We start from the raw sequence: 130,117 nt of genomic DNA on the forward strand, positions 1-130,117 counted from the left end.
GGTCCTTCAGCTCAAACTCCAACCAGGGTAGCCATTTCGAAATAAGGTGTATTTAGCACAAAAAATACTGAAATTATTTTGTTCTTACCTATTCTAATTCGTTATCAAAATTGATATTTGGAACTTAAATTTCAATCTGGATTTCCAAATTCATATTATTTGGACACAATCCTGTATACTCATGCAGGGGCCATTGGCATTTTCGAAGGTCTTTTTTCATCTAGTTGGTTGTTCCCTTTAACAATGCATCAGATATTAATAGATGGTCTAACCTATTATTGTTTACTTTGAAAAGGTTCAAGTTCGAATTCTGAAAGCAGCCTTTTCCTGTTTTTCCCATTAAGCTACTAAAGGTCATTACCTCGTGCGTCATCAATTTGTGAAATACAACAAAATGTCATAGGTTCATATTCATATAAACATATTTTATCCATACATAAATCTGAACAGGTCTTGTTCTGACAATCTTATTTTATGTCAGACTATTTTTCCCGAACCAAACTAGAAACTTCCATACATGTATACACATTCCTTAGGCATCAGTTTGATTCTAGTCATCAATTCATCCATGTAATTACAGGTATGGCAATCAGTGTTTTACTTCATTCTGGTTGCATTTTCCCCTCGACGCTATTCTCACCAACACGAGATCAGGCCCTTGTAATGTCTAAAATTATACAATATGGGACACTAGAATCAGAAATGCATTAAAACCATAGAAAATATATGCCCTTACCAAGACTACCATAATTGTATACATTTTCATTTTACCCTAGATAAATATGTGTTGGCCCGTATTTTTGTAACCTCGGTCCCAGGTGTTCGTGGCTCTATCGCTTACTAACCCAAGGGACCATATACACAGGCTGCATTTGCTGTGGTTCTAAAAAATATTCATAAAACTGCCCCAAAATGAACATGTTCATGTCCGGTTTTCCTCGAACATGCCTATTACCCTCGGCTCCGCCTCGGGAAATAGACAAGTCTCGGGAAACCAGAAACTTGTTATATCCCTCAACCCCATACTTTAACTGTATACTAAACTTTTGTTTTAATACCTTAATGGCATCGGTACTCCAATATGTCGGAGATGACTGACCCACAATTTCCTATTTCGACCACCAAATCCTGGTCAACCTAAACTGGAACATACACACAACTCCGTGAACTCAATTCTGACAACTGACTAGACCAAGCCATGTTTCCGTATCCACCTGATGTTAAACGTACATGTCCCACGTTTACAACCGTGCTAATTACCTGAATATACGTTATATGTACCATTTATTTACTGTTCAATTCTAAATGAAATACATGCATAGTCATTGTGACATGGTTTTTTTCTCTCTTAAACTTGACGACTTACCTATGTATCCATTGATTGGAATCACTCGGCCCCAGTGACTGACTTTTCTACTACTGATCCGTTCGCTATAGAGAACAACCAACTTAATTATTTAACTTACACCACAGTGTTAATTTTTCTTTTTAAGTTTTGTAATGTATACAATTGGATATTAGTTAACTACTGTTTTCTATAATTAAAGTCTAGGTTCTCATATAACACTAGATAGAAAAAAAGTTTCGGTCCTTCAGCTCAAACTCCAACCAGGGTAGCCATTTCGAAATAAGGTGTATTTAGCACAAAAAATACTAAAATTATTTTGTTCTTACCTATTCTAATTCATTATCAAAATTGATATTCGAGCCTAAATTTCAATTTGGATTTCCAAATTCATATCATTTGGACACAATCCTGTATACTCATACAGGGGCCAGTGGCATTTCGAAGGTCTCTTTTCATCTATTTGGTTGTTCCCTTTAACAATGCATCAGATATTAATAGATGGTCTAACCTATTATTGTTTGCTTTGAAAAGGTTCAAGTTCGAATTCTGAAAGCTGCCTTTTCCTGTTTTTCCCATTAAGCTACTAAAGTCATTACCTCGTGCGTCATCAATTTGTGAAATACAACAAAATGTCATAGGTTCATATTCATATAAACATATTTTATCCATACATAAATCTGCGGTCACAATTGGAATAAAAATGAAGACTTTATACCTGTTTTAATGTTACGAGATCGGCGACTGGTCAGGTTTATATCGTGAGTGTGTATGTTCAGTATTACCGACAACACATCATAGCATTAAAAATATTACAAAAACCTAACGACAACATAAGATATGTTGTTTGTCATACCATAATGCATCTCTGTACAAAATTTCATTAAGATTGGAGTAAAAATACCGGAGTAATGACGATTTCAAATATGAAGAGACGCAGAGTGTATACATGTGTGTAAGCCAAGCTTACATGTACAGATCTAGATCCGACCGACAACACAAACTATTTTACGAAATTACGCAGTAATGTTACCGCAAATACTAATAATAGTAACCTATATCTAAAGAAAGTAATTCATGCCAATTGTAATGACTATTGATGAAGATTTGAATGAGTAATGATCATTGAAATTCTCAGTAGACCGACGGCTTGCATACAGTATGTAACATAGAAGAAGCACACACGTGTGTATATTATCAGTGTGACTACAGTTCGCGATTGTGTTTATTGTTATGTAAGCATATGGTGTTTATATATACTTCCCATATGTTATCTTAAGAAATACACTATTATATGTTTATTTTAATCTTTTTATTGTACATTTTTGTATAAAATATTTGCGTATATTTTCGAGAGCATGGATGAACGACAAAGAAAAAGCGCCTATAATGTCGTCTATCTTTGGCGAGGATGGGCTGATCAATTCGGATACTATCAAAGAATTTGATTCAGTATCAAGCAAAATCGACGATATGTATGGTGAACGTATGGGTACATATTGGTCTGTAAAAAAACTTTACCAACTCTATCCGGCGCAGGATGGTTGAGGCCCGAGTACGATGCCCCCATATACCCAAAGGTTTGAAAAACAACAACTGCGAATCAATGAATGACATCAAAAAGCTTGTTGGTGATAGGAAAATTTCGAAAGTTCCCAGCAGCGTAGCTAGGTTTGGATAGGCATGCTTGCCCGGGGGTGCAGGGGGCGACAGCCCCCTGCTCAGGGTCCAGGGGCGAAGCTCCGGTAGGGGGTATGGGGGGCGAAGCCCCCCAGAAGCTGACGGGAAATTGTTACAATGTAGTAACCATTTTACTTCAATGGTTAAATGGAGGTCACGATATTTAGTGATAACCATGCAGAACTATACACAAAATTAGAACAGTGGTGATATTTTTATATACATATAATCGTACGTCATCGGAATATACTAGACTCCCCTGAAAAGTGCTCGAACAAAAAAAACGGATTTTTGTCTATAAAAATCAAAATAGTAAGCAATGGGAGAATTTTGCGTTCTTTCAGTTGAAGAAAAATTTATGGCGAATATTTTAAATAAAATTGAAATTAAGTTTACGTGTTTGTTTGTTTATGTAAAAAAAATTAAACATAGTATTTATAACCTATTATTCTACCTATTCTGTTCTAGTTCTAACAATTACAACAACAAAAATATTTTCTAAATCAACAATCTGTTCATATCAACAAAAATAAAAGTCAACTATTTCGTGAGTAGACACCGAAAATTTAAGAATTAAATGAGACTTACCTGTAAGTTGAAATTTGATGATAATTCTGTCTTCACTCCAGATGGTACGAAGGGATCACATGAGATGCGTGCGCATATCACCAGTCATTCTTTAAAGCATATGAGTGAACACTTAACAGGCCCCATAAGAATAGCAATAATATAAAATAAGCTAAATCCCATAAAGAAAAAGGGTGGGTGCCAAACAGGGCGGGCATGTGATCCCTTCGTACCATCTGGAGTGAAGACAGAATTATCATCAAATTTCAACTTACAGGTAAGTCTCATTTAATTCTTAAATTCTGTCTTCACTACAGATTAGGTACTACGGGATCCCATGAGAGGTTTAAAGAGAGTGTTCACGAAATGAAAACAATAACGAAAAAATCCAGAAAGAAATTGAAAGTGTATTATTCCTAGCATTGTATTACATGAAAAATTTTTCAAATAGCAAAACAACATAAGTCTATGATAGCAAACATGTTATAATAACAAACCTCCAAAGAAAAGTAAGAAACATAAACATGTCAAATGTTATTAATAATAATGTCCATGTTGTTAAAAAACCAAGCTAAGCAATTAATATAAGAATTAACATGAAAAAGTTCATTTGAAGATAACAACAATGAATCCACATCCATATTTGCGAATCCAAACATCTCAGATCACCACACACTTGCACAACTGTCCATTAAGTCACATGAGTTCTTTGCAAAATACACTAGTCTATACACATTTCCAACCATAAGTCAAAGATAGTTAACTTGGAGCAAAAATGTAGTCCAAGGGAGACAATTCAATCTCAAAACACACTCTTTACTAGTTTTTAGCCACAGGTTTAAGATAAAATTTGGCAAAAGTGGATTCTTTGCTCCAACCTGCTGTGTTGAGAATTGTTTGCACTGGAACATTAGCTCGAAAGGCCGCTGAAGCAGAAGCTGCTCTAGTGCTATGGGGTGTGAAAATAGTCATATCTACTCCAGCCTTGACCAACACAACTTTAATCCATCTGGATATTGTAGCCTTTGACACTGCAGTGTGAGGTTTCTGATAGCTGAGAAAAAGTTTATTTTGTGTTACATTGTCCCTCAAAAGTTCTGTTTTAATTAGATATGTCTTTAATGTTTCTGCAACACAGAGATTGAGTTCACTAAACTTTCCAAGCACTATTTCACACTGGTGATGTCCAGGTCGTGTGGTTTTTAACACCTCTCCAAATCTGAGTTTCACTTCGTGTTCAGTTAAAGTTATGTTACGAATGTCCAAGGAATGTAAACTTTGAGCACGTTGTCCTGTAGAAAGTGCTAACAAAATCACAGTTTTGTAGGTCAACATTTTCAGCTTAGATACATCCATGTTACGAACAAATGAAATAACTATTTCTGTATCCCAAATAACATTGTTCTTTGGTAAAGCTGGACGTAACTGAAAAACTCCTTTTAAAAATCTCTTCACAAATGTATTATTTCCACAGGGCACACCGTCGAGTTTGATAAATGCAGAAAGAGCTGACCTTGCAGTATTCAATGCACTATATCCAACACCTTTTTTGAATAGTTCTGTCAAAAAATTTACTACATCTCCCACAGCGGGTGACAACACAGATTTTTTGTTTTCACGGCAATATTGAAACCACTGAGATGTGTAAGTTTGGTATTGTTGCATAGTTCCTTGTCTCCATGATGACAACAGGATTTGTTCAGCCTCTGTTGAAAAGCCGAGGTCTTGGATCGATTCCCTGAAAGCCGACATGCCATCAATCTTGTTTTGGGTAAGCTTGTTGTTGTTAGGTGTGGGTGGCTGAGTGTGTTCTTCTCCCTGGGTAAAATAAAAACACAATCAATTAGACAACAAGCAATTTGTGGAAACCAAGACTGTGTAGTCCAGTAAGGTGCTATCAATATAGCCTCTGAATTGTCTTGGATAATTTTGTGCACAATCTTTCCAATGAGTGAGAAAGGGGGGAAAATATACATTAATTTATCTCCACTCCAAGTAATAGAAAAGGCATCCACAGCTATTGCAAATGGATCAGGTTTCCATGACACATAACTTGGTAGTTGTGAATTCAATCTTGAAGCAAATAAATCAATATCAGGAGTCCCCCAAATATTCATTATTTGAGAGAAGACATATGTATCTAGCTTCCACTCAGTATTTTCATGATTTTGTCTACTTTCAGCATCAGCTGCTGTATTGACACAACCAGGAATATGTGCTGCTGTCAACCAAATATTCCTGGATAGTGACCACTCCCACATTTCTTTTGCCAATCTGTTACATTGCATAGTTTTACCCCCCATGTGGGACACATAAGCTATTGCAGTGGTATTATCCATGTTTAGTCTGATATGTACATCGCTGTGATTTTTACAAAATGCTCGCAGGGTGAACCATGCAGCCTGTAGTTCTAAGTAATTGATATGTTCATTAGCTTCCACATCAGACCAATTTCCACCTGCTGTTGGGCAGGAACATAACCTACCAGAGGCAGGTTGACACAAAGCATCATGCATAACACCTCCCCACCCCAATTTTGAAGCATCGGAGGTTAACAATATATCTGGAGATCTACGTAAAATGTTTCTATGTGTGTTTTCAATATTTGAAATCCACCATAATAAATCTGTTTTGCTTTCAGCTGACAGATGCATGGAACTATCGAAGTTACCCTTGGACAATTTCAATGCTTGAATTTTATCTTTTTCCAGATATCTATAATACAACTGTCCACATGCGACCCCAGGAAAACTGGAGACCATCAAACCTATACATTGAGCAACTTCTTGTATAGTAGGATTGACTTTATTCATCAGTGATGAACAAACATGTTTTAGTTTCTGAGCTTTGGACTCTGTCATTTTAACTGTCATATTTGTAGAATTTAAAATAAATCCTAGATACTCAATAATCTGAGTGGGCTCAAATACAGATTTTTCTGGGTGAACCACAAAACCTGTCTGTTCTGATAGCGAAACAGTTTCTACGACATTTGCACGACAGTCTTCGACAGTGTCACCAAAAAGTAATGAATCATCAATGTAAGAAGTGTTTAAATATCCTAGTTTCCTTAGATGCGAGAAAAATGGTTTTGTAATTTTTGTAAACAGTCTAGGTGCAGAAGAAAGGCCATTTGGCAAGGCAGTAAACTGATACAATGTTCCCTCAAAGGTGAATCTCAGATATTTCTGATACAATTCAGATACATGTACAGAATAATAAGCATCTTTCCAATCTATGGAAGCCATGTAGCAATTTTGTGTCATCAAATCTATTGCTGTTTGGAGTGTGTCCATTTTGAAGTGTCGATAAACAATGGACTCATTAAGATGTTTTAGATTCAAGATTAACCTGACACTGCCATCTTTTTTAGGCCGAATGAAAATATTTGATATGAACTCGTCCGCGGTATGATGGACGACTTTAATTACACCTTTCTCAAGCAGTTTCGATATCTCAATATTAATAGACACTTTTTCTTTGTCTTCAAATTTGTACTGGATTGTACTAAAGTTTTCATTAGCAGATGGATGGTTTAAAAACTCGAGCTTAACGCCTTTTAACACATCTAAAAGTACGAAGTCTGAAGTTAAACCTCTCCAAAAAGGAATGTGTTTACTTAATGAGCCTGCATTGAATTGCTGTACCTGCTCATGTAGTTTTGTTTTAGTTTCAGAGAGAAATAATAGCCAGTTCTCATCACTCACCTGAGTTTGAGTTAAAACCGGTTGGGTCTGTACAGGAAGTCGGTTTACTTTCTCTCCTGCCCCTTTTTGAAGTTTTTTGTCCATGTTTTCTTGGGCTGATCGTGACTATGTGTTTGTTTATAGCCTCCATGATGGTGACCCCGACCTCTGTTGTTATATGGGTGCATTCGATACGGTGCTTTTCCTTTGTATGCGTATCGGAATTTCCCTTGACAAATGCGTAGTCTGCGCCGGAGCTAACTCTGCTGGCCACTCTATTTGTGTCACTAATGTCTTTCATGGCCTTCGGCAAATCGTCACCAAATAAATGTGTTGTGACCGGGTTATATTTTGAACACAGAGAGCCATAAGTGTTATTTAGATCAGGCCTAATCAATTCCCTACGTCGCTGGGAAAGTTCCTGAGATGCACTGCCCAACAGTGTAAAACTGTCAATAGCCAGTTTAAGCATATCGTCGAGTTTCGACTTTAGGTTGTCGGTTTTGTCTTTTTTCCCCTCCGTTAAGATTTGAATCAAACGGGCCAGCGGAGTGAGACCTTTCGTCATTCGCGTCTGCGCTTTCTGAACACGAATATCCCGACTTTTTGTCTCGGATTTTAATTTCCGCCAAATCTCAGGATTTACCTTGGGCGCTTGTAGATGTTCCATATTCTCAGGTCTTGGATAGGAATCAAGCTTTGTTTTAAGTTTTTCCTCCGGCATATGTTTAGTCAACATGTCAGTTAGGAGACTGGCCAATTTTTCATTTTCCAATTTCGGGCCTGTGTTCTCCTCGTGACTAAAATCCTGCACGAGTTCTTTCATACAGTCGGGCAGGTCGTCATTTACCGCACTTGTCGAACTGTTCGTGGCCCCACTTAAGTTAACATTTTCCTCCTCTTTCTCATCATCGGAGGATTTTAGGAATTCGTCTATTTGGTCACAGACATCCATTGACTCTTCGTCGTCACTGTAATGACGAGTCATGTCTGGTAGTTCCACATTAGGCCTACCGTACCTCTCCGAGGAACGCATGTCCTGCATGAGCTGCAATTGAGCATCCATAATCATTTTGAAATTGTTTATCACATCTTTCATTTCCTGATTATTAGTCGGCTTATCCGTGGAAGTTGAACCACTTGCATTTAGCGATGTTGCCTGTGTAGCCGTGACAGGGGCGGGGGCCAAACCGAGTCCTTTCTCTGCCGTCGCCATTTTAGGCTGATCGTCCTGCTGCTGGACCTGATCACTCGGTTTAGGTGCCGTGTTTGTCCTAGTCAGTTTGTCATTAGACATTTTTACCGATGACTTTGAGTCTTTCGCCTTACTTTTATGCGAGTTTCTAGACTCCATGTTGTTCAAGATGTCTCCAACAAAGTCAAACTCTGCAACAATTTTGGACGATTTCTGTACATCCAATATGGCGGCCATTCATTCGCGCCAAATAGCCAGTGGTCAAGTCTGACCCCACGGGGCTCAGAACGAAATACTCGAGTTTTAACTTATTAAAGTCTCTAAAAAAACTCGCCAAACTTGAATAGACAATATCGTCAATCAAACACCATCATTAACACGTGTTTTAACGAGGCGGGAAGTGAACTAAAATTGAAAAATTCACTTTGACCAAGAACATGTTGCAATTGCTATTTTAGTTGATTTGATATCATTTTAATATAGTTATATGATTTTAGAATATTTCCAAAATCTGAACAGGTCTTGTTCTGACAATCTTATTTTATGTCAGACTATTTGTCCCAAACCAAACTAGAAAACTGCGTACATGTATACACATTCCTTATGCATGAGTTTGATTCTAGTCATCACTTCATCCATGTAATTACAGGTGTTTTAATCAATGATTTACTTCATAATTCTGGTTGCATTTTCCCTCGACGCTATTCTCACCAACACGAGATCAGGCCCTCACGATGTCTAAAAATTATACAATATGGGACACTAGAATCAGAAATGCATTGAAAACATAGAAAATATATGCCTCTACCAAGACTACCATAATTGTATACATTTTCATTTTACCCTAGATAAAAATGTTTTTACTAGTGTTTTTGCAACCTCGGTCCCTAGTGTTCGTCGCACTATCGCTTACTAACCCCTGGGACCATATACATAGGCCGCATTTGGTGTGGTTCTAAAAAATATTTATAAAACTGCCCAACAATGAACATGTTCAAGTTATCGGTACATTTAATTTGCTCAGGTCGCGTCGATCACTAAATAAGGAAATGAGCAAAATATACGTCACTATCTACTTAAATCCGTAATGCTTGCGTAACTCGTCCAATCGACGGAATGAAATGTGGTCACATGATCGCGCCTTTACTATGTATTTACTATGCGAATAGCACATGTTATGTGTTTAATTATATCTTAATTATGGATATGTAATTAAACTTATTCCTTTACAGAAATCTGTCCCCATATCCTTCGTGACGACTTTTCCGTCAAAGACACCTGTCCCTGTATCCATCGTAACGACTTATTCCGTCACAGACACCTGAACCTGTATCCATCGTGACGACTTATTCCGTCACAGACACGTGGCCCTGTTTCTTTCGTGACAACTTATTCCGTCATAGACACCTGTTCTCTTATCCTTAGTGATTACTTATTCCGTCTGATTTCCTTTTGTGAAAGGAAAACATTGTTATTTACATGCATATATTAAATTTAAAAAAAAATAATATTAATAAATTTGAACTCAATTTTTAATTAAAGATGCTCCACCGCCGACATAGCATAAATGATATTCATTATTTGAACAATAATTGGTGTATTATCGTGTATATATATGTCTAACTAACACAAAAATTAATATAAAATAATTTATTTTGCCGCTGGTACATGCGGGATGCAATTAATTATTTTTCATATTTTTAACTTGAATGAAAATTAGAAGTTCAAACTTTTCAATGTTGGTAATGGTGTAAAGTAAGTAACTTTTGTAACTGAAGAAAAATACTAAATCGTCTTCTCCTGTTTTTGATAGTAAAAAAATACCATTTGTCAGCGGTGGAGCATCTTTAATGATTATCGCATGTTTTATATATATATTTTTTTATCAAAATTCCATAACTTGTTCAATTTAAGCGAAACTTTAAAACCACACGATTTTCCAGCAGTTGATACTTTGTATTTTCATTACGAAATATGATTTATTTAGACTTAATATCTAACATCAATATCCAGTCACCCAATAATGAAGGCTACTGCATATTATATCCCTTGTCATGCATTATGATAATTATAAATTTATAAATTGTTGTCGTTACCTTTGAGCATGACAACAAGAATGTTTACAGAGCAAAACGTCGGTGTTGTAACTAATGTTTATCATAGATATATGTTTGTCTGCCCATTTAAATGATTGTCACAATTTAATTCATCAAACCTTGTGCTTCTCAAAATATTACTGAAGAAAACATAGCATGCCAAGAATTTCATCCAGTTACCACACATATAGCTTTAACTGTTATTTTATAATTATGAACCAATATTTCTACTTTGTGTTACAGGTTAACATCCCCCGTGATATACGACAAACCATTCATGACAGCATGGCCTCTCCGTCAAATCAGATGTTTTCTTCTGCTCAAAAGTACATTGAAACTCTCATAAAGAATGACAGCTTCGTAAGATTTGTAAAACGACAGTTGTGCGTGTAAGATAAATTCATGACAAAACGAAGACAAAATATTTGTCGCTTGTTTTTGTTGTGCAAACGTGTTCGGCGAGTCGTTTTGACGTCAGATGGATTATTTTCTGAAATTAGGGAACATATTTGAACACATGTAGATTCTAAATCGAGCCAGCCGGAAAATTTATATAATTTCCTTTTTAAGCGGTAAAATTGTTGAAATATCTTCGTCGGTCAAGAAGCAAGATCTAGTCTTCATGATGCTTAAACATTTCTCTTCATGTACAGGGAAACCTTGTCTTAGTGACCGCCTCTGTATAAAGACCACCTGTTTATAAAGACCATTTTCCAAACGGTCCATTGCAACGCTTTATGACTACTTGGCTATAGAGATCCCTTTTTGCCCTTTACGTGGTCTTTTTAGACAGACCTTATTGCATATGTCCAGCGTAGACATTGATTGTTTTGTGTTTGTTTTTGTTACTACATTATCTTAGTGTTTAAGACTCTTTTTTGTTTGACTTACTACATAAAATGTCTTTGGGCGTTTTAAGATGCTTCACTGCTGACGAATGATATTTGTTCTCTATCAAAAACAAGTGCAGACGACCGCATTAGTACTTTTCTTCTATTACAAAAGTTATTTACTTAACACAATTACCACAATTGAAAAGTTTAAACTTCTTATTTTACTTCAAGATAAAAATATATATAAAAAAAATTAATGCCCGAAAATCTCGATGCCACTATGCCCTATATGGAATGAAGTACTGATTGCGTATTTTACAAAAAGCAAAATAAATTAGTTCATATGTATTTTTGTGTTAATTAGACACATATATACGATTTAACATCAATTATTGTTTCACTAATTAGTATCGTTTATGCTCAGTCGGCGGTGGAGCATCTATGAATGGCTGCGGATGGGGGAAGAGATTTCTACCCTATGTATTTTGTTTTTTTATTCTACAAGACTACATAGATAGAGTTCGTAATCTCTGTGGCGTTTTTTTGTACTCCCATCTTTGATTTGCTGAATAGTTTTGCACAAAACTTTGAAGAGTTAAGTTTTGTAATACGTAATTTTACACGTAAAATGAAACAAATTATTTTATACATAGTGATATGTATCCGTCGTTTTCTTAAAACGGCCAATTTCAATCTTATTTATGTGTTTGTCACACGAGCTTGCCATGGAAGAGACATATTAAGTTTCAGCAGAAATTATTCATAAATGCAAACTAAACTTGTAAAATGTATTTTATTGTTTGCAAGTTTTATTTCAATAACATTACTGTAGCTGATGCTGACTGCTTTTATGTGGTTACTGGGTTAAGAAAGACATTGATTTACGGCATAAAGAAAGCGTACGCTGACCGCAGGGTCCTTCTCAAAAAGACAACAATGGAGGAACATGGTTTGTACATCAATGTCTTTCATTTATAACCAGTGCCTGTTGTAAATAATTTATTGTGTATAAAATTTCTTTGCGTTTTTTGTACTCCCATTTTTAACTTGTTTTATAGTTTTACACAAACCTTTGAAAAATTAATTTTTGTATAAAGTAATTTCACTCGTAAAATGAAACATATTTTTTATACATAGTCATATGTATCCGTCATTTTAATAAAACGGCCATTTTCAATCTCATTTTGTACACACATCTTTGCCATGTTTAATAGTTTTGCACAAAACTTTGAGAAGTTAAATTTTGTATTAAGTCATTTCACACGTAAAATGAAACATATTTTTTTATACATAGTGAAATTTATCCATCGTTTTAAAAACAGGGACATTTTTACTCTAATTTACGTGTTTGTCATTTATATCAATCAAGTCACACGAACTTGCCATGGAAGAGACATATTAAGTTTTAATTCAAATCCTTTATGGTAAACGTTATACATCTAGCGAGCTACTCGTGTACGTTGACCAAAAAGTGTCTAAACACATGACATGGGTAAGGCATGACAAGTCGTATCCTCGGTATTCCAAGGATTACTTACACTGTCATAACATCCGTCGTGGAATATGTTATAGGAAAATTCAAGGCAGTTAAGTAGAGAATTTTTTTTACCAATTACAGGCCTACGAATTCTTCCTTTAAAGATTACTGAGAGAGCGACGTCCTATTTCAAAGCCATACAGTCAACCACAATGTACCTTTATTCGATGCATTTGATGGACATCAATTGACAAAATTAGGTTTTTCATTTACAGAGCCTTCAATTGTGCTATGACATAGTCAAATCTTGTTTATAACGAGAATGATAGTAACCTCTGGAATATGAAGAATTTCAGAAAGTGTAATTTTGTGTATTTACGATTTATTTGTGATTTATGTGAATCTTTATTTTGCGATGTGAATGTGGTTAATAGTTTTTATACTCGTACCAAAGATTAAGTTGTTTATTGAAGTTGTCTCCCGTGGGCTTCAGTTCTTGTTTTCATTAATTTTCCTAATAAACCTTGCGTGTTACCCTAACAGAGTGTTTTGTTTTTATTTTGAATCTCACAAAATACAAACTCGGTGTAAAACGGATAATAATAATAAAAAAAATATGTTACTCATAAATGTTTATGCGTGACGTTTCGATAGTCTTTTTGTTTAGTGTCTGTTAATGTGAATGAAAATAATTAAAGTATAACAGCCAATATCTAAAACTTCATAAGAATGCGTTCAAATTAAAGTATTATTTCAAGTTTATCAAATAAACGACCAGGTAAAAAATATACTCGATGAACATGAATGGTGCATGGAATTGATGAGATATATGTGTTAGAGATTTAAGTATACATAATGAAATGAAATAAAATTATCAATCATAATCAAGCTTATGTAATAATATGTACCGGTATAGTTATACATTCATACAAAATATACAGGATATCAATGATATTATAATTTCATGTGCTTTTCCCATTTCCTCCATTCATTTTTACATTTCTGCTGTGCAGCTTCACCATTGCTACAAGCAATGTGCATTTGAGAAGTACATGTATAATGCTCATAGATTAAATTAATTGGTGCATGTGGATTAAAATTTTTATGAAGACATCTTGTTTTACATATATGAAATTTTATTGTGATTACAATTTCATTGTTTAGTCTATTTATCGAAGAACGACTATAATTAAGACACATACCAAAGAGAAAACGTTGCTTTTTAAATTGAAATGGGATATACAATGCATCTAAAAGTGTCTCTATAGTTTGCAAAAATCTCTTAGTTTCTCTGCATTCCCATAAAATATATCAATATTCTAACTTTCAAGATTACAGAGATTACATATTGGCTTATTAACTAATCCTACTTTATATAAACTACTTTATATAAAAAAGGAGTTTGTTGTTAAAATACTTTGAACTACTCTGTACTAAACCATTGTAGCGTTGTGTTGTTAGTAACCTTAAAAGGATTGTTATATACATGTATATTGTCCCAGTTGGTCAATTTCATCAAATAAACACTCAAATTTTCTTCTACCAGGTTAAATAAGATCATCATTCATAACTTTAATATTATAGAAAGATTTTGTCTCTTTGGGCTATTCATAAAACACAGTACATTATTAGGAACATTCAACATTTAGCCTATTTAAAAATGTTTAAACAAATGAAATAAGACCTTGAAATTGAAGAAAATATCATATCGTACACTTATCTGGTATTTTAACGAATACAGCAACCCGAAACAAATCGTGTTTGATCCTCACAAATTAACTTATCTAAAAAGGTTTAAATTTTATTTACAATACACCCTGAGGCTATTTTATAGACTTGGTTTAAGAGGGTGACAGATCTCCATTTTTTTAAGAATTGTCTAGGCTTATTTCCCTTGGGAATACAGGTGATTGCACCCTGTCTTTGAGTTATTGACAAGTTATCATTTATATAATCATAATTGATAGATCTGACAATTCTTGTAATTTTTACATAACGTGCACGGTTGATGGAGTAGAATACATTTGGTCGTTTGAAACACCTGAACAGAGTACTTACTCACCATTACCACCATTGAAAAGTTTGAGCTTCTGATTTTACTTCAGCATAGAAATATTAAAAATAATTAATTGCACCTCGAAAAAAACTACGGAACGATGCCTAACATGGAATGAAGTAATGATTGCGCATATAGCAAAGGCAAAATGAATAATTGTATATGGTTTGCATTTTGTGTTTATTAGACATAGTTGCTAAAATTATTCAAATCAATGGTGTAAATCAAGTTTATGCGACGGTGAAGCATCTTAAATTGCGTCCCGATATAAACTCCGTGACGTTATTTCCTATATGGTATGAAGTACTGATTTTATATGCACCAAAAACAAAACAAAAATTCATATGTATTATTTGTGTTAACTATACACATATGTACAAGACTAAACATCCGTTAGTGTTCAAATGATGTTTATTGATCGGTGGTGGAGCATCTTTTAATATCATGATCTACATAATGATATCATTTTTCTTCTTTAACTTTATCATTTCTGGCCAGTATTATCTTTTCAGTTCTTATCTAACGTGCAAGGTCGATGAATTATAATATGTTCTAGTTATTGACGTTTGTGTTTTCTAGTCCATGTAATTATCTTGAAACGTTTGAAGTATTTTTGTGGTTTTATCTTGTACATGGAAAATGTATTTTCGTTTTTTCAACAATGTATATTTTGATATCAATCCAAACAAGCTGTATAGTGTGTAATGCTAACAAGCTTTAATAGGTTACATAGTGCAAGTACAGTAAAAATGTTATCATTAGGCTATAATGCTTAAAATGCTAATTGATATTGCAAAATACAAATTCTTAAAAGGCACAATGTTATAGCAAAATGCTTAACATGTGAAATGACAATTCAAAATAATATAGCCAAATGCTTAAAATGTTAAATGATATTGAAAAATAATTACAATGCTAAATGACATAGCCAAGTGCTAAAAAATGCTAAATGATATAACAAAATTCTTAAAATGTTCAATGATATAACAAAATGCTTAAAATGCTCAATTTTATATAAAAACATGCTTAAAATGCTTAATTTCAAAACAAAATGCTTTAATTGCTAAATGACATAGCAAAATTCTAATAATGCTCAATGACATACATATGTAGCAAAATGTTTGAAATGCTAAATGTTAAGCAAAATGCCTTATGGTATAGCAAAACAGCACTGCTAATTTTGAATGAGGTGGTACCGATTGACCATATTGTTTATTGTGTTCTTTACCTGAACTAGTACCTTTACACCTGTATCCTTATGCTTATTGAAGGATATGATGATCTACCTGTAGTGGTGGGTGACAGTACAGTCAATACGGGCTGCTGAGGAGACAGCGTGCTCATCGCTCACAGAAAGTGTATTTTACTAAATCAGAGCTGATTCTTATGCTACTCAGTCAAAATGTTATTTAAACACTTAGTGCTTTGTTTAAGTTTTGTTGGTATTCGGACATCAGCTAACAAAACCTGTAAAAATATCGTTCCCAGCAGTAACAATGTGACACTGTATAACGAGTTTCACACGGACACCATCAATTTCAAACAATCTGTTGGACGTCAGCAGTGTGTACGGGATTGTGGACTTCACGCTGCCTGTAAGTCGATAGTCTATGATTCGACCATCTTAACCTGTGTCCTATTGAGTACTCCTCCCACCACCAACACAACTACAGACAGTATGATGGTAAGTACTGGTACTACGTTGTTAACTTTGGAATCAGCCAGAAATGACGGACAAACTTAATGACTGCATTGATCTTCGTTAAAGGTACTACAACGCTGATAAGTTTTATCTATAAAATCAGACGAATGAACATTTTATTCACTAATAAAATTCACTTATTTTACACTATTATCATCATCGACAAAGCTGAGCTTCTTATTTTACTGTTTAATAAAAGTATTTAAAAATAATAAAATGCATCTATTAAAATCCGTGGCACTATGCTTAATAGGATTGAGGTACTAATTACGATTATTTAAAAAAAAATTGTCCAAATTATACAATTTGTTTATGATCTGTCATTGGCGGATCATCTTTAAATCATGATTCCTTTATTTGATTCATAGTATCTCGAAATTATCAAATAGAAATCGCGAGGATAAGTATGTAACAAAACAATTATTGTTTATCATTCTATTATCATTAATTGTCTACTGTTTTCACTCATATCAATATATATTGAAGATAAAATATTTAAGATTATGTTCATTACGTGACAGGAAAATCAGATAGGGAAAAAAAGTTTAAATTTACTTAAGATTATGTTCATTACGTGACAGAAAAAATCAGATAGGAAAAAAATTCTCATGAATGCTAAAAGTCGGTTTTATGATAGATTACTGTAAACGTACTTATTTAAGCGGTAGTTTTTAGAGCTTTCCACGCTGTCGTTGAAGCACTAATAAATGGATAACGCTAAAGGTGGTGTTCTAGCTAATGTTAATAATTCCATAGAAACTGCTATCAGTCAAATTTTCTTGAAAGTTTGAGTATTGAAGGTATTACTAGCATTCCCTTTAAATTGACAAGTGAAAATTGGTAATATATTAAGTGTGCTGAATAACAAAGTATCACTTTCAAAAAAAAATGGTAGCTTTGGAAACAAAATGGAGTTCTCCTATTGTTTGAAATTCATATATAATTAAATATAAGTAAAAATGGCACACGTGGGCTATCAGGTATCCTGAATGAAATGGTAACAGTTCAAAATACATTGTTTTCATTGTAACGAAATAAAGGCCCTCTGGTAGTTCGAAATTAAGATTGTAGCCATTGTGGTGCTGGTTTTATCTTTCGATTAAACATATTTTCTTTGAGAGTCAAATGTAACTCTGTTTCCCTTTTTGATAGTTTTTATGTACAGGAGAGAGATGGATAATCTTAATTTGCATGTTTTGAGTTTGAGTTGCTGACGAAAATATATTTCCTTTGACATTCAAAAAGAAACTATTTGTTTCACCGAAGAGCATATCTTGTTGCTAAGCTTTTTTGTACTGTAAGGTAAAACGCGAGAATGAAAATGTACTAATTTTAAGAGAATGTATGTAAGTTTTGCAAATTTCTATAACTTACTCTTGTTTTATTATGGTCATTGTTATAACATGTTTTTTTAAATTGTTTGAATGTATGAACAAAATCGATTACATGCCAAATATTTCAAACGTATCCAATATCCTCAATTTTTATACTTCCAAAAATTAATTTGTTTTTTGCTTGAAAGTCAATATGTAGAAAGAAAAAAGTTAGAAAATATCATTATAAATGGGTATTAAATAAAGAATGAAGTATCTTTTATTAACAGAAATAATTAAAAATAAAAGATAGTTCCAAATAGCGAACACAAGTAATCCCCTTGCTAAATACCAAAAATAGTTAGAAAACATAATTTTAGGCCCTATATGACTTTAAAAAAATGCAAAATAGATAAAACGCACATTGAAAGTAGTTATGTACCTTGACATTTAACACTGACAATCTTTTAAAAAAGGTACGGATTTTGCAACTCTGCCTTTGTAAAAGGATATTTCCAATATTGAACCACCGTATTCCGATAATTTATACCGTACTAATTAATCATAATTTACAGTTTTTCGTATTTGCGCTTAAATTAGCAAAAAACTTTACACTTTTTAAAATTATATATTATTGTTGAATAACGTCCGTACGTAGGCCTCATCTTAATCCAACGTTTTCGCCAGCAACGCCTTGCTTTGGCGATAGCGCACCAGGGATGGACGCGGCAACGCTGGCGAGACGTCATCTTTATAGATGAAAGTAAGTGCAATATGAACAATGTTGACTTTGGATTTCGTGTTTATCGACGTCATGGTGAGCGTTATGCTCGGAACTGTTCTGGAGACCAACAAATGGGATGGTGGAAGAAATGGCGTTGAATGTTCCAGGCCGTCATCAGACGCGCCGTACAGTCCCCAAAGAGACGTAGCACAGCCGTACGTAACAACAATGTAGGACACACGAAATTTTGAACGTTTATGTGGTCTGTGTGACATCTCAACTATGATTTGTATAGCTGTGCAAACTAAATAAAGACCTTTAGTCACTTTGAAACTCATCCTACAGAGGTTGAATTTGATGTGTCAAATAATCCCAAAGAGATCAAGTATGGTTTTTGTAAGGATTTCTTCAAGAAAATCCAATAGAAAATAAAATATTTCAGATTAACCCTCTTGTATATACATGTGGCGTTCTGTAGAGTACCATTTTAAGCATTTTTTGCGCATATTTTGTCCTTCAGTTTATATGATTTATAGCTTCGATAAAACATGCCGATAACAATATGTCTCAATAACAATATATGTGCAATAGCATGCATACCCAATCTTTGTTTTTAATTTACGATATTTTTCTTCGTTAAAACACTACATTTAAAACTTTAAACAAATGGTATTTTCTACGGTGTTTCAAAAAGATTAATATTATTTCCTTCAGTATCCCAAAATCTCAATTCTTTTATTATTGACTTAAATTTGTTTTCATATTTTTATTACTCCATAAAAGAAAACATGGCGTAGCTTTATGTAACGCTTATACTTCTAAATGGCTGTTACAATAACATAATGATCTTGTTTTATAAGAAGGTCCTCAATAACTTTGGATAATTTGATAATTCTGGAGAGATAATTCATAGTAGATTGAATTAAGGATTACTGTGAATAGATGTTTCTCCTTGATGGAGATATGAAAAAAAATATGAAAATATTATCAGTTGATTTGCGGTTTATTCAAACGTAATGATAATAGGAATCTGTGTTTTATTTTATTGGATTTGATGTAATAGGCACTATGTCTACAGAATAGTGTGAGGTACGAGTTGTCTCAAAACAATAACATACCCTTAGTCGATTGTCAAACTTTTCTTTCGATTGCCACCTCGAAAAGCTGGTATGTCTGACGTTTTGACCGTGCATGTGATTGCATATAATATCCCCTTTTGATACGTCAGTGTTATGTTTATGTCTACACGAGTCTATCTGATAAAGTATCTTGTGGTTATAACCATTGTTTAAACACTGGGGTTGATTTAGTGCACATAGCATGTTGGGTCGAAATAACCCGCCGTATACATCAAACGGGCCGAGACATTTCGTACCTGCACACAATAGATGTAAACAAACATGTAGACGAACACGTTGTGTTAGTGTTATTTCGGACTGAAGAAGGCCCTATAGTGGCTGAATATATATTCCATAGAAATGATTTTGATTTTACTTTGAATTTATTTATTTTGGCCTTTATTTCGGATTATTAATATACTAGCTTTATACCGTTTTTCCTCATTATGGTTTATTCACGGTATACTCCGTTTTTTGTTTTTGCATTACATCTCAAATAAATTCAACTTAATCCTAAAAGAGTTAGTTTTGAAACCGTCTCACTGCAGCAGTCAGGTTGGCATGATGTAACAAATACTAGTCTTCAGCTTGCATGTATTATAGGAATGAGTACTACACCAATTCGACTTTTACACAGGCAAAATGGTTTGTGTAAATTTGATAATAAAACCTCAAGATATACAAAGCCTCAATCGATCCACAAAGTGTTGTAAGATTGTATTTTCAGCGTTAAATCGTTTGATTGTTGTTATAAAATGTGGAAAATTATCAAATAAAAATATAAAAAATAATATGATATTACATCAGTTAAACAAGTATTCCGATCAATCTATATGCAGAAGCAGCTGTTTTGGTTTTGGTTTTGTAAATTCTTGAAATAGCCTTAAGTCAAAATAGCCTACGTTTAGACTTAGCCAATCAAAGATGAAGTTAAAAAATGGTACGTCAAAATAGCCTACGTTTAGACTTAGCCAATCAAAGATGAAGTTAAAAAATGGTACGTCAATTTATGATTGGTTAAGTCAAACTTCAGATTATTTATGATCCTGACTCAAGGACATGAAACAATCTAGGCTTAGTTGTTTAGAGTTAGCCGGCTTTAAGACTTAGCCAATCATTAATGTGTAACTTTTTGTAGCGTCATCTTTAATTGGCTAAGTCGACACTTAAGACAGTTTTGGACTTAAGAATGTTGCATGATCCTGAGGTCTGGATCCAGAATTCGAAAGAATTGATATATTTCTGTTCGTTGTGTTATCATTCAAGTAAGACAAGGTTTGCCATAGCAATTATGTGTTGGAAATGAACAATGGTTTACGTGGAGGAGTGGCTTCCTCTGTGACCTCCCCGGGTAGTGTATTTCGTTTGTTTTAATACACAGTTGATATCTCAGAATTACAAATAATAAGAATGACTCATGCTTTAACTGGGCCTGCGACTCAAGATATAAGGCCTCCAATCGCCTTGACAGATATATACAGATATATACGGTTTATACAATTGCGCCACATCCATGTCGTCAAAAAAAACCCGTTTCAATGACGAAGTGATGGTCGGCCCGATATGATCACATTGATAAACTGTCAATTATATGATTTGAATGTCGGGATGATAATGCAAATGTAATAGATGTTAGATATACATATACGCATGAAATTTCCTAACATGTACTTGTAAAAAGTGTATATCCTGTATGTAATCAACTATTATCAAATATCATATATATCAGATTGCCATGGTGCAAAGATGCAATTGCAACAGTATGAGCAAAATACTGTCAAATCTTCGAGGCGATCTGCCCCTGTATCACTTAGACAAAAAGTAAACAAAAGATCTAAAAGACGGTAACAAAGCATTTACATCATGTAAACAAATATGTACGTAATGGCACTGTAGATAACCATGAACATTTTTTATAAAGATTCAATGTTATCTAGAACATAACTGTTTATTTCTATGTCTCATATCATCATGATATATGTATATTATCATTTCTTTCTCTCTCAACTTAAGTTTGTCTGGGTTGTGCAGGTTTTGGTAATATCATATTCATCACATTAATCGATGTGTAAGATAACAAGGTATATATATTATAGATGCATAAACAAACGACGAAGTCTTTATTAAGTATGATCTCATTCACTTCATCATCAGATGTCAAAATGTTGTTACATAGCAATAATGACAACAAAACATGATTGCGTCATAGATATAGATAAATATAAAGACAGTTTCCAGTATATGCACTTAACGTTCCTCTTCACCGGACTCAATGAATTAAACATTATATGATAAAGTTGATTTTCTGGTTATCTTTGACTTGTGGGAAATACTATCTCATGATTTTTTCCCAGTTTATCAAGTCTATTCAAAACAATTAATGTTCGGTACTGAAACTACATCTTCAGTAGACTATTCCACAGTTCCCAGATCTAATTATAATATTGTCGCTGCGTTAGTGGTCTCGAATAGGTTTGTTGTCGTGTTAGCTCTCGCGCTAGGTCAAGTTACCACATCTTTCCCTAATTTTCATACCACTATAAAAATCCTAGAATGGCGTGAAAACCCAACGTTATCGTGACGTCACAATTAAGACATTGACGTTGCGTATTGTTTAGGAAATAAGAACCACTTGTAAAATCAACGTATTGTACAATAAACATATTTTATATTATCAAATAGTACAATTCTTACAATTTTTAAGCATTGATGTCACTTTTTTTCGGGTTATGCAGAAAAAAACCCATTTTATACCCCGATGAAATTTGAAAAGAAAATAGTGACATCAATGATAAATTACAAAAGGAAAATTGAAGCATTCTTTGGTGCTTTTGCCGTGTTATGACGGCTGTTTTGTGATATATAATGTTTCTATATAATTTCCATCCAATTATTTTTTGTTCACGAACACGCATCTAAAATATCACTTCCAACCAACATAATGTGAAAGTTCATAATCAATCTAGGTATTTAGCGATATCGATATAGCGTGGGCCACGTGTGATAAATCAACCCCAACCTTCGATGACTGTGACGTCATCCATAACCTCAATACAAGACGTAACAATCACGGGATGGTGGGACTAATAAGCAGTTATTGCAATTTACCACTGTCGTTTCGGTATCTCGAAACTGAAGTATTTAACTTTTTTTCAGATGATGTTATATTTTTTAAGGACCATCTTGAATACATTGTGTATGGTATTGAGATATGACACGAAAATCTTAATATTTCTGAAGCTGCTGAAGATGTGAATACACTGAGATTGTTTTGTGTCACATTTCCATAACATGTAGATATATACTTATTAATAATATCATTTATTTTTTACTAATAATTATTGTTGTTAATTATAGTTATTGATGGAGGCTTTTCTTTTCAAATTTATTAATATGGCGTATCAACGAATCAACTGCGACGTTATAAATGATGACGTCATTGTTTACTTTTTGGACTAATAACAAGCATGATAAACTCATTAATGTATACATTGTAGCAAGATTAAGTCGGACTGTTATTATTAATAACTGAATAACAAATAACTGTATAACGTGACCATACTTGTACATTGTAGATTCCCATGGCAATTCATTGTCTTCAGGAATACTATCGGATAATATAGACATGTGTTACTTTCCTCTCAGAAAAGTAGAGTTACGTCATTATTACCATCAATCTTATCATCTAATAAAATCTGACTAATTATTCTTCTTTTAATATGCAAGTTTCATTTTGCATATGTACAAAGCAAGTTACTGTTGAGATATATTTTACAGTTGCATGTAATGAAATACATATTGATGTAATCATGTTACGGTAATGGTTGCTCCGTTCGGTATAAGCTTTGCATTTTCAAGTTTGTATTGTTTTGTCTTTTAAAGTGTGTACTGGTTTGAATATTATTTGAAGATCAAAAGATATATACGTGTGGTAGTTATCGAAATGTATTTCTCTGCATATTGTGTATCGATTTATGTATAAGTTGTAACAGGTGACTGTAGGCATGACAAGATCTATTCTGCATCATTGGATGTCTGATGCTTTACAATGTCATTGTTCCTGTTGTAATTTGAAGCCTTAAACGTGCACATTAAGGATTTAAATGTATTTGCGCGGCTCTAATTCAACAAAAAAGAAATCGTACTGAAAAATGTATTGATTTGGAAGATAAATATGCCTGTAATAAAACGATAAGTGTTAATATATTTTCTTTTTACGGGGAAGATTATACACAAATAAGCTTTCTGTACCGTACCATGTATATACGAGGTCAACATAGGTACTAACATTTCAAGATAACATGCATTGTAGACTGTTTTTCCATTCTTACAATAGATGGCAAGGTACTTCAAACAATATCACTAGATCCCATCATTACACAAGATACACAACACCAGCGTGTCATAGTCTCCAAATAATACGCGCATTTTAATTACAAGCAACACATCTCACCAATGCCGGAGACCCAGGCTTGAGTGCACTACGCTACACTACACTTAGTACTAAATGCAGCGTAACGAAATATAACCAACCGTGCGTTGGTCTCCGACAATATCACAGGCAAATGTTTAAGAATATATGATGAGAGTCTTAAAATATCAGATGTATTTTAGCGAGGGTTAAAGACAAAAGTGGCGAGCCTATAGCAACCACTTTCGTCTTTCTGTTCCGAGCCAAAATACAGCTTTTATTTTATGACACTGACCTTGTAATCTTTTTATCCTTCAACATTACAAAAATGCACAATAAGGATTTTCATATTTATTACGTCAATACCAATGCTGGTTGCAGGATAAAAAGCGATCTTCAGTATTTGAGTGGACTTTTATGGATATATATAAATATAACAGTGTTATTGCACTTGATATTAGGGGCAATCGAATCGGACATAAGTCTTATGATTAGCCATATCACCCTTATAACATGTGTGTTGGAGACACAAGACTAGGCCTACTAGCTTTAAGTTTATAGCTAAATTGAAGCAGCAACCATATAATTGTTATTGCTTTCTATGTGCAGAACTCTTTCCAAGAAAATTTTTTAACTTAAAACTACTTATAGATCACAATAAATGCTAATATAGATAATTATACAAAAAAAAATGTTCAGGAAGAAGAGATGGCGGTAAAATTCCAAAAGATGTTGCAAAAGGAACTAATACTACTGAATAATGTATGTACATGTTTTGCCGTGCAAAAAAAGTCATATGTTTGAATCTATCGAAACAAAAGAGTCATATACTAGTTCAAAATGTAATGAATATGAGATATTTTACGTAATTACTAAACTTAGTTATTTTATTCCAGACCTCCTTAGGCCCATGTTCAAATCATACCTGTAGCGTGACCCAGCAGTGCATTGTCCTATCAGCAGGAGGGACATTCTGTGCAGATTCCGAAATCAAAGGTACATTTATTTTTCCAAATCTATATATAGGATTTTACATAAGTGTTCATTTTATATGAGATTTAATGAAACGAGTCTAAGATTTTAAAAAAAATATTTTTGCGAGCCTTGGCGAGCAAAAATAAAAACTTCGAGACGAATTTCATAAATCTCATGTAAAATGAATGCAAATTTAAGATACTTTTTATCACATAACTATAAATACCTACATAACAAAGAATTTGTGTAAAAATGTATTCCTAAAATCCAGGAGAGGCCGCCATTTTGTCCCGCCGTCCTCGTAATCCCGACGTGACGTCATTTTTCCTGACGTCATTTTATTGTTTTTATCTGACGTCACACTGAATTGCTAGCCAATTTAAATCGCTCTAGGTCATGTTATACTAGTAACATACGCAAAACTATTACACGGGCGAAATCACTGGATATCAGGCGGATTTTGTGATAAATGTTTTTACAAAATAGCATATATAACTAAAATGTATAATAATTATTAAAAGGACTTTAGACCTTATATATCAAGGTTGGTGACAATATCATATCGCAGTCAATGCTTCAAAGTTCCATTTGTAGAAAACATTGTCATATCATTGGAAATTGACGTCCGGCAAACTTCGGCCGAATCCGGTATACTATACTTTATCTAGGGTACCGGAATCGGCCGATGATTGCCAAATGCGGAAATTAGATGATAACCGGTATCCTCGGTCCCAGGTGTATATAGCAGATTTTTCTCGTATTGCACAACATATGAAATATCTAATGTATGTTTGGCAGTCTTTTCAATGCATTTCTCGTTACTACAAAACAATTGTACTCGGGGGAAAAAGAAGCCATGATATAGCAAAAGCTGTGCATGTATAAAAAGGGTGCAATCATCACGGTACCTTAACTATATTGAAGTTATTGATTACAAATAAAGCCTAGTCAACATGATCAATATTTATGTAACATATCGCCAATAATTCTTTGAGTGTAATTGGATATGAATATTTAATGATGTAGATCTGTATTTATGATAATTTGATAGCAATAATATGTTCAGTTGCTTTTATCTACATAATATAAATTATGTGTTAATGAAAGAAAATTTCATATAAATGATCTTCTGTTTCATTCACTTGTATGGTTAATAATTTTCATTGTGCTTATTTTGAATTTCTTTTTGTTGTAAGTCAGAATGAATGACAAGTTCCTTACGATGCTCCCAACTCAATTGCACTTGGTATTATCACCGGAAATGAAAACTGATGTTTACGGATTTCAGAGAACTTAAGTGACCGTTTTTTTAAAAGAGAGTAATTCTTAAAGATGTTCCACCGCTGAGAATAAAGATATTTAAGATACTTAAAAGCGCCCTGAAAAAAATCCGTGGCACTATGTCCTATATGAAATGAAGTACTTATTGCCGAATAAGGGTAAATATTGTGACAAGATGAGATCTTGTGTTTCTGTGATGTGTCACGTTTATTACGATATTATTTCAATCTGTAGGAATATCAGAACATCTGTGAATAATTATTAACTAGAAGATACTAGGAAACGTAATTCAACCATTGGTAAATATATACCTGATCTTTAATGCATCGTAACCGGCCGATATTCAGATAAAGTATGAGCGATCCGTTGAGAGAAAGCGTGGTTAGTTATAGACTGGTTCCCGCCTTAGTTACATCCTTTGCGTACGCTTCACTGAGGACCGGTAGCGAGTAGCCATCTTGAGTGAGAATTCCAACTCCAGAGTAGTGCGCATCATTTCTGCGCATGATATGTCATCATGGAGACGGCTATTTCCGTTAAGAGAAAATAACGTCATTAACGTCGTTCCTATGAACACACTAAACTTTGTTAGCTCGAAATGACTTCAAAACTTAAGATCTTATTTAATTTTGTTTATATATCGTTCAAATAAATTATTTATTGTTTACGTTAAGATCCGTCGCTTCGTGCGTAAAGGGGTTTCCCACGTCTAAAAAAAAGTAATACCAGCGAACCGGATATGTAGATTGACCAATCAAAAAAATCATCATGGTTACCCGCTACCGGTCCCTAGATAGCGGAGCGCAGCCTGGCGGAGAGTAGAGAACTAAGGGAAGGGAACCAGTCTAGGTTAGTTACAGGAAGTGTGAACCGGAAATGACGTAGTACGCAAGTTGTCGTGTGTGAAATATTCCTATTTTTAGTACGAGCGAGTATAACAGAGTTTCGGATGTAAGTACAGTTCGTATGCAAGTAATAACTAATTTTGTAGGTTAGGATGTGTTTATTTATTACGTATAATGCAAATGTTGCAAATTGTGTATGCAACCTTTTCCAACAAGAATCCAACAATAGAATTATCTCGCGTGGTTACTATGGTTTTCCAGCAACGCTCCAGCAAGGTTCCGTTACTTCGGGGTTGGGATTTCACTTCTACTTTGAGTCAAGGTGTGAGTACGTCTAGTGATGTTTCTATCACAACGGAATTTCCGGTAGTTGTAATATTTTCCTTGTCCTGGTATAAAATCCAAAGACGTTGATTAGTTGTTCAAATACGAATTTATTAAATCACTTTTCTATGAGTCGGAAGGCGATTTCCGGAGTGTCCGAAAATCGACCCGTAGAGACCGAGCTCTAGATCCTAACTGATGGCAAAATATGAGACATGGAATTAAATGTACAATTGATACAATGGGTGACACCTGGCATGTATATGACTCTATTATGGCTGGTCGGTACTCGGACAGGTGAGATAATCAGCTTATCTATTGTCTGAGTCGTAAGTGCCATAGTACTAGTAAGACCAGACGAGATAATTAACTTCAAAGGGTAGATGAGCTATAAAAACACAATGAATAAATTACGATAAACCATATGTTATATATAGAGTAATTAACTGAAACAGACGTGAATAGATACATGTACAAAATGTAGCTTTAAAATATCATGTCACAAGAAGAAAATAAAGTTAGAAAAGTTTGTGGAAATCAAATTAAATAATACTGAATTAAAATTTTAACCAATGTTCAAAAGATACATAATGTAGCACTTATATCATAAAATTCTTCATGATAAATCCCTCCGGCTTAGGAAAATGAGACGTCCCCGTCTCAAAGTGTTTATTGGGAAGGTACATGTACGCTATTCCGCGGATAGCCACCGCGATGTCCTCGATGTCCATTTTGACGAGCTCTAGTACAATGCCTTGTTTCTTGGCCGTTATTGTTCATGTGGGAATTCCGATTCGTAGATCTCCTGTTGGCTGAATTTGTTGGGACGCTATATATGTATCGAGGTTGGAACTGAACACGTACATGAACATGCACCGTCTCTCAGTCGTGTCATTTCGTTTTTCAACTTATGAATTTTAGTCGATTGATTGTCATTTTGCACTTTCAGGATTTCAATGGTGTCTCTTGCCTGATTTAGCTCATATTCCAGGGTTTTGAGTTTTAAAGTTTTGGTTTCAGATATTTGTTTGATGTTTGTTAATTCATGTTGCGATACAAGTTTTTCGTATATCTGCTGGTCATATTCACTAGTAATAAAGTTCACATCCAATTTCAGTTTTCGAATTTTAGCCCTAGAGGAATTCTGAATTATTTTGTTGTTGTCGGAGTTAATCACATTTTTAAGTTCTTCGTTTAGCACATTTGTAAATGGCAATGTAGATAGTACCTTCTTATTGTCTCGGAAAGTCCTGAGTCGTGCAGAATCTCGCCTCCGTTTTGAAGTGGATTTGGTCTTTTTCCTCGGCGCTGTCATACATTTAGACTCTCTGTCCGAAGATTTGTTCGGAGCAGGAACAGGAAGTAAAGTAGGTTTGGGACGCTGTCTGGTCCAGGGAGACGATCCTGTATTACTGAAGTTTTCAGTACGATGTCTAGTCCGACTTAAGCACATTCGAGATAAATGGTCAATATTTCCACACCGGAAACGGTAACAGCCATTCGCAGGACACCACAACACATGATTGGGAACGAATGGATCACCGCATCTGTAACATGCGACATTCGCCATCCTGATTGTTACTGTCATGAAAAACGTAATTCTGGCGGGTTCCAAAATTTGGCGAACACAGCCTTGGTTTGCTTTCCAGTCTGTGTGATTCTGATGATCCTTTGGGAAATGTCACTTGGCAGTAGAGGTTATAGGAATCTTGTGCGTAACTCGTCTTACACAAATAAATGTGGCAAGTTACTCCGGATATCTCACACCAATTTATCACAACGGAATTTCCGGTAGTTGTAATATTTTCCTTGTCCTGGTATAAAATCCAAAGACGTTGATTAGTTGTTCAAATACGAATTTATTAAATCACTTTTCTATGAGTCGGAAGGCGATTTCCGGAGTGTCCGAAAATCGACCCGTAGAGACCGAGCTCTAGATCCTAACTGATGGCAAAATATGAGACATGGAATTAAATGTACAATTGATACAATGGGTGACACCTGGCATGTATATGACTCTATTATGGCTGGTCGGTACTCGGACAGGTGAGATAATCAGCTTATCTATTGTCTGAGTCGTAAGTGCCATAGTACTAGTAAGACCAGACGAGATAATTAACTTCAAAGGGTAGATGAGCTATAAAAACACAATGAATAAATTACGATAAACCATATGTTATATATAGAGTAATTAACTGAAACAGACGTGAATAGATACATGTACAAAATGTAGCTTTAAAATATCATGTCACAAGAAGAAAATAAAGTTAGGAAAGTTTGTGGAAATCAAATTAAATAATACTGAATTAAAATTTTAACCAATGTTCAAAAGATACATAATGTAGCACTTATATCATAAAATTCTTCATGATATTTCTCTGTGTAACTTTCCGCTAGGGATGTTAGAGGTGTTTCCTCGATCCCGATGCGGTTGTCTTGTCATTGTATTGTGTATGTGTACATGTGTACGTGTTAAATGTGGGGAATTTTCCAGTATTTTTATAGGATTTTCGTAACTAGGAAACTTAGATTATTCTGTCATTATTTGGGAATGGATTGTAGTCAACTTAACTGTTCTGACTCTAGAGAAACGTTTTGGGGAAATGATTAGTATTCAGTGGTAAATTTTTATATAGAGGTACATTTTTATTCAGAAGTATTAGGGAATTATTTTTACATTTTTTAGATGCTGGAGATTGCTGGATTTATTGGTAGGAAATATTGTAATGTAACCATAGGATAGCTACTGTGAGAGTGTGTTGAGCAAGGAATAGATCTTCAGGATTGTATCATTGTTTATTGTAATATATTTCAAACATGATTCAATTATTTAACTTTATTTAACTCTTGGTTGTATTTGATTAGGAATCACAGTCTCGGTGACAGTGATTATTAGTATGAGAAGCTTGAAACCTCATACCTATGTAAAGAAAGTTCGTTATAATTATACATTGTACCTAATGGTCCAAGGGTAGACAACTCCAGGAAACCTAGACATATGTTTGAAGACTGAGATGACTAATTGGTGCTGCAGATGCTGAAACGAAGAAGATCCCTGTGGAAGAAGATGCCTTACAAGAGACTTTTATGACTTATAATAGATTTTAGTGAGATAGTACTTGACCATTAGTCGAGTCCTTTATGGACATGGTATCAATCAGTTTGATACCCAACCTATGTTACGGTCAGACACGCTACCTGAATTATAGTGGTTTTGGTCATACCACTTGGCCGTTACAATATTTTGTGTGTGTGTTAATTAGACATATATACCATATATATATATACACGATTAAACACCAATTATTGTTCAAATGATAAGTATCTTTTTGTTCTGCCGGTGGTGGAGCATCTTATAGTTAATGTAGTTACACCCGAATGACGATGGTTTTTTTCAGCGTTCCCGAAATTGATAAAAATGAAGAAAACACGGATTCCAGTCTATACTTATTGCAGTAGAGAGCTTTCATTTTAACATATAAAAAATAAAGTATGCATATATTGTTTTCAAAAATATACTGACAGCTCTCCATATGTTACCGTATATCATGCATTAAAGTATAAAGTTCTATGAGGTATTTTAATTCTACATTTTATTGTAGTACTATATATATAACTTCTAGCAAGTAATGCTATAACTTCTAGAAAGAAATTCTGAAAAATAACAAATACTGTGCTTGTGCAGAGAATCAAGAACATCGATTCCCATTTGATGCCGGTTTTAGAATCGGCAACCTTTTTCTTTTCAACTGCAAGATATCAGAAAGAGTTAATCAACTTTTTTCTGATAAGCGTTGAATCTGTCATTTTTATCTTTAGGGGGTAGAGGTAACATATGCTGCTATTCTTAAACACAAAGATGGGTTGACTGTGTGTGTCACAATGAATTTCTTGTCAAACATTCATTCTTCTGACTAAAATATCTATAACATTGCTTTAGCTTGTGGTATGAACATGTATGATCGAAAAAATGAAATGCCGGTAAAATAACACATTGCAGCAAATATCGATCCTTGAATCACGATCTTATTTTAATTTTATTTTGATATTTCAAAATAACATAACATTTGAAAAAAAATATATTGGACAATTTATGACTTTTCAGCAGCCAAGATCCAATTTGGCGTTCGTTTTATTTTTCCGTTTTGTAGACAATTAGAAATCTAGAAAATCAATAGCTGTGAAATGTATCACTAGTATAGTACAGAGAAACAACATGTGCCTGAATCTCGAAATTAATTTGGCGTAAAAAAGTTGAAAGCATGAAAACATGAAATTATGTCGCCGCATAAAATAATTAAGTTTACAGTATTTTCCATATGTATGTTCCAGTAATCCATTATAAATCTGAATTTGATTCATTAATTTTTAGCGGGGACATTAGCATTGGTGAATGGCTCTGTGGAGTCTGAGGGACGCTTGGAGATATACTATGAAGGACAATGGGGGAATGTATATGGTCCTAGATGGGAGAGGAAGGACGCGATTGTCGTGTGTCGACAACTTGGCTATGGGTAAGTTATGGATGTATCCGTATGACCGCTTTTTTCACGAGATTTATATTTGTACGAAATTTCAGTACTTAATTATTTGCTAATGAAAATATTATTGAAAAAAAATCGTTTATGGGAAACTATGTACAGTGAAAGTCTGATCGCCGCGAAAAGATGAAATTCATGTTTAAGACCATTATTTAATTCTACCATGTCGGTATAACATCATACGGACTTCAACAAAGGTCCATTATTGACAAAACGAGTTTCGTATTTACTGATAATCTTTCAAAACATTTAGTACTTTATTGAAAATGATAATCAACGCATAAAGACATAAATCATTAGTCGATATCAAACTTGGATATGCGAAATTTAAGAAAGAAAAAAAGAGAATTATATGCAAAATTTACCACATCCCCTAACTTACAAGTCGAGAGCCATATATATTATATGGATGTCTCAAAATTTAATATAAGTAGTATAATAATTTAACTAATTAAATTAATTAATAATTAAAACTTTCATTCATATGTGGAATGGAGGGATATGGACGCTCTAGCCGAGCGTCACAAAATGATGTCAAAATAATGCTTGCCGCTTTCAAACACAGCCGTCGTTGTTTGCATATTTAATACTAATACCAGTATATTCTCTGAAATAACGTGGGACGACTGGGTATATTACCATAAGCCCTCCACCTCTGGGTCGCGAGTTCAAATCCCAAGTGGGTCAGTTTTCAGGTACTGCCCATGTAGGGCAGTTGCCAGGTACTGACCGCTGATCGGTGGTTTTTCTCCCGGAACACCGGCTTTCTCCACCAACAAACCTGACACGTCCTTACAAGACCCTGGCTGTTAATAGAACTTTAAACTAATAAAACCCTGAAATAACGTTAAAGTTCATCGAGAAAATAGTGATTTTGTTGCATGAAGCAATAATGTCACGAAGTTGATTTTTATGGGTGAAGCTATGCAATGCATTAGACGACATGAGATCTAACTAATTCGTGTTTGGTTGTTGGTAGGTATGGTGTAGGTGTAATGGATCTACCGTTCGGTCTTGGAGATAACTTGTTCGTGATGGACAGTATACACTGTTCAGGAGCAGAGAGTAGTTTCCTAGAGTGTGAAAACCGGTTTAGGTCGCCTTTCACCTCATCCAAGCGTGCCGTTGGTGTAATATGCAGTTACACGCCTTTCGAACGGGAGTATAGAGGTAAGATTATTATTATTTTCCTCACATTCTTCATCTGTTAGTTATTAATTATTTGCTTCTTTAGCACGCGTGATCCCCTTTTATTACAAGCAATATGAAATGTCCATCTTTATACACAATAGGAAAAAAAAACAATAGAAAAACCAAGCTTGACTGCACATCACTCGATATATAGATAATACGTGTAAAACCATGCTTGAGTGCACATCACTTGATATATAGATAATATGTGTAAAATCATGCTTGAGTGCACATCACTCGATATATAGATGATACTTGTAAAACCATGCTTGAATACACATCATTCGATATACGTAAGCAGACTTTTGAACAAATACACAGACATTCATGTTTGCCATTTTTTTTTTAAAATCTAAAACGTTATTGGAATGTTAACCTTATCAAGGAATGGTAAGAATGCAAAATATCTTAAAAAAATGAAAAAAAATAAAACATTGTGGGCGGACTTTTACCCTATATGCAACACTTCCATTCACTTATTCAGTCTTTGCATATTACAGAGTTAGCTCCCTTGCGGGTAGGTATCCATGGTGACGGCATTTTTTTTTGGGCGCAATTTACGTCGTTTTCTCCGAAAATTATGACCCTACGCTCGCAAACACATAATGTCACAATCAATACCTGCCCGCAGGGAGAGATAACTCTGTTATATGCAAATACAGAATATCACAGCGTCCTTATAGAATAGAAATATAAATAAAATTTTCTTTTACCATGTAATCAGTTACTATGGCTACTGATCGATGTTCTATTAATATATACACCGACATGATTAGTAATTGTATCTTTTAAAAACAGGAGCAAGCGGATTTGATTTGATTAATTTTCTTCAATAACAAAAGTTATATAATTAAATACATTTTACTATTACCGTCATTGACAAGTTTGAGCTTCTTATTTTACTTCAGAATTAAAGTATTTGATTAATTGAATTCCAAATATGTCACTTTATCCTATATGGAATGAGGTATTGATTGTACGGACGACGAAAACAAAATAAATTATCAAATATATTGTTTGTGTTGATATGATATTTTCATACACGACTAATCCATCACTTATTGTCCAAAGTATGATATTGTGTATGTTCTGCCGGTAGTGGAGCTTCATTAAAATATAGATACATATCTTCAGGAACGATTATTTTCGAATTTATTTAACATACCTGGTATGAGCATTTCGCCTCTCATATTGAAGTTATGCATTAAGGCTTAATTCATTTTATGCCAGATCATGCGTTTATTAAAATAGAAATATAAAAAAGCTGTCTGTTGGTGCCACCAAGACTGACGAACACTTTTTTGTGAATTTTTTATTTAAACTTTATGAACACTGACAGTTACCGATGAGCCGTTTATTTTCACGGGACGATAATTTCGCGATTCCATTTACATAACCTACACCTTTAAGGGAACAACCAACAAAATAAAAAAGACCTTCGGAATGGCCATTGTGTATACAAGATTGGGCCCAGGATAGAATTTTAAACCGGCCGCTGATTGGCTGGCTAATTATGAATTTTAAAGGTAAATATGTTTTCTGATAGGTAATTATTCCTAGATAACCATGATATGAATTTTAAAATTCATATTGAGATTAAGGTTCAAAATATCAATTTTGATTATGAATCGGTAAAGATATTAGAATTTCAGGATTTTTTAGCGCAAAATGCGTCTGATTTCAATATAGCTACCCTGGTTGGAGTTTGAGCTGAAGGGCTAAACTTTTTTTCTATGTAGTGTTATATGAGAACTAGACTTAAATTATAGAACACAATAGCTAACTAATATTCCTTCGTTTTAATAATACAGTACAAAACTCTAACAAAGTTTAACACTGTGGTCTATGTAAAATTATTTAGTTGGTTCTCTTTAAGGCTGTGTTTATTATACAGATACAGAGAAAGATGTTTAAATTTAGGATTCAATTCTGATTCTAATTTGTAAACCAATTAGAGGCGCCTAAGGTGTTACATAAACGATACCATACTAACTAGATATGGTAAAGGCTCTTTTTGGCCCCTAAATCTACCAAATTACAAATTAAGTAAATAGAAACTAAGTTGCTTTGTTTGAAATATTGAATACGCCCCTGATAAAAACTCAATGATATTTTTGTTGAAAGAACGTATGGTTTGGCTATATAAACATGGTAACTTTGCACGAATTTTAAAAGCAATAGAACACAACCTAGAACAAACCTTATATTTTAAGGGAATTAGCAGAAACGAAAAATACATCATTCTGAGAAACATAAAGTTTGTTCTAGAATGCGCTCTATGTTACCTAAATGAAAAACTGCATAAAAAATGCCAATTTTGATATAATTTTCACATTTTGCATAATTTGTGTAGAATAAAAATGGTTGCCATGGTAACTAGAGCTGCTATATTACCTAATAGCACTATCAAATATGTCAGGTATGTAGTTAATATTTGAAATGCAAGATTAACATCTTAAAATAACAGACTTTGAAAAATAGCGGATTTGGGGGCCACAAAAGACCCTTTTACCATACCTAGTAATATGGTTTTCGAGTGGTCGGGTGGTTAAGCCACTCGCCTTTCACCTAGCCGGCCGGGGTTCGATCCTCGCCACGGACGTGAAAAGGTTAGGGTCACCTACCCGATCACATGGTTTTTCTCCGGGCACTCCGGATTCCTCCCACACTAAGACCCTTCGCGCGCTAAAATCCGGGCCATCGAGAGTGATATACATAAGTTGTATAACTCATCAATCGATGTAAAATAAATATAGTTAATATTAATATGGTTTTCCATTGTTAACCATGGAAAGTTATGGGATGAATATGAATAAATTCTTACTACCATCCAAGGATGGTAGCTATTATAACCGGTCGCTTTGCCTGCCATGTTTTGGGGATTTCAACTGGTTATAAATAGTCTGTTAACTTTGATTGGCTGGCCAACACAATTTACGTGTGTTGATTGGTTACTTGTTGTTGAAGATTTCATGTGTGTAAGGGGTACCAGTGGTGAAATTATTGCAAACAAATTTTCATTTGATAAAACCAGAGAAGTCCGAATGTTTTTTCTGGTTGTCGGACATTATTCTCATAAATCACACAAGGCGGCGCTACACGTACTGAATAGTGTATAAGTTCTCAATCGGATTCTCTCGGAGAAATTGTTCGGTGATTTGCCGAGTTTTGTGTACATTGTCAGGCACGTGAAGCATCTATATGTAGTCTAACTAGTACTGTTGGCTAGATAATCATGACCTTCTTGTAAAAACTGTCCGTACATGGGAGAGGCTGAAACAAAGTTAGGCTTTACTTAGGGGATATTTGTGTAACTGTATGCGCCTAAGTAAAGTACAGTTTTAACCGAAATGTTAAATTAAATGCTTGTTTCTATGCGTATAGTATTACACCAACTTGTTCAAGTACATGTAACAGTTCAGTGTATATTAGACGGAAAACTTGTTAGCATTAGGAAAAGGCCCACTGCCACCTTCTGAACAACTTTATCAAAACAAACAAAACGTTCATTTTCATAACGCAGGTCGTATTATGTTTCCCGACGTCGTCATAATTACAACCCGTTAGTTGACTATTTCTGCGCCAGACGGCAAAACTTAAACTTGTATTTAGCCATAGTATAAAATAATTGTTTTAAAGAAACTTTAATTTATTTTTTGTTTCGGAAAGGTAGCCTAGTGGCCCTTTCATGAATATCATGAAGTTGATTATCTTTTAATTACATTGAATGCGAAAGCATTTGAATTATCATTCTTCAAAAATGAATTGTCATAAGAACTATGGCAGCTAACTGTGAACAGAACAATGCGTCAAGCTTTCCTATAATTGCTTCCTAATAAATCATGCTGTATGGTAGCCTTCTTAGCTTTTTGGGAAGCTAATACTTGTATAAACCCATGTAGTTAGATCGCGAAATTTCAAAATCGCAAAATATTGATTTTCTAGTTATTTTATATAGCCTAATAACCTGCTAAACGGTATGTGGCATCTATGATATATAAATAACTAGAAAGTTAGAGTGAAATTGATTTTACCTACTGATAAAAAAACAATGATTATAAATTGCTGTATGCGTCTTTCTTCTTCATTTGAAATTCCAGTACGTTTAGTAAATGGACGAAGCCCTTCCGATGGTGTTGTGGAGATTTTCTATGCGGGTCATTGGGGCACCATAGCTTCCACCTCATCTTTTGACCAGAACACTGCACGAGTGGTATGCAGACAACTGAATTTCACGTAAGTTTATAGATTCTGTTTATGATATAATGTCTTTATTAGAATGAACATGAATGCTCGAACAAGAATCATTATTTTCTTCTATGATTATTTTAGAAAAATAACATCCAACGGTCAGCTTTAATCCTATAAATGACTTAATTCATTATATTTGTTTGAATGATTTTCATAAATTGTACCTCAGAGTTCGTACGTTATTAAATCATTAAAAGATACCACACCGCTGACCAATGGTATTTTTTATCAAAGATAGCAGACGATTAGTATTTGTTCAGTTTCAAAAGATACCTACTTTACACCATTTCAGCCATTGAAAAGTTTGAGCTTCTTATTTCACTTCAAGATAAAAATATCAAAGATAATTAATTGCGTTCCGAAAAAAGTCCATTGCACTACGTCCTACATTATTTGTATATGGAATAAAGTACTGATTGCAAAAGCAAAATTTACCATTTTACATAATTCAAGTTTTGTGTTTATTAGACATACAATTACATGAGTAAATACCAGAGTATCGTTTATTCTCTGTCGACGGTGTAGTGTCTAAAACATATTTGTACCGAAATATCCATGACTATTTGTGTGGTTACAGTCCAAACACCAGATAAGATACATACAGTGTACATCTCGCTGTGTATATACATATTAGTTTTTTGTTTATTTTTATGTGAAAACGATAATCTTATTTGTTTACACGCTTCATTCTTCAATTCGTTAATTCTTCACATTCATAATAAACTTTATTACTCAAATTAGAGATACAGAAAATAATATTTAGATGCAATGTAATCCAGGGAACATCGCAATTATTACAAACTCTTCTGATTTTACTTATCAGCCAATATAAGTATACATGTACTTATACTGCTATCAATATACCGCTAATTTCATTAGTTTGAAATCAAAATGCAACCTATTGAATTATATCCTCAATTGCCCTTTTTTAAATAGGTGAGAATACAAACATTACATATCATATTTTAACGTTCACTTTTAACAAAATTGATAATTTGTCCATTATCGTTGTCTAAAATAGTCTTTTATGTCAATTATATATTTTCCTCTCAATTTTCTTATAATAATGCCATGATTTAGGACGTCAAATATGTGTTATTTTGTAATCACTTCCATATTTCTTTTTTGAAATTCTTTGTCTTAAAGTTTTATATAAACTCTTCATTAATGGAGGAATAAAGTCAAAGAAGAAGAAGAAAAACCCTGCCTTCAATAAAAAAAGGTTGTCTTGTATGTAAAGATGCACAACGTTATTTGCATTTTAGGATTTATGCCATAACTCGTCTTCTTTCCTATTGATAACAATATTTGTTGTAAAAATGAAGATTTTTAGAACTTTTAGAACACCGCGTTACTACAAGAAATTTTAAGACAAAACAACTATGGGACATGAGTTTTTATAGTTGGGTTACGTAGTGAAAAAAACCTCTAGGCCTCATTAGACTAACATCTATACCATTACTCCAAGGATAAGTTTTTCAAAAGAGATGTGAGATTCACTTGAACCCCTCCAATCAGCAAAATTGTGATAAACACATTTATGCTAAATTATTACTACCTATAGGAAAAATCAATACCACACATTAGTAGAAATCTAGAATTTTATGAAAGTCATTTGAAAAAGAAAAATGAAATACAAGATCATCGTTATTTGATCTGTATGTTTTCTACTAATGTATTGACATACACTAGGCCTATCATACAATATTACTTTGACATAAACGGCTGAAAAATGAATAAACAGCAAAGCCGTAATACCTTCATTGAATTTTAATATAAACAGTACCATTGTGTGTAAAACGGTACTTTTCTACTGGGACTTTTTAAACTAATGCCTGCTCTTTGACTGTACACCGCCCAAAAGAGAGTGACTGTATCATTATCAAAGACAAGTCACCTCATCAAAATTCCAGTTGTAATTTATATAAAAAATGAAATATAAATACTATGTACAGTAGATATAGATGCAGCCGAAGACGAAACACCTCCTATCGCCAACTGATTACGATGAAGCGTATTACCATGGGCGCCGCCATTTTTACCGAAAGTAGTCCAAAGTGGTTACTACTTACCTCCGAGTCTAGTTTCGGAGAAAATTACGAGGAGTTCCGATTGCTAATAACCCACGTGTACAAGCCAATTGGCCACGTGTGGAGTGAAACGTTAATTACTTCCGGTTAGAAGTAGTATCTACTTACCCCCTTATATTTCAGGTTACACAATACCACGTATGAACGTAAGGTGTAAGTGAGGATATGTGTGTGATTGAAAGTGCGAACCACGAATAAGTCTCCTCCTGTGAGAGTACAGATGTCTATTTTGTTGTTATGCTTATTATAAATAAACATTTATTTTGAAAAAAATGCACGAAGATACATAAGGATACATTAGGGTCAGCTGCATAGTGTATGCTAGTCAGAATATCCGATTTTTCTGTTCTCATGGTCATTCCAGGGGTTAAAGGTCAAAGGGTGAAAATTCATTTCAATAAATGGAATTGTTGGAATAAATTCAAGCTAATGTTGTTTTCTTCTTTTCTTTATCAAAGCGGTCAAACTGTACAAACCTCAGAAGCATACAATTACACTCGCCCACTTATATGGCAAAGTGATTTCTACTGCACTGGCGATGAAACCAGTCTTTCTGCGTGCAATATTAGATATGACTTTGGAGAATACCCCTATGACAATAGAGTAGACGCTGCAGTCATATGTGATGATCCGAATCAGAGTACAGTTAACGGTGAGATGTTGACATATTTATGTTTATATCGCAGACAATATAGATCTACGTTTCTTATACTAATACATCCATTCTATACTTATATTGGCTTATCATAGAGTTATATAATGCCGTCCAAACGTTATGTTACATATGTTAAAATTTACAGACAATTTAACTCGAAGAAAACTCTTAGAAAAGCAATTAATAAGTTAAAAAATAAATATGTTTATAAAAAAATATACACTGATACATGTACCTAAGTTAACAAGGTTTACATATTTATGTACTTAATGTATATTTGTAAAAATGCAGGTGTTTTGAAGGGCAATGTATGTGTTTGAAAGAAAATGACAATCATTCTATAGCGGTCTCCACGTTTACCTCTGTCAGCGGTTCAAAGACTGGCGTCTGTTTTTTTTTTTTTTTTTGATCGGTCAAATTATATTTTTTTTAGATTCATTAGTACTTTACAGGCAAACGACACAATAAGAAACTTCGAATAGGTATCAAAAAAGTTCGTGCACGTCTGAAATGCGTTTTTTACGGATCTTGATATTTCCATATGGGCCGTTTACAGAGGTGTTCTATAGGAGAAATTGCGGAAATGATGTCGTTTCAACACACAAACTAATGACCTCGCAATCGATTCCAAAACTGAAGAAAGATATCTGTGTTCGAAACGGGCCAGTTGACAATAAAATAATAAATACATTCTAAAATGCTTACGCGTATTCCATTTTTTTTTGTAATTGCATGTAAGTATTGATTGTTAGGTCAAGCTGTTATTCATAAGTACTTGTTTTTGTGGTATTCCAGACACCGTGCGTCTGACGAATGGCGACTCGATTTACCAAGGGCGTGTGGAGATCCTACACTCATCATATTGGGGAACTGTCTGCCATGTCGACTGGGACGATCGAGACGCCATGGTTGTCTGTAGAGAGCTCGGATATGGGTAAAATAAGTTTCAGTAAAACAAATAATTATTTAATTATGAATTTATATTCAAATTTGCTAAATATAGTCTTATTATATGTTGACGACATGTAATCTTACGTTGATATGAATAACCAACAAATTTTGAACGGAAGTTACATATACATTGTATGTACCAGTAAAATGCGAACCGAATTATAATTTCCGGATTTTCATGACTAATGACTTTTCGATTGATTATGTTTCTGCTGTATCTTTATTACAAAAGAATTTTTACACAATGAATTTCAAAATTCTAAAACATCGAAAAAACACTTGAAAAATCGCGCACGAAATGGCAGTGTCTACTTGGATATTTCTTTTATGAACGTCATATCGAAAGTCTATATAAAATAATGTAACTTATTTGTTACATATCAGTGAAGGGATTGCTGTGTTTAAAAACACCTTTGGAAATGCCAACGAGTCCCTTGTTACGTGGCTAAACCACGTAGAATGTGACGGCAGTGAACAACGACTGGCGGATTGTCCTTCAGGTGGCTGGGGTAACCAGAATTGTTACCACAACTATGATGCTGGTGTTATATGCTCCGGGAACACCACCTACCGTACGCATTTTATCATTTCGGGATTAACATAACTAAACAGATTGAAAAGATTAGACAAAACCTAAACAATATACTTTTAATAAACCCTATTCCGTCTTTGCATATTGCAGAGTTAGCTCCCTTGCGGGTAGGTATCGATTGTTACGTCATTATTTTATGAGCGCAATTCACGTCGTTTTCTCCGAAACGTATGATGTTGCGCTCCCAAACACATGACGTCACAATCAATACCTACCCGCAAGTGCAGATAACTCTGCAATATGCAAATTCGGAATATATTGTTTGTGTTGAGAGTCTCTTTATTCTATAATTCGATATGAAATCAGATAGTTCTTTTAGGTTGGCCGAATGTACTTTTTTCGATTTCATGAATCACTTTTTCCAAGAAGTTGAATATATCAGTCCATCAGAAGCGGTGTTACAAACGAAAACAAAAGTAAGATTATACGCTATAAACAAAGGCGGTATTTCTAGCAAGTTTCCGGTTCCTCCCCCCTGTAGAATCAACAATTATAAAAACTAGTCCTATGGATATTTCGATTATTGCTTATAAATTAAGAAATGTGGCAAAGTGTATAAATATTCTTTTTAGCAAAATGATGGTGTGTATTGTGCTTGATTCATACTAACTTATCTTCAAAAGACAATGTTAAAAATGTACACCAATCGTTTCAAGATTAAATACACATTGACAATAATGAACATATATATATTACATACACATATTTATGTATTTTTCTTTTACAATTGGAGTGGATTTTGATAATGATTAGTAATTTGACAATGACTTGTTCATACAGCTGAACATGGTACATTACGACTTATGAACGGAACCAATGAAAATAGTGGTAGAGTGGAGATAAATGTGTTTGGTGAATGGAGCAGCATATATCAGAAAAGCTGGAGATATAAAGACGCTCAAGTTGCTTGTAGACAGCTAAATTACACGTAAGGAGTGATACCAATAATTAACGTATATCTCATAACAAAAGTAATAAAATGTTCTTACTGATTAAACAAAATACACTTCACCAACTTGATTTGAATACTTCAAATTTTATTTTCCCTTGTAATAAGATTTCCCGGGCGTCTGAAAAATATTCCGTATATTGTAAGATTAAATAGTTAATTGCCCTTGTGGGAAGGGATCTCACAGAGTTCATATGAAATGTGGGGACCGCAATGCACCCTGGGGGAGATTGCTAAAAGGAAGTAAGTCGTGTTCACAAAATAATAATGTCACGATTGATAACTACCTAAAAGGGAGGTAACTCCGTCATATGCAAAGACGGAATACTAACATAAATACAGTAGAAAGATATACAAGTATACCTAAATAACGTTATTTTTTAGTCATGTAAAAGCTGAAAGTTTGAAAAAATATACTACTTAAATAAAACCTTTAAAACCTTCCTGAAATGCGAATTAAAATTTCTAGGCGTGATATTTAAGATCAGTGTGCCTTTGGTTAATTGGGTTCCATTAACGTCGTTTTATAAGGCGGTAGCAGATACTATCATGAGTGGACGGGTGGTGTAGTGGTTAAGCCACTCGCTTTTCACCTAGCCGACTGGAGCTCGATTCCTAGCACGGAAGTAAAAAGGTCAGGGGTCACCTACCTGATTAATTTGGTTTTCTCCGGGTACTCCGGTTTCCTCCCACTTTAAAACCCCTTCGCGCACTTTCATCGGGGCCATCGAAAGTGATTAGTATAAGTTGTTGAACTTGTTTCGTCGCAATCGATGTTAAATAGATAAAGCTTATATTATATCATGAACACAAAGATCCAGTGAAAGGTTTAGGGTATAGTCATGCATATTATTTTATAAACATTCATCTTTTGAATATGACTTATTTTATAAATGAATCTTGTTCATTGTTGAAATACGATGTCATAAATTCTTTATACACATTACTTAAATTACCTAAATAACATTTCCAGAGAAGGCACTCCAATATATTATACCGATCCGGGGAAAGGGCCTATGTATCTGGAATTAATGTACTGTGTCGGAAGTGAATCACGCTTGATTGACTGTCCACGTCAGGGTTACTACGGAACCATCAGTTCCGCAAGCGAAAATGCTGGAGTGGTCTGTACGGGAGATATTAATGATCCACTGGAAGGTACGGAAGTAATTTTAGATATTTTAGTTTTGTAAGTTACGACATTCATTATTTAATTTTATGTTATTTTTTGTACGAATTTTAAAATATTTGTTTTGTGATTTCAATACAGGCAACACATGTTTGTATATACAAAAAAACCTCGTTAACCAATAAAGAGCTGATAAATTTAAATACTATTAATATTTATCTTATCACGACGGATACAAAAATCCAACACGCTTAGTTGAGGGACCAATCAAACGCACTATCTGAATGGACGGGATCTTTATAAATCAATAGCGAAATAATCTTTTATCGTATAGGAAATCATAAATATGCTTTTGGTTCCGATAGTGACCACAGTAAGAGAGTTACGAACAGCAAAAATAATGTTTAAGATTGCGTTCTATTATAGTAATTATAATAACGATATAGTCCATGAATAATGTACGATATAATTTTTCGAATAGAAATATATCAATACGTCAAAATAACTAATATAAAGAAACAAAAAATACTTCATAAAAGTTTGAATTATCACCTAAAGTTATTACGTTATATCGACAGACATAGATCATTTTCCTATTCAATTCAATTAAAACTTCTGAATGTTAATGATAACTTACAGTGTAGTATGACATGCCTTCTTCAATATGTCAATATATAAATATAAAAGAGACAGGTTTCATATGATGATAATGATCAATATCTGACAAAGAATTAGCTAAATACATTTTTCGTAGCACGATTCTTTTGCCGATTGAAGACTAATTATCAATATAATTAATTAAGCTGTATAGATTAACTTTTTTGAGTTTGTTCGCGGGCATTATCTTCATGTCAATATCTAGTATACAATGTAGCTATTATTCGGATAAGGAATCCCATGCCTTCTTTATTGTTAAGAATATTGACATATAGCAAAACTATCGGTAGTCGTTACTTTATTGCGATTATGTATGGCCATATACTTACATATGGGGTCTTGTGTTGATAAGTAAACAAATAAAGGTTCAAGCAAACATCAAGAATTGGCTTGTAGTCGCGGTTTTTGTAATTTCAAAAGGGCGGAATATCATAGTTGTAAAAATGCAACAAAACGTCGAAGTATGAGCGAAAAATGTGGATATGAAGGATAGGAAAATTCTACTCATGGGATCACAGAATGTTGTAAAAACCCTCGGCAAAACCTCGGGTTTTTGTGACCCTTGGGTAGAATATCCCTGTCTTTCTGGGAGATAACCGACACACACTTAAACATTTTTCATTGTAAGAATGGGAGACAAATAAATTTGTGTTGATCAGCCAACACTTTAAACTTTAGTTGAATAACTAATGTCCAGACCCATATAAGTTTGTATTTGTTTTCCCTAACAACAGCGAGATGACTTTGTGAAGTATCTGGGAAATAAACAACATAACTATCCCAGGTGTCCTAATAGAAGACTTCAGGTCTTTTATGTTTATTGATATTCTGACTTGGTATTTAACAAAGTTATCTCCCATGCGGGTGTCTATCGAATGAAGTCGTTTTCTCAGAAAAGCATGACGTTACGCTCGCAAACATCACAATGAATACCTACACACGTATGGCAGACATCTCTGTATGATGCTCAATCATAGTACAAACCAACAAATTTCATTTAAGATGTTGACCTGTAAAAAATGAATCGATATCATTGACACCCTTAACACACGTTGTGTTTTAAGACATCTGGTCATGTTTTTTAGGATTTCTAGTCAATTTGTTTATTTGATATAATTAATTTGATATAAATTAAATAACGACGTCACGAAACATGTTCTACATATTACTCATTACTACACACACGGTTATTACGGGACAATTATGATATCATAAATTCCTTTTTTGATGCGTAAGGTTGTATGTTTTATTGTGTTAGTTTCGAACAAATGGAAATATAATTTTGTTGAAACCATCCTAAACTATATTTTTAGGTGAGGTGCGGTTGATGAATGGGAGTAATGCATTAGAAGGCAGAGTGGAGGTGTATCATGCCGGTCACTGGGGACAGATATGGGAGGACAGCCCCAATATTCCGTGGAGCACTGAGAACGTGAATGTCGTCTGTGGTCAGTTAGGCTATAGGTAGGTACTACAGGCCCTTGTTTCTCGAAACAAAATGTAAACTTACGTCATAATTCAACCGCCGACGAATGCTGTTTTTTTCTTTTTCAAAAACAGGAGCAGACGAATACGTAATTTCCTTCAGTTACAAAAGTTACATACTTAACACCTTCACCACCATTGAACAGTTTAAACATCTTTAATTGAAGATGAAAATATTAAAAAAAAATATTAACGGCGTCCCGATAAAAAAATCCATGGCAATATGTACCAATAGCAAAATATATGCAATTACAAAATGTGTATGCACGGTTAAACGTCATTTATTGTTCAAATGATGGGTATGGTAAATGCTCATTTGACGGTGGACATGTGTTTTCTCCTTGTGTAACTTAAATGATTTTTTTTATTTAAGTCTGTTTTTTTCCGAGAAATCGGAGCCAGGTGGGATTGTAACAAATGTAAACCATTAGATAAATCAAGTTTGATTTCAATTGGTAGTTTGTTATTACAATAATGCATTTTACCCTCCATACTTAATAAAATAGTGGCAAAAATGAAATGACTGAATCGTTAGCTTCATTATGAGGTATTGATTGTAAATTTCAAGATTTATTGTAAATATTGTACACTCACGTGGAGGTTCAACCCACGATGAGATTTGATTGAAATGTAAAGTTTATGTGCATTCTGGAATTGGGCTATTGTCGTCACATTTTTATAGATATTTTAAATGACGCGCGTTAGCGCGTCATGTTGCAATGTCTGTTCAAAAAAAAGTTTACACACCAGTAAACAAGAAACACTAACAATAATTCCTTATATTTACATTTCGACCGACCATTGCATTGAAAATTAAGTGTTCAAATAAAATAAAACTAAAATAAAAATAAAAAATTAAATGTTATACGATTGTTGGAACAGCCGGTAAATTGATTGGAATCTCGGTAAAGCTTGCTTCAATTTGGCGGCAACCACTGCGTTAACGCAAGTGTAAACGATTTTGCAGTTGGTAAGGTTATATAGCAAAGAGAAAACGAAAATGTAAATATTACTTCATAAAAAAATGACTGAATAAAGTTTTATTTTACCTACCAACGTGTATCGATGTGGTACTTATGTACTGATGTATATTTCTCTGATGTATGCCTGTATATTACTGTTAAGCAGTAGTATACGGGTCATGTTTGCCTCTTTCGCCTTGTAGACTCCCATATATGTTTTCTCGTTGACAGTGGTGTGCGGGCCGTATATGCATTTTTCTTTGGTCTTGTGTACTCTCTTATATCTATGTTTTCTCGTTGACAGTGGTGTGCGGGCTGTATATGCCTCTTTCTTCGGCCTTGTGGATTCTCCTGTGTGGATGCAAAACGTCAACTGCGCCGGAAACGAATCACGATTATCCGAGTGTTCTTTCAATGGCTGGGGTGTACAAGAATTGTATACCCCCAATGCAGTAACACACAAAGGAATTAGTGTCGTCTGTGCCATGGGCTTTCCAATAAGTGTGTCGTGTAGGTATTTGTTTTTCTAGAATGAATAATTTGTTGAATTGAAAAAAAGCAATCTACCCCATCTGATATAGAAAATAAAACATCGGCTCGGGCTCTAACTCCTCTCTACAATACCAGGAATCAATAGCGGCCTGAAAACAAGGCAATAATAGATAATTAGTGTGATCATTTGCTATGCTCATTTTGATGTGTTACGTTGATAATGTAAACGAAGGTCATAAGTGTTTGTTTATTGCCTTACATGATGATTTCAGATGGAGATATACGTTTGGTTGGTGGACCAGACATCTATAGTGGACGAGTGGAAATCTATGGTCCTTTAGGATATGGAACAGTGTGTCAAGACATAGCATCTACTCAAGTTGCTAAAGTAATATGTCAACAACTTGGCTACAGGTAATATATACAACATTAGTGAAACCCATCAGACTTCAATCTGATTAAAATACGGATCCTTCTACCATTTCTGTTTCATACAGGATCTGAAAAATATCTTCAAAGTAAAACTCCTATAACTCGATTAGCAGAGGACCAGGTCAATAGTTCGGGGAATACGGGTCGGTGCACTCAGGTGTGACACAGGTAAAAACATCTCAAGGCCCGAACACCTGTTCGACGAATACATGGGTAAATACTATGTATTTGATGAAACGAGGACATACTTCTATTCGAGGAATGAGGGGTATTCGACGAAGAGCTGTTCGAGCTATCCGGGGTTTTGTTACATAGATTATATAGGAACACGGTCGGGACCGTACGACCAGTTCGACGAATAGGAGGTATTCGAGGAATCCGGGTTCGAGTTATAGGGGTTATACTGTACATGTATATGCATACTGTGATGAAATGTCGTTTTGAGTTTATGGAGCCCAAAACAAATATGAATTGGAACTGAGACAATCTTCTATCAAACGAAGTGAGAATAGGAGATTTCAGCCTGTTGTTAGTTCGGATCCATAGACACATCTACCATTCTTTAGACTAATAGGGGTTAATATGAGGTTTCCCTGTAAAAGAACGGGAAATATATTTGTTTGTGATTCTTCTTTCCGGTGGATGTTCATTTCATTTCTGCAAGGTATTTTGTTGTTCTACCTTAATCCTAAAATCAAAGCTTAAAATGATTGCATACAGAGCATTTTAATGAACTTCTTTTGTTGTGAGTCGAAACACCTTTTCTAAATTTTTTATTCACCCATAGCAGACACATACTTATCTAGAATATATTTTAATAAGCATTTAGTATTTGTCCGGTATTTCTATCATATTGTATTTTCTTCGTTCATAGCTACACAAGACGCGAACGCTTTTCCTTCTTTGGTGAAAGCACACATACTGTATGGCTAAAGTTTTCGCGGTGCAGCGGAGAGGAACAAAGGCTGGAATATTGCGAGTTGGCGTCTTGGGGGTTCGAGCCGAGATGTTCAAACGCAGAAGAACTTGGCGTAATATGCAGTCCATAGGCATTATTAGCCCTAACAAATTCTTATTGACTGAGGCTACATTATTTCAGAGAAGTCTGTTGTCCTCAAAATGTTTTAAATACGATTTAGAAAAGTTTCTTTTATTAAGAAAAAAAAGATAACAATGTGCAGTTATTTTCATAAGATGAAAGTATGATGGTGTGGACTTATTATTTTCATATTTTCATATAATGAAGAATTCGCCAATATTTTATTTCTTTTTTTAATTATCTGACGGTGAAACCGGAGGGGCTATAGTATTTGTCTCCATCTGTCTGTCTGTCTGTCTGTCTGGATGTTGGTTTACAGATGATAACGCGAGAAAGAGTCGAATATTTATTTTTTGAAACTTTATACAAGCACATGAGAAAACAGAACCGGTATAAAATCAAAAGGTCAATGTCACTAAAATAGATTATTTTGAAAAAGATTAGCTACCAAATGAGAATGGATCATTCAGTCACGGTAACTTAAAAAGGCTACAATTAGAAATACTTAATGATAATTTTTTGGGTCAGCATGTGACATGCACGGTCTCAGCAACGTTCAGATTGCTTGTTTCACCTGTGACTACCTTAGAAATCAGTGATTTATTGATGTGTTTTAAAGCAATTCTTTTTTGTATATTTACGTAATAATATGTCTACAGTTCCAATACTGGTGGCGACCTGTGTTTGGCTGTGTAATTTTATTATAGATAAGTGGTGTTACTGTACATACTTTTGGTAGGTATAAATTTTCGCAAACCTTAAATTAGACTTAAACTTTTTTGATTTGGCTTCTAAGGTATACATAATTCGAACTTGTTCAATTCTTGGTATTTCACGAATTAAAATTCGCAACCATGGCAATGACCTGCAAAATCGGAAAAAAATATAGTCAGGTGGCAAATGGCAGGTAATAAGGTATCCTCTTTCTGTTTGCTATTTTCATTTTATGTCCATTTTTGTTGTTCTTCTTCTCGATGGTAGTACTATCAGAAACATGTATGTTTCCGATACCATTACTCATGTAAACTGATTTCTCTGTGAGAGTGGCCTCCCTTTACCTTTTTATATTTTTTGTTCCCTTCATTTCCTTTCTGATTTGTAATCAGAAATATATGTCTGTCACAATGAATGCCTCTGAAATATACAGATAGATGTATCAGTCAAATTTTGCCCTCTATATTCAAATGTGAGTAGTATTCTTCTTATTATCAATTGATTTGAATAAGGATTTCCCTTTAGATATGCTTTTTACTTTTTCTTATCCGGATTTAATTTGGATAAGGTTTTCTTATATAGATTGTACTTCCGTTTCCGGTATGTAAGTCTTTGTCATTGATGCGTTTGATTTGAATACAAATATAAGTTTGGAAGAGAAGTTACCAAACTAGGCCTACCATGTATATGTTTTTTTATTGTATCCTATCTACTCCTTTTCTGTTCTCTTCTTTCCTACTCTGTTTTTCTGGATGGCAAGTTATACTTAAGAAGTTGGAATTGATGCAACAATAACGCACGTTGGAAATTTATTTTTATGCATCGTGTTCCACAGTACCTTCTCTACGTGATTTATTCAGTATGCCTACTGCAACCAACTATTAGAAGCAAGCATGATAACATGTTTTGTGAGTTTGGTTTCATAATTAGTTGAGAGTATCAAGATACAAACAGCAAACTGTCAGGGTCTGTCGGATAAGTTCAAGCGTAAAGATGTCTTTGCATATAAAAGTTATAATATATACTGTATTCAAGACACACATTTTACCACAGAAAAAGAAATACTAATACGCAATGAATGGGGATATATCTGTCATTTCAATTCTTTTAAATCTAATTCACGGAATGTTGCTGTACTAATTAACAATAACTTTGGTTGCAGGATCAAAAAGGAAAAGATAGACTTGTCTATTAATTTTTTTCATTAAATTTGGAAATTGATGGTAAAAATATAACATTAATCAATATTTATGGTCCAAACTCCGATTGTCCTGATCTTTTTACAAGAGTGGAAGATACCATCCTTAACTATAATAATGATAAATATATAATCTGTGGTGATTTTAACTTAGTTGTTCACCCTGAGCTGGACTATGACAAAAGCTATTAAAAAATCAATAATCCAAAGGCTAGGGAGAAAGTTTTAAATTTAATAGAAAATTTAGATATGGTAGATGTTTGTAGGGAACAGCATACAAATTCGAAACGTTATACAAGTACATGGCGAAAACATTCACCTGTAAAACAATCTAGATTATGTTTTTTTCTTGTTTCTCGAAATATATTTACAATTGTTTCTTCTCCATTTTTCTTTTCCAAAGATTGTTTTAAATGTTTATGACTTCAAAAAAGGTAAAGGGCTTTGGAAATTAAACAACTCATTATTACATGTTCAAGAATATTTGAATCTGGTAAATAATACAATTAAATCTGTAAAAGCACAGTACTGTCTGCCAATTTATAATCTTGACTCTATTGATAATATTCAGGATAGCAGCCTACAATTTATAATAAAGGATCATCTGTTTCTTGAGACACTTTTAATGGAAATAGGGGAAGAACAATATCTTATTCATCTTTTAAAAAGAAACAAAATAATTTAAGAGAAGACAATTTGAAAGAAGATATAAGTAAACTTGAAAATCGAACTACTGTTGATATAGATATAGATGAATTGAATAGAAAAAAGAAGGAATTAGAAGAGATTCGGTTGGAAAAACTTAAAGGTAGTGTAATTTGGTCAAAAGCTTTATGGATAGAGGGAGGAGAAAAGCCTACGCAATATTTTTGAAATCTAGAAAGTAGAAATTATGTATCAAAAATTATTCCAAAACTCGAGAAAGAAAATGGAGAGTTTATCACTAATCAAGATGAAAATCTTAGTGAAGTTAAATCCTTTTATTAACAATTATACTCTGTTGACAAGAACATTGAGGAAGTAGATTTAGAAGAATTTTTAGAAGGTGGTGAAGTTCCAAAATTAAATAATACAGAATATTCGAGTATGGAGGATCAAATAACGTTTGAAGAAGCATCAACAACTCTTAAAAATATGAAAAATGATAAAAGTCCGGGATCGGATGGATACACTTCAGAGTTTTTCAAATGTTTTTTTGAGTAAATTTGGGCTTTTCGTTGTTCGTTCTATTAATTATGGGTACTTAAATGGTCAACTTTCAATTACACAACGTCAGGACATTATCACCTGTATTCCAAAGCCACACAAAATCAAAATACTGTATAAAAAACTGGCGTCCAATTTCTTTAATAAACATTGTATATAAAATAGCTTCAGGGACAATAGCTACATTGTAACAGGATTAAATTGTGTTTCTTTGGTAATTAATATTTACTAAACACAATGTATCATATGCACTACGTGTTGTTGATCCAAAGCTTTAATTTGACTATTTCCACAGTGATCATGTCAGCATATCGAACCGACTATCACTTCGTCATTAAAACATCTCTTTTTGGGGATGTGGATGTGGCGCAGTGGTAGAAGGCGCAGATATGTTTGGCTAGGCGATTGGGTGCCGTAGATCGTGAGTTCGAGACCCGGATAGGGCACGAGTCAATAAATTTTCATGCTTTGTTAAATTGTGTTTCTTTGATATTTACTAAACATAATGTATCATATGCACTATGTGTTGTTGATCCAAAGATTTAATTTGACAATTTCCACAATGATCATGTCAGCATATCGAACCGACTATTACTCCGTCATTAAAACTTTTTTGGGGGGATGTGGATGTGGCGCAGTGGTAGAAGGCGCAGATATGATAGGCGATTGGGTGCCGTAGATCGTGAGTTCGAGGCCCGGATATAGGGCACGAGTCAGTAAATTGTCATGCTTTGTTAAATTGTTTTTCTTCGATATTTTTTATTATAAATAACAGAAACATTTTTGGTATAAATATAGAAAATTGTAGTATTTTAAATTCTCAATATGCTGATGATACTTCTCTTATACTTGATGGATCTGAAAACTCTTTGAAGGCAGCTGTTACAGAATTAAGTAGTTATGCCAATATTTGGATAGGCAGTAAAAAGTATAATAGTGATACACTTATTCCGAGCTTGAACTTGCAATGGGGAGTTACTAAATTTACACTTCTTGGTATTGACTTTCATGTGGATCTTCATAAAATACCAAAATTGAACTTTGATAAGAAATTATGTAAATTAAAAAATTTAATACAAACATGGAACAAAAGGAAAGTATTTCCTATTGGTAGAGTGTGTATCATAAAATCTCTCTTAATTTCTCAGTTAAATCATCTTTTTATTTCACTTCCAAATCCAGATGAAAATTTTGTAAAACATCTTAACACAGTTCTTTTTAATTTTCTTTGGCATAGCAACTCAGATAAAGTTAAGCGAGATGCAGTTATCCAGAATTATATAGATGGAGGTTTGAAAATGATTCATTTTTCATCGTTTATAGACTCGTTAAACATAGGGTGGATATGAAGAATTTTTAGATCAAATGGTAAATGGCAAATTATTCTAAAAACTAAAGTAAACTTTCTTTATTTGGCAAACTGTGGAAGTAAATATCTGAATAAAATTTTGTCTAATTGTAAGAATGATTTTGGAAGGATGTATTAACAGCATGGTTAAAACTAAGATTAAAGGATAACCAATTAGAAGCGGAAAACACTCTGTTCTTAAGACACCAATTTGGTACAATAAAAACATTATTGTTTGAAATAAAACGATTTTCTACCAATCATGGCTTAGAAAGGGAATTTCAAATATGCAAGACATGTTAAAAAGTGTTTCTCCATGTTCATTTCTTACATATGATGAATTTTGTAATATTTATGGTGAAATAAGTAATTATTTTCAATATCATGGACTGATATCCAGCATTAAAAAGTATCTGAAATATGTAAATTTACATAATGAAAAATTATTTTATCCAACTATTCTTTTTAGTCTTGAAATTATACTGAAAAAATTTTGTGGAGTCCAAGATTTTTATAGAGCACTTGTCAAAAACAATACTGTAATAACTGGTCAAGCTAAATGGGGAACCTCTTTTGACTAAGATCAAGAAACATGGAAAGATATAAAAAAAATATACCCTTCATCTCTACCAATAATACTAAACTTCAGTGGCTTCAGTTCCGAATTTCCCATTATATACTAACTAACACTTATCTTTGTAAAATTGGTCTCTCTAATACAATGTAATCCTCACTGTTTGTTGTGTGCTTTAGAAAGGGAGACAATCACTCATCTATTTTGGGAATGCTCTGAAGTTCAGGACTTTTTAGCTAATTTTGAAAGTCTTTTAGATATTCTGTTTATACCATTTGCAATTGATAAAGAAACTATACTTTTCGGAAAACTTAATCATAACGGCATATATCAAAGAATAGAAAATGAAATTGTTCTTTTTATCAAACACTAGATTTATAAAACAAGATGTTTACATGGTTCTTTAAATGTGATGGCTTTTAAAACTTGTATTAAAGATTATTATTTTTGTTCAAAGATATATAGCTGATAGAAAAGGAGAAAAAACTTTTGAAAAATTTACCAAAGATTGGAAAAAATGGATAAAGCTAGTAGAACTCACAAATCCCTGACAGTTGCACATATCTTTTATTAAAATAGAATAGATATTTATTTGTTGTCATACATACATGTGTCATGCTTGCTTTTGATCGGGATGTTGAGCAGTAATTTTGAATTCAATTGTCAATATCAAATATAAAATGTCTATCTAACTTCTTGCCTCCTTTTCTTTTTTTTTCTTTTTCCCCTTCTTTCTTTCTTTTTCTTTCGTTACTTTTTTACTCATGTTTTCATTAGTTTATTCATTATTCTTCCCATGAAAATATATCTACATTTAACTCTTATTCTTCAGAATCTCTCCTTTCTAGTTCATCCCGTTATCCCTTCTTTCCTACCTAATTCTTTGTTCTTTTTTCTCTCTCCCTCCTCCCTCTCTGTATCAAAAAACTCAAACAATATAATTATGCTGATGAATGAAAGAATGGCAGAGTGAAAGCTGTGCATGGAAGATAATTATATCAATATTTCATGATAATGTGATTAATGTAAAATTGATAAATTGTTTGACGAAAAATAGAACATTACAAAAATAGTATTTTCCACATAAATCTCAAACACAGTTTTGATTAAAAAAATATTTTGGAAGGATTCAACCAGCGACGAGCAAGGCTATGTATGTATAAGTATATTTCCAAATGTTCGCCCAAAAATTGTGTTTTAATTTTGATTTGACGGTCACTCCTGTCTATAAAGACCACCGAAAGGACCAAGACAAAAAGTCTCTATAGCCAAGTGTTTTATACACTCGGGCCCTTGTGAAAGTGTCCATACGAAGTAGGTGGTTGGTTTAAGAGGTGGACGCTAAAGCAGGTTTGATTTGATGGATATGTTCATTAAGAATGACTGAATGTGCAAGAGTTAATACATTAAGTATATCAATGTTATATAAAAACAAAAATCATTTGTAATAGTAAAATCATTGTAATCTGACGTAAGCATCTGAAACGATTGATCTTATCTGTGATGATAATGATGATAAATAAATATTAATTCATATTCATTGACACAAGTTATCATTGTTGTTTTTTTAGAATTTCAAAATGGCGGAGTATTTTCAATGTCAAATTGTAATAAAAACATCGGGATATGAAAGAAAAATACTCTTTAAAGTGTTGATATAAAGGATAGGGATATTCAGCCATCGGGTGACAAAATTTTATATGGGCCTAGGCAAGTCTGGAGTTTTACTAAATTTGGAGACCCTCGGGTAAATTATCGATGTTCTTCATATCCACATATGAATGAGTCTTATAATGATCTATTATCAAACTAAAATATATAAATGATATATATGTCTGCTTATACATTAAACATTTTCATAAAGAAAAAAAACCCACAAATAACAGGGTTTTGGTTCAATATTGACAACTTTAGGAACCGTCTGAGAAGCGACGGTATGATAAACTTTTTGCGCAGGAGACAAATGGTCGGCAGTGTGTTTAAAGACCATGATCAAGTTTCATCAACGCTCCATATAAGGACTTCCTGAAGGCCACACTATACGTAAATATCAACAAAAAATCAACTTAGTTTCGACCCCGATATTGTTAGCATTTGTAGATGTAGTTGAAATTAAGTTATATCAAAGAATATTTACATTGATTTCTTAATAGCTTTAGTTCAGCAGTTGTTGAGGTCAATACTTGTAAACATGCCTTCATTTTAAACTGGTTGCTATAGAAGTTAAGATTATTGCCGAACGGTCGTCGGAAAGTTCAGGACCCGTTATCGGAAGAATTCGGACAGACGTTATTAGAACTAATATACGTTCCCGGCCTACTATACATTTCGGCCGGGTACGAATTGGTCCCTATGTATCGTAGTGGAGCACTGCCTCCGAAAATCACTCGGGCACAATTTTCTATACTTTGTTGTAGGTTTCCCATTAATTTATGCATATACAAGCATTTACATAATGTTGTTATCCTAAACAAACATAACTACCATTCTTAATATCTACCGTACCGCTCACAAGACGTCAAATTAATAATTTGAAGACTTCCGGTATAAATTCTCTTCAGAAGGGCCTTGATATGTATATGTAAAAAAATAATGTGTAGCTGAGAATTTGATATTTTATACGGTCAGTTTTATTGTCTAGTAGGTAAGCGATATAAAACAAATAAGATAAAATGCATGCAAACGTTTTAATAATGGTTTGCATAATCATTACTCTGCTCCATTAGCAGTAATAGGCACCAATTGTAGCTTTAAAGTCTAAAAGTCTTTTGAGCTACAATATTGCAGCTAAGACGTTATATGTACGTAGTAACGGTAGTCACATGACGTTTTCGGCAATGACAGTGTAGGCTAATTTCGGCTTGTTTGCCTTAATGGGATCCAATTAGCAATCTTCAATAATTCATTATCGCTCATCTTGACTTCGATTTAGTCCTGTCTCTGGATGATTTACAAAAGGATTTTTTCTTCTTAATCATGAAAAAAATTAGATACATTATGTACGGATATTTGGACATTAACTTTCAACTTATCAATAGTAAGAAGAAAAACAAAAAATAACAAAATTCCCCTTTCTTTCTATAATGCTTTCAAATAAAAAATGTAGTTTAAGTAATGTTGATGAAACCGAGGTCAGATCATTTGATTATAAATTACAGACTTTTCATTTCATTTTTTCTCCATTGTATTAACTGTATTGTATTTATTTATGATTTAGAAGTCTTCTTTTGTTTGAGTTATCTCCCTTTAAACAGCAAAACCTGATCTTCATTATGCTTCTGCAGGTATTGATATATTTTTAAATATTGGTACTCTTCACTATCATTACATGCTGCGATGTATTTGGAAGGTCTTTGTACTAATTTGATATTCTTATGAACCAAATGGTAATGGAAACATTGAGTGTGGATTTGTTCAACTAAATATTAAAACTATACGCTTCGTTCGACGAAGTGGTCACCGTTTAATAGACCATATTTACAATCTCAACTTCTGGATATGCCTATGTTAGATAACCAAAGGTTAAAGGTTAAGTTACCACATGACATCTGTTTATTACAGCTTATTTGATATACAATTTTGGTCTTTCATCAATTGCAAGTTTATAAATGTTTAATACAAAGAATAAATGCGCTTCGTTCGGTGTCCAGATATAGTGCTTGTTGAAACGCATTGTTTTAAATTAAGAATTCCACAAGAGATGTATTTAATGTACCGATATGATACCGTTTTATTAATAAAAAAACATGTGTCCGTAGCAACATTAGTTTCACCAAGATGCCACAAAATATACAGGCAACGTAAACAAAATACATGGTATAGAGGTGAATGGTAGAATGATTATATACAATATAATATCAATAGTTGTCAATTAGATATCCGCCTCATTACTTAACTGTATTATTTTTTTTCTATATTCAAAGTGTTTCTCTTGTGAGAGTTCTGTTCAACCAAACTCTTGTTAACTACGGTTGCTTCGTCACCTAAAGTAGGGAGTATTAAGAGTTTGACTGAACGAGATGTCTTTCATTATTTGAAAAAAGGAAAAACATCGACCGCCATTTTTCACACAAAAAGTAGTGATGCAATATATATTACCTGCAACAGATGACCATAAACTCTGTATAGCAGAATGATACGAATGCTCAGGTCGTCCGATGTAAATTAATCACAACGTGTGTCGATGTGTTTGATATGTAATTTAAACGGCATTGTATTTATCTCAAACTGAGGCCAACCACGAACAATGGCGTCGATGAGGATCACGTCAGAAAACCAACAGTAAACCAACTTACTTTTGCGATAACTTAATTCCGCGTTTCCCATAAAAAATTTTTGTCACTGCGATTAATTTTGCGAAATACGTGAATGGCCATTAATTTCATGATTTTAAGTAACCTACATATTTAGTTGAATGATACCAAAGCTTAGGGAAAACATGCCACATAAATTACGATTTTGAAATAAAACTTGCAATTTTAAAATATCTTAAAGTAATTCGCCTAATTTCAGTCACATTATCAAACGATATTACTAGCGGGGCATATTTTTAGTGGTAACCGAAAACATTTACAAAATGTCAAATGAACATCAAATAAAAATAACAAGGTTTTTTGAAATTGCTTTATGGTAACGAACCATTTTACTTCTTAGTTTTTTCATTGACACCTACATTATCGCCATCTTGTAATTCTAGTATAATTGATTTTTCAAGTTTTCTATAAAATTAATAACTATTTACTGCTGATTTTAATTTATTATAATATACAATTTATTTTATTTCATTTCCTGTATATGTATCACTAAATGTTGGTTGAAATAAAATGTATTTTCCTTATAGAAAATGTTTTCAATAGTTGCCGTGTGTGAAGAAACATCTATTAATATTCATGGAAAAGATGATACATAGACATAAACTGTACATAATGGATAGTTTATAGCACAACCTCGATCACAATGTATGAACATAAAAAATTCACAGCCAACATCTTTGATCATGTAACTATTTTAAGCACATTAAACAATAACTCATTTACAAACTGAATAGGAAATCATGACAATGACACGTTGTCCCGTATTTTGATTATTTACACCATCAGTTTGTTATTATAATATAATCATGAATAATTTAGCTCCAAATATATATCATACGATGATATAAGTAAAAATATAAGCTTCGAAATTACACATGTGATATCGATTCATCAAGAATGTGCATACGGGTCACTGCAGTATGACGTCATCTACTCACATGTTAATATATCTCCGTATTACATCAACAAATATCGATTATTAAAATATGACGTCATTAGATATTGTTTGTTATTGCAGTATTTCGTCATTTTTTTTCTTTATCTGTAAAAGCATTATATCCGCTAATGTGAAGTTTTAATATGACGTCATCATACGCATTTCGAGCTTTGATGATTGATTATGACGTCACCAAATCACAGAATAACGTATTTTGATGCAGTCATATTTTATGGTGAAAACAGATACGATGACGAAAACACGTCCTTGCGTCTTTAACTGTCTCATTGCGCCAACATATAACATCATGGTACGGTATTCAGTACTATACCGCGAGATCGCACCTAGATGATTTTAATTGGCATATCATTCTCGTTGTAAATGATATTACACACTATGTTAGTCAAACAAGCTTCAAACTAAAAATGAATCCATTGGTTTTTGATCGTTAAAAGCGTCGACGACGCGTTTTGACACGATGCACATATTGATCATGCCCTTGATAGATTCCACTAATGAACCAGAGACCGATCCTACCTGATAAGATGTATCATATAGATTGCAACTGAAACCATCAATCATACCTATTAGAGTACCATGCTATGAACATGCCGTGACTGTATCTCGGGTGAGGCCTACATCAAACTTTCACTAGGTTGTAATTACTATCTACTGGAGAAACCACCATAGCGATCATTCTCGGTTCTTTACCCATAAATATTGATAACTTTGATACGAACAGATCGCATATCAGTCGTCAGCGTATATGATACATGCAAAAATATGATTTATAATAAGTAAGACGACTAACGTTGGAAATCAATTTACCACAGTCGTTGGATCATTGATTTATGAAATGTTGCATACAATAATGAAATAATTGGGGATTTGTTAATAAAATCCAACTGCAATATCATTTATATGCCTATTACAGAGTTATCGGCTCTTGTCAGTAGGTATTGACTGTAACGTCATGTGTTTGTGAGTATTTAACGTTATATTCTTCTCATAACATAGTGACGTCATGATCGATACCTACCCGCACGGGAAAGATGCCTCTGTTATATGTAATACATTTACATTAAAACCTTTGATAAGTCAATTTAAAAGGTTCATTTCAACAAAATGATGCAATTGTAGAAAATATCCTTTAAGTGTATGTTATGGTTGTCTAAAACATTTGTACCGTCATATTTATGTAAATATCTACATGATATTTTCATCACTAACAGACTTTTAAATCCATGTAGGCTTGCATTAAATAAAAATACAAAGTGTTGTTATTTAGATTTTGTTACATACCAATACATTTTCAAGATTATATACACTGTACATGTATCAATACAAATAAAATCAATAAAATGTAATCAACTCTGATAGTATTTTACCAAACAAAGTACAATAGAACCTGCCTTAGCGAACACCTTTTTTATATCAACCATTTGCTATAAAGACCACTGTTGTATCGTTAAAAGTGCTCAATTTCAACATGATTTGGTTTCTGCATAAAGACGTTTGGGTATGAAGACTATTTTAGCAAGTATTCTGGTGGTCTTAAGGACATGTTTAAATGCACTCTTTTCTGTTGACAATTGTCGTTAAAGGGAACAAACAGCTTTGGTAGTAACAATAACAGTTGCCAAAATTTTATCCCTCATCGATTTCAGACACCATTTCTTTTTCTTCTCTGGCATCTTCTGCTACACATACAGCGCTTGATCCAGGCAAACTTTAAATAGGTATGCCTGCCACCGTCACACCTAAACTCTATGTCCCTAGTCTGTTGCCTTTTTGGGAAACAACAACGGTTGTCTTTGCAAGTGGTGCAGAACTTCATCCTGAATGGCTTGGTGCTAGTGCAGTTCTGTCCGAGAGCATTGTACTCAATATGGCGCCGATGTCTAGTACGTGTTGTGGGTGTGCATTTGCTCCGACCCTGCAATAAATTATAGTTGTTTGTTAGTTAGAGATATTTAAAATAAAAGTACGATTTAAAACTGAACGAGTCATAGATCGCGGCATTTCATAACCATATCGACAGCTTTTGATCACAAATCCTAAACCTGAGGCTTTTTTTGTATATGGAACCAATAATTGGTCAGTGCGTCTCCTTTTGAAAAGTGGTTATTCACAATACCAGTAACATTAATGAAAACGAAAAGTTTACGATCGCAGAATAATAATGTTATTCCTTAAAACGCTGGTTTCCATTGCTGAGATAATGAATGTTTTTTACTTTTACTACTCACATTGTTATAGACAGCCGTCAAAAAATTGCAAAGCAAGTTTATTCGACCTCAAATTAAAATAAAATTTATATAAGAAGCCATTATCTTGCACAACAGTAATATATTTGATATATCCATATTTGTTACTTCCCCTTGGTACCAAAAATGACGTCTGCAACTTCTTTGTGCCATCGAATTTTACGAATCAAATATCTTTTCTACTGCTAATAAGCCGGTGATAAGAAAATTGAAAAAGGAAACTAACTTCTTTTTTATTTCCCTGCTTAATGTTTTGACCTTGCATTCAAAATAATAAACAAAATCCCTAAGATTTAAAACAAGCAATCATTTGTTCTAGATTTACGCCAATAAAAAGAAAGTAGTCGAGCTCGTAGTTTGTGTAATGTTCATTAATCAAGGTTGATGTATGCACACTTGCATTGATAACAAAAAAAAAAGATGTTTACATGTTAGTAGGACACTTGGTCAGCATTTGCCTGATTGATGAGTTATTTTAACAGTACGAACAAATTACAATTTGATACAATGGTGTTAGTAATCACAAAATAATACTGTTATTCCCTAAACCGCTGGTTCCATTGCTGGAGTAATGAATGTTTTTTTATTCCTTTTGTTCTAGACAGCCGATCGATATCATTTGCGTCAATTTTGTTATATTTCACAACAATTCGTGTGAATTTTCCACATTTTAATTTGTTGTTTTGTCCTTTTCACCAAAACGCACAAATATCGATTTGTTCTTTAAATTTAATCGTAATTACATTTTCTAATGTTTATTTATTGACTACCGAAAGTATTGAGAGCCAAGCGATATAATTCATCAGAACTTGTGGCAGGAAAGCTGGAGGATGGCTCAACTGACACCCAATAACATTTATTTCCATACAAATCCATACAAACGCGATAGGAGTAGACAGAGACGCCGTGTGATTTTGAAGAGGATGCGACTTTCCAATATATACATGTAGATCACAAAAAAAGCTATAACTTTGCAGCATTTTTGTAGATATTAGACATTGAAGGTCAAAGGTCGGAGGACTTTTCTATTTTGATAGACGTTTAATATCTTATGTAATACAATTCAGTTCTGACTGGGGAGATATTCCGCAAGAATCCGGCGTAATAAAAAAAAAAGTGAGAGATGATATCTTTCCCTAGCACTGGCTGACAAGGGCGATGTGAGGAATGTGTCTACACGGCAACTGTCACCGCTAGCCTACACGGGAGACAGCCGAGCGAGGGAACCTTGCTTGCTATCAGTGTGCACACCGATAACTAAAACTAGGTTTTGCCATTCTGGTCATTTACACGCCACCATATACGAAAAGAAGATTCAAGGTCTTTATCATGTTCTGTTACGTCAGAAAAAAAGTTGACATGCTTTCTCGATTGAATACACAGTAAATGTTCCATTGTTACTATGCTTGTTTCTATTTCCAGAAATACTTTTTCAAGGTGAATCGCTGACGCAGACGACATTCAGTCGTCTTGAGTAGCAATTTGTCGGGTTTTTTTTTACATTCGAGCAAGTTTGAACAGTTTTCAAGGTGATGTGTATTTTTGGTAATTTTTTCCTACGCTTTATCGGTCTTCAATTAGTATACTATAAAAAGATTTATTACCAAGGCGACTTAAAGATGCGTCTTCGTATGCCAAACGACTTCTTCCCTGTGATTTATTTTCGCAATCTTTAGTTCAAAATTTCCATTATTCTTGAAGATAGTATATTTTTGCGACGATTTATTTGTCCCCATTCCCATAGTCAGTAAGATAGGGACATTTACTCAGTATTGCTTATATTGATACCAAATGTCTATTTAAACTAACAATTTGCGATGACGATCGTCGTTTATATTTTCGAAATTTAAGCGACGCCTAGCGCTCTGTACACGTTTGACTAAATATACCTCTCTTCCATAGTATGAATTAAACTATTTATACTATGGAACCTTAATAATTGACAGATATTGACTTTAGTGACCTTCCTTGACCGTCTGCTGTCCACGCCACCATGTGGAAGAAACCCTAGCCAGACTGACCAGCGATTTGTCGGGTCAATATCAGCCATTGAATAATCTAATCTGTCAACAACAGTCTGGGTGCTGATTAATACTAATATCATACTAAAGCTTCGGGATCTTTGGAGCAATCTTATCACCTAAATGTTATTTTTTCTAATCCATTCACAAAGTAAATACTTAGAAACGTTATTAAAACGATACAGGAATAGTGAACGACTGTTACGATACACTTACAACAAATCAATATCCTTCGGATTGCTTTACTGAGGCGCTTAGTAAAAAAATAGATAAAATATCACATAATATATTATGTGTTTACGAAAAAATTGCAAGTCATTTCTATGCATTGTGTTGATTTTTTCTTATTTTGAGCGCCAGAACAGCAGAAAGAAATAAAGCAGTGTAAAATGTTGATGACGAAAAATGATAAAGAAAACAAGTGTTGAAAGTAAAAAAGACGTTGTATTTAATTAATTGAATTTATTTACATAGATGAATCCCATGAGTTTCGAAATCAGTGGTGTCTATGTCATAGGTCAAAGTAAATATTGGAAGACTGTTTATCTTCCTTGCAAAATTAGAGCTATCATAGTAAAATATTAGATATATAGAAAACATTACGATGTAGATGGAGATCGTATAAGCTAATGAAAATATATTTCAAAGTGTCTTTTTATCGGAAATGCGATTTTGCACTGTGATTGAATGAGCTATCCTAGTATTTCCATAGTAGGGACGCTATTTTCTTTGTGGACAAAAATCGTAATTTTGAATCAAAATATATTGTTTGAACGTTTAAACCTACTTCCTTGTTTATTAAGACTGTGCGTTTTGTTGACATGAATAATAAGATAATAAGAATTTCTGCATTCCCCGAACCTTCTTTTCATGGATTAAACACATATAGTTTGTTGCCAATATTATGTTTTGTGAACTTGGAAAAATGTAAAACCCCCAAAATTACCAGTTATACGGTAACCCATTCCTTACCAATGTTGTGACGTTCATTCCGCACGGTCTCAGGTAACACAGTCGAGTCTGACGCTCCGTCTGTCCACACGCTCGTGTCGACGTGCCGACCCCACACGTCACTGAACATGGACTCCAATTTTTATCTTTATCTTGGCATTCTGGATGGACTGGTTTTGACTGCATGGTTTGGGACTCTGAAAACAATATGGTATTTCAATAGACAGCTCAAATACCACAATGACATATCTAATGCTTTTCTTGTTTTATGAAAATTCATATCCGAGCCAATGTCATTCAAATTACAGGTACAATATGTACGATGTACTAATATCGGAGCCAATGTCACACAAATAGCAGGTACAATATAAACGATTTACTTATATCTGAGCCAATGTCACGCAAGAAGCAGGTACAATATGTGCGATATACTCGTACTCGATCCAATGTCACGTAAAATAAGCAAATGCAATACATAATCACCGAGGAGTTGATGACATTGTTTTTACACATTCAACCAAAATGTGTAAAGGCGGACAGCGAGCGCGTTTGAAACTTTCACACACACACACACACACACACACCCTCACACCATAGTGGGCTTTTCTGGTATCACAGTAAAACCAACTAATCTAACTTCCATTAGAACTGGTTTCTATCCGATACATGTATCTTTGCAAATTTTAATGTACTCTTGGACTGCATTGCCCCTTTAATCGAACCAATCTAAAATACCAACCAAGGTGATTACCGTGTAGTCATTTTCGTGGTTTCACGGATTATTGATAAAATGGCGAAAATTTGATCCGCGTAATATTGAGAAATGGTTTATCATTGATACCCTGAAATCTTAATCTCGAAAATTTGATTTTCTCGTTTAACTGAAATCGCAAAAAAATTTGACTCGCGTAAATACATATCAAAACGACTAGTGAATGTCTCATTAAAATTTAAACTTGAGAAGCTGTATGGATCGATATTCCACAAACAATACAATGGCCTATAGATATCCTTTTGATATAAAGTCTGCTTTTAATTGATATATATATATATAAAAGAAATTGAAGAAATTTACGTCTGCCTCAGTGTATCATAACCTATCCACGGCGTTTACTTGACGTTTCGTAACAAAATAAAGTCATACCACTTATGATAACAGCGGAAAATCAATTCAAAGAAATGTATATTTAGACCGGGTACCTGATTATGTAGTATAACATATAATGTCCTTGTTTATGTGTTAATACGACTTTCTTATAGTGTGCACTGCTCGGGGACATACCGAGAACAAATTCTGTTCAGGCATTATGATAGAAAAATCTAAATTATTACCGTAACTGTACTGTCTGGATAATGGAATATTGCAAGAACATGCCAATGGCATATTTAAATTGAAACTTATCCAACTTTGTCATGTTCCTTTCACATGCAGCTTTCTACTGAAAATAACCTTCGTGATCGCGATTTAAATGCACAGACTTCCCTGTCCTCATCAGGAGAAGTGGTCACGTGACCTACGATCAATACAGATTTGATTAATTTAATCTGTACTTTTGAAGACATCCGATGCACTGTTGAGAGGATCTGTCAATATCAACACGATTGTTAGTTTTATGTAATAATCTTATACAAAATCTGTAAAACTAACCGAGACTCAAAAGTAACTACAACTAATTCTGTTTAAATTAAGCTTTAAATCTGATTCTTGTGAAAGCCTGTGATCCGATTGTCATCACCATACCAACAGACAGTGTACTTTCCCTTTACTTCAATGTAGACTTTAGAATAATATACAGTAAAACCTCGGTATTTCGAAGTTCGAAAGACTGAATACAAAAAAAAAATATAAAAAAAATAACCATCCACACAGCGAGGTGCAACGAAACCTTTGATTTGTTAAAAATTCGAATCATGAATGGGTTTGTTAGTAGTGATTCGGGACCAACCAAAGAACCGCGAGATAACGAAAAAAACGTTCTTCGGAGCTCGAATTATAGAAATGCTGTACATTCAATGCGCATGAAAACAAATCTAAATCAAATTAAGACTTAAGGGAAATGATATAATTATACAATATTATTCTCAAATATTCTTTATTAAATGGACATTCTTTCGTTTAGACATCACTTTCCCTGGATACATTGTATTGGATGTCTTAATGTTTTGGTAGGCTGTGGTATATTCCTGTTGTATCTCTTTCCGGAAGGGCTTAGACATTTTGGGGCGGGTTTGCAATGACAACGACATATTGGAAAAGATACACCATGAGCATCGATAATAAATCATTTATTTCATCATCTCTTTGTATATTTTTTTTGTTATTCGTCTGTAATTATGATTTTAATAGACAACTCCTTGGTATATTAAAGATGCTAGCAGTCATAGCTGTAAAGAATGTTTTTGTTAATTAGCTCAAGATAAGCAGCTCAGATTAAAATCATTTTCAGATTCTTATGTAGCAATTGCAATTCCATATTGGACTACAATGTTGTCAACTCTATTTTTGTTATTAATTTCAATTTGAATGCATTTAGGATTAAGCTGAAACGATTTACGGTACGAAAACAAAACAAGGATACTTTTTTTCCATGTAATGATTTCGTTACTTTTCAGCCAATCAGAGGACACGTTACAACCGATGACGACATTTTCGGGTTGTGAGATGATAATTCAATTTTAAGCCAATGAAAAAGGTCGTTCCAAACAAGATTAAAAAAGACATCAGTAACTCTACCTTGTTTGTTGTTTGGTAGTACGAGGTTAGCGCTTTGTAACGCTGCATGCCGTGGAGATTTGATCGTCTGCTCCTGGTAACATGTCCATTCTTTACAGCACCGACCTCTGACTTCCGTAAGACGGGAGTTCGGACAGTGTTCCGCCGACGGCCGGAAGTCCTCCTGAGGACAAAGGTTCACGCAACCGTATTTCCCATTTTGGCACGTGCACAAACGTCGACAATCTGGTTTGAATTTTTCACCATCTTTGTATTCCTTTCCATTTACAAAACATGTCTTTGGTACAAATGCTGCAAAAATGAAAAATAGAGAAAATATAAATAAGTAAATATATTTTTTAAGAAGTTTATCATTAAGACGTGTGTTTGTTTTCTCCTATCTACTGGAGTCATATCTATATTTTGGTATCATACGGAAGTTTATATAGAGGTGGTTGCTAAGGTAGCTCTAACTCTGTTTACTAAGTAGCATTAGGTATAAATCCAGTTTTATTGCAGTCGTGTTTTGCTAGTAATTTGTTCAGGAACAGTACGAAAATACACGAATACAAGCTAAAACAACTGAATTTCTAAACCATACAAAGTACCTTGTCTCTATTTTGTAATGATATACGTGCATGGAGATTACACACGTAATTACCCGACCATTAAATTGAGTAATGAATTTTACCTACACAGAGATTCAGACATAAAGAAAGTCAAATACAAACTTAAGGCTGCAGAAGATCTGTTCCCGTACGTAAACAGCCAGCAAAACACATTAAATCTTGGCACGTGATGAGCCATGCCTGGTTGACATGCTATTTTTTAGTCTTATCTGCGTGATGTACGTTTCAACCTTGTTTGTTTGTAGCAGTTTCGTTAAATTGCTAATTTCATCTGTTAAATACGTAGAGTAGTTAGTGAATCAATAGATGACTCTGAAATAAATTAGACTCCTCTGGCGGCTAACTAGGTACCCATACGGCGATTTTATTGACATGGATATACGTCATCCCCTGGTAAACGCTAGTAAGAGGACAAACGAACAAAAGGTCATTGGGTCGATTCGAATCTATCGGGAATAGTTTATGTGCCTTTTGAGTAATAATAATATATTATACGCCATCTTATGCAATGTTAACCAAACGTATTTTTGTAGAAGTGTCGTCGTATAGCCGCCTCGACTTCGATAGAGAGGTAGCGTATTTCATTCGGCCTTATTTACCTCTTATAAGTATTGTTGTTCTATTTGCCTTTGATAACGTACTAGAGTTATCCTGTGTTGTTCGGTTCCTTACTAATATCTTCTCAATGATCTGTTCAGAATTATTATTTTAGATTTTTGTGGTTTTATCAAATTGGTTGAATATCTAAAGCTGCATCTTTTTAATCAAAACCCCCGTATATTTTTACATCATGATCACGAATTAAAATCGCCACCCTCAACGACCACATGAGTAAGTTAATCAATTAATTCAAATCAGTCGTTTGATGGTGATTGTATTCTGTACATGTTATATATCTGATTTAGAAGTACTTTTAAATGTACTTTTATAGATTTCCATTCATTTGAATGCTATTAGTATATTGATTGGAAAATGGTCATAAAACATGCAACATACTGTTACATTCCATTTTAACTTTTGAATATATTTTAATAAGTATTTCTAACGGGGAATTGTCGGATCACCAGCTGTCAATCAAATCACACGTGACTTTGTATTTTGTAGTGTGTAAGCTTCCATGTTTGCTCCGACATTGAACAGGTACACGTGCGTTTGCGGGCACGAGGCTGTTGCTATATTACACCTGGCGATCGGTTAATATGCCTACTACTGTACTAATATATTTTCCTTATAAAACGGATGCATTGTTACCAGGAATGACACTGACAATGCATTACGTACCTCTACATATCCCTTCATTATCACAGTAGAGATCCTGTTGCGCATCACACTTGTCCTTCCGGCTACACATATCACCATGTTGGCGCGCGCACATATAGCAACAACCACATCCGTCTCTGATTGTCCGGATGCCCTCGTTACAAACCGGCGGAGTAGGTGGACAAGAACACTTCCGGGGGCATTCCTGTACCTGAGAAAACAAAGAAGGAAAAACATTGTTATTTTCATTGGTAATGTATAGAATGTATTAACTGCTTTAATGAAAAACTTCCAAGTAACGTCCTCCTAAAGTTATCACTGTCATGTCACCATCACAAATAAAATAAAATAAAATAATAATAATAAAAACAAAACAAATTAACACAAAACAAAATAACCAACAAACAATCAATCAACCAAGAAGAAAAACTTGTTAATTGTGTAATGGTTGATCACTATGAGGTAGAGAGGAACCAAATTATGTTAAGAACATGCAAAAAGAATGAAAAATGCAATACACCCTCCGGGGAGAGGAATCTATCGAAATTGTATCTTGATCTTTTATTTCAACAATCAAATTTTGCAAAAATAAGACATGAAAAATCAGAGTTTTTATATTTCAATACATAATATTACATGATATTTCAGTATACCAATTGTCACGGACAGTCGTCGCAAAAAATAATATTAAAGGCAAATAGCCTTTGATGATATGACAGGGGAAATGAAAACTGTTTCTATGCAGGTGGGTTGACATGGCATATAACAACTACTTTCCTAGTCTTCAGTTTGCATGTATGAAAGGAGTGAGAACTACCCTACACAATTTGACTGTTACACGGTCACGACATAGCAACATTAGCTGCACTTCGGGGCTGTTAAGGCTTTCGTCATGAGCTTGTTTTCGATATGGATCTAGACTTTAACGAGAATAAGTTGCATGTTACACGGTTTTATTTCAGTAATCTCACTTCCATTACAGATTATTTTATTGTGTAAACCTCACAACAGTACGAATCACAAATTAATAGCGGTACGTGTACATGACGTTGAGTCACCCTTAGTCATCTAAGTGATTTGGTATCATCATCGGGATAAAAACATAACAAAAACAACAACAAAACATGAAATCTATTCTGCGTAATATATAAACATACGCTGATATCTACATTGCAGCGCATTATATTACAACACTTCGCTTCGTTAGATAAAAATTAGCATTGCTGTGTTTCGTGAAACAGTCATGTTATTCATTTGGCATTCATTTAGCTATGGCTGTTAACTAAGAGTGCCTATATCATAAAGCATAAACGATATACCCTCATATTTTCTATATTTTTTATAAACAGTGAAGACAATTTATGAACGTGCAAGGTTTATATAACGTGAATTGATGCCTGAGTAAGTAGACAAAATACCCAAACCTACATCAGTACCTGGCAATACCTGGTGTGGGTTTCAAATTTACATCCCAGAAGTAAAGGGAGAATGGTTGTTTATAGCGCTTTTAATTAGTGGGGTCATTATTTCACTGGCGTTAAGAATAGCGGATTTTAGCGAAAACGCGATTATGGCGAAAATAAACCACCCGTGAAGTTTAATCGCTATGTGATAACATATAACACCATCTTAACGACTTTGAATACACATTACTTCCCTATAGTTACTTCTCAGAAAGTCTCGCCTGTCATCGCCTCCTACTTAACGTTATACCAAATATAGAGCCTTGTGTGTGGCTTTTGTAGACTCACAACTACCTCTAGACACGCACTATATTTAGATCTTCAGTTACCAGTGGTTTAGGACCATGGATATTATTTTTGTAGTAAGGTTAATCCACCACAATGACAAATTTCTATGATTCCTCGATATGGCGTTGAATGATCAAAAGAAAAAACAAAACCCGAACAAAAACAAAAAAACAAAAACAAAAAAATTTAAATAAAAAAAAAATCAAAAAAAATCCAGGGCGCTCGTAAAGTAATTTAATCAAGATATTCAGCATACCATGTTTGTTTTGAAAATGTCAATTAGAAATAAAACGTTAATCCCAGGAATGAATAAAGATAAGTTGTATTCTTTAAATGTCCATTTAATGATTCGCCGCATTCATTAAAACGGCAATATGCCACCAATATATATTTAATGAGGATAAATAAAATAAATCAATGATAATGAAAAAAAGACATTGCTGTAATTAAATCTTTGTAAACGAACAGGGAAAATACATATTTCTTTTGAGTGCCCCGACTACAAAACGAATTCGGGTCATCGACTAGATAAACCAGCTGTTCTGCCGACAGACCCAAAATGTTCGCTGAGTGAGAGACACGAGACTGATCCTTTCTTTTACATTGTAATATATCTGACTTAGGCTTAAACTTTATTGCACGCAATATTCAAGCAGAAATCCTAATTCTTTTTTGAAATAAAATTGGTACCTAATTGAGAATTCCAATATCGCAATTAAGATGATATTCCTCTAGGAGATATATCCGAAGGCAAACGGGATACTATCTTGATTTCTTTTGCGATACATAACTCGTATGGAAATACGATGAATCACTCTTCGCTCTTACAATTTCATGAAATCATTTTTTCACATGTCTTATAACAATGCGTGGACTGCAATCATTTTCTGATGTATTCAAAACAAGATTTTATAGATACGCCTCACATTCGAAGTGTGAATATCAGACTATTCCAAATCATCTGTCGAGAGAGTAAAAGTCAGTTACGACAAGGAATAGCACCTTTAAATGTCATGTTTCTAATGAAAACGCCAAACCTAACCAACCGAATGTGTTTTAATCAAGTCCTTCCGCATTTCGTTGTGCTAAATTCGCTAAATGCTCCAAGGAAATTAAACACCAGAGTCGTTATGGGGACGGTAAGCGCGATTATTACACTCAAATTGTAAAGCTAAATTTCAAACGATCAAGAAACTGCTCCTATGCACCACACACGTTTAGTAAAATGCCAAAGCGTCGCACTGTCGATACCGATATAAACCTGCTGATACCGACATATTAATTCAAAAAACTTAAAATATCTTTGTAAATACGGGTAACAGTTTGTTGATAAAGGAACAGTCCTAATAATACCGAAATACCTCTAAACCACTTTCAGAACGCTGCAAATACCGAATCGCCCTTCGAAATACATTCGCAGTCATACAAATCCCAACACCTGACATCGAAATTTATTCACATCTCTATAAATACCGCAATAGTAATAGAAATACAGAAACAACCTTAGAAATACAGAGACCCTCAATGTGCGCCAATTTTTGTTGCAGCAATTTAATGACTGTCTTTGCTAGAGATTGAACTCAGGTTCTCTCTCTCTCTCTCTCTCTCTCTCTCTCTCTCTCTCTCTCTCTCTCTCTCTCTCTCTCTCTCTCTCTCTCTCTCATTTTGCGCTAGGTTATATGTTTCTCTTTCAGTTATGTGTTACATGAATTAGCCACTCAGACCTTAGACCTTGAGCATAGCACAAATGCATCGGTTCAGGATGGAATGGCTTTAAAATGGTCAAACCGTATTTTAGTATCGGTGCAGGGAATTCGTTTAATTTAAGTGCCATCAAGAACCAGCGGGTGCTGCAATATTCTCGATCTCGCTGTCTGAGTGTGAAAAAGGGGAATGTTATAAATCAGAAATGTCACTATATCTGTGGTCCATGAAAACACAAACACTTTCAAGAAAATAATTGCCATTGATTATCCAACCCCAACGTTAATGTTAAATCGAAACACAGGAAATCGAGTGATCTTTCCTTTTCCATTAGCGCTTCAGAAAACCATTAACAATGGTTTAAAACAAAAACGTAAATAAATCATGGCATTTGAAATTAAACACACACACTTGGAAAATCACTTGCTATGACTAAAATGAAACTGCACTTAAGCCAGAAATAGACAAATGGGATGATTGATTCATTGAGCCCAACTTTCCCATTCAAAAGTCGACTTATAGGGTTTCCTTCTAAATTCACTTGAATGAACTACTACTCCTAAAATGCAAATATGTGTTCGACATAAATACTAGATTACAATGGCAATCGCTTTAAATTCGTCACAGTCTGATGAGCAAAAGTAAATGCAAAAACAACTAATTTTTCATATATAAAAGATATTCTTATAGTCGGGATACATTCATAATCTACCCCTTATACGGTTATATGACGACACGGACGGCATAAGTAGACAAAAATATACAAAAAACTTATCATGCACAAGTCTACTGAATATTACATGAGGTTGACATTAATCTCATAGACATTTACTTCATAATAAGAGTGTAAATGACTTTTTTTTGCAACAAGCATAACAGAAATTCAACCATCAATGTTATCAATCAATAGTGTCTGTTTAAATCTGAATCATTAATGTTTATTTAGCCAGTCGATATGTTCTGTATTAAAACTAACTAATGTTAAAACTAATCGGTTGGGTTTAATGTTATTTTTCGTGCTATTAAATTTATCGAATTTCATGAGCGATCACCTTTCGCTGTGCAACCGAAATTTCAAATTGTAAATAGCAAAATTAAATCAATGTTATCTTGTCTATTGGCACAAATTTGTAAAATTGTGTTGTCACAAAACAAGCTGTTTGACCGTCATTGCTGATTTTTAAAATAATATGAAGCAAGAGACAATGCTGCGGGGAAAGTGTCGCTCTGATTTATTAGTTACTCCCCTTCGTCGGCACGGAGGAAGTGAAACAAAGGGGAGTAACTCTGATAAATACTGACGTGATGAAATCAAGGGGAGTAACTCTGATAAATACTGACGTGTTGAAATCAAGGGGAGTAATTCCGATAAATACTAACGTGGTGAAATCGAAGGGACCAACTTTGATAAATAATGACTGCGGTTAAATCAAGGGGAGTAATTAATAAAATCTGACGTGGTGAAATCAAGGGGAGTAACTCTGATAAATAATGACGTAGTGACACTAAGGGGAGTAACTCTGATAAATAATGACATAGGGATATCAAGGAGAGTAAATCTCATAAATAATTACGTAATGACACTAAGGGGAGTAACGCTGATAAGTAATGACGTAGAGACACAAAGGGGAGTAACTCTGATAAATACTGACGTGGTGAAATCGAAGGGAGCAACTCTGATAAATAATGACGTAGTGAAACTACGGTGAGTAACTCTGATAAATAATGACGTGGTGAAATCAAGGGGAGTAACTCTGATACATAATGACTGCGGTAAATTCAAAGGGAGTAACTAATAAAAACTGACGTGGTGAAATCAAGGGAAGTAACTCTGACAAATAATGACGCAGTGACAGTAAGGGGAGTAACTCTGATAAATAATGACATGGTGATATCAAGGGGAGTAAATCTCATAAATAATGACGTAATGACACTAAGGGGAGTAACGCTGATAAGTAATGACGTAGATACACTAAGGGGAGTAACTCTGATAAAGAATGACGTTGTAAAACCAAGGGAAGTAACTGTGATAAATAATGACGTAGTGATACTAAGGGGAGTAATTCTGATAAATCAGAATGGGATGTGTTCGTTATTTTGAAAGGATTGTGTCTATCTGTCTGCGGAATGAATGTCTACCTTTAATATATATCTAATATCAAAATATCAAAATCAATCAAGTGATAAGCATATCGGCCGAAAAGCACGCTATAACAACGAAACAAGTGAAATGAAGAGGATATTAACATATTTGAAGTATAGGAATTCAGACCACAGTACAATATTTCAACATAATACTTTAACGAAAGTCTTAGCGTATAACATTGCATGGAACAATCAGATGATAGCTAGGAAAAATCCATAAATAACCGGTACGAAAAAATAAAAGCACAGACAACTATGTTTGCTGAAATATGATTAGTATACCATACATTTTCCTTTGACAAGATTTGCTAACACAGAATCGGAGTAATTCTACGATATATACATGATTCAAGGACACCAATAAGCGTGGAGCTCGTCAGAGCTTACGACATTTGGGAGGTGGATTACTTTTCTATTTAATTACATATGCAAGTTACTTAAGACGAGATCAATATTCCAAATGAAAATTCAAGTTTGCCGACAAACAAACTTCTACAATTTAATTTAAAACCAATAATTATCCCATAAAATCGCTGACCTTTAAAGTAATTGACAAAAAGACAACATCATGCAATGTGCCATAACAAATTACTGCATTTTACACAGAGAAAATGTGTCTCTTCATTACGTTGATGGAGCGATGGGCATATCTACCGTGGCATTAATCTGAGGTGCGGAAGTGATCAGTTCGCTACCAGGAAGGAGTGGTACTGTTCATATCCAGCGCATTGCTAATCAACGGCGAAACTTTATACTGGTTTTGTAAGGTAATATTGGAGAATGTTTTCATGAACGGTTGTAAAAAAAGACGCAATGGCCTAGATATTGTGTAGAAATCTTTCTTTTAACTTCCCATTTTTTCTTTAATTGTTATTGCCTTCAACGCTTTAACGTTAACGATAGCCATTCCAACAATTAGGAAATAACGGACAAGGAAGAGATCGATACTCAAGGTACTTCAAAGACAGAAACAATAAATGATTATTCCTTTCGAACGTACTCTTACGAATTAGAGTTGAATCCCAAATGTAACACAGGTGTGGGATCCAGGGTAAGCAGTATTTGTTTAAAAAAATGCTACAAAAGGAAAGTAGCTATACAAGGTCATACAAAGACATGGAATCTGTTGTCTATTGTCAATATACATAAAAGCAAGATACATTTTCAGAATTTCATGCTTTGTTTAATTCTCCTTATTTTCCCGCTCATGTCTGAAAAGTTAGGACTACCAGTGATATACTAGGGATGATTTTGACATGAAAGGTGACTGTTGTTTGGCGCGGAATTGAATTTAAAAAGAGGAATGCATAGTTGCATTATCTTACCCAACTTAACAAGTGCAATCAAACCTATCTAGAAGGACACCAAATTAACATCGAGATAATTCTCTTTAAAGACAGATGTCTTTCATACAGTGGTCTATTTTATACTAAATTGCTTCAAAAAGGGTTGCGAGTCTGTCCTTTATAGACAGGTGTCCTTTATATAGAGGTGTCTTTTATGGGAGGTTGGACTATATTCTGCTAAGACACATAAACCTTTAAATTATGTAATCCAGTGCACTTTGGAAGCAGACAGTTAGACGTTAACATTTTAAGTACTGGTAATCACAGACTCATCAGTGGCTTAGACAGTCGTTACAGAGAGCCCAAACACCTTCAAATAATCATTAAGTCATCATCGTAACTGGTTCAAGTGACTAGACTAATAAGAAGTGCGTTCGAAGAGAAATAATATTCTTTGTAACTAATATGGTATAGAGGAGTGTTCGAAGTATAATGATATTCTGCGTAACTATTATGGTTAGGGTTACATTCACTACTTCATTAGATAATACACCCTAATAGTTACACAGAATATTATTACACTTCGAACGCACCTCTATACCATAATAGTTACACAGAATATTATTTCTCCTCGAAAGCACCTCTTATTAGTCTAGTGACTTTAACTAGTTACGATAACGTTTTTACAGATATTCAAGGATCATCAAAGCTTTTGTTTCAATGGTCATTTACATTTGCTCTGATGAACAAGAAAATCATCATATCATACTTTAAACAATGACATACGAATTCAAGGATGATGTGACTAACTGGCTAGCTTCGCCTTATTTCCGCAACATAATTTCACTTTCCAATTCTTCAGAACGTAGGCTTTCACAATCAAATAAATAAAAATATCCTAAATATTAGATAGTTTCATGTTTAATGAATATAAAATCTTACTCATTACATAAAAATAATATGAAATGAACACTTATTTTACAATTTATCCAAAAACAAAGAAAAGAAAAATACAACATTGAACGATTAACACATATATTCCGATGCATATGCTATTTCATTTCTGCAACCATTTTCTTTCCAACAGTTGATGTGGCTGTATACATAGTGTTTTTCTTTTTGATGATGACCTGGCTCCGATTTCTCGAAACAAAAATTGCATACTTAAGTTAGAACTTAATTTTTCTCCTTATGTTACTTATATGAAAACTTTAGACTTAAGTCAGTTTGGGACTAAGGAACGTTTCGAGAAATCGGGGGCAGATTTGGTAGTGATTGGACAGAATGTATTTGTGTCCATAAGGTAGGTTGTCCGGCTGTTTGGGATATCAACATGGTCTGTCAGGTGTCAGTGTTACGTAACAAGCAGCTACAAGGCCTATGTTCTGTAATACAGTATGTTACTAGCGTCTGATCTAACGAGTTGTTAATGTACATCTACACGGGGAATTCTGGGATAGATTTAAAGGTTGGTATTATCTAATTTGTCACTTATCCTTCAGAATAATCAATTTAAAATGCATTAATTTCTTGTGGGATCAATGTACGCTTTCAATTAAAGTCAATTATCCCGACTTACGATTTTTTCTTCATTATACAATGTAATTGAAGTGTGGTAAAAAGAAGAATTTTGACGCAGAAGAAAGGTGATACAGGAATGGAATGAAAATCAAAAGTAGGAATTTCTGATTATAACCAGCGATGTAATCCCTATAGGACTAATTATATCAATCATTTATTCTTCAATATATCTAGACAAATGTTAAGACCGACTTTATGCCTCTCAAATGTAATATAAACCGGAATCATTATATTTCAGAGACGATGATCAAAATGCGTTGCCGACATTCCCGCTACAGACAAAGAACACAGTATGACGCAGATTATGTTATAATTTGTATCGTCAGACAGAACAAGGATTTTCCAAGGCCAGACAAGACACATTAATCTTCCTGTTTTCTGTGAATGATCTATTTTATACAATGTGCTTACGGTAAAAAGGGTATAATTAACCTCATTATTTCTTATTTACTACACAATTTGGAATTTTGTACATTGATGACACAATAACGTGAATCTCAACTAGAATATTTTCTTATCAGTCCAACGTCAGTGAAAACCATAATTGGCTAATAAAGAGGTATATATATGTAGGATCTTAAATGAGTGTTCAATTCATATTTGATTTTATGAAACGAGTCTAAGAATTTTTTATTTTTGCGAGCCTTGGCAAATTTAAGTTACATAGCAAAGAATTTCACGTCAAAACGTATTCCGAAAATCTAGCACAGAATGCCATTTTGTCCTGCCGTCTTCATAATCCTGACGTCACGTCATTTTTCCTGACGTCATTTTATTGTTTCTGACTGACGTCACAATGAATTTCCAGCCAATGAAAACCAGTCCAGGTCATATAACACAAGTGACATACCCAAAAATATTAGAGGGGCGAAATCACTGGATATCAGGTGTATTATTTGATAAATAGTGATATTATCATAAATTGTTAAGAGTTGTTCATTAATGAAATATAAAAAATATCATAAAAGAGTTTCAAAACAATTCGTTGGAATATTCATGACAAGTCTTTTAGAAAACGCAGGAAGCCATTACCAAATATACTAACAAAAACAACACGACAACAGAACAAATAATAATAATAAACATAAAGTAGTTATATACTATCATGCCATAGCGGCTTCACTTGTTACGTCCTCTTTCAATACTACAGAAACATTTACATAACAAGGGTACACAAACCTGTATGTTATGACAAGGTTGGTTAGATAAGGCATTTACGGTATACTGATTTCAGGCGTGTATAAACAACCGTTGTTAATTGTTTTACTCGCCTTGGAAAGACACATATTATATGGTTGGTAAATGCGTCTCCACTCGAGATAGAAAGGTGCACCAGTCTTATCGATCGTACTAGGTAAAGGGTACTTTAATGAAGAGTTATTTATTATTTGGCGCTCTGCTGTTTCATTCGATTCGATTTCCTTGCTAAGTTTCTAAGCAATTTCGCCTGCTTGTGAAATATGAAAATTTGTATTAGGCAATGTTTGTAGAGTTCGTTTAACGCATTTATAAGAATAAGGATGGTTAAATTGCTCAATTTATGAGTGTTTGTCGCATTAAATCATATTGACTCGGTATCTTTCTACAAATGATCGTTTGTTTGTTTGCTTTTGTTTTACGTCTTTTTAAAAACCAACGTCATTGAAGGATGTGTCGGGTTAAGGTGAAAGAGTAATGTCGGATAACATGAAATAAAATCATCGACCAACGATCGATGCATGCTAGCAAATATCCTACATAGGATTTGAAATTGAAACAAAGAGGTGGAAATATATTGGTTACGTGTGATGACTTCTTGATCACTCGGCCACCGCAACCCAAACGCTGCCCCCCGCGGCCCCACCGCGGCCCCACCTCGACCCCATATCTGATCGTAACATTAGTACATTGCTTACTATCATTTAGAACAGTCATTTTTATTGGTTATGCATCCGTTTTCACTGTTAATTACCTACAGATCTTAAAGCACACTGACGAACCCAAAATTAATCAATTGGCATTCCGTACTGAAAATTTAGGCCGATTATTCATTTAGTTGAACTCATTTTAGGAATAAAAACACACACCCCATTGTGTGATCAGAGTTTCAATGCGGTAATGTTGAGTGAACATTTTCAAATTGTGCCCTCTCTGATACACAACGAAATTACACGAAGACGAAGAACTACGCTATCGGTAAGTTTAACCGATTTTGACGCCAGGAGAGATCATTGGAAAGGCGTATCGTGAAATTTAATCACACATGAATATGCATTTATCTCCTCCGACGACAACGTGCTCTTACATTATTTTCAAAAATGGTTTTAATGCGCTATAAAGCTGCTTAATTGGAAATCTTGATGGCATTCTTAGCTGAATTTCTATTATAATCTTAAACAATAGACTCTAAGCACGAATTCTATACCCAACATTAGGATACTGCTGATTCGTCTATTTCGATTTTTTCTCTTTTTTATTTTTCTTTTTTTTTAAAATAAGCAAATGACATATAAAACATTTTACTGAAACATACTAGTACACAAAATATCACACACGCATTCACACGAGTTCTCACTTAGAAAGAGTAAGTTACTATTACCGACACGGACGCATATCATATACATCCACAATGCATCAAATATCAAGCTAACGTCATTGTAGATTTACGTTGCCAGTATATTGTGGCTGCTTGGGATGTGCTGTTCGGTGTCTTTGCATGTGTGAATCAGTGAGATAGCACTATAAAAGGGGCAAGAATCGCACTATCACAAAGAGACACAATAAGAATATACCACAGCCTTCCAAAATATACCGATATTCACAGATACTTACATACATACGTATCACATTGCATACACAAGAGGTCGCCCTTAAATAACCCTTGCGCTGTTAATGAGACGTTAAACTTAATTAATTAACCAAACAACATTAATTAAAGATTGTTAATAACGCTATTAATGAACGTTATTATCTAATTTTACGTTAAGAGATGATACCGAGCGCGGGTGATTCTAATCAAATTTATAGAAGAGCAGAGAAAACTACTGTCATTATGATGTTGTATCTTATATCGATTACGAAATACGTGCTATTTATCTGGTTCACATGACAAAAACATCTTTGGCTTATTGTCAATACTTGTTATTGTCCTAGTTAACAAGCATAACATTTGTTTTACTCTTTTACATTGCATGCAAACTTTTCTTGCTAACACGTGCATCGACAGCTGCGGTTAATGAGGGTTATAAACCTTGTAACTGTAAAACAACCCACTAATGTATATCTATGGTACTTTTCGGTAACAACGGAAACTCTTCAAATGGGTATTCAGAATAAACGTTTAGTACGCTGAGGTTTATGTGGTGTGAACCGTCGTACCAGGTCTTGTTAGCGTAATGATGGGTTCGTGGCTTTTCCGTAAGTGGTATCACTGTTTATGGCGATTTTATGTCGATGTGTGCGTGCCCAGCCTCCTATTGGCTGTCACGTGACAGACGGTCTCCAAGTCCCACCTCGTTGATATATCTATCTATATATATATATAACTCTCCATTGTTTTCCTATTAACAGTTTTTATTGCATTATACGCCAGCATCGAGTTTACGCTCGTTTGGTCAAGCGAAGAAAATTATCATTACTCAAGGCAAATCGTGACATATCTAGAATAAAATGTTTCCCCGCATTTGTCATCAGATCTACAGTAATATAGTCTTTCTTTATTCGGATGACTTGAAGAATCAAAACCATAATGTGTCTAGCATGAACATGATTTTGTGATATTACATCCTCGATACTCCAGGGATTACCAATCACAGGTCTGCATAGACTCGTTTTGAAGATTACACCGAGATCATCGCCAAACTTCACGTGTTCATTCAACCACAATGTATCGTTATTTGATTCCTTTGCGATACATTAAAGACCACACTACCTGTCTTGTCTGTTGTCGCACATAGAGCCTAATGTTTTGCTATGCTATAGTGCAGAGGGATGCCATTAACCTCTGGAGTATCGAGGATGGTAACATCACTGATATTTCCGATCGGATATCTTGAGTGTCTTTCATACATTTCTCAATAACATTCTTCAAGATCTATCTACGATATGACATCAATGACCGTAAAAAGACGATTATTATTCTCTCGATAGAGACCAGGTATGATAGCTGGTATTGATATAACAATAAATTATGTCATCGTAAAAGAAATGAAGAAATAGAAGAAGAAGAAGCAGAAATACAATACATAATTTTTTTTAATGCAGTTGGAATTGTACGGAAAGCTCTGAAAAAAAGAGTTTGGAGAATCACACACTAATATAACTGTGTATCAGTTGCCTTTCTATCCATACATCCGGAGGGATTTTTAAAACACAACAAATCAATCGAACAACGCAATCTGCATGAACAGAGGCTTACTACAACATGCACTTATTATACTAACTTTGGATGTTCCTGTTATCAACCGAGACTATTGACCATTTGTGATACGTATACAACATTCTATGATACTTGGAGCGTGTAGGACGACAATGAAATGAGCTTCAGTTACTTTTTACACAAAGCCACACTCGTGTCGGAGAAAGGAGATAGTCATAAAGCGTTGGAGACAGTCCTCCCTGTATTGCATGCTTTTTAGGTTTTGCACCACTACAAGTTTCCGTCAACAACTTTACCGCTGTATAGGAATTCCCCGGCTACAATTTGTTTTGCAGTAGACTATAATTTGCCTGTCTGCGGTGGTTTTCCCTGTGGGAGAGACACTCGTGTTTAAATGATGTTCGTCCATCCGTCTTGGTTAGGGCATTTCCATAGTCTTGTACTGTATACCAAAGCAGGCAATTATTTAGTATCGAACCGCGTACAGATTCATGGGGTTAGCTGCATCGCATGGCGCATTCCGGTAACTGATGGTATACTTTAGTAAGGTACAAAAATGTAGCTATCTGGTCTGAATTTGTTGAATAAATGATGGAAAAAGCCTAGCACCAAGTTTATCATTGTAGACTCTAGTTCAGCAATTGCAAAACTGATTAAACATGCCGCCGATTAATCAAGCGAGTGAATTTTTTCGCAAATTTACTATAAACGTGAAAATCCAATTTAAGCTGGATTAGATTTTCGCAATTTTGCACTCATAGTATATAGATTCTTAATATTTCACGAATCAAGATTTTTGCAATAATAGTAATATCCCGCTGAATCGCGTAAATATCTACCCCGCTAAAATCACCAACTATACGCTATACACAACACATTGGTTTTTACTGAAAAATGAAAAAAAAAATTAAAATTCGCATATGAGTTATAAAACATACTGACCAATCAAATCAACAAATAACATAAACAAAACAAAGCATAACAAACTTCCATACGAAACTCCAGGAATTTTAATAAAGAAGGATAATTAATGTACTGGAGAGCAAGAATCAATTCCATATCCCATAATTAGTGTCAGTATTGTATTCATTTGTCAGTTGTACTCTATAAATTGTGCATAAAATGTTATTAAGTACCCTTCAAAAAACTTCAGATCTAATTCGAACAAAGAATAAATCAAAAATACTAATACTAATGTTGATATGAATAACAAAAAGTGACAGACACGTGTCGTATATTATGTCTGTTTTACATCAACGAGATATTGAGGTGTACAAGATCTCTAGATTTAAATTATCCATTCATCAAGATGCAGAAAAAATCATCATGTTGTAGATTAGATTTGATAATGTGATGAATAACCTCGATTTGGAAGGATTCAGTATACCTATGAAATAGCTTGCAGATACAACAGTCTATAGAACTCAGTCAGGTCAACTTATCACAATTATCGGGTAGAAATTGCGAACGATTTGTCTGGTAAATGGACTGTTTATGTTATGCTCTATAGGGAGTATTTATATAACGAAAGGCAGAAGAACCTACACATGTAATTTACGAGAAATTCCTGTAGTACTTTCTGAGAAATAGCTGTAAAAACGTCAGTTATCAAAATCCAAGATGGTGATGATCTATATATATCGGCTATTTTGTTGTCGGATCAGACCCAAATTTAAATGTGCACACCTAGATTCTAAGGGAAACATCGTATGGAATCTGAGACAGATGCTACTCAGCAAAGTGATTTGAAGAAATATGTTCATATAACTCGATGTTTGTTCGGGAACTACTAAGTTAGATTTATATACTTGCCCTCTATTGTTAATCAACATTTTTTTGTATATTAACTAACAGTATGCGGTGTATTGTTCAGGTTTTAAACATGGGCTGTCAATGTCTGAAAAGATGCATTGTAATTAGTGTATGCTTTCATTATAAGTGTCACCAACCTAATTATACGGTAATTAGAAAAAAGCCATAACTTAGACTGACAATTCAACATGGGCGAAATGCGTGAAATGATATCACAATGACAAGTTGCTAGTTATTTTCATGAAAATCAATAACATGAATTCAAAATATAGCAGCTCAGAGAAACTAATTAAAATTTACAATACCAATCATTTTAAACACGTTATTTTTATCAAATTAAATTATCCTGTCAAAGTGAAATTTGATGAGTGATTTGCGACCCGAATTTTGGTTCTTTTATTGTTGCAGGTTTTGCTGAATATATTTTCATTATGCATAATTAGCAGATATTCAGTACAATTTGCAGTATGCAAAGTCACCCAGCAATTTTTCTTTGACAGGATAATTTACTTGAAAAGATAATGTGTTATAAATCAAATTACGGATATATTATTAAAGCCAACCCCACGTAATTCGCTATGAAAATTAACAATCGAGATGTATTTCAGTTGTTGTACTACTGCGCATTAAAAACATGTTGTTACATACTGATATATATATATACTGTATATACTAAGCCTGTTCATACAAAGAGCCAGTGGATATTTATTTTAACCTCGTCTGAATTTTCTTTATCACCAAAATACATCTGTCATCATCGATAAATATAATTAAAACCTAGAAGCAGAAAACATGTCATCTTACGTTTGAAGTACTGTATATTTAATTTCACAGGGTGATACTTTCTTGATTTTCTCTCGTTGTCAATTTCTACCAGGAATAAGCCATACATGTTATCTTTAATTTCATCAACTTCCATTTTTATGGATGTTCTTAAGTTGACAGAAATTAACTTGACAGCGAGCATAGCGAAATTCTATTCCCCACGAGTAAACCCAGATACAATAGAACCAACAAAGAGTGCTACTTCTACATGCTATTATTAACACCAGGTGTCATTTGTAATAATGTTATACTATGTAATATAGATTTTCGTTCAACGATTACTTGTGGGGACAAGATGAGACCGACTAATTCACGCGATGATGACAGTAACGCGTAGAAGGATGACATGGCGTTATCTGGGATTCTCCAGCTTTACATTTCCAAATCCGCACATAGGTGTTACGTATTACACTTGAGACCATGCATAAAATCAAGTTATCACTTAAAAGATGCTGAAACAATTTCAAGGAACATGAGCTCTATTGACGATATCAGTACCAACAGTTTTGTCAGCTAAATCGATATCTCTCTCACAAACTGCAATTTGAAACAGTAAAAATTATGACAAAGAATAATAACTCGCTCGTCGGAACATGGTAAGTCATATATAATTCAGATATATGTTCACGCTATGTCACCGAAATTACTCAGGACGGTAATCAGTTGTCACTGTGGCGCTGATAGGATGGTGAGCTAGACCAGGCAAGTGTTGGAGTTCCTAGGAGGGTGGGACAGGCCAGGCAAGTGTTGGTGTACCTGGAAGGTTGGCTAGGTCAGACAAGTGTTGGTACACCTAGGAGGGTGGGATAGTCCAGACAAGTGTTGGTACACCTAGGAGGGTGGGACAGGCCAGACAAGTGTTGATATACCTAGGAGGGTGGGACAGGCCAGACAAGTGTTGGTGTACCTAGGAGGGTTGGCTAGGCCAGACAAGTGTTGGTGTACCTAGGAGGGTGGGATAGGCCAGGGAAGTGTTGGTGTACCTAGGAGGGTTGGCTAGGCCAGACAAGTGTTGGTGTACCTAGGAGGTTGAGATAGGCCAGGCAAGTGTTGGTATACCTAGGAGGGTGGGCTAGGCCCGGCAAGTGTTGGTGTTCCCAGGAGGGTGGGATAAGCCAGACAAGTGTTGGTGTACCTAGGAGGTGGGACAGGCCAGACAAGTGTTGGCCTACCTAGGAGGGTGGGATAGTCCAGACAAGTGTTGGTGTACCTAGGAGGGTGGGCTAGGCCAGACAAGTGTTGGTGTACCTAGGAGGGTGAGCTAGGCCCGGCAAGTGTTGGTGTACCTAGGAGGGTAAGATAGGCCAGACAAGTGTTGGTGTATATGTACCTAGGAGGGTGGGATAGGCCAGACAAGTGTTGGTGTACCTAGGAGGGTGGGCTAGGCCAGACAAGTGTTGGTGTACCTAGGAGGGTGGGCTAGGCCAGACAAGTGTTGGTGTACCTAGGAGGGTGGGATAGGCCAGACAAGTGTTGGTGTACCTAGGAGGGTGGGCTAGGCCAGACAAGTGTTGGTGTACCTAGGAGGGTGGGATGGGCTAGGCCAGACAAGTGTTGGTGTACCTAGGAGGGTGGGATAGGCCAGACAAGTGTTGGTGTACCTAGGAGGGTGGGCTAGGCCAGACAAGTGTTGGTGTACCTAGGAGGGTGGGCTAGGCCAGACAAGTGTTGGTGTACCTAGGAGGGTGGGCTAGGCCAGACAAGTGTTGGTGTACCTAGGAGGGTGGGCTAGGCCAGACAAGTGTTGGTGTACCTAGGAGGTTGGGCTAGGCCAGACAAGTGTTGGTATACCTAGGAGGGTGGGCTAGGCCAGACAAGTGTTGGTGTACCTGGGAGGGTGGGCTAGGCCAGACAAGTGTTGGTGTACCTAGGAGGGTGGGCTAGGCCAGACAAGTGTTGGTGTACCTAGGAGGGTGGGATAGGCCAGACAAGTGTTGGTGTACCTAGGAGGGTGGGCTAGGCCAGACAAGTGTTGGTGTACCTAGGAGGGTGGGATAGGCCAGACAAGTGTTGGTGTACCTAGGAGGGTGGGATAGGCCAGACAAGTGTTGGTGTACCTAGGAGGGTGGGACAGGCCAGACAAGTGTTGGTGTACCTGGGAGGGTGGGCTAGGCCAGACAAGTGTTGGTGTACCTAGGAGGTGGGCAAGGCCAGACAAGTGTTGGTGTACCTAGGAGGTGGGCAAGGCCAGACAAGTGTTGGTGTACCTAGGATGGTGAGCTAGACCAGACAAGTGTTGGTGTACCTAGGAGGGTGGGATAGGCCAGACAAGTGTTGGTGTACCTAGGAGGGTGGGATAGGCCAGACAAGTGTTGGTGTACCTAGGATAGTGAGCTAGACCAGACAAGTGTTGGTGTACCTGGGAGGTTGGGATAGGCCAGACAAGTGTTGGTGTACCTAGGAGGGTGGGATAGGCCAGACAAGTGTTGGTGTACCTAGGAGGGTGGGATAGGCCAGACAAGTGTTGGTGTACCTGGGAGGGCTGGCTAGGCCAGGGAAGTGTTGGTGTACCTAGGAGGGTGGGCTAGGCCAGACAAGTGTTGGTGTACCTAGGAGATGGGATAGGCCAGACAAGTGTTGGTGTACCTAGGAGGGTGGGCTAGGCCAGGCAAGTGTTGGTGTACCTAGGAGGTAGGACAGGCTAGACAAGTGTTGGTCTACCTAGGAGGGTTGACTAGTCCAGACAAGTGTTGGTACACCTTGGAGGGTGGGCTAGGCCAGACAAGTATTGGTCTACCTGGGAGATTGGGACAGGCCCGGCAAGTGTTGGTATACCTATGAGGGTGGGCTAGGCCAGACAAGTGTTGGTCTACCTGGGAGGGTTGGCTAGGCCAGACAAGTGTTGGTGTACCTAGGATGGTGGGCTAGGCCAGACAAGTGTTGGTCTGCCAGGGAGGTTGGGATAGGTCAGGCAATAGTTGGTGTACCTAGGAGGGTTTGCTAGGTTAGACAAGTGTTGGTGTACCTAGGAGGGTGGGCTAGGCCAGACAAGTGTTGGTGTACCTAGGAGGGTAGGATAGTCCAGACAAGTGTTGGTACACCTAGGAGGGTGGGCTAGGCCAGACAAGTGTTGGTCTACCTGGGAGGTTGGGCTAGGTCAGACAAGTGTTGGTATACCTAGGAGGGTGGGCTAGGTCAGACAAGTGTTGGTCTACCTGAGAGGTTGGGATAGGCCAGGCATTAGTTGGTCTACCTGGGAGGTTGGGATATGCCAGACAAGAGTTTATGTACATAGGAGGGTGTTCTGCCAAAAGCCAGGCAAGTGTTGGTGTACCAATATCTGTAGGAGCGTGGAATAGGCCAGGCAATAGTTGATGTACCTAGGATGGTGGGCTAGGCCAGACAAGTGTTGGTCTACCTGGGAGGTTGGGATAGGCCAGGCAAGTGCTGGTATTCCTAGGAGCGTGGGATAGGCCAGGCAAGTGTTGGTATTCCTAGGAACGTGGGATAGGCCAGGCAAGTGCTGGTATTCCTAGGAGCGTGGGATAGGCCAGGCAAGTGCTGGTATTCCTAGGAGCGTGGGATAGGCCAGGCAAATGTTGGTATTCCTAGGAGCGTGGGATAGGCCAGACAAGTGTTGGTGTACCTAGGAGGTTGGGCTAGGTCAGGCAAGTGCTGATGTACCAACAGAGTCAATCTGACTTAAATTTTAGCAGTTTCGATTTTCGCGATTTGGATATCAGAGTAAATTTTATTAAATCATTTACCACAGCATTTCCAAAGAAAATTGTGAAAATAACCTTGAACTGCTTAATTGCTACCAAGACGATTTTTAGAAGGCCTTACTGGTTGCCTCAGCATACGTTCAGTAAATACCTTATCTAAAAATTAAAAAACATTACAGACGTACGAGAAAATCAAAGTGCAGTTATTATGAAATGCTTTTAAGTGAATAGTATCAAGTTGAGGAGTATTGCTTCTGAACTGGAGACATGACGGTTTTATATGGCTATGTAAATAATAATACTATTTTTTTTGTTTCGTAAAGCTGTAGTTTTTTGTCCTCTTTTAATGCTCTTCAGTACTTTGGTTTAGAACACATCTGCCTTTTTTATGGTATAGATGTACTATACACTATAACTTTGTACCATATGAGGGAGCTGTACTCTGACTGTTTAAGTATAATGATGGTAATATAAGAATCACTAACAGACGAGAATCGATTTCTTTTCTTTTATTTGAACATACTAAATTGTTCGCGAAGGGATTTTTCCTTCAACTATGTTTTTCTTTCCCAAAGAGTTACTCCTCCTAGGAGACACGTAACGTATCAACCTCACTTCACATATCTTAGCATATTAATGTCGCATGCGAGAGTCGACGTCCTTGAACCATTTAGTGTATATATATTATTCAATATGGTTAAACTGTAGCCAATCCCAATTATTCAAATAAAGATTTTGCTCAAAGTCGATTAGCTGATTTTCATCATCAGCCCGATGTTTTCCTGTTAAGCAACCATTACGTTTGTGTATGACACTATCACTCCTGTACACATTGCGCTGAAGTGCCAAAGTCCAAATATTGCGTATAGACATTGGAAATATATTCCATTGACCTCAAACGTAAATGAAGAATAACGAATTAATCGTGCGCTCTTTACAGGTCTTAATGTGATTCGCCGGTGATGCGGTCCATAACTGAATCATCAGCTGATGATAAATGTGAATTCCATCAGCATTTTTAGTAGATGATACTAAAACTACAGTCAAACATTGACCTTGGAACGGTGAACTAAGCTTCGCTATCGGTACGCAATCGCGAATGGCCAAGCAGTGGAAAACATATGTCCATTCTGGGCTCCTTGTGCTATCTGCGTGTCATGTCAGTCTCTCAGAGACAAAAACAATGTGATTTTACGTTACGTGGACGTATTTCCTGGAACCGATGTCAGTATTGCTATTCCAGATAACATCTGGTATCGGGAGACTTCACTGATGGCGACTCGGCATGCGAGACATAACAGAATCCTAGCGTGACCAGCTGGTCCACGAGATAAAGGTACTTCACGTGGAGTGGTGACTGGAGATGATCGGGAAATTTTGTTCACTGGGCAGATACATTGTTAGAAGGATACGCTAACAACCGATATACATATCGAAATTGAAGCACGAGTCTGTGCTTAGGTTAGATATGGATACATAGATGATACGCATTGTGTGTTGTGATGCTTACCCCATTATCGTTAGTCTTCAAATTGATTTTTCAACAAAAGTAATGTATGACACTTCCGTAAACATGTTTGCATACTAATTTGTACGGTGTTTTGAAAGTATTGTGTATACAAAAAAGTAAAATATGTTACATGTACCATAATTTCATCAATAAATGAGATTAAAAAACTAACAATTTCATTGCAATATCTTGATATGCTGTTGCCTAGCAACATGCTTGGCAAAATTTGATGTATTTATGTTAAAATAACTAGTTTGGTCACATTTTACAACTTTGATTATGGAATAATTAAAAGCATGTCACATTTCATAAAACTTGACTAGATATGGTCAACGTAGTATAAACTACGAAAGGAAGACATCATATATATGTTCATGTACCAGATGGTTGGCACAACATTACAATTCTCCTATATTGATGAAATCCTACAAATGTAAACCCTCAAACATTATATGCAGTGTGTGGTACTATAAGACTCTTTCATACGTGGATATGAAGGATAGGGATATTCTACCCGAGGGTCACACAATGCAAGTGTTTTTCTATCATGCCTTTATTGCAATTTTATTGCCATGATTTTCAGCCATTTTGAAATAAATTCGTGAAAAAAACGCAACTGCAAGCCAATTTTCCCTACATGGAAATTGCGTGACATTTTCAACGCAAATCCTGCTGTTTATATACTTAAAATAAACGCAGGATGGTTTCTGAAAAGAAAATGTTAAAATTTTACCTAGGAAATAGAAATTTTGTTGACGCCGTGACGTCACGAGGCTTTATTGCATGAGTGGCCATGCAATACAGCCTCAGGCGACATGACTGAATTGCCCTAGACCAGCAAGTATTACCCTGGTAGGTATGAGGGAAATTTATTTCTACCGTGGCATCAATGATTACCACTAGTACAGCAGTTTCCTCTGATATGCAAATGGCGTTCTTTATTTCAAAGCAAACAATAGCAAATATATATTCGAAATACAAAAATATCTTTTCGTATTCCCCTATGCTGTAAAGCAGTGGTTCGCTGTATTTGTGTGGTAACATATCGGTCTAACATTCTGTGTTGCTGACCCTGGACGGACCGATGACTCTTTTGTGAGTCCTGTTGGAGTTAGGTCGTGTCCATGTATTGCTAGGTTTGGCAGTCCTCCATGTGTTGTAGACACAGCTTGTCAGCAGGGACATGTCTCCTTAAAATGCTTTCTTTACAGTATCGACGCCTGATATCGTTTTGTCACGCATGTTGTCCCCAAAGATCACCAGTGAAATACATCGCTATAAAATCCTTATACGCAACACAACCGCAATACGAGCTTGGTTTAATATACACTATTCATATATCAATATAGAACCGATAATCCTGAATCTAATGTCGCAATAAAATAACTGATAGTTTTATGAATACAGACTTGCATGCCCTTGCTTCTTCGTTTCAGATACGTAGTTACCAAAAAAAATCATGTTATTGTATGAGCAAGAGCAAGTCTTTCCGAAAACGTTAAAAGTTGACATAGCGATGCCGCCATGGATCTTAAGTCATGGTCTGCTGTTCTTGTTGTTGTACGTTGGTATATTCATTTGGTAATACAGACAACTATTCCGTCAAGCAGTCACAAAACCTATCTATGGGACGATGCTAGTTAAGCTGTCATATCTCTTTTATTGTTTTCAACGTTCTGGTTTATCTAATGCTAACTGATTTCAGAAGAAACCATCAAGTAGTTGAGACCGCCCTGATATCGATCGAGTATATTTAGTAAATTCTAACTGCAAATGAATAAAATAGGTTTAAGTGTGTTTCAGTCCAGGATGTTTGAGTAGGTCATTACAAGACTGTAAATTACCGCAGAACGCACACTCTCTACGCCAGCGTAAGACGGAACAAAGTGCGACTCAAAGGCTGTTCAGGGAATCGATGAACGAGAGTTGTCTTTACATTATTTGATATAGCTACATATATAAGGACTGTAGACAAATTATTGCAGTATTAACCGATGCACGAGTACTTTGAAATGCTTAGTTCTTCAACACCAGACAAGTGCAGATAATTAAAGATACGTTAAGGCTGTGTTGTATATGACTAGTTGATACCAATACTACTGTAAATATGTTAGTATATATTAGTTTTTCGTCCTATTAACATTCGGTGTCATTTAACGACGGTTTCCCGTACGTGCGTTAGAATTGTACCTGCTGCCCCTATTGCATGATCGTAAAAGGCGACTAAATTTAGGATCTTATCTTTTCTCTTCTTCCTAGCTAACTTTATCTTTCCTAATGCCTTCCTTGGCACCGCCTCACTTTTGGCCTTGAGTTGAGCGTTCGCCCCTGTGAGGAAGGCTCTGGGTTTTGTCCCCTGGCCGAGACACACCAAAGTCTGTAAAAGTGATAGTTTCTGCTCCTACTTAGCGCTCAGCATACAGGGAGTGGGACTACTGGTTCGCCCGTTGTCAGTATAATGTGACCGGGTGGGGTGTGTTGCTTGGTGTCTTCGGCGGCATGCTTCAGTGATATAGCACTATAAAAAGGGCAACAGTTCCACTATACAAGAAGACACAACATGAATATACCGCAGTCTCCCAAAACACACACCTCGCACAGCATACACGCAACACACCGCATACATAGGAAGCCATCCTTACATGACCTTGGCTGTTAATAGGACGTTAATTAATTAAACAAACAATGCCGTACGTGTGATGTGTTGTGTCTGTGGTTTGCGTGCGTGTTTTGGTGATTGCAGTATTTCCATGATGTGGTTCTTTGTAATAGTAACTATTCGTCGACTAGTTGTCCTTTTTATAGTGATATCTCACTGAAGCATGATGCCAGAGCAAAAGAACATGCACACCATTCCCTGTGACTAACGACGGGCAGACCAGTCGTCTTGAACGCTAAGCAGGAACAGGAACTACTACTGTTATAGACTATAATTGGTGTTGGCCAGAGGACAATAATTAGTGACTTTCTCATAAGGACAAGCGCTCCACTTATTGCCAAAAGAGAGACGGCATCAGAAATGTTAGGAAATAGATGTCAACTAAATTATGCGATTTCTATTTCAAAACAAGTTCGAAGGAATTATATTTCGCAGAACTAAAACTTAAAGGAATTTCATTTCACCATGAAATCAGATGAATATCCACTCGCAGAAATATTATTTGCAGTATTTACTTTGATCTGATATTTGTGACAGTAAATCGTCCCCAAAAGAAGATAGTTTCCATGATATACCATTATTTTTTCGCAATGTTGGTGTAGGACTCTGTTGGGATATTGAAACATCAAAGTCAAAATGGTTTGAGCGGAAGATGTTTTGTGTCATAAATGTCCAGGACAACTGAAGCCGTTCAAAATTTACTGTACCGGAGGATCGAAGTGATAGGAACAACGGGGACGTTTCTCTAGCTAGGGAATATATCGTAACTGTGAAGTTTCCTGACACGAAAAACCTCTTTGTTTAAAAACCTAGCTGCGATGGCGAGAGTGTGAGACTATATATTAATGTCCCCTGGTATAAACGTATCTTACTTTCGTCATAGACATGTAATTACTAAACTCCAGGATATGTAAAGGGTTACACAATAAACTTGGATTTATCAATACACTCGGTGACATGTCTTGGTGAGACGTGTAAAGCTATATGTGTATTTTTATAACTGCTGTATTGTTTAACTGAAATGTCCTAGCTATCAGGCCATGATGTCAATTTACTTATCTATAAGACTGCACCATCAACACATAGCTAGAAATGATAACTCTTGACTTTGACATAATTGGTTTTCATTGATTTGAACACTGAACTCGGCAATCGAAGGTATAACTGGAAATGGCTTGCATGGAAGTAGAGATAAACAATTCTCACTTTTGGTACATAAACAAACTACCGTACTGAACAGTGTAGATTATATAGAAAAACATCTTTCTTTTCGCGATTGTTATTTCTAAAAAAATCATGAAGGTTCATGGCATTCGTGGATTTAACAAGGAATATATTCTTATTCGAGATAAATAATGTAGATGTGAATTCACACGCAAATGAAAGCTTTAAAGAATACCGAGGTATTCCCTCTGGTAAAACACTGATGTATCGGTTTTACGCAGAACCTTCTGTATTCAGCCACCGCATACAATGTTTTAGATGAACTAGTCACCAAAAGTTTATGCTTAACATTTAATTGAATCACTCAAAAGAGGTTTTCTTTTAAAACCAGCAGCTTTTGTGCATTGGAATTTCGTTCTTTTTCACGTTATTTCTTGTGCGAGTATGGCACTGTATTTACCATTATATTACCACTGCACAGTACCGATATGTTGCTACTAAACTCAATGTATGATATTTACCAGTATTTACATTGGCAGTTAGGCTCTGGCGTACAGATACCGCAATCAGCGTTAAAAAGGTCAAGAAATGACTGAGACTTTACGTTGACTGAGACTTTACGTTAGTATGATAAATCACTGAAGAATATAATATAGTCTGAAAATTGATTAATACGTAATTTATATACTTATGAAGATGTTTAAAATGGATTGAGATGTTGTACTTATCGTTGTATATCTCGTTTTATCGATGGGACTATTTCATCTACTGTTATTTAGTCGGTTGTCCTAGGCAACACATCGAAAGTTACAAGAACTAAACTCTTTCCCGTAAAATCATTGGCTGTTCCATCAAATGGTAAATTTCACTATAAAAACGTATAACGTTTATTTTCATACTTTATTTTTCATCCTTTTTCTTTTATAAGGGAATGACCTGATCAATGTAAATATAAGCATAAGCTGTCATATTTTTGACATTTGTTTGTAACATTCATAAATTGTTCTAACATAGCCAATGGTGCGCTAACATGTCAAAAATATGACAACCAAAAATTCAAAAATTCTAATGAGTCATTCTAGCAAGGCAAGATGCACGTCGGTTGATATCCCACGAGTTTACATGTATTTTTAATACCCAGTAAACGTCAACAAATAGAAATATTACATACCATCAACTTATTTCTTTAAGGTCACACTGACCCATTCCCCAATGCGCTGAACATGACCTACCGCCGATCGAGGCAAGGGTAATTCATTTATTTTAGAATTGCTAAATGTATTTAACAATAATGCTACCTCGCCGTGGTAACACAAGCGTATTGTTCTTCTAAGTATGTTAGAATTTAACACAATATATCATATACACCGCCATTATAGAAAACAGTATTACTGCCACCTGTACTATCGACCGTCACTTCTTGGCTGAGTAGAACATGGTCCAACAGGTCCGGGCAGGTCATTGTAACCGTGGAGGGCCTATTGGAAGGCGTAAATCCTATCATAGCAACATAGTCATAGAATGTCCATTCATAGGTACCATGAAACTATAGAGACTACAGAGCCACAATGATTTGCATAGATGGCAATGTTAACGTGATTTGAAGGTCATCTCATAAAATTGCAATTGAAACAATTAAAGATTAACCATCTTGCTAACTTTTTACATAGGAGCTGCAATTTTGTATTCAATTTCACACAAAAATATGACCGAAATTTGAAACATTTTAAACAAATTGCACACTTGATCTCCCCTGCCAAAACTAAACCTGAAATAATTTTAAATGTTCTTTATATATTTTACATGAACATGAATTGGTCAACTCACACATTAAACTATTAAAATTGATGCTACCTAAATATCCAATCAATATGTTGGTAATATTATGACATAAAGACATTTTAAATGATATTGATAATAAAACAGTTTAAAACTTGTATAAAATATAATTTAAATGTCGAATAAGATTGTTGAACTAGCTTGCCGATAATTGTTTTTGAGGAAAAAGAAAGACATCATTTCTTCATATTGTGCGAAAGTAATGGCGCGCGGTCAATTTGCTACGATCGTAATATACTAATAACTAGCTTCTTTTTGACCAATGATCGTCAATCTATTTTAGAACCGCGGTGATAAATTGACGGATCAGGTTCCGGCGGAAGAATACGGAGTTTGTTGAGACCGACATAACGGATGGTGGGAGCAGGAGGCCCTAATTATTTCTAACAGAGTTCCAGTGCAGCAACAGAAAGGCGAATGACATTCTGATTGATCCACGATTCTCTAACCTTTATTCCAAGTCTTAATAAGAGTCATTAGCGAGTCTAGGCGAAAAGACCAGGAGTTTCTTGTGAAGATTAATTACGGACACTGGAATAGATAGGAACGGATAGTCCAGCGAGTCGGGGGTCATTCAGCACCGTAGGTGTTAGTTAATAGACAGGGGACGAAGGTCAATCCTCAAATCAATAAAAGATAATAAGTACAATCATTTGGCTTCCATGCAATCCAGATGATAACAGCTCGCCGGAGATTTAATACGGTATAGCAGGGCTATAGTTGTAGTCTCAATGAACTCTCGGCATGATTTTATGTTTTAGGCCTTGAAGAATGCTAGAGTTCATTTTATAGTGTTCTTCAGGAAAATTTATGTTATAAAGCATGACTGGAGAAGAAACTTAAAGTAGGGATGTATTATATAATGCTTGAGAATTGGAACAAATAATGTCATCACATTTGAACAGTCATAAACATGAATAAATGGTGATTTGATTTCAACGTATTTACAATAGATTTAATATCTCTCTACAGAACCGTGACAACCGTAGAGGAATATTGTATAATACGCCCGTATGCAACACATTATAAGAGGATATGCCCGCATGCCAGACAAGTAGATAGGAAATATTGTGTTGGTGTAGATTATCTATCTCTGAACGATTCTTATTGTAAAATTTTGTTAATTGACATGGTTTTTCCTCAACTGGATAACGTTGATATATAAATTTGTTGAAACACATGCGGTTAGAGCTTTTGTGCAATATTTTCAAATAAATATAACGTTATCAATATAGTGTAAGCGGCGACGATGAGAAATCAAAAACATTGTTTTCCTACAATTGCCATTCCTACAATTGTCATTTGATGACTACTCTTCATTATTTATTTTCATCCAAAAATTAAACAGATTGTATGAATCGCTACATAACTTTTAATAACATCGTAATTTTGTTGCGTTAAACGTCAATATTATATGCCGATGGTAGAAGAATATTTAAATCTTCTTGACAAAATCGCGAGACCAGTGCTTAATGTGTGTATAGATAGAAGGTACACGTAGTACCTATGTAATCAATGCGATCGATGACTTTATCTGCTCCGGAATAAAATAGTCGGATCCTAGCGTTATATTCTCCCTGGAGCGTTATAGAGTGCCATGGAACACGGCATGGCCGGCAATGCTCACCTTTGAAGTTCGTATCAACAGACATAGAAAACGCATCTCTGTTCTCTTCAGGGGTATATCACTTGTTTTTAAATCGATACATTTGCAATCGTTAATAGACCTGTGCATATTTTAGTTACATTTGATGTTATACAAATGTATAGGAAAATGCACATCAAAGAGATATATCGCTTTTTTTCAAAAGTTTTGTTTTAACAAAAAAGTATATCGCATATAGTTAAATATAAAATTGCTTTACAATTTTGAAAGACACGATGACAGAGGTGGAGTAATAGACCACAAATCTATATCAAATACATTTTTATTATGCTATTTGCAATGTGGAATTGCTATAGCATTCCTTTATCATAGCATCGATTAGAGAATGAAGTACCTTATGTCCCAATACACTGAAACCAGGAAATGTTTCGTATGTGACTTGCAAATATTTTATGAAAAATTAGGTCCTTTGGTTTGTAGTTTTTTATTATTTTATTTGGTTAAAGGGACTAATTTTAATTTTTTCAAAAGTTTTGTTTTAACAAAAAAGTATATCGCATATAGTTAAATGTAAAATTGCTTTACAATTTTGAAAGACATGATGACAGAGGTGGATTAATAGACCACAAATCTATATCAAATACATTTTTATTATGCTATTTGCAATGTGGAATTGCTATAGCATTCCTTTATCATAGCATCGATTAGAGAATGAAGTACCTTATGTCCCAATACACTGAAACCAGGAAATGTTTCGTATGTGACTTGCAAATATTTTATGAAAAATTAGGTCCTTTGGTTTGTAGTTTTTTATTATTTTATTTGGTTAATAAGGACTAATTTCAAGAGATTTCATCAAGTTAAGGAAATTCCTTGAACCTTGACAAGAAGGAATGATTAATTCATCATAAATGCAAAGCCCCTTGGTGTTTCAACATAAAATTTTAACCAAATGTAAATATAAGCATTGAACGTCTTTCAGTTGGCATTCATAGCCAATATGAATGCCAACTGGACAGAGGCAAATCCCGCTTGTGCTTCATGAAATTTGCTTCTATCCAATTGGCATTCATTTTGGCTATGAACGCCAGCTGAAAGACGTTCAATGCTTAAATATTCGACATGTTGTTTTAGTGGGATAGTACTATAAAGTCGGATGAAGGAGAGTACATCACACATTAGTCTTCAAAGGCACATGACACAAAGTAACAAACGCAAGCATGAATGGATTTATTTGTTTACATGGATTCAATTCTTACTTAAGGAAAATCAATAAATAAAAATAGATAATCAAAATTTATGAAGAGAAACAATTTTATTTTGAGCCTAATTTCTAGTAGATTACTATAGTGATTGGAGGTCCAGTTTTCAATATCAACAGTTTCTTTAAGAACACATTTGTATAAATTGCAGAAAGCAAATTTACTAACACATTGATATAAGATACATAAACTGCTTGGGAATGTTATTCCCAGTGTGCTGTTTCGGGCTTAAACTACATATTATACGTACATCCCAATATATCTACATTATCATGGGCACGATTCCGATCTGTGTGTTCTGTGCTGATCTGTCTGCAATCATAAAATACCCGGCAGATGAGACAGCAGTAGAGCTATCTCAGGCTGACCTATACTGATCAATGGCCGATACGTGATGAAATAACTTCTGATATCATCTCTTTTCCTGTTGTACATCAAATTGTAGTATATGATACTGCAATCTGAACCTCATTTCAAAGGGCGATACAACGATACCCAAAGTGTGAAGTCACTGGGGAAATCTATATAGTCAGTTACATATTTACAATTTTGCAATGAAGAGGAATGTTCTGTCTTCATTTACGACTACACCTTTTTTAAAAAGCATGCACAATATCCACAGCAGTCAACTAATGGAGAGCGCTTTAAATCTTCTGCGATCAGCGATATGTAAAGTGTCGGCCAGCCGTAAGTTGAACCCTCCCCTGGGACCGAGTGTCAGCTAGCTTGATGGACCACAACTGATATGTAAGGTGGTCACAGACACACGACATGAATACTAGGTGATACATTGGGACCTTTGGGAATCTTTTTAACTGACACGTGATATATATGTGTTTATGTATACTTGTAGAATGTAGGCTGAGAGACATTGATCGATGTCCTTGGGATGGTGATTGCTAGCTCTGAAGGTTACAAAAGCCAGGCTTCTGTCGTAGAAATACATTGTAATATACTGCCGCCATCGATATCTTTGTGATAAACTACTTTTTATTCATTCATTCTATTAATGTCACGAAACCATTGCGTCGTTCGTAGAAATAAATTTTATTATACTGTCATCGGTAATATATTTCAGATAATTTACTTCTTATTTATTCTTTATACACACAGTACACAATTTCCTTTTGCATCATTCACCAAAACCTCAATACCTTCTTACTTCTATATAAAATGTAATTGTAAGTCTGAAAGAAGCGATTGTAATAGGAACTCAAGGCTTAACTAAATGATTTAACATTAATTAATATATGAACACGTTGCATATGTGCGAAAGAAGATATAGGTAATGTCACCTTGACTGTGTAATAGAAGCTATATTTTTTGAGAACGGGCTTCAAATAAGTGCTCTTAATTGCAAAATCAAACTAAAAGTCACAAGTACATGAAAATTGAAAAACTCGTAATGTGATAGAACAGAACAAATGACTAGACTACGTACGGTGTAGAAAGAATTACGTTATTATTATTGACAAAGAGAAATGGTAATTTCCCCGAAGACGTGTTTTTTTTAAGTCTGTATACTTATATAGCCGAGGCCACCATCATTGTCACTTCGCATGGAAGTGACAAGGACAGCAGAGGTGTGGAAATACAAATCACAAAGGTAATCATCCAGTAACCTTGACATATCTTTAGTGTTTACTGTAAGATAAAAGTATTTTCGGGAGATATATTTTTTTGCAATTTCACGAGAGATCTCGAACATGAACTTAAATGCTATATAAATAATCGCATAAAAGTAAAAAGTGTGGCGTAATTCTATGGAATCCTCCCCATAGGATGTAAACTGTTGTAATATATTTTGCAAAAGTTTTATTTACACATGATAAATTTTAAAGAATATAATAATGTAGTAGTTTTATGTGGAGCAATCATAAAAGTATATATGAATGCACTATCTTATTAGTTAGAGCCATTGGTCACAGGTCTGTGTATTCGGAAATAGGATGATAAAAATGAAGACGCGAATAAATGTATTCGCAAAAATTACGTGGTTTGCAGTATACGCTACATAATTGTCAGCAGAATAGGAGTTCTGTTAGAAATGTTTTGTTTTATGTTAGTTTTTATTGATTGATCGATATTATTATTTATCATGTTTAACCATTGTTTTGATTAGCGTCCTATTAACGGCAGCGTAGATTAAAGTTGTTCGTCTGATGTGTGTACTTGATGAACCCTGTTTCAGTACATGATTAGCATGAGACATATCAATTATATCTGATATCTTTTGTTCTAGTCATTCATTATTTCCTGGCTCTTTTTGTCCATCTCTATAGAGGTTAACACAGCAGCTATATTACAATTCTGGCAAGTATGCCTTTGATCATTGCATTTGTGTGACAATTGAGCAATGAAAACATTTTTGAAAAAAGAGTATACTTGTGTTTTTTTTGTATTCAGTTTATGTATGTCATAATAATGTTTCAGGGCCAATTCCTGGTGATAGATTATTGCAATACGATGCTATCAAAGGAAGGCAAGTTTCTTTTTACAAGTTCAGACTGTTTTGCTATTCTTTGTTGCTTTTGACTTCTGCTAGTCTCCCAGGGACGCGACAACCTTAAATTATTCTATGGGAATAAACTTTTGTGGTCTACGTAAGATAATCTAATAAGCCGCCGAGTAATCCGGTTTTAGAGTATATGTAAATGCAAGGCTCGCTCGATTTCGCTCTCATACTCTTTAATTCGGTCGACATGAGTGTTGCGTTAATCTAATTTTAAGATTTTATTAACATCTTTGAGCTTTTACGTCACTTGAAGCACTATTTCTTGTTAATGACTGACCTTCACTGTAAGATAACTTCTGTTATTTGTAGTGCAAACCGTTAGATCGATTCACACCTACTTACCAAGTATAATTAGTATGGACTGACTAGACGCTATGTCAGAGTACAGTTAACTCCAAGTCTTCAAAGGAATAATAAATTACTTGATACTATCTTAATGTTCTCTTAACACAAAAGTCGGCGTGGGGGGATAATAGGTACAAGCCAGGGTCATACAGATATGATGTACGGAACTCGACAAGAGAGTAATTAACTAGTGGTTAATTTGATTATTTGATAGAAATCTTAAGGTGTTCACAGAACTTATGTTATTGATATTTTCCATTTTCACTTAAGTATTATCGTTTATATTGTTTTATCATGCAATATTTGCGTTACTATTGATGTAAAATATAAATGTTTATAAAATATTTCATCATCTTCACCAAGTATTGTTACGAAAATCTTCACCAAGAGAACTAATTGATATGAGAGATTTAACACGCCCATTATTGTCTGTGCTAATTGTACGTCTTGTGGGGTAGGGCTGGGCTCAGTGAGAGGCTGGCAATATACTTCCGATATGTATCAGTATGGCGTTTGATTGCAACGGGCAATACAATATGCACCGGCGATTTTACATCCATGTAATTCACATGTTTTACTTCATTGAATTCAATTAAAACGAAAATATTGATGCGTGATTCGGAACCTTTCAGCGTGTGGAATTCAAGTTTTAATCTGCATATATCTAAATAAATCTTAAGTGCGTAATATTTATTCTCACGCTTGATATTTCCTTTTAACACAATCAGCTTTTGTTGTGACAGCCAATGCACGATATCAACAATTTTATTGATAAGCACTTTATGTCGAGGTGTGAGAAATACTTGATGTGACGTATTTCGCCACAAACCCTTTTCAATTTACAAATGTATCCATGTGAATACAGATTGAATGCTACTATCGAAAATATTCTTTATGTAAAAACGCTTATTTTTATTGTGTATTGAACATATCTGAAGTAATTTATATTCGAATGGAAGATTTTATGATCAAAGGAAATATGGACTTTGAATGCCTTTGAATGTGCGGCTTTTAGAAAATCAATGAAATAAGTAGGAAAATGGGAGTTTCACAGAACACACGATTAAATCACGAACTCAATGTGCAAGTTTATATTGAAATTTAAAATGCAATTAGATTTTAAATCTGTTAGCAGATGTATTGGCCGATTATATAAATTTTCGTTAAGTGCATTGTGGGATAGAGAATTGGTAAATTCAGCAAAGGGTAATCTGAATTACACAAACATTAAAGTCAATCATGTCAATCTTAATCATAACCATTAATGTGCGTAGTTAATAAATATGTTGAAATCGGTTTACAGTGAATCATTTAGTCAGTACTCATACGCCAATAAATGTTATTGTTTTATCGTTTTTAATATGTAATTACCAGCTCTGATATTTATTTTTTTCGATTATGTAAAATTTCAAAACCTTACATTATATTCGTTTACGTTTTAATCGGAATTTTATGCTATTGTTAAACTCTTTGCTCTGAGGAATTAGAGATATAGATACTGTCTAAATCTCTTGAGAAAAATTAATGCATAACCCTACTTACCAATAAAAACTATGTTACAAACAGTGGTGCCAATATCGCGTATGACATATTTACTGATAAATGTTGGTGAAATTGAGAACATTAATCAAGTTTTCTTCATATTTTATCTCGATGTCTTATTTTAGATATATGATATCTTATCAAATTAAAGAGGTGTATTCATATAAGGACTAAACCAATGACTTGCAACATGCGAAAAGCATGTTATTTTTCAATAGTTATACATATTTTATATCTGATAACAAGTAGATTTCTCCAGTACAATTGCATTCAAAATCAATTATGTTTGTTTTTCATGTAAATCACTTTAGTTCGCGAGATACTTATTGTATATGAATACACTACTGTGAGGATGAACTCTTGGTCGCAAATTTATCTATTTGCGAATATTGTTTGTTGTGTCTCTTGAGAATACATAAAAATGTTTTCTCCGGGAACTCCTTCACGAAAAAAAATCTAAGACGGCGTTTTCATTTCAGAATATTTTATTGTCAGATGTTACAGACAATCGGAATTGGGCAACAGGCAACATTCCTATACACGCCCTCTCCTTACAAATTAACAGTAAATGTTTATTTTTTAATGATGATGATATCCTAAAACATCAAGCTAGATATTGATAAACGTCATATACAAAATGTATCCAAGTTCATATCATTACAAATAGAAAAAAAAATTACAAGACATTCAACGAATTCAACGAAATCTATTCAACAAAATCAGCGAAATCTATTGGTATCTCTGACAAAGCACTGAACTTTATCCAATATAGCTTTATTAATGTTAATATCGTGTCTTTCAGAGCCTTGCAAAACTGTTTGTGTTGTCAGTGGTATATCATTGTCAAGTTCCAAGTTAGAGTTAAAAGGGAGCCGTCTAGGGTTAACGTATAAAGGACAGTATAGAAAATAGTGTAAAGACGGCGTTAAACGAACAAAGGGAACACAGAAAACACAGAGGACAGCAATTTCTTTGAACCACCTCAAGTGAATTGATCATTGCTGATTCAAAGGATACATACCGTCATCTATGAAAGCGATATTTCCCATCAAAGCTCATAGAGTTCAGATATCTGTTTCATATGCTCCACATTACAGCCCAAATGACAGATTGCATTGTTTTAACAATCCTGTGTAATCTGCTCCACAACGCTGTGTTGCCAGCGAGGAGGGCCAAACTGTTATCTTTATTTTTTTAGATTAACAAGCAAGATGTCAGACATTTTCGGCGTGCCCGTCTATTTCCACACAGAATATATGAATATTTGTCTGTGAAGGAAGACACATTTGTCTGGAGATATTGGTTGCCCTGTGTTCCAAGTATATTAATGCTTTCTAGGCTGGAGTAAACAAACTACCATTTAGCCTGCTATTTTTTGGCGGAGATGGCATGTTTGCGATTTCGAAGGACATCATCGCGAAGAATGATCCACGAAATGTTGAGATATAGTTAAATCCACACTCTTATATCCAGTGTCAAAATCGCTAACAGTTCATTTCCTTGTTTGATTTAAATCATAAAAAATGACTTGCGTAAACAGCCTTTCTAATTACAAAAATTCTGTTCTATTAAACGCAATATCTAATTATTTCTCTTTTTATCTCTTTGCTGCGAATTATTGTGATACACATTTAATGTTTTACTTTTGGTTATAGTCTGGGTTCAAAGCCAGACAGAAACCATTTAGATATATTCTTTAACGTGGATTTTACCCTATATATAGTAAAAATGTCTATTCACAGGTAACATATCTTTACCTGAATTTACCTGAATGTATTACTAACTTATAAAATGTTATTTTTCTATTTCAAGATCAGATGTACAAGCACTAGCAAACGTTTAAACAGTTGGCTATTATAATTGATAGACCGTTTGTGATCTGTTAACCAAGTACTCGAAAACACAAAAGTACGGCAGACAAAACAACAGGATGATACTGAGAGCGGAGACTAAATGTGTCCGAGCAATGTCCTTTTTAAAGTGCTAATAGAGACTACAGAACCAAAATATTTTCCATAGACGACAATATTTACGTATACAACTCACCAGCTGGTTAAACGGATTTTTCTTGCATTGAATTCTGCACCAAAAATTACAAAAAAACTTTAAACAAATTGCACTATTGATTTTTGACAACAACACAATTGAAGGATTTCAAAAAGTTTTTACATATTTTTTCATCTCCTTGTATTGCCCAACCCATTAAAATTTATGCCTACCTAAGTATTATACAAACAACCTCCAAAGTATTAGCCTCTCTATGGAATCTTTTGCTCCAAAGGACATCTCGAGGTTTTTTATTTTGGTTCTGCGGCCCCTCACTGCTTAACAAATGTATAAAAGGTTACTTATTAACCGTTAATCTGGAGTATACAAAACACGAATAATATTGCCAGCAAAAACTTAACTTTATCAATTCTATAACGCGTCTTCGAACATATACAAAACTGTCTAGAATTGTTTTTCTTGAGTCATTTTCTAACCAATCTCACTTTAGCCTTCAAAGAAAATGCCATCACATCATATTTCATTTCGATATACGACGGGGATATGTATATTTTTCATAAATCCATTCCATTTCTTTTATCTATAACAAACTAGCCTGCCTATTGCTTGATACGGCCGTTCAAACCCTGAAGGGTAATCATTGTTTCTAAGTATCTCATCCCGTCTATCATATACTTTGTAAATGTGATTATCTGTACATAAGCAGAAGCAGCACAGATTAAGAACTGCGAAGGGGAACATCTTGTCATTAGTTCTGTAAGTAAATTTGATGTGGAATTGACAGTGTATAGATAACTTAAGCAAGACCGTGAATCGAGGACAAGGTCACATTAGCTAGCGGTAACAATAAACATCCGCCCTGCTTATGACAGGGTTGATGTGTACGGTGCCCGCAATAGGGGTATCATCATACAAAGCGAAAAAACAATTACATGGATAAGAGGAACCCTTATCGAGATTTTCTGAAAATTGTCAGAAATGTCAAACAAAAAACGACGAAAACCGTCAAAAGACAAAACATAATAAAACAGAGATTGGATCTCAGAGTCGGTTTAACACAAGTACATGTAAATCAATAACATTTTCATTGGATTCGGAAGAGCAAACGTTCTTTGTTCTACTGACCATACCTACCATATACACGTATATTGATATATTGATTTCAAAATAGGATCAATCAAAATCACAAATGAGCATTAGATGTTATATCCGACTCAATACTAATTTAAAAGGCAAAAAAAAAAAAAAAAAGTTTGACCTCAATGCACATGGAACGTGCTTTTTTCCGAAATAAATAATGGTGACGAACCATGTTGGTCTGTAAGCTGAAATTATTTCGTTTTAGAGCATTTCTGTAGAACTATCCAGTTTTAAGTATATGCTTAAGCTCATATCAACATGACTGAGCAAGTCTGCGTATTGGCCTTGGAGTCATGTATTTCGGTGAATTTGTGATACTGGTAATAATTCGTTGTCCACATGCGCCTGAATGTTCTGCGGGCATCGGTGCATGCTCCAAAATGGCAGCCACATTGAAACCTGACCTTGGATTATACCTCCTGGTGTCATCGTGTTTGAATAGATCAAGACATGAAGTTATTTATATACAGTACTGATGAATTGTATATATCGAACCGCCGTTCATGTAGGTCAACCGCGGACAGTTCGTGTGAGGGAAAGGTAAAGGTCAATAGAAATCGTCACCAGGAGGCGCTATCTCCCATAATCATTGATGAAGAAGTGTGATATATTAGTCATATCGGCAACTGAGAGTTGGAACTGGAATTAAGCATGGCGACTTCAGTGTTCAATATTGACCAATATTGAATATAGAAAACTGTTTTCGGTTCAAGTAAATAAATGTCTTTTTCCGAAACCCAAATAGGAACATTTTCTATCATCTGTGCCATCACGCACGGTAACAATGCTGATCATATGTATTTGTAGTTGATATGGATGAGAATAAAATAATATTCATTATTTAATATTATTGATATTAATGCCACAAAAAAATCCTACCCGTGATGTCATTTAAATCGAGGATATTCCTTGTTTCTTGTTGAATACCAGTTATATTTCATCGAGTGAGGTGGAAACTTTAATATTTTCCTGAGTGCTTCATGGGTGGATATAACGAGATTGATAGTAACCCCTGTAGTATAGAGGATGATTGTCTTCCAGTTCTATCCCTCTTTCTGCCATGTCATATCATTAACTTTGCATCACCATGGTGCTGTGACTATTCCGAATGTCATCAGCGATTATCACCATGGTGTTGTACAATCGAAACTCCTCGCCCACTTCTGCGAACTTCGAAGCATATGACGAGATGATTGGTTGTTGTAGAGTACTTCGAATGCCAGTAGCAATTATGTGTCTTGTCGTGTAAGGGACCCCTAGCCTGGCGTTACCAGGTTGTACGATGTAATTTGGTTTAGAAACAAAAAAGACTATCCGTGTACTATAAGAGTACACATTACTGTCGGCCATTGTAAAGACCATACTGTGTGTTTCTGTGTGACATTGTGTAAGGGAGAATTTAATGAACTTTGTGAAATTCCACAACACATGTGAATTTATAACTAATTGAGGATATTTTACTAGCAACGAAACACATTTATCGAGTCGTCTTCAATTTAGACCAAATAAGGGAGTTCAAGATGGTGTTATTCAAATTAAAAGCACTTTAGTTCCGCCTTCTTATCAAAATAAATATTACGGTGATATTTTTGGTAAACTTCACCATGAGGAAATAAAGAGAATTATAACAGACTCTACAAACGTGAGATCGCACTGTCAACCATTATACAAATGCCGCAGCTTTCTAAAAGTAAAGCGATTACTTTTCTATGGTGGCTTACTCGTGCCATTCTTGCTTTTTCGCTTTTTTCCAACGCGAAACAGCGAAAATCCTACTTTATTTTTTCGCTTTTTCGCACAAAGTAACGTTGGGTTTTCGCATTTTCGCGTTTTTTCCAACGCGAAAATGGCAAAAATCAGCCACCATATTATGGTGCAACATATTGTTTTTAACAAGATAAACCATAGAATAAGTTATAAGTGACTATTTTGCTGAAAAGATCTCATTTCTATCTATCAGAGTTACTTCCCTTTGTGTCACTCCGTCAGCACTGGGAAGTAAGATCTCATAGACTGTATTTTTATAAGTTCGATTTATATATGGAGATAAGTCACAGCCCTACAAATGGTTTTACACTTTAACGGACATGATGAACATCACGATCGTAGATCACAAAGTACTTGATGCTTCGTCGATGAAAGAGCTCTGCACTTTGTATAATTAACACGAACATTGAACTAAATGCACTTTTTCACAGATGTGCAGCATATCTGTAAATGGACAATCACGCTTTGAGGTGATATATAGATCTATATATATAAAGATAAAAGAACGTGACGTTATAACAAGCAGCACCGCACTTGTACCTGGCGGAGAGTTCACAGGTTTGGCCCAAAGTCAAGTTCATTAGTATTGATCAGACGAAAAAAATAATATTGAATGTCAGAACAGGTCAATTCAGTTTCAAAAGATATTCAGAATCAATCCGCGTGGTGAAAACAGCAGTTGGCAGTTAATCAGCACGTTCATTGGTTGTAATAAAATAGGACGCTTCGTTCTTGATCATTTTAAATCCAAAGAAATAATATTCAAAGAAATAACACCAACGGCTATATAAATATGTCTGTGGGCATGTATTGTATGTATATAGTATAAATGATCTCCTCAAATACACATGGGTCTGAAAAATAGTTACAGTTCATGATATAAATTGTACCTAAATATAATTTTCATACCCCTGTGATCAAAACCCTGTCATTCTCCAATTTGTGCATCGTAAGAAAAAGATTTTGCCTCATAAAAGTACATGACACCTTTCGCTGTTAACACTTTCAAGACTTTTTAGGCGAAATGTTATATGTGGCTTGTAATGAACCTGTTGAGTCAACTGCAGCTATGGTTGGCGATGAAACTAATAATCACTGCTAAAAGGATAAACTGTGAATTGTCCATAAGCTATATGTATGTATGTAGGTAAAATAGGAACTTCTAAGAATGTATGATAAGAGAAAAAAAAATATATAGCTAAATAACAAAAACACACTGTTATGATTGACTCTTTAGATCTGTATATACATGTGATGCTTTTTGATGTATATACTGATTCATATCTTGTCTATACAATTTCTTCGAGGTACGTGTTGTGTATGTACAATTGTATAAGTACTAGAACATATTATATATAAAAAGATTATTCAACAAGTCAATAATTCTTTTTATGAACCTGTTGAGCCAACTGCAGCTATGGTTGGCGATGAAACTAATAATCACTGCTAAAAGGATAAACTGTGAATTGTCCATAAGCTATATGTATGTATGTAGGTAAAATAGGAACATACCATAGTTACCGTTATTGTCTCCAAAGAGAAATTAAATTAAATTAAATAATATCCACGTTGTAGATAACAATATACTTCTAAATTCATAAATGTTTTAAACGTAATAAAAGGTTTTACGTTAATATATCTAGATATAAATCTTGCTTAAAAATGCTAATATATTTATTTGAAATACAAATCTTTAGAATGATCGATTTAAGTTGTTATATACATGTATTATGATTATAATTTTAAATTTCATACTAATATCTACTTTCAAACACAGGTGCATAGTGTATCAACGTGTCATCAAGCTCCCTAAAAGCGTAATTGGCCTACCCGTTTACCTGATGCAAATTTATACTTCTACAGTGTATTACATTTTACTACTACACTGAAGTCTACGTTTGCACATTTCCTTCCAAACAATACTCATTGGTAGGTGTATTGGAAGCCCATACTAAACTATGAGACTTCTTCTAGGATTCACGCATGAACGATTGTTTACTTGAAAGTCCCCTTTTTCGTTGTGGAATGGGTGTAGAGTTGGCGGGAGAGGTATTAGATGAGTTATGAGAGAATGTGAGGGATTAAAAGGAATTCGGAAGTTTAAAGTGGAGAGAGATTGAGTGAGATGTTTGGTTTGGGTTACTAGCTCTTAACGCCATATTAACAGCTTAGGGTCACAGGTGAGTAATGGGACAACTGTGCAGAACTAATGGCATTTAATCAAATGAAAGTATCACTGTATCCAACATAACGATGATATTTATGTTGCTTTTTACAACAAGTCACACGAGCTTTTTTGCAGATGATTTTTTAAGGCACGAATTAAAAATAATCTGAACGCACATATGTACTGAAAGTGCCCAGAAATGCAGACAGGAATCCCGCATAAGTGTGTATTTGGATTCTATACTGTCTCATTGTAAAATACAGCAAAACTGAATCGTAGAAATTTGACATATTAAGTGCCTTCCAAAACTGTATTTGCTTCTGCAAATAAATGTGTGCTTATATGCAAAAAGCGTTTCAGTTAAAAATTAAATTGAAATATCAACATAGAACGGAAGAGACGACCACAGAACTTTATTAATTGTATGTCAAGCTTGGCTTTTCGGTGAAGTTTACGTCGAACAATTAACAATCACAGCCATTTAAACGCTTTTAATCAACATGCTATCCATTGAAAATTGACCACGTTCATTTTTCAATAGACTTTCCGGTAACGTTGAAAATTGGCCCTAGAAGCTGTCAATTTTAAGCGGCACGATCCATTTCCAATGGCATTCATGATCCATTGGTATACAAGCGTTGCCATAAGTTGTACAGTTGACAGCATTCGGTCAAATTGATATATAGACGGTACCACTGAGTCTACATTCGGTACACTTGGGATATAGCTGTATTATTAGCTTATGTACCGGCGGTACCATCGGTATGAAAGCGGTATTTTAGGATTAAGTTTTGAATGACCTTATGGGTCCATGATCAACGGGAGTCCGCTTTCAACGTTTTCATTGTATCGACAATAAAATGCACACGTCTGATAAATGATAAGTGCCGAATACTAAGTATCGGCTGTTGATTGGTTAGTTGATTGGGCTTTAAACAACCAATTGCAAGTACTGGTCTTCAGCGCCAAACTTTTCTTTCAGATTTGTGCATTTATCTTGTCAAACAAAAAATGCACAACGTATAATGGTTTTAACCTTACAATTGACTTGGACGCTATTAGATCGTTTGTCTCCCATAGCTCGAAATCTTCTTTTTGACAACCATTTTATTGGGATTTTGTTTATATGAACAGAGTCATGCGTGACACTATTAGAATGCATGCCCCATTTCATAGCTGTATCACAGATACAATCAAACATTTGATGGGATTAAATCTTGGTCTCCGTTACGTACAGTCACTGCCATATCTGTGATGAAAGCTTTACAACTGACGTTATAGACTTTAGACTACCTTTTGCACGGGTAGATTGCGTAATAGTGATGCAATCAATCAATGATAGATCGAGACAAGTGAGAAAGCTAGTTCTCTCACATACTATACAATGAGTATGATGGACAAGGCATCCAATTTATCCTTTTGATCTGACAGCGAAAATCCACTGTATCAATTCGTCGAGAACAAAGCCAGGCAAATTGCAATTATGGTTTCCTCACATGCTCCGTTAATGTTACTACTATGAGTTCGATCCTTTGAGCTAAGGGGATCCACTTTTTTTTTAAATTGTATATCAAATAAAAATCCTTTATACACTCGGCGATCTGTTTGATGGCTGAGGTTAAAAGTCGATATCCTAATATCGCAAGTTGATATTTTATGACAGTGACAGCAGTTATTAGAGATATTTCGCCTCGTCAGAGACAACGTCCGTTTCAGCACATTAAGACTGAAACATGGCAGACATGATTACCTTCAAATTGATCTGATTGAAAAATGCCACAGTTTTCAAGGTTGCAAATTACATGTGTGGTTTAGTCTTCCTCGATATTGAAACCATTTGATGAACCTGGTGCAGAGCTGGATTGAACGCAAGCAAGATATGTCTTTTAAGATTCAAAAATTCAAATATTGAAACACCGGCATTGTAATGCCTTGAATGATATCAACCATGTGGTGGCTGGTTAAGGCCTGAGTTTTAAAGCATTTTTCACGGGATGCACACGTGGTTTTTTTTAACATCTATGATTGCAAAATTGAACCTTCGCCAAATACATTGAAACTGCACTGCGATTCCATCTTATGCAGATATGTAAATTGAATTTTAGGCCAATCCCGCCAGATAAAGAAATGGTTTAAGTTTATGTAAAGGACATCAAAAGAAACGCGACAAGCTGGTAGGGCTGCTTTCCGTGTGGTTTTGTGGGTTTTGACAACATACATACAGGCGTGCTGCAATCTAATTTCAACTTGTATTCCCGTCAGAGAAAGAAAATGAGATTTCTTTTCCTTGTCTAATTTGAGGTTGCAAGGAATCTAAAACATATCGGCGCAAGACATTTAGTTCTATAAATTTTAGAATTTTCACCACAATAACATATGGGGGCTGTCTGTTATATAAGGTACACTGTAAGTTATAAGCCGCCTGGTTGTGTGGGTTCTTTCCCAGCCATCATACAATGCCAAATATAACATGCCAGTGATGAAATCAAAACATTCCACAGAACACTTAATATGTCATATGAGCTATTGTGATCTGCGTTTTATACTTCATAGAGCTAAACATGTCCTTCGATACACCATATAACATTTCTGAGTGGGAATTAATCCAAAAATAATTCTTATTCGCCAATAATTCAGAGACCTTCTAATTTGCCAACAGTCTAGAGATCATTAATTTTACCAACAAACTTGAAAACTTCTAATTTGCCAATCGTCCACGAGGAACTTTATAATTTTTTACATTCCACACACCTTCTAATTTGCCAACAATCCAGCGACCATCTAATTTGCCAACAATCCAGAGACATTCTAGGTTGTCAATCGTCCTGAGACCCTCTATTTTGCAACCAATGCAGAGATGCTCTTTCCACGCCAGAACTTATCACGTATTGTTAACATATTTACGAAAGATCGAGAGATACCAAAGATGCCAACAACTCAGAGAAACCTCTTATGCATTTATGTAATCAGCCCAAAGAGTTTCCGAACATATTTTACGTTGGTGTCATATGTGTCACCTGTCAAAAGCACGACCACGGGGATAGATGGTAGCCTAGATATTTTTACACTGCCGTTTATAATCATCTTTAGGCTTGTCAAGATAGCTATCCGTTTTCTTCATGCCTACCCAAAACAGTCGTAAACTGCACGCTTATTTTGGACCAGTGGATGATTTAACAGATAAAGTGAGTTTCACAACCATACAATTCCCATATCAAGTGGATTTGTTTAATCAATAACTTACACTTGGCGTGTAAAACAATTGTTTTCACGACTTCCCTGGAGAAACAATGCCGGGAACGTACGAATTATCTGATGAGAAATTTATTCATCAATATAACCGATCAATGATCTTGATTGGTAAGCTAAATCGCTGTTACATAATTATCTTTTTAATACTTGTGATTTATGACATGGAGAAATGGAGTTTAGAAACAAGTTCTTTACATCCTGCAATTGTAATTATTTTCATTCGATGTATCCTTCTTTTAATTGGTGATTTAGCTTTTGGGATTTTGAAGCGATAAAACGGGAATCGGGTTTCCTCCACAGCTTTATCAATATTCAAATCAGCAATAAGTGTCCTACATCGCCTTCGAGTGTTGTTTTATGAATATAACTTGTTTCAGCTATGCACTCATTTTTCCCAATAGGCTGCTGAAATGTTCAGTGACCGTCATTAAAGTGGTTCAATACTATCCTCTTCATTTTCTGTTTGAATTTTAGATACATCTAATCTGATATCAAATTGATGGCTCAATAACTGAAATATACTTAAAAAAATCTAGCGAGGATATGAATCAATGCTTCAAAGACAAAGTTAAAAGCGTTGAAATAATGCTACCACTAGATTAAATGCGTTTGCAGTAATGTCTATTGATACTGAGTAGTTTCTATCTTCTTTTTATATCACTGGCGGCTTCATCGTGATATATCTTGACACCTCTTTGGCAGTATTCGCCTGCTTTTTTAATCCCTTCCCTGTTTTGCTGGTGATTTATTTCAAAACTAAAGGGCGCGTGCTTAAATTTGAAATTTTGCAAATGAAACAGGTTTTCGCATGGGTCCCTTGGGATCGACAGGCTTACCGTTATAGACGAGAGGTTGCCAAATGTCAGTCAAGAACATTTTAAAGTCGAAAGTTCTTCTATACGTTTCTCTAAGCCTTCCGTTCAGTTAATGGAATTAGAAAACAACGTAGACAATGAAAGCGACATTGGTTTTCCGTCCGGTGCCGACTCCGGAACTACACTATACATTATCCGGCGTTAGAGAGCTCTTACATTATAACGGTGCCATTTTTAAACATTTCTCATTTTGGTTGGGAACATGGGCTTCCGGAACACTCCGAGTAGATTAGAAAATTTTGCAAGACTAAGACGCAGCAGACATTTTCCATTTCCCATTCTGTTTTAATGACAATTCTATTGAGCGAGGCGGTGAACGAGTTATCCTCATGTGATGAGATTTCCCCCAAATTCTAATTTTTAAGAGAGTTTAATATGTAACCACAAAAGCAATTCTACATTGAGGGATTCTTGATGATTTCTTCCCAGTGATTTGTATTTCACTGTTACACACTGCTACTCATTATGGTACCCAACGATTCAATAAACCCATTTAAATCAAGAGCTTTATCAATTCGGAATCGCATTTAATCAGATATTTTAATCAAAGAAAATGTAATCTGTTTATAAAACACGAGCAAACAATTTAACTTAGTCGTTTTCTGCATATATAACTTGACGGCTGCCAGCGTATTCAGCACCGTGGGATGGCAGAAGTACGGAAGAAATTATTACATTGGCGCCATATTACATTTTCGCTATCCAATAATGATGATAATGATACAAACATACAATGACGGCATGCGCGTTCATGTCGCATATAGTATAAAGTATATCAAACAAATTTGTTTCCCCCTGTTGTCTATAGAGGAGGTCATCAGCTTATCTGGTTTATCCGCCAATGATTTACACATCTATAATTTCCACTGCAGAAGTATTAGGGACATACAGAAAACATTTAGCTAGATCTAAAACACGAAAAATGCATTAAAATTGAGAAAATTCTAGACCCAATTTCTTGAAACAAAAAGTACCGGTTTAAGAAAAAAATATATTTCCATCTTATTTAATTTTTGTCGCAATTTGTGACTTAATTAAGATGATTTTAAAAAATCTGGCACAGACCAATTTGTTATCAAGATTGGGCACGCAATATTTTCTCATCAAACTGAGTGTTGAGCATTTTTAAGTAAGCCGGCAGTGGTCTGTCCATATACTATAAGGTTCGTTTAATGAGTAATCAAATTTCGAACATATTATGGGCGTTTAAATATCGCGAGAAACAGATGCCATAAAATAATTGATACTTTATCAAAAGATTGAATAGACGTAAAAAAATACACACAAAAAATAATATTTCTAGTATGGAGTAGAATCATTCTAAAGTATGCTCTCATACCATCCACTGTCTGCACAAATCACTGCCATAAGCGAAGTCCTTGAGACGTTCACCTTTGATTCTTTTTATCTCCAAACAAAATAGATTAGCATTCAATCGTATAAATATACAAGTTTTTGTCGTCGGTTTAAATCCGACGGCCTTGTGTCGTCTAGCGCGTGCCGTAGTCTTGTGATGGTACCAATTATCGTGCCACGTGGACCTGGCTACGAGCACATGGTGACGTAATCACTACTCCTCAATATCAATTTACAGACTCAGCTGCGTGCAAGACTCAAAATATTTCACAGATATCATTCCTGTTCAAGGTCTTTTTGATATTACGTTTAAATCGCATTGACATTGACGGCTGCAAACGCAGATACAACAAATGAAATATGTGGCAAAAGCATTGCCTTCACTGATACTCAGTCAGACTCGGGTATGTAACAACGAAACATTCAAGGTCACGAATATGTTCAGTATGTGTTATATATATTAGTATATACAATGAGCACTGTCTATTGCACGAATTCGCACTACGTTGATACGAACTTAATAAGGTGTGAGGTTACGGTTTCAATGTATGATCCGAAAGACGTTTCACTCGTTTGTTTGGTTGCCTGCGAAAGATGGAAGTTTCTGTTACTCTTTTTAGAAGTGGACATTTCAAACCTATATCTAACAGGTTGTGATTTCCTGCCACATCCCTCTGGTGTTGGTGTATACGTGGTGACATTTACCTATATTTAGTTATTGTATATCACGACATGGAAGAAGGCGTACAAACACCTCATCAACGTGTTAGACCTTTTGGTCTCATTCCGAATCAAACATGCCTACACCAGCATTAGACAAGACACATTTCATAACAAATCCTCTTGTAAGAAACACTATCTTATCCTCTCCAAAATCGTCCTCACTAACTGTCCTCTGTCAGCTAATAATTCAATCTAATGGATATAAATCTACAATATATTTTACACCGAATATATATTGGGCCAGCAAAATGTGTTACTTATCAAAAACAATCGAACAATTGAATATAGAGTTCAAATGCATCGATTGCCAAATCATCAGATATGCATTATGAAAAATCTTAATAAAATAATACAAAAGTCGTATATCATAAAACATGTCTACAGTGTACATGCACATAATCATCGTCATACAAATTCCTGTTAACAATATTGACATTGGCGTGAATCATCCCTAAATCGTAGACAACATGTGAGCTATATACGGCAAAATCATGGATGATGATATTTGGCGCCATTTAGCGCATTCAGCCAGAAACCATTGCGATTATCCCCATAAAGGTGAGGTTTGATATTAGATTTCTCAATAACAGCAACGTAACGACATGTCTCTCGAGGCCCGCTCGTCCTGAAGTACTCAAGAACGTGATTAAAACTGAAACAGACTTCACATAGGCTTCCAGTCACAAATCAGGTCAGCCAGTTTACCCAATAAACATCGACGTCACGCATAATTGTGTCAAAAATTCGGTCTGTATTGTGCGGTTTGTCACTAGACGGACAAGCACTGCTGCCATGTCTTTGTTAACGGGACTAACCTTAAACACCAACTACCTTTGCGAAACAAAAATCAAAAATTTCTTAAAAACAAGTATAATATATGAAAATATATAATAATTGCCTAAGAGGATGTGATAAAACCAACCAAATGCATGATTCCTTGCGAAAAATTTGTTAGTAGTGAAGATTCATGTCGCTATTTTGCTGTCTGACGCATTGATAATCTATCGCCGTTCAGTAATTAGGACGACTGCTGGAAACAAAACGACCTTTGTTATGAAAATGAGCATTTAATTTTTGTAAATTAAATTATTAAGAAGGGGATGGTAAGTGTAGTATTAACGGTAAGTTAATTACTTTTTTGAGAGTTATCAATTTCGTTTTACATTACAATTTTAAAAATTAAAAACCGTTTCGGAAAGGTAGTGGCCCGTTAAGTTTAGAGTGCCAAAGTTCACCATATGCAGTCATTGTGATATTGTTTAAAAAAAACTTCAATGAATAGAATTCAAATCCGCTGCCCTTTTCGCTCTCATTGTTTCACATTGTGTGCCTTCGACGGATATCACCGGTTCACCGGTTAGTCCCATGGGTGGAATGAAACTGCTAGAAGAATAACCAGATTATGAATTTGATCATAGGAAAAAGGAGTATTGCCCGAAAAAGGACAAAACTTGAGATCACATATGTGATACTAATGTATCTTTCAGGAAAATATGTTTTAATGCTCTCTACAACCGTGTATTTTTGCCCGTGATATGCGTTCAGTAAACAGATATAGCAGAGCATTTGATGGACATTGGCTTCTAGCCCTGGAACATTTTATTGTAAAATCATATACGGCTTATGATAAGAACTTTATACTAGTATTCTGGTATCATTAAACCAGACTCTGGTAGGCTATATGACAACATGATCAAAATAAAACATTTTGCAGATATTTATAGCTACAGTAAGTTTTCGATATATACGTTGTTAAGATGAATACAGGGTTTATGATTTTGATTTCATGAAATTTATTTGTACTTTGTGATGAGTCAGGATATCTATCGCGTATCATCGTCGATACGCTTAGCTACTGAAAGGCATGCATTAACGCATTAGGACCCATAAGTCAGTGAGTATGGAAACAGAATAAACGGAAGTGAAAAATAGTTATATTTGACATTTCCCTGTTATCTTCTTTATATAAGATCAGGTTTGACACGTCAACGACCTGGTCTCGTGTTATATGATTATTATACTAGAACCGTACTGCTTAGTCTCAGAATTTTTGCTTTATGGCAGCATTCATTTGTTTTATGATGCCGTAAATCACAAAAGCCGTCATTATCAGTATGGGATGCAGTGATAGTGGGAGACTGAAGCAAGTGAACCTGTTAACGTGTGTAAGTATGTGTTAGCTTACTAGTGCAAAAACATTGGAAATACCAAATGTGTCCTTTCTTATGAAATACGTAATGGCTGCGGGGTAAGACAAATAACCATGATATCCAAACCTGAGTCATTCAAAGAAAAGAAAATGGAGTTTAACACAAATATAACAATTTCCTCGACATTTTGCAGATGACAAATCCCATTTTCCACGGCTCAGTGCAAGAAATGTTTGGGTTACAGATACGTAACGCTATGATACGTAACGCTATGATATGAAACAAATTGAAGAGACATAATCACAAGTTAACAATATTTATTAAGATATTACGCACGGTTATCGTTAACTATCTACTTCGTTTAAACGATGCTGACATTATTTGGCGATAACGAGTTATCTATTATACATGCTATAGATTTATATGATATACGTCTTCTTTTGGTCATTCGCTCTTCAACAATTGGTACATTTGATCGAGATGGGAAGTTATACAATAATTGATGTCGCTTAAGGCAGTAATAATATATACAAGTATATATCATTCTCAATTTTGTTATCTTTTGACGATCATCGTTGACGAAATGGTAAGTTCATCTGAACTTATTCTTTATTTTATTGTTTTCGAAGCAAGGAAATCATCAATACAAACAAATGAAATGCCGGGCGAAGACGCATATCAAGTAAAGCAATAATAAAATATATTTCAAACCGATAATATAAGAATATACAGGGTTTTTGATAACATGACATCAATATACATGTATTGAAGTATCGGGATATATCTTTTCAAATGCGGCAATTATTTAGTGATCGTACCTTTAGATAATAACAATTTTGACCGTTTTAGTTTATTGAATGTTTTGACATAAGACAAATTGCAAATGACCCTAGCAAGAAAAGAAAGAATAAAAAAAATCCCAAACCAAGTAAGCTTAAATGTAGATATGTCGTTTTATATCACATTATAGCACATACTAATAGCAAATGGTGATTTTAATTGAAACTGGTCCACAACCGTAATTTCATTCATTGATCTAATCAGTTTGTAGGTCGTTCATTATATTATAGTAGCAAACTCCTTCCGTTAATATAGGACATTTTCTTGTTATTTATGTTCACCATAGAGGATCGAATGAAACATATTGAAATACGATGTAATTACTACACGTACTTAACGTAAAAAAATATTTACAAAAACTTAATTCCGGGTGTCCTGTTCTGACGGCCTACAGTGAATAGGGATACGGGTGATTGGCCATCGATTCTGTGTTGGGAGACCGTTGGTCTAAATGGCCCGACCTCATAGTTGAGTACGGAATATTGATAATTTTACGACACAATGTTGATCTTGTTGTAATGGATAACAACGATTTGCTCTATCAACATTCATGTAAAATAATAAATGGGCACATTTCAAAGAGTTTAAAGCGGAAATAAACTCTCCGCGTTTTCAACTGCAACATGACTATACCCAACAACCGTTGGTGTCATACAAAGAGCATAAGTGGTATTTAGTCATAAAACTGTGTAAAATGAATTAAGGAAAGACTTAAAAACTTTTGAATATCGCAATGTCAAATTTACAAATTTATTTCATTGAGTTCTCGATCGCTATTACTAACAATATATCGAACATTCACAAAATATATTATGTGTCCAATGAAATAAAATGAAAAAAAAACTGAACAAAGTCCAAAACTATATCACTGGTAGTTTTAAAAACATAAAATATCATATATTTAAGTTACATTTAGGTAGAAAAACAAACGCCTGCAAGTTTTACAAAGTTTGATAAAAAAAATATAGAAAACACTACACAAAAACGTGATTTTGACAAATTTATTTATGACAGTCAATAGTCACTTAACCAATCTTATGGTAGAAATATAAATTTTGCCACGCAGGTCATTAATATGCATTGTGAACATCCATTCATGCGTTTGATTACTTTCCGGTTGTTAATAGTTTTTAACAACATCCAAAGTACATTTACTTGCCAATTAATCAAAAGTATATATGTTGATCTTTGGGAAATGAAATTAACCACGGAGCTCCGACACGTTAATTTAATAAAAGACCAGTCAATGGTCTGTACTTGGACACGCCCCCGTCTAATGAGCATGTTTGCTGTGTTTAATTTCGATCGGAAGTAAGTGTCTTAGATCTGTCCGCCCACGAAGTTTATCTACAAGTACTAGACCATCCTTTGGGAGTCATTCCCATCTCCCAGCAAGGTGTTGGCCCCGGCACGTCCAGGAGTGGCTCAGAAAACACCAACTTTAACAATTCATGTTGGAAATCAAAGGAGAATGGCCAGTAACATGCGAGAAGACTCGGTCTATCGATTGGTGTCGATTGATTTTACGTATAGTCTTATCTTGAAACGACCAGAGAATTGGGCAATGTAGGGTTTTTATACATGAGTCGGCCGCAGTTCGAATACAGACATGTGAAAAAGCTTTTAACGGGAATGGTACTGAACCGTGTTGAGATCTATTTATTTCAAAGTCGAAGTGTTTATATATCAATTATAGATAAGGCGGTATATGTAAAGATCTTTGAAGGCGACATGGCAACAAGAATGAAGTCACACCACAAGACTATCATACTTATCTTTCGACACAGTATATACTATTGTAACAGCACCATACACATTGAAACACAAATATTCCAAAAAGTTATCTAAACTTCTATATATGAAAGTTTGAGATAAATGTAATGGTAACATGGATAAGTGAGTTACTTACCGCCCGTCTGCTGTGACTTCTGTCTCTCTCATATATGTTAAAAAGACGACATCCTAAACACTCAGCACTATCCTCTTGTTCCCTCGGTCCGTAAGGACTGACCCCCGGGACACAGGTTACCACCACCCCTAACGAGAATACGAAACACGACCACATATCACTGAAGTACATTCGAAATAGAACTTTAAAAAAAGTTTGTGGTCACCTTATTTCCAAACCATGACACACCTGTCACATGTGTTCACGTGATACATCCAAAAAGGTCACAGGCAAATATGCAAAGGTCACAGGTAGATACACAATGACTGTCTGACCTATATCCGATATGTGTGTGGAAACAGCAGGCAACTGTGCATGTGGACTTACTAACACATACTATTCTACTTTCATATTGCTGCAAACAGAGGCTCAAAGATACCATTTGTTAATTAGCGCATGGCGTTCATTCTTGGGACGAGCGATCTGATTGGTCGATTCAACACCGACAATATACTACGAGCGAAGTTCCCATTTCTAGGTGGAGTATCGGAGTTTATACTACGACAGGAATCACAGAGACCTTCCCATACACCTAGCCTGGTCCGCCGGAGGTGGGCAGTCATGGGGAGATCGCCCCACCGCTGCCACCAACATCCCACCGTTGTCACCGAGCTTCCGACTCTGGATACGCTCACTGCTTCTGGCTTAAGCCGACGTGATGATGGAGGGAAAAGCCGGCACAACATGTGTCTTGCTTTAAAAGCAGATCAGAGCCTGAGTGCTGATAATGCTCCGACTCTGTCTCTCCGATCCATAAGGCTCCGGCATCAGCGTGATAAAGGTATAAGCTAGAAAGTAGGCTTTCCATATACGTAGTGTTTTACGGCTTGGCATTCACAATAAAAAATTCGATTAATACTGCCTATGGTGATATACAGGTGACATTTAAAGCATTTCTGGGGTATTTACATTCAAGTGTGGCATCGGCCTTAAACATCACAATATTCACACATAATATTGTGTAGCTTTACACGCCAAAATAAATATCAGGATATTTTTTTACCTCTGTGACTGTCTCCACCGTTATAAAATCTTTATTTATGCCCTTGGCGGCATCCTGTACAGGTTAATTGCATACCGAGAGATGATTACATTGCGTTTGCAATCTGTAAAGCAGGGTCTGCTGCACATGTGATGAAGTGTGATATACCCCTAGTAACATGCTGCGATCGTTCGTCCTATATCAATTTTATCAATAAAGTAATGCATCGTACTCGATATTTAACTACAGAGCTTGACACATGTGACATTACACGTGTTTTTCTCGTGCTTGATAGCCGCTCGTGTTTGACACGCCTTATTGCCCACTGTCCGTTATAAGAACAATTATGAAATCCATTAACAAAATCGACATTGGAAAACATAGTGAAGTCTTGCAATCAGCAATAAACTGTTTTAATGAATCCATGCTGACATTTTGTCATATTTTACTCTACGCTGAAGTAAACAGGGAGCACAGATGTAGTTTATATGGCTCATTTATCGATTAGTGTATGATGAAGGCACCATCAGTAGCAGAGAAGAGAGACTGCTAATACAGGCACCAAAACAATGCACATCACATGTTATAGCATTGTAACGAAAAGTACTTTTGATCTCAAAGGAACCTGTACTTCGATGATAATTATACAGGTAGCGAACACTGGAACAAGGCTGTTAAGATTTCAAGATTTTATTTTTGCTCGGGAACAATGTTTGACATGAGGTTACCTGGGTGATTTATACAAGTTTTATCAATTTGTTTTTAAAAAGTTATATTTGCGTCGCTTGTCGGAAGTCAGTTATTATCATTTTTATGACATTGTTAACCAAATATGACCAAAGAACGCGCTTTCGTGTTTTATCAGAATGTCACACATTTGTTGTCTAGGTCACAATAAACATTTGTTTAATCTAACATTTCTTTGCCGTATCTCAAAGTTGTAACTCGGTGGGGATAAAAAAAAATAACGCTTGTGTTTGCTTGTTCACGTTAATTAAATTTTTGTCAACATAGTTCTAATAATTTTCTTTTTGGTTTGTGTTCATTACAAGCTTGCTGATGTAATTTGAACACGTGTTTGCGTAGTGCAGGTGATAAGCCATACTTTTAATTAATAACATAATTGCAGTACATGGTAGTTTCAATGTCTTAGCACATGACACTTGTGTTCGAAAGTTTAATGCATTGTGTTTGCATGATACGCTTTTGTTGACAGGATTAAAAACTGTTTACATGTCACAATGTACATGGCTATTTTTCTTCGTTCAAAACGAAGCTGGTATAAAGGCTTGTTGAATTTTGTTTGCAAATTATGTGTAGATTCTTTTAATTTATGGATTTATGCCATATTTGGATCATTTATAAGCACATTTGTAGAATCGCAAAACCACCAAAAAGCAAACAGTGATCTGACTTCGAATTTTGAATCAAAACAATATGCGTTGGTAAACAATAATTAGGGGATATATTATGTTGTGGCTGTGGTGAACAGTTTAATCAATAATTATCTAGAAACGCCCCATAAAGTTCCATAATGCCTTCTTATCAACAGAAACGTAAATATTCCTAATGACGCAATGACTATGACGAAGTTCTATCAACCATGTTGTTGTGTAGCCACACAAGACTAGCTTGACTCCTCGGTCAAATTGCAATGTTACACAGCTCGATATCAAGACAAATAGACAAAACGTGATTAGTCGAAAAATCGTCCGTTTCAGTCATCTTTAGGGTGACATATTGCCGCCTAGTCTTATTAGCATTAGGTCAGTATGGCGTTGTTGTCGCCCGCCTTTGCTAAAATGTTTCAAGAAATTTCAAATAGTATTCCTTTATAATGATAAATAGCTTACTCTCATTTAAAAATAAACGGATTCCCTTCTTTATGAGAGGCATACCAAGAATTAAGAGCTACCCAATTGTTTACTGATTATTTCATTTCATGAAAATATGAGCAAAGAAAGCTCGAGTTATGGAACAAGAAGCCTTGCTGGATTGGATCAATGTCTGTAAAAAGGTTTTTTCTTTTATCAGTGCAATACAAGTGTGAGGCAAAACATTGAACAAAACCGCTTTTGATAACGGATATAGTACTAACAGTAAAAGATGAGAGTCAGAACTGTAAACCAATGGTTCTGAATAAAGAAAACCACATACTGTTTAACCCCATCTTGCTAAATTAAGAATGAAATGTAATGTTTTGAAAGAACACTGTACATGAACTTATATTTAAAACATTTCTATTTATAGTCTGGGATTTTAATTTATTGTATAATTCAAATGATTTTTTTTCTTAGATATAGTTTGTAAGACAAAAAAACTTCTATATTTTGAAAACAAATCTGAACAAATATCACACCAAAACGTAATTACCAAACGAATGGTATAATATAAATAATAATATCAAACAGTGTTCGTGGCTTCAATAAAATATGTGCTCAAGTGCACTATATGTATCTGTCGTTAAGTGTGAACTAAACAAGGTTTCAGGTCGGGGTTGAGGAATAATTATTCCATCATAAAGCTTGTTAATAGCCATGCTGAAAAATCACACGAAGTTAAGGCATGATTCATTGATTACATCGGTGGTATCTGTTTGTATTTACGTATTACATTTTATGATAGATGACCTACGGTAAGATAACGCCCATGCGTAAACATGTTCTATAGAACGTTTGTTCCATTACACACTAAAGGAAGTGATGCTGGTGCAATGAATCCGTGTACAAAGGTTACTGATTAGACTAATTGACCGCGATCGGAGATAGATGGAGCGGGTTGGGAGAGAAAGGCCTTAAAAATTATGTATAGTTTGTTGGTAATGAATCAATCATTTGCGTCAAAGGAGATGTCGGCCAATAATAAGTCTCTCGCTGGACAAGTTCTAGCAGCTTCTTACCGCAACGCCTCAAATTAGCTCTTCCATAACAATTAAGCTACATCTCGTTCAATATAAACACAAAACATAACATAAACCTCATATATAGCTTATAATAAAAGTCCGACAAGAACAAACGGGTAGCAACACGAGGACCGCACGTGATTTCTTATTTTAAATCAATTAAGAAGGATTAGCTACTTAAGTAGAAAATCATTACCATACAATGATATGATTAATGTAGTGTGTATATAACGTAAGACTAAGAAAGATTTTATTTTGGTAAGTTTTAGAATTAGGATATATGTAGTGCTCTGTGTAATGTAGAATTAGGATAGCGTTTTGAGTTTTTAGTATTATGATAAATACAGCGTGTAACGTAGAATTAGGATAGCAATATGTGTTTAAGGAACACGATAAATACAGTGTTCTGTGAAGAAGGATTAGAATAGATAGGAGTGTTTTTAGGGTTAGTTTATGTAGTTCTCTGTGTAACGTAGGACTAGGATAGCGTTTTCTGTTTTAGGATATTTACAGTAAGGTAGGAATAGGATGGCAAACTGTGTTTGAGGAATATGATGTATACAGTTGTGTGTTGGGAATAAAAATAAGTTAAATCGATGGGTCAATTCGTAAGCGTTTATTTTAATTCATTTAACAATGAATCCATTGTCAACATTAGTGATGTCATGATATGTACATTATGTAGGCTTTGGATGTTACATGTATGCATTGCTTGGTGGACGTCACGTCGGGTTGAATTCTTTACATTATGAGAGTTACTAAAAACTGCAAATACATGTATATGTCATTATATGATCGACTGTACGATGTTGTTGTTTCACTTTTCTTCGCAATTTTGCGATAGAGCTTAAACGTGAATTCAAGTGTTTCAAAAACAAAAATCAGATATACTATACAGCCTTTGATGGCGAATTTACATACCCGCGAAACAATGAAACCAACGGGGAAGAAAAATAAAGAAAACGACATACGAAAAGTAAAGATGCTATATCGCTGACAAATATTTTCTCTTATCAAAATCAGGACCAGACGAATTAATAGTTTTTCTTCGGTAACAAAGGTTACTTAATTAACACCCATTACCATTAATGAAAAGGTTGAGATTTTTTATTTTCCTTTCATATAAAGATATTTGAAATAATTAATTGCGTCCCAAAAAATGTCCATGGTACTATACCCTACATGAAATAAAGTGCTGAATACGCATCCATCAAAACCAAACCAAGTTATTATATTATTCAAATAATGAGTATTGTTTATACTCTGTTGGCGATGGAGCATCGTTAAAAGGTGAACAGTAGGCAGTGTGGTCAGTCATACTTTGATAAAATTACAAAGGAAAAAGTTATAATAGGTATGGTTTGTGAAAAATACGTTCATCAATATACCGCATAACGGTTTGTCTCGACGGAAGTCAGTGGGTAATTGATAGACCCCATTTTTAAGGACAAATCGGAAATTTGCTAATGTTGAAGAAAAGCAAAGTAGTCTTATATTAAATTGAGATGACACAATCCACAGAGGATGAGCCATAATACATTATAAATTGCTATTCAGTAAGTTGCAAGTTGATAGCCTACAGTTCACACTCTATCTATGTCCAAGTCGGTTTAGCTACAATTTATCTGAAATGATCGACCAGACAATTAAAAAAATACGTTTTGCGTGGTAGAATTTCATCGATATCTGGCGTGTCTATCTGTTTTGCGACGTCAGATTGTCGGCGGTTGTTCCGTTCGTGCGATATGTGGGTTACCATGACAGATATTATTTGATATCATAATATAAGTTATATTGAAATCACCAACATGTATTTTTCCCCGACGTCATATTGTCGGGGGTCGTTCTGTTTTTGTGGTAAATAGATAATTCTCAAATCAATCATTGTTTAATATCATTAAATCACTAGTAAAGATAATAAATTAACAGTGAAATTTAAAATCGGTAAAACAATAAGACCATGCAAAGATCGCTATGATGTTTTCTTTAACAGATAATAAAATGTAAACATGGTTGAAATACATTTCTTTAAAACCACAAAATGAAATATTGTGTAATTTTGTATTTTCCATTTAGTAGTGTTTGAGTTTTGTTTGGTTTTTAAACACAAACAATGATCTTTATAAACGTGCTTGTGTAGCTAGAGAAAATGAAATTAAGTTTCAGAATAAACCTAATTGAAAAGATATTAGCCTGCTTAGCAACTAACAAAACTCTAGGATTTGATGGTATACCGGGTTCCTATTTCTCTAAACAAATTTATGTCAAATATTGGTTTATGTGATATTTTTCATATAAGTTAAAGAATTAGAAATATTTCAGCTTTTTTACCTCAATCTTCATTCTTTCGTTTTGAGAAATCGAATCCAGAAGTAAATGTAACTATCACATGCTATATCAAAGCACTATACAAAACGAACAAGAAGCGTTAAAGTTGATTTTCGTTTTTTTGTAATAAGAGTCAATGAAGCTTAGGGTCAAAAGTACAGAATGAGGTCAAATTAAGAGCAGGTTTATGAACGCCATGATGTGTCGAATAATTCAAATCTCCATATTATGATTTCTTGATACAACTGAATTTGCTGTAAAATGTGTTTTTCGCGATTTGATAACAAAACAAGTCCTAGACAGGAACATCTTCGGTCACCCACGTAACCAGTCTACACTAGGGTGTGGAGCATAGTTGAGATTAGACACTAGTTTTCAAAGGTGGGTATAGAAAAGGGCGAAAATGATACCGAAAATAAAATAATAATCTCAATGTATCTTCTGATTTAATCTGAACAAATAATGCAAGTCTGCATGCGTAGTAAAGCCATAACAAACGTTTATAGTCTTCTTTAATATTGTGGCTATTGCATTTATATTCCCAGAATGACGTAAATACATCCATATCTATAACCAAGGCACCAATTTCAAGGTCTAGCGCGAACTTGATTTGTCAGATCACACGCATCACGTGTCGTCTGCAGAAATAAGAAATGCTGTTTATGTTCCCCGCACTGCTGTCGATGAATGTTATGTGCTGTAATTGTGACGGTGATATCCATAGTATGGATTTGAGAAACTACTGATGATTGTACCAATGTCTGTATCGTATCTAACTAGGTTTACGCATCCCAGTCAGCCTCGATGATTTGAAATTTGAAAGTTCTTATTCCCAAAAGCTAGATTTTCATATAATATAAGCTACTGAAATAGAATTTAAAAACGTTCTGTTTCGAGAATTGTAGATTTATGAACCCCATAATTATTTTCCTACATAAAATTTAGATTTCACTCGGGGATATTACTGTAAAACAAAATTATTTTCAAGGCTTGCGTTTTCAGATTATCTTCGTTTTTTACGCGTCATTTATTTTTGCGCTTAAAACACTTTATTGTTCTTATAACTGAAATGTCTTCGCAGCGATCTATTTTCGCAAATTCAAATCGTCCCTGAAATACGCGAAATTTAAGGAGGTAGTCTCACATCACCAAAAACTTTCCTGCAGTTCAATACTCTTTATACTTGTTCTATGAAGAAAATATGTTGTCACGCATCTTCTGTCAAAGTTTCGAAGAAATTATACTTGTCTTTCTTTTCTAAATTGATATTCGAATTTGTCATTTTTAGTAGTTTCTATACATGGTTGGTAAGGTAATAGTAATGTTATTTTTAAAACTAAAAAAAATTTTATTCATAACATCAAACTTCAGAAAAGGAATATTCTTCAAATCACGGTCAATCAAATGATTGAAGAGCATTGGGCACTGTCATAACCGAAGCGTCTGCTTGAATACAAATCATGAGCTGTACGGCAAACCTCGGCAGATTCCGGTTCCCCAAATCGGGTACCGGAATCGGCCGAGATTTGCCGATTGTACATTCTTAATCAAACACGAAAATATGTTGATTTACAATGTTTGGTTGATATGTATGTATAGTATTAATACCCTCTCCAATTTTCGTGTAAATAGGAACGTCTCAGTTCAGTACGTGGCCATTTTATGATGTGCTAAAGCGAAAGACATCCTCTTTTCGAGACGATTATTGCTCGTTCATATGACTTATTTCTTAAATGTGTTTACCATTTATCTTATCCGCATGATATTTCTGTAGCCTATACAGCTTTGTAAATGAGTATATAGACGCTCGTCCGCAAACCTAAATATCCATTTTATGTAAACTGACACAAATAGGCTTTCGAATATTTCAGCAAATATTGAACTAGAATGTTATTTTTATTTACATCTTTATGAGTAATATTTACCTATCTAATAATTTTGATTGATGTACATATCGTTAGTGTTGAGGTCATACTGCGGGTGATTAAGGTCATTAATACTAAGCTTTGTGACGTAATCACCTACGGTATGACGTCAACACTAAATCATCATAATACAATACAACATCTGATATTCTAATGATACGCAGACGTAATTCACGCCATACAAAAACTTAAGTAAGTTTGTTGATAGGGTTGAGTTTTATTTACGTCCTAAGTACAATTAATGTGTCCATGATCATTTTACTGTTATAATATGAGGAGAAATAAAAGTTACGAAATCAAATTGTTTTAATGTTTAAACCAAGTAAAGTAAAATCGCTATAGATGTTGCCATCAATAAGCTGGGTCGATTTTATATTAAAAGATATGATATGACAGAGTCAAATCAAACGTGCCTTCAGCCCTCATATCCTGGTGTATATAAAATCGATTCATTCGCTAGCATTATATCTAGAAATCTTATACCAAATATCAGAAGCTTTCCCACAGGGAACGTTTGTCAGATAAGGGTGTGTTACTTTATTGAGTACAAGACCGATTTATCCCCTTACAATGATAGAATGATGCATCGTTATCTCAATCTGCATCGATCGCCATGTAAAACTTGGTACCATTCATAATCCTCTCACTTACTCTAATGGACATTGTAGTGTGATTATGGTTAGACTTTATAGATTTTGTTTATTCTACTTAGAAAGAGTGCATGTCTGTGACATCAATTCTGCCATAGATAAAGGATAATAAAACTACGAGACGTTAAACCTGACTCACCGTTATCTTTAATGCAGTTATTGTTCAATCATCCACTTTTATTTTGTACATTGTTTGTATACTTTATTTCCCGTCATGATATAATATGCATTAGGCCAAAAAATGTATATGTCTGTTTAGGTTTTTTTTTACCTCCGACCCTATTTTTTCCCCACTTTTCTAGGATTTTTTTTGTTGATGAAAAAGTCGGGAATTCCACCGAGTCTCTGAGTGAAAGACACTA

General features: G+C 34.9%; 3 protein-coding genes across 3 annotated transcripts; 1 reads left to right on the top strand and 2 right to left on the bottom strand.

Annotated features, from left to right (window-relative positions):
• Positions 1–4,064: 4,064 nt before the first annotated feature.
• LOC138321579 (uncharacterized) lies at positions 4,065–7,470 on the bottom strand. Its single transcript, XM_069265348.1, has 2 exons — positions 7,300–7,470; positions 4,065–5,410 (listed from the first exon to the last, which is right to left on the bottom strand). Exons 1-2 carry the CDS (start codon positions 7,381–7,383, stop codon positions 4,412–4,414), a joined length of 1,083 nt encoding a protein of 360 aa, XP_069121449.1. The 5' UTR covers positions 7,384–7,470; the 3' UTR covers positions 4,065–4,411.
• A 22,122-nt stretch (positions 7,471–29,592) lies between these two features.
• Positions 29,593–52,159, top strand: LOC138322280 (scavenger receptor cysteine-rich domain superfamily protein-like). Its single transcript, XM_069266319.1, has 12 exons — positions 29,593–29,674; positions 32,001–32,142; positions 33,149–33,339; positions 41,152–41,290; positions 41,692–41,879; positions 42,680–42,827; positions 43,822–44,006; positions 45,948–46,098; positions 47,386–47,591; positions 47,846–47,987; positions 48,880–49,036; positions 51,965–52,159. Exons 1-12 carry the CDS (start codon positions 29,593–29,595, stop codon positions 52,157–52,159), a joined length of 1,926 nt encoding a protein of 641 aa, XP_069122420.1.
• A 5,626-nt stretch (positions 52,160–57,785) lies between these two features.
• On the bottom strand, positions 57,786–121,559 carry LOC138321580 (CCN family member 5-like). Its single transcript, XM_069265349.1, has 5 exons — positions 120,930–121,559; positions 69,197–69,386; positions 67,308–67,598; positions 64,595–64,770; positions 57,786–61,270 (listed from the first exon to the last, which is right to left on the bottom strand). The coding sequence occupies exons 1-5, from the start codon at positions 121,098–121,100 to the stop codon at positions 60,998–61,000; spliced, it is 1,101 nt and encodes a 366-aa protein (XP_069121450.1). The 5' UTR covers positions 121,101–121,559; the 3' UTR covers positions 57,786–60,997.
• Positions 121,560–130,117: the final 8,558 nt, after the last annotated feature.

Source organism: Argopecten irradians, chromosome 4 (genome assembly GCF_041381155.1).
Source record: "Argopecten irradians isolate NY chromosome 4, Ai_NY, whole genome shotgun sequence".
Classification (NCBI taxonomy): domain Eukaryota; kingdom Metazoa; phylum Mollusca; class Bivalvia; order Pectinida; family Pectinidae; genus Argopecten; species Argopecten irradians.

Coding starts and splice junctions, on each gene's coding strand:
- LOC138321579 (XM_069265348.1), bottom strand. CDS start 7,383: ATGGACAAAAAACTTCAAAAAGGGGCAGGAGAGAAAGTAAACCGACTT. Junction 5,411..7,299: donor CGGTTTTAACTCAAACTCAG/GTGAGTGATGAG, acceptor TATTTTACCCAG/GGAGAAGAACACACTCAGCC.
- LOC138322280 (XM_069266319.1), top strand. CDS start 29,593: ATGGAATTAAATGTACAATTGATACAATGGGTGACACCTGGCATGTAT. Junction 33,340..41,151: donor TTTCGAACGGGAGTATAGAG/GTAAGATTATTA, acceptor GTGGTATTCCAG/ACACCGTGCGTCTGACGAAT. Junction 47,592..47,845: donor CTTTCCAATAAGTGTGTCGT/GTAGGTATTTGT, acceptor TGATGATTTCAG/ATGGAGATATACGTTTGGTT.
- LOC138321580 (XM_069265349.1), bottom strand. CDS start 121,100: ATGTACTTCAGTGATATGTGGTCGTGTTTCGTATTCTCGTTAGGGGTG. Junction 69,387..120,929: donor GAAGTCACAGCAGACGGGCG/GTAAGTAACTCA, acceptor TTGTTTTCTCAG/GTACAGGAATGCCCCCGGAA. Junction 64,771..67,307: donor ACTACCAAACAACAAACAAG/GTAGAGTTACTG, acceptor TATTGTTTTCAG/AGTCCCAAACCATGCAGTCA.